Raw genomic sequence first — 125,408 nt, 5'->3', positions numbered from 1 at the left:
AGGGTATAAAAAACGAAAAAAGCATCAATCAAGACTGCAACAAAAACCAGATTATGCTATATGCAAAATTAGCATAGCAAAAGTACATTTTACATATTGAAGGCCTTCCCATTTAAAGAAAGTGTAATGAATGGAAATAAAAAATGTCTAGCTAAAGATGTCACACTACTATTGTAGCCAACTGTAATTATCCCAAAGGAATTGTTTGTGTCAAAATTACAAAGTGCAATAAATACATACATACATGTCTAAGATAGTCATATATATGCAGCAAAGTTTACATAATGAAAAATATTTGAGAAAAAGCCTAAAAGTAGAAAACCTTTTCCCTGCAAACCCAGTTGTTTATCACCCTGCAAGCCGCCTTGAACCTGGAGGTCAAGTGCTTTCTTTATTATTTTGTGGTTCATGAGATTTGGGTCAACTGTCCCTCTGCTTTTTACCCCCCAACCACCCTCTTTCTTCTTCTCCTTTACCTCCCGCTCCACCCTGTTGGAGGCCCTCTGCTTTCCCCGAGGCACGTCTGCAGAGGTCGGGTTTCATAACTTCATTATTTATTTTTTATCTCCCTGTCTGTCTGTCCTAATAGGTGGACAAACAACCGAGGCAGCTCCCTGGGATATCCCCGCTTCCTCCGCCCCCTGCTCCTCCTTCCAGCGGCTCGGTGCTGTTTGCCCTTATATGTCCAGAGTGCTCTGCAATCACAGGAAGAGGCCGTTTTATCAGATCTGTTATTGTTGCCAGAGACATCAACACTTTGGCACCGACTGGGAGGTTTGAAGTCAAAGCATCGCACATTATCAGATAAACAACATGGTTTGTCCAGGCAACCAGGAAACCACAAAACCAGGGGAATCCCCGCCTTTGTTCGGTTTGACGAGGAGTGACAGTTAAATACATGTTGAAATTTTAATTGCTTTTTAAGAGCTGCAGAAAGTTCACTAGACCAGCTCCAGCTCTGCATTTTATCCCAAAAGGGGTCATGATGGTCGCTGACAGACGAGGTAAGAAACAGGAAGTCACTATGAGCGCTGGCAACTCTTGCCAACGGGATGGACTGAATGGCTTCCGCCCATTTTCCAACCTGTTTAGTAATGTTCTCACTTTTCCTCAACCGCCCCCCTCCCCCCCTCTCATCCGTTCCTCTCACAATGCCTGGAAGTAGCCGAGACCTACATCTCCCTCTCTGTTTTCTTAATCGTTGTTTTCCTTTATGTTTTTTTTTTTTCCTTTTTTCAAAGCACACAATTGATCCGACCTCCAAGCAAACAAATAAAAGCACAAGGACACGCGCACGAGCTCCACAACCCCAGCAAACACTCGGCTTCCGATTCACATTTTCAAAGGGTTTTATCCAAACATGGTCATGTTGTCGGATGTTTGACACATAATATATATTTTACTGTAATACAGGTAGCAGCTCAGCATTAAGCTACTTGGGTCCAAGCAAAACAAACACCATCTTATTATGTATCAAAGTGTCTCCTAGTTCTTCTGCAGGCACTCAAGTCCTTAGAGGCAGAAATATAAATGAATAGAACATTTTTTTACTCACTTAGGTTCTCGGGTTGTGTATTGACAATAATCAAACGATACGTATCGCGATACAGAGGTTACGATTCAATATATTGTGCTATATTGCAATCCTGCAAACTAGACGATATATTAGAATATTTCTAATCTAATTTAAGAAACACTGTAAAAAACAAAACAAAAACACAAATTAAACTGTTTTTTGTTCAGTCTGAACAGTGCAACACTGCATTTGTTTTTATCAAAGTCTCTGTTATATCAAATGTACAATCTTTGCAGGTAAACAATTGATTAAAAATCTATACCAAGTTTTAGAGAAGCGATACTGCATCACTAAAACACAATATTTTCTTACACCCTTATAAACTTTACCTGCTTACATGGTTATGCGGAAGCCCAGAACAGCCGTTATATTTTTAATTGCTAAGATCATATTTAAATTTTTCTTTTTTTTATCTCAACCCAAAAAAAGGCAGATTTTCTCACGTTAAGAAACAGACATTATCCCTGTTAAACTACATTTGTTTTCTCAGGTTCACAGTATAATAAAAGAGAAAATGTCTGGTTCAATGTTTGTTAGAGTAAAACTGCAAAATCGGCCACTTTAAATAAAACGCTGTAAAAACAGAAACGCTGCAAGTGGCCGAGCCGACAACGGAAACTGCAGGAACTGTTTCCTGGGCAAAATAAAAAATGATGACATGTTTGTTGTTGCCATGGTTTGTGAATCATTGCGGCTATTCGTCAGTGGTGTTGGAAAATGTGCTAAAGTGTAAGTTTATGTTGGTTTATTTTAACATTGTGATCGCATGATTCAGACATTATTGCTCAATAACTACTGTTAACCTCGCATTAGCATTTGCTGCACGTTTTCTAAATGCTGCACGTGTTGTCAAATTGATGGAGATATTTATCTTAATTTGCACGTGTTTCTCAGGGCCTCTGTCATGTTTGGCTTCCGTAGCAGGAAGCTGCAGCTCAAAATTAAACACAGAATTCCATATTTTTCTTTTGTAGCTGAGTTGGGTGTGGCACTAAACCTTCAAACAGTCTTCCTCCCCGTTGCATCATCCTGCAAGGAGCTCTCACCCACCCTGAGTCAACCTTGGCGATTCGCCTCCTCCTCCTTCAGTGAGTCGTTCTGTGAAACACTTTGATGTGAGGAAATACAGTTCATAGTTCGCTCTAACGGAGCCTCAATTAACTGTGCTGCGGTGTTTCTCCGTGAACCCGAGGCCGCCCTGACAGTGAGGTAACTTTCCGCTTGTTTTTGAGATATTCACAACCTCAGTGCCCTCATCCCCTCGCTCCATCACCGCCCCCTCCAGTCTCCATTTCTCCTCCCTTGTCTCCTGCTCGCTTTATTATTGACGGATGTCCTGCGCAGGCGTTTTCATCCATGTGTCTGAGCAGCTTTGCAGGATGCATTCACAAGTGTGTGTGTGTGTGTGTGTGTGTGTGTGTGTGTGTGTTGGGTAGTTCCTGCACATCTGTCGCCTGCATTTCTCTCACTCTGGGCGGGGTGAAGGTTGTTTTTCACCACCGTGCAGGGGAAGGGGTCTCCCATGTACAACGATCGATTTGGTCGCGCTTCCTTCCTCTTTGGTGCTCATAACACGACGCCTCTGCTCTCAGGCAGCAGGCCAGAAGCTTCCGGACACTGTTGTGGAGCACTTTTTAATACTCATATACCTGAACTGGTCAGCAAGTCAGCAATGACACAGTTTCCCTTTGAATACCATTGCTGTTCATATGCTGAGAAATTAAGACAGTACGGTGGCCCTGAAGGTCAAAAAAGAACAACATTTCAGAAACCTGAGATTATGTAAAAGGAAGAATCACACGTCTTGTTCTTGATTGGACCGAACCCTCATTACTATGTTTCTAAAGTAAAGGAAGCTGCCGTTATAACGAGGACGCTAGTTTTTTTGCTAGTTTTTTTTTAGTATTTTCATCATAGACTTGTATAAAGAAAGGATGTAGCCACCTTAATGTGGCCTCTAGTTTGAGTTCGGCATGCTGACTGTGGCCATGTTTCTTTTCGGGAGCCAGAATCGACCATATTTTGTCTGCAGGTTGGCGCTAAAGAGGAGCGAGGGGTTAGCTAACAATGAACAAGCTAACAAGCTAGGTATGGGGAGCACAGTATACCTGCTAATTAAAATAAAATACCAGAATTTCTCTTAACTTTTTGATCCTTTAATGCAATAAATAACACATCAACACCAGGCTGTAAACATGATGAAGTGGCATTTTAACATGGGGCTTAATGGAGGTGGACTCGCTTTTGGAGCCAGCCTCAAGTGGCCACTTGTGGAACTGCATTTTTTGGCACTTCCCCATTTGCTTGACTTCTAAGCCCTGGAGGTTTCCCCCAAACGAGCATTGGGGAAGTATTTCACCAAAACACAACTTCCTGTCCAACTACTTAAAGGTTTAATGTTTTATTTCACCCAAATACTATTTAAGTAATTAAATTCTTAAAGGTGTATTCCACTCAAGTACTACTTAGAGTCTGAGTACCATTCAACCAAAATACTCACAGTTTGTGAATTCTTTGGGTGTTAATGACAAACTGGTACCTTCAGGGCCACCATAGGAAAAGTTTTAGAAATCCTGAACCAAAATATAAGTGAAAAACCAAATGATATAATCTTAATGATGAGGGCACAGCTTGTTTATCCAACAATAAGTTGCCCTTCCAGCTTCCTCTCGCAGCGTTTCCTCCGTCCTGGAGAGGACCGGAGGGGAGGAAAGCGTTGGTGGGGAAACTCTGAAGCTCTTACCCCTGGACAGTCAGGCACGTACCGGGTCTCCCCAAGGGTCCTCATATATATTTTCTCAGCGTGGCACAAAAACACACGATGCTTTCCTGCCATTACTTCGCTCGGAGCTATGGGGGTTTACAAAAACTAATAGGCCACTAAAAATACCTGGAGCCCGGGGCCTGGGCCAGGGCCTTTCCTGCGCTGCTTCCAGTGTGCGCGTGGGCCATTGAGGAAAGAGGAAATGAGCAACTCTGGTTGTACGGGGGGCTTCCTGCGCGACGTTATAAAGAGTCCCCTCCCTTCAGCCGCCCCTCACACTGCTGATCAGAGTCAGTGGAGGCTGTAGAGGAGCCCCTGCTTCACGTCTTTGGAGACCGAGCCGAAGGGGTTTGAAGGCAGCGCGGTGAACGTTGGATCTCGTCCCTGCTGGTCGGGGTGAGTCAGAGAATCGTTTTCTAAGAATATTTTAACTTTAATGGTCGTCTGACTGCTTTTTTTATTTAAGATTGTTTGTTTTTATGTGTAGATGTTGAGAAGTTTGTTAAAAGTTAAGATTTAAATTTAGATTTGAACATAGAGGACGTCCATCCTTTTTTATTTAAACTGTTTTCAGTGACTGTAAGGTGAATTTAAAACTTTAAAATGGTTGAATTTTTGATTTTTCACAACATTTAATGTCTCGATGAGCTTTCAGTGGTTGCAACTTTCCTACAACTTTAATTAGGAATGAAAACAAATCAAGGGGATGTCTCTTATGTTCCTCCTGCAGGTACGAGCAGGGAGCTGGTCTCACCTAACAGAAGTGTCTGGGACACTCCTGTTTATTTATTCTATCACTTACACAAAGGTGAGTCATTAAAGAGCGTTATAATGACATTTTAATTCATGCATTATTTCATGAGTCATTCATTCTCGTAACGCTCTTCCTGCAGATTCAGATGATGGAAGTACTGGAGGGATTCAGGGCAGACAGAGTGCAGGAGATGAGGTCTTCTTCCCCGGCGGAGGGATACGTGAAGGAGTTCACCCGCCACTCCAACGACGTGCTGCTGAACCTGAACGAACTCCGGCACCGCAACATCCTGACCGACACCACCCTGGTCGTGGGGAAGGTGCACCTGCGGGCGCACTGTGCTGTGCTTGTGGCCTGCAGGTTGGTGCAAAAACGAACGCATGCACACAAAATAGTCCCTCTTGAGGAGACTGCTACCCATCCCTTCCCTACCAGTTCTGCCTTCTTTAAAACACTCTTTCCCTCTCTCCCTTCAGTGGGTTCTTCTACTCGCTGTACTCCCGCCGCGTGTTGCTTCAGGGGCGTGGCGGCAGCGGGGAGCAGCTCATGACCGTCTCCCTCCCCGACACCTTGGACCCATCGAGCGTCTCCCTGCTGCTCGACTTCATGTACACCTCCCGCCTCCCTCTGACGCCTAACACCGTCACTGGGGTGCTCACTGCGGCAACCTACCTGCAGATGGACCACGTGGCTCACACCTGCAGGGACTTCATGCAGCTGCACTGGTGAGGCACGAGAGAGACCATCTGCTGGATGAACATGTACATTAAATTGAGACACAGGACAAGTGTTTGACAAGTTCTTTGTTTCTCAGCAGGGAGGATAAGAGTGCACGACACCCACAACTGGAGCTGGACTCCAGGGTGTCTGTAGCCTCTGTAGCCCCCAAAGGAGGGGACCTACCAAACACAGGACCCCAGAGATTCCTCCCAACAGCAGCAGCAACAAGGTACCTTAAACACATCTGTAGCTGTATGTGGCGAAATGAGCAGCTTCTGCCCTGCTCCGTGTGTTTGTTCAGCTCATTACAGCACTTCCTGTGTTTCTCCTGCAGGGTCCCTGCGGATGTCGGGGGCTCTCTCAAGCCGGGGGCTTTCCCGACCTGCCAGCCCGGGTCACACCTGCTGAAAGGAGAGCCTGAGTCGCCCTCCACAGGCACCCCGGCTCCATCTCCGGACAGCCCCGCCCGCTCCAGCTGCCAACCAAACTCCCCTGCAGAATCAAACACCTGCAACAAAAACCTCGTGGTGCGTTTAGAGAAGATTAAAAATGTAGTCTCTATTAATTACATGTACGTTAAAGTAATAACTTGATTTTGTATTTTCTCCAGAGTGATATCAAAGCCACTCCGGACCCAAAGGCTTGCAACTGGAAGAAATACAAGTACATCGTCCTGAACCCGCTGTGTGCAGCCACCACGGTGAAGGAGGAGGAGGTGGAAGAGGCACCCACAGGCGCCGGGATGGGCTCGACACCCAAAGCAGCAGCCACAGAGGCGTGGTCTGGAGAAGTGCCTGGTCAGATTGATAGGTAAACACATGAGACTTATAAAACAAGAGAGGAACATTTTTTGTGTTTTTGCAACTATATAATCGTGATTGTCTCTCCGTCAGACAGGGGCAGGCCTCCTGCATCGAGGGTTCTGGCCGAGCCCCTCCCCTCGGGCCACCCCCCTCTGTGCCTCCCCCTCAGAATGAAGGAACAGGTATGAACCAAACCTCTTCAGATAATCTACCTTTACACACATTCAGACTGTATCACATGTTTAAATGTGTGATGTCTCTGCGTCCTCAGTCTCCCCCTGCACCATTTTCCCAAACCTGCACCCCACTGATCCGGAGGCTGCACGCCACACCCATCACGCAATCAAGCGTGAGAGCTACTACGTGCCCTTCTGTTATTCTGGAAACCTCCAAACAACCAAAACAGTTTGCTCAGGTGAGACTATAAAAAAACGACTCCCTGTTCTCTTTATTTATATTAAAACAAATACCTGACGGTGACCTTTGCCCCCCTAGGTGACAAGCCGTACCGCTGCAATGTGTGCGGCGCCCAGTTCAACCGACCGGCCAACCTGAAGACTCACTCTCGCATTCACTCAGGAGAGAAACCGTACCGCTGTGACACCTGCGGCGCTCGATTCGTTCAGGTAAGTAAACTGTGTGTGTGTACTGAGTGCCTGAAGTTCACTCCTTTATAAAACAAGTGTCAGTCAGCCGAGCACACCTTAAAAACAAAACATCCTGTGGGTGCTTGTAAGGAGTAATCAGTGTCAGACTGAGTTATTTAGTCTTTGAAGCACCTGATCCAGAGTGATCCAAACATGTTTGGCTTCAATACACTCGTAAGTCATTCAAAACCTCAACAATTCTTTCGAAAAACTATAAAAGAAACAAATTCCATGGTCATGCTTTTATTTTGAAGGAGCAGGTCCTGCATAGGGCATTTAAGTTTTGCCTTTTTTGTTACCAAAAGTAAAAAAACAACAACGTATTTCTAACAAAAGTTATGTAGTTGGATGTTAAACCAGATCCCATTGAGAAAAAGGGTAATTTAAGAGTCTAGTTTGAAGGGGGTCGTTGAAAAAATGTGTCCAGAATTTTATTTTGAAGGTAGCGTCAATCTGTCAAATCATTTAGACTGATAAAGTTTTTAAATGGTTTGTTTGTTTGTTGTTAGGTTGCACACCTGAGGGCCCACGTTCTGATCCACACCGGGGAGAAACCGTACCCCTGCCACACCTGTGGGACCCGCTTCCGCCACCTGCAGACCCTGAAGAGCCACCTGCGCATTCACACCGGAGAGAAGCCTTACACTGTGAGTCGACTGACCAGTGCAAACACAGCTCTTCCTCTGTTATCGCCACTCCTTGTTTAATGTGTTGACCTCTTGTTTTCGCAGTGCGAGAAGTGCGACCTGCACTTCCGCCACAAGAGTCAGCTGCGTCTGCACCTGCGGCAGAAACACGGAGCCGTCACCAACACCAAGATCCGCTATAAGGTCCTGACCGAGCCCTACCAGCCCCTGCTGCAGGCCTGCTGAGGAGCTCTGACCTTTGACCCTTTCATCAACAAAGTGGTCAGAAAAAATCAAAAAAGAAAATTAGACATTTAACCTTTGAAATTTGAAATTATTGGTGCCTGTTGTACTTTGGAGAAAGAGATGCTAGTAGCCTTTAGCATCAACATGCTATCAGATGAGGTTTGGAGCTTGGAGCTAGTCGTTGGGGGCGTTCGTGAGATGAGATGATGTTAAGGAAAGTGATTTTGAAGGTTTGAGAAGAGGTAGAAAGAAGGAAACGCGACATGGAGAAGAAGGTTGTGTGTACGCTGGATTATGAAGAAGAATGTGAATGTGTGAACGAAAGAGAAAGGAAGTTTTATGAGGCGGAAGACGAGAGCCTGGAGAAGCACTTACTCAGTGTTAGGTAACTGATTTCCTTCTATTAAATATTTAACTCAGATTTAAGTTAACCTTGAGGCCTGGGGCCTGCGTGTTCTTTAAATAAACACTATGTTTGCTCTCACAGTCCAGGCAGGCTGAGGACTTAGTCGTCTTGTAGTGAAGTTTAGAAGTTGAATAGTTTTCTGACACGAGAAATTGAAGTACAATGACTGTAATTTGTATGAGGTGATTTGCTGGACAAAGATGGTTTTGTACAATTTAAATTAAATCTTTTTATATCAATTGGAGCTTCGGTGTTCAGTGTGTCATTTCATATCGACTGTCTCAAACATATCTGGAATATGTAAGTGCAGTATTTCTCTTTCAGCGGTGTTCCCTCGGCCTCTCTCCTCCCTGCACTTCCTTCCTCTCATTACCGCACTCTTTCTCCCCGTGAATCACGTCTTCTCCGTTTTCCACACTCTGTTTTTCTTTTGTGGAAACAATGAGGCGTAGGGCACCTGCTTCCTCCTGCTTCCCCTAAACTCCTCACACTATACCCGGCTGGCCACACGTGCGCGAGCTCGCCCGGTGCTTCCTGGAGGTCAGGAGGTCGGGCCGTGGAGGAGCTGCAGACTCCTGCTGAACTCTCCCACCCTCTGTCACCCCCCCTTGGCTTCCTGCTCCCTGATGAGTTGTGGCTAGCCGGGCTTATTGTCCACGTTCGGCATACAAACGTTGGAAGTCAGACGGGACTTTCCAGCATTCGCCCTCCCTCCTCCACAGAGAAAAAAAGTAAATAGATGACACAGTTTTTCCCCTTCATCAATTTCTAGAGTCTCCCCACAACTCACAAACATCACAAAGAGTCTGTTGGGAAAGAAAGAGGACTCCTAGACGGCTCACATGCTCTGTCACGCCCCTATCATTTGATTTCATGTTGTGCTTCAGTGGTGAACCATGGCACATTAATGTATCATAATTGCTACAGAACAATCTTCTCTTCTCGTCAGACAATATCTCGGTTTCCACCCACACTACAAGTAAAAACTGAGCAAATTATAAATTATAATTATCTAATGTTGGAAGAGAAAATGAATAATAAACCCTTTATACCAATAAAGGTAAGTTTTACCTTCTTGCTGTAGTGTTGTTGAATCTATTACGATCATGTACGCAGCTGTCAGGAGGTAGTGGAGTTAAAAACCTTGTGGACAGCTCCCTCTAGTGTCACACATCTGTAAACCCATGGGCCCAACTGTGTTAAAGTTTGTCTCTGTCCATCCAGACTCTGTAGCTTTGATGCTTTATGGTCGGATATTTAAAAAAATATGCACACTTCACCGTCTATAAAGGCTATAATTTATGTTTATATTAAGATATATATTTCTTTATATTTTAGATTAATATAGCTGAGGTTGTTATTTATTATTGCTGTTAGAATTCCTGGATGTATATAATGTATATTCCTTCTTCTAGTATCTATCTATCTATTCTTAACTCCTTAGAGCTAAGTAATTATTACGCCTTGAAACATTGGACCTGTGCTCTTATTTCTCATTAAGTAAACTGTGTCAAGTGTCAGTCAGCCGAGCACACCTTAAAACGTTAGCTGTTGTTATCACAAAACATCCTGTAGGTGCTTGTAAGGAGTAATCAGTGTCAGACTGAGTTATTAAGTCTTTGAAGTACCTGATCCAGAGTGATCCAAACATGTTTGGCTTCAATACACTCGTAAGTCATTCAAAACCTCAACAATTCTTTCTAAAAACTATAAAAGAAACAAATTCCCCGGTCATGCTTTTATTTTGAAGGAGCAGGTCCTGCATAGGGCATTTAAGTTTTGGCCTTTTTTGTTACCAAAAGTAAAAAAACAACAACGTATTTCTAACAAAAGTTATGTAGTTGGATGTTTAACCAGATCCCATTGAGAAAAAGGGTAATTTAAGAGTCTAGAGTCTTTGTGTAGTTTCTTTTTAATGCGGTTTATGTTTTCCTCAAGCTGTGCACTTCTTAGTTTTTTAATAAAAAAGGAGGTCCTTTGTCTTCTAGCTTGTGCCAGCAGAACATTATTCAGTCACATGCTTCCTTAAATTAGAAACAAAAAGGAACATTCTATAAATAGAAATGTAATGAGAATATGTGATCGTTTAAAGCTCCTGTGGGGAGTTTACGCTGTGTGTTTACTCTGTATGACCTACAAACCAGACCATCAGCGACAAGATGAAATATTTCTTTATAGTTATTGTTAATGTCTGAAGCTGCTGGCGGAGAGTAGGTGTCAGACGAAGAGATTTACTGCACGCTGCCTTTGTTTACATTTCCCAGGGCAAACATTTAAAGTGAGTGATGCATGTGACTGTTAAAGAAAGCAGGATGTACATGTACAGGACAAAATCAGCAAAGAGGTAAGAGGTACGACTTTGTCCACAGGGGGCGCCAACATCAACACAAACCAAGAGTTCCTCACAGCAGCTTTAAGTAAATAACATGAATTATTCCCCGTAAGTCCGATATGTGCGACATGTTTTTTGTATTTCTGTAGTTTAATGTGTCCCAGTGTGTATTATATTAGCTTACGCCTAATGTCTTTAGGCTATGTATGCTTAATTCACAATAACTAGCTCTCAACAGCCATTGCTATTCATGCACTTTAAAGTTGCAGATAAATTATTTCCCTCAACAACAGCTGCCCACCAGTGAATTTCGAGTTAACACGTTGGCCTGGTTCACCTGAAACTCTTTCCTCACACAAAGTTTGTGGTCAATATTGGAGGAAGATGTAGCCGAGAGACTCTAATGCGACAGTAAAATGTCTGACAATGGTTACTGTAAGCTTATCCTCAAATGTTCATAAGATATTTAACTCAACTGAGACATTTCAACGGAGATTTTGACACATCAGTTATGATCCATGCAGCTATGCCGAATGCGCGCGCCTCCGTGAAGACTGCGCACGCGTGTACCGTTTACACTTTGCTCTATACTGACTGTTAAACTTCTCCGCCGCTGCTCATGGTTTCAGAGAGACTTGCATTCATTTGGTTGTTTGTCACAGTGAACTTGGAGACTGTGGACCATGTGCTGCTCCGGACAAAGCTGACACACCGAGGGTGAGTAGTGTCGAGTTTAACTGAAGCTTTTTTTAGGCTGTGAGCCGTTTTAAAATCGTTGAATAGTCAGGGACGTACGTTGTTATTGGCTCTATATTACCAATGTAGCAGGTTTTCAGGTTATGAAACGGTTAATTTCTTTTGTAAACATGCTCATAACCTCACCCATACCGGCACAGCATTCACCTTTATTACGGCAGTCGGTGATTAATTGAGTAAAGTGTCTCTGCATCATCAAAGATATGTATTTACCGCTAAAACCATATTAATTTTTTTTCCAGCTGTGTGTAACAGCTAGTGCGCAAGCGCAGTGTGCAGCCTACGTCATGTAAGCACGTGCAGAGTATGTTCTCGCCCGTCTACCTGTTAGTAGTTAGGGTTGTTTTGTAATTAATGATGCGTGAAGCTCACTGGCTGTTTCTGTGTGGCTGCAGCCTCCTGGAGGAACCAGCACGTGTGTGCAGGTCCGCGTGTAGAAATATCCTGGTGTCTGTAACGTAGGATAATACAATAAATACACGTTTATAATGTATTAAATGTAACCGTAAACAACAACCTTCCTACTGGCAAGCCAAAAATAATTGTAATTGACCAGTCTTGTAGTCCCTGTGTGTTTGACGGAGGACTGGTTGCACATTCCTGTAATTCCTGCAGCAGTGAAGTGAGTGGTGTTAGGTAAGGTCAATGAGCTGAGGCTCATTTCAACTCAAATGTAGCAACAGGGGAAAGTACAGCACAACCAGCAACACAAATAATACAAATTTTGTTTGATATTACTCAGCAGGTTTCTAAACTACACGCTCAGGCATAGAAAGTTTACCAGTTTTATATTCAGAAGTTAAAGGAGAAGTTCGGTGTTTTTAAACCTGGGCCCTATTTTTTTTTTTTTTTTACAAATTTGTGTGTCGAAATGACTCATCGGTCCAGTAGGTGTCCTCCTCCGCCGTTGCCACGATACGGCCGCAATGGCTGCAACATAATCCACTGGGGCGACAGCGCCCAATCAAAGCACGTCCACTGAAAGTGTTTTTTTCCACACTGACTCAGATTGTCGCTCCAGGTGTCGGACAACATGTCGGAAATGATCCCTACAAAGATCGTCCTTTTTTTAAAGAGTACGATCCTTTTTGTGTAACCAGAAACAGAAGTCTCGCTCTGAAATCTCGCAGCTGGTGAGGTGTTACCCGAACAGGACGGTGGAAACGTGAGTTAGAGTTGGAGAGAGGATTTGTTTACATAGAGGACTGCCAGCAGGAATATATTACAGAAGCCATGGCTGAATATTTACGTGATTTCGATGATGAAGATGAGGCATTTGAATTCGATGGCCGTCCCTATTTATTCGAGCCAGAGTGGAAGAAGAGCTCATAGTAATTGAAGAATCTCTACCAACATCTCTCTCTCACATTTCCACCGTCCTGTTCAGGTAACATCTCACCACCCACAGGATTTCAGAGCGAGACTTCTCCTTGAGCGAGACTTCTGCCTCTGGTTACACAAAAAGGATCGTACTCTTTAAGAAAAGGACGATCATTGTTGGGATCATTTCCGTAATGTTGTCAGATGCCTGGGGTAACAACCTGAGCCTGTAAGAGGCAAAAACAAACACTTTTAGTGGACGGGTAGGGCCCAGGTTTAAAAATAAAGAACTTCTCCTTTAAGTGTTTTTTCGCCAACAGCTGCAGAAGCGACAGGACAAATAAAACACGATGAGCATGTTGATGTTTCTACATTAGTAAGCACATTAAAGAGGAGTCCGTTTTCAGGAAGCATGTAGCATCAGCTGACAGCTGACTCAAAAGAAACCAGTAAAGTGAAGATGTGGGAAACTCCTCACGATGTTCCAGTTATAGCAGGTCACAGAATGTATTTAACCGCAGCATGTTTGTTTTCTGAGGTGTGAGAGGATGCATCGGGTGATCATCTTCTTACCGTCTTTTTGCTGCTTGTTGAGTCCTTTTTTACCGCGTTAACTTGTAATAACTTAGTCGCTTTAAAGCAAAATAAATGTTTTCTGGTTTTTAAATGATAAGCAAGCTATGGCTGCATATTTGACCCTTAAGATCTATTCTCTACATCACACATGGAAAGTTCTGGTTAAAAGGAAGTTCATCTAAACTGTCAACAACAACTAAATCCACTGTGCATTTGCATAGTGGCTTATTTGTGGCTAACAGATGACAATAGTGTCATAAATTGAGGGTTAAAGTCTGACGCTGCAGACCTCTTTTATTTCCCTTGTCTCCTCTGCAGACAGCTGCATGTCCACTGTAGCATAAAAACCATCAGTGAAAGTTGTTTCTCACAGTTGAACATATATATATATATATGAACAAATATTTCATCATAGCTGAACCATGAACACCTCAGCAGTCATTGCCAGAGTCGACCTCTCACCTACCAGCAGCCGAGTCACACTTGCGCTGCACACTCAGTGCATCTATTGGCCTGTGGGAAGTTAATCATTACAGCTGTTGACAACCAGAGAGGCCCTGAGACCTGCCCTGCACCGCTGCTGAAGGAGGACGTCTCACTCGCTTGGATCTTCTCCAACTCTTCCCCTCTCACTCTGCTTCAGCTTCCATTTGTTTTGTTTTTGCAGCTGGATCTCGATAAGACATGACAAAGCTGAAGCCCAAAGCGGAGCGCGATGAAGCCGAGGGTCCGGATGGAGGTTGGGGCTGGGTGCTGGTGGGCGCCCTCTTCATCAGCACGAGCCTGGTGTTCGGCCTGATGCGCAGCCTGGGGATCTTCTTCGTGGAGTTTGTGCAGTACTTTGAGGAGAGCGCTCAGGCCATCTCCTGGATCTCCTCCACGGGCCTGGCAGCTCAGCAGTTCTTCAGTGAGTCCAAGTATGAATGTGCTGTTTCTAATACGTCTGTGAGAGGTTTATCAGTTGAAACTGAAACACAGAAAGAGTTTGAACGTTGTAAAGTTGGTTTGTTTAAAGAAAAAAAGGGCTGTACTCATTAACCTTTAATGAGCACCAGCATGTAACTCATTACAAACTGCTAGATAGCAAATGTTTGTTTAAACCCACAGAAACGTATTTTAAACTGTCGTTTCCAAAGATACAAAATATGCAAGATTTCAGGGGTAAAATGTGTTGAAAGTGTGCACCATTTTATTTAAAGAGGGGGTATTATGCTGTTTCACATTTAAGTCATATATAATGTTATAATGTTGGATGTTCAGACTACACGTGGGTGAAGTTTCAAATCTGTAGGTGAAACTATGTTGGAGTAATCTCAGCTGTGAACGCCAGGTTTCACACAGTTTTTTCTACACGCTGCACTTTGTGACGTCACAACTGCTGGCCAATCAGAAGACAATAGGCTTGTAGGGGCGGGGTTTTCTTAAAGGGACAGAGCTGACCGAGTCGTTTTAGGCCGTATGAGGGTCTGCACAGAGCACCAGTGTGAGAAACATGATTGCTAATAATGCTAAGCTACTCCACGGGTATCACAGAGTGAAATAATAAGCTTTTAGTGCCTTTAATGGAATTATGCAACCATTAAAAAACATGACGTGTATGTTGTAAGATACTTCTGTCAGTGTAAACATCATATACAGCAGCTGTAATGACCTGCTGGAGCGAGCGCTTATGTGTGATCCAACTACATTTCTCCACCATTCTTGTGCTAATAGCTAGCTGGCTTTAGCTTGTGGGAGACGCCACACATTTTTACATAGGTAGGCAGCTAGGTAGGCTCGGTAAGCTATCTATCTTTTTCATGCTGTGCAAATAAATTGATTTGATTGACTTAGCACGTCGTAGTTGCTAAGTTGACTGCAGGCTTTATGCCCACACTAACAGAGATGTGTGTGTGTGTGTGTGTGTGTGTGTGTGTGCGTGTGTGTGTTTGCAGGTCCTCTGGGTGCAGCGCTTTGTAATGCATATGATGCCCGCCTGGTGGTGATGACGGGGGGGTGTCTCGCAGGACTCGGCCTCATACTCGCCTCTCAGGCCACCTGTCTGGTTCACCTCTATCTCACCATGGGTGTTATCTCAGGTAACAGCAGCTAAAGAATCTCATCCTTGTTTACCCAGTTAACTGTTAATCAGGTAACCCATGGTTCTTCTCTCTTCCCCTCCTCCAGGTCTGGGCTGGGGGCTCGTCTTCACTCCCATGGTGGCTACAGTCATGGCTAACTTCACCCGCAGGCGCACCCTGGCTTTGGGAATAGGGTTCTCGAGCATTGGCCTCTCCTCTTTCGCTTTCAACCCGCTCTTCCAGCTGCTGGTGGAGAAGTACGCTTGGCGAGGGGCCTTGCTGATTCTGGGGGGCCTCAGCCTCAACATCGTGCCCTGCGGAGCCCTGATACGTCCACAGAGACGACCTAAAGCCCCAGAGAAGGTGGGGAAGGAGTGCTGTCTACATCTGTTATATCAGCTTATAGAGAGCACATAGCCGTGACATGTCCTTCTTTTCCTTCCAGCAGGTGGAAACAGAAAACAAGTCGTCACGTGCGTCCTTGCTGCACAGAATCTCCTCCCACCTGGAGCTGTCGCTGCTCTTCGAGAGGCCGTACATCACCTACACGCTCGCCATCACGCTTCTTAACGTCGGCTACTTCGTGCCGTACTTCCACCTGGTGGCCCACAGCCGCCAAGCCGGCTTCTCCGAGTACCAGGCGGCTTTCGTCATGTCGGCTGCGGGCGCCACGGACATCCTGGGCCGCATCGTGTCGGGCTGGTTCTCTGACCTGGCTCACTTCCGCCTGCTTCATTTACTGAGCGTGTGGACGACGCTGGCGGGAGTGTTCATCATGCTGCTGCCTGTGAGCTCCTTGTCCAGTTCCTACTCCGCTCTGATGGCGATCAGCCTCCTGTACGGCTTCTGCTCCGGGGCGCTGACCTCTCTGGTGTTCGCCGTGGTGCCCATGATCGTGGGTGTGGAGCGTGTGATGGGGGCCCTCGGGCTGCTGCAGCTCATCGAGAGCGGGGCCGGACTGCTGGGGGCTCCTCTGTCAGGTACGAGCACACTGAACCAGCAGTTATTGTACATCTCTATGTAGGTCACTTTGTTTCAGGTCATCTAGAGTGACCTGACTCAGACCATAAACACAAGTTAACACACTGAGGCGACAAGCAGTCAAACATTAATTGCACTAATCAGGGTCCGACAGTTTCCTTAGCTGTGCCTCCACACACAGAAAAGAATGTGTTAAAGAGTCACAACATCCAGATTACAGGTTAAAACATTTTCTCACCTCATCTGGTTCTGAGCCAATCAGAAGAGCCGATTTTTTTGATGCATTTTGTCAGATTTCTGTCTCCACCACGATTAAATTAAAGAGTAAGGCCTCAGGATTAATGAAATATATATTTTACACATTCAAACCAACAGTGTTTTTGGTTTGTGGTTAAACAAGATGAGTTAATTCTTTAACTTGAACTTTAAAAATGAAACAAAGTCTTTATTTAAAAGCATCTTTTCTTTTTCCTTTCCGATCAAAAGTTCGTTCTTGAGGTTCAGGTTAGCTAAATGTTAAACACCAGCTCCAGTCTTGTTTTCAGACGTATAAAATACTTGAAATAATAAACGTATTTTCTGCAAAATATGTTTAATTACCTTAAAAATCCTCCCGAGGCGTCTCCTCTTTATCCCTCATTAAAAATTCAGCACAGGCCCCGCCCACTGTGCACATGTCCAACCACCCGCTCCGTCGCGAAAACAAAACACGTCTCTGCCATCGTTTAGCGGCAACTTGTTGAAACTTAGCGAGCTTGAAATGTAGTCATTAGCAGTAGTAACGTTTACGTTAGCAGTCAGCTGGCTCAAGCATCGCCAAAGTGGTTGCCATAGGTTACACATAATGATATGCATAGCGTCACCCCGTCCATTAACAGGATTGGCTCCTTAGGTTTGTGACATCTCAAACCTGCCAATCTGAAAACGTGTTGTTCAGCCTGTCCTTGGTACACTGCAGTTTAAAAGCAGACAGGCCCAGCCGTGGAGATGACTGCTGATGTTGTCCCTGATATGTCTTGTAGCACCTGAAGATGTTTACAAGGTTACACACTGGATGTTCACTGGAGGGGGGCTTTAAAACAGCAAAGCATCCGTTTACCAAAGAAGTCGTATACTCACACACATTTTCTCAGCAGTCAGCTTAGCAGGAGAAGCACAGGTGACTCATTACGCTAACGACATCTCTGCTCCGGCAGCAATCAGTGTTATCAGTTACACCTGCTGTTAAAAATGGTGCATGATGTCGGAAGCTGTTCTTCCATCGCTGGTGTTTTTGTGGGTTTTTAACGGTAACGTGGAAGAGAACGTGGATGTGACAGGAAGATGTGTAGATTGTTTAAACAACAAACAAACAAACAAACAAACAAACACTGCCGTACCTGACCTACCTCTATGTGATCAGTGACTTTCAGGACATCATAAGACAAAGAAAATGAGTGATTCATAAATTAATAAAAAAGGTTATTTGCAACAAAACCAATATATACTTACTAATGCTGATAATATGACATAATCAGGTTATAAAATTGTTGTTGTTGTTGTTTGTTATTAATTATTCCAACACGTCATGGATTCAGAGAAAGTTTTATTCACCAGTTTCATATAATTTAGTCGCACTGGCCCTTTAAGAACTCCATCAAACTAGCATCATGGGAATAATAAGACCTGTGAAGCTTCTCTGTTTGGATATTTGAATAAATCAACATTTAAAGGTTCAATGTTGTACCTTTGAGCGCCTCCCACTGGCGATAACTGGTAACTATGAGAGCACGTCTGCGGCTCGTTATGCTCCTGTGTTTTAATGTGAATCTTCTCCGCTCATTCAAAGGGTTCCTCAAGGACGTCACGGGCAACTACGTCGCCTCTTTCCTGGTGGCGGGCAGCTTCCTCGTCCTCGGCACTCTGACCATGGCCACCCTGCCTCGCTACTTCTCCTGCAAAGACCCGCCTGCTCCTCAGAGGCGTTCCCTTGACGACAGAGATAAGAGTTTACGCCCGGAGATGGAGCAGATGAACAGTTTGCCCTCTGACGTGAGGAGCTGAACACACGGAAGCTCGTCACCTGCGAGACTGAAGGACTTCGGGGTCGGGAGGCTTTTCAATACTTGACGGTGCTGCACTCGTGTTTGCATTATTCCTCAGAAGCTCACTGTGTAAACACAAGCAGCATAAAGGGGCCACGCTCTGTTACACAACATAACCACAGTTTAATGTTTAGGCCAGTACGACCTTTAACTTCTTCACTACATTTTACACATGCTCAGAAGGATGCACGCAAGGTGAGACTGTGAAGGAATTTTCTTTTGTTGTTAATTTAATATGAAGCAGAAACTATGAAGCTAGTTGTTCAGGTGTGAATCAGACTCTGCTGCGGTTTGACTGACAAGCGTATTTAAATGTTTGCATACTTTAACTTTGACTGTGGCCCTGATCAGACCCGGTGTTATCCTGGGTGAGCCGATCACAGGTGGTCAGCTCGAAGCACAGCAGTTCACACCGAGCATCTTCAGTGACCACCTGTGATCGGATCTCACTTTCCCGCTCTGTATGCAAACGAACACGGAGCCTCGTTCACCTGAGTAAGACTTTAAAATACATCAATACAAAAACACTGAGATGCAGACTCAGAGCACAGAGAGACAGACAGCGAGGTGATGACGTGATGAAGCCTGATGCTCCTCTACAGCTCTGCGTTTATCAGTGAGATGTATAAACTACACAACATGTGGACAGATGACAGCATGTGGAGACGGCGTTTATACTTTATAGTAACTGTGCGCGGACAGATGAGTCAGGAAACATATCTGACTCTGTCATATCTTAGCGTCCCAGACCTCCTCCGTATGTGGCCTGAGTGATCGGATCTGAGGCTGTGTTCAGACCTGAACTTAAAGGAGCAGTCCGCCCCTGGAAAAAGCCGCTGTCAGTCACAGCTGGTGTCTCTTAATGCAGTGGTTCCCCACCTTTTTTGTCTTGTGAGCCTTTTTGTTTTTGAGTTCCCCCTCACTCATACGTGTTGATGATTCTTCAAAAGTAGAACGTAACACAACTGATCATTAAATCATTTTATTTTATCTCCTTAATTTGAACTTTTAATTCTCAGGCATTTTCCTCTTTTTAACTCAAATCAAACATAAAAATAAATAATATGTTGCCTTGAAATTAAATAAGTAATATAAAAAAATAAATAAACAGTTATTTGCCGGGACTTCACCGCAAAAGAAGCACTGAGGCTGCGGTGGGTCCACAGACGTAGAAGTGAATCATATAACATAGTTTTACTGCCTTGGTTTAGGTTTGGCCTCTCTCTTGCGTTCTCGGCGGGCTCCTCTGAACGCTCTCCTGAATCCAGAGCAACTGGACGTTTCAGCCACTTATCCATATTTGCTGCAGGGAAGCAGCTGTTTGGATTTTGGCGCGGCTGTGCCACAGGTTATTGTCTCCCCGGGGAAACTAGTTGTAGCGCACACGTACCATTTTATTGGCGGGCGTATCTCAGTACTTCCTAGTTGGAAATAAATTATAAAATGTTTCCTCGTACCCCCTGCAATGGGTATGTGAGCACGTATAGCGAGTAGCAGTAATATTTGAAATTGGCGCCATAGCTTCGGAGAAAGTTTTACAAACAGCTCGTGGTTTCGCCCATTCTACATTCCTACAACACCCAGCATGCATTGCGCCCCTCCCTCTGAAAGGAACGGCCCAGCGAGAGACGCTGGAGTGAAATACGACCGTTTTCTCTGCAGGCGACACGACGAGAACATACCAGTGGATCGTCTAAAAAAATCTTCCGGTCTGCAGTCGACATTTCAAACAGACGATTCTGAACAAGACATGACATCAGAGGCGGCGTCCTAGATTGAGGAAGTGTAGTTTAGCGAGCTCCCTGGCCTCCGCCAGCGTTTTACGTAGTCTGGCGCAGTGTTTCCAGGGCCCGTTGGATAAGCGGATAGCGTCCTCCAAAGGCACAGAGACGGGACTGCATTATTTTCCTACCATAATGGCATTAGCTCCCCATGTTAGCATGAAAATTGGCCGGCGAACTGGCCCTTTAAGGCTGTCCACCTCTGATCCGATCACAAACACCACATGTCAGCACCAGGTGTGATGAGGGCCGATACTCTTGGCTGCATTCACTGTCTGTGCATCGTGTAGTATTGTTTCACCACCACCTGCAGCAGGAGAAAGTCAGTGAGCCTTTGGTGTGACGGAGGACTTTCAGAAGTCTTTCAGCATTTCAGCTAACGTTGTTCTTTTTTGGTGTGTTGTAACATTTCATAATAACAGGTAATTGTTCTCTTTGCACTGCTGTACCTGTCGTAGGCGGAGTTATGATTAGCAGCACCTCTCTTAAAGCCCTGCAGACACCAGCAAACCTCCGTCAGCCTCAGGACTCTCACTTCCCATCAGTGCTTTGTGCTGCTGACTGTTATTTCTCAAGTGAACGCACAATCATTTCTCTTACAGGCACTTTGTACCGTCACGAACCATAAACCAGCCTGTGTGTGTAAATCACAGATGTTTGGAGATCAGCTGAGCGAACAGCCGGGTCGCTGTGACCTGCTGCTACCTGGGCAGGGTCACTGTGATGCAACAGGCATGTGACTTTTACATGTGACTTACAGTCGCTCACTTGTTCAGCACAGCGGAGCCCTGTAACTGTCCTCAACACTCTGATTCACACATCCAGGCTGTGACGAACTGTTAGACATATTTTTACTCAATCTTGATTAAAAAGCAACGTATTTTGTTTAAACTTTCTTGTTCTGAGTCGTTCTTTCATCAGCCGTAACATTATGACCACTGACAGGTCGAAGTTCATGTGTCGGAAGAAGGAAAAACGGGCAAGTTTGAAGATGCGAGCGACTTTGATGAGGGCCAAATTGTGACGACTACACGACGGAGTCAGAGCATCTCCAAACCTGCAGCTCTTGTGGGGCGTTCCCGGGTCCAGTACCTGCCAGAAGTGGTCCACCAAGGGAGCGGAGGCTGGCCTGTGTGGTCCCATCCAACAGAAGAGCTACTGAAGCTCAAACTGCTGAAAAAGTTACTGCTGGTTCTGATAGGAAGGTGTCAGAACACACAGAGCATCACAGTTTGTTGTGTATGGGGCTGCGGACATGGCTGACCCCCGTCTACCACCGAAAGTGCCTACAGTGGGCATGTCAGCATCAGAGGTGGGCCACGGAGCGATGGGAGAAGGGCGCCTGGTTTGATGAGTCACCTTTTCTTTTACATCATGTGGATGGCCAGGTGCGTGTGTACCTGGGGAAGACAAGGCACCAGGATGCACTATGGGAAGAAGGCGAGCCGGCGTAGGCAGTGAGATGCTTTGGGCAATGTTCTGCTGGGAAACCTTGGGACCTGTCGTCCATGTGGATGTTACTTAGACACGTACCTGAACATTGTTGCAGATGTTCATGGAAACGGTGTTCCCTCTTTCAGCAGGACAACGCGCCCTGCCACACTGCACAAACAGCTCGGGAATGGTTTGAGGAACACGACGAGTTCAAGGTGTTGACTCGGCCTCCAGATTCCCCAGATCTCGATCCAATGGAGCGTCTGTGGGATGTGCTGGACAAACCAGTCCGATCCATGGAGGCCCCACCTCGCAACTTTAAGGATCTGCTGTTCATGTCTAGGTGCCAGATACCTCAGCACACCTTCAGAGGTCTAGTGGAGTCCATATCTCGATGGGACAGGGCTGTTTTGGGCTTACACAATATCAGGCAGGTGGTCATAATGTTATGGCGGATCGGTGTATAAGCTCAACTAGAAGACGATGGCGCCCTCTGCTGGGGAGTTGTTCTTCAGCACATTACAGCAGTTGCACATCATTAAAAAGAAGAACATAGACTTGTTTTGTATTGGGATTTATTTGATCATGATACAAATCTCAAGTACCTTAAACAAAACACGTGTCTAAAAAGGTAAAAATCTGTGTTCATAAAAGTTTAATAGAAGACATAAAATTCACTCTTTCCATTTTCACTTCTTCTTCATGTAACAGCTCAACAGAAATTACAAAGGAACATAAAAACAGCTAAAAAAACACTTTACAGGTGTGACGAGGAGACGCTGGCCGAGTGACGCGTTACCGTCTGCTTCACATAAACACACCTCACGCTGCTTCTTCTCCCACTCGGACACGATTGTTCTGCTCTGACGTGCTCGCACAAAGAATTCACTGTCCCCTCTGAAGTCAACACCAGCTGAGCTATGACTGAACATGTGGCAGGCAGCCAGGGATAACCGTGTGTGTGTGTGTGTGTGTGTGTGTGTGTGTGTGTGTGTGTGTGTTGTTTTCTACATGTGTGTTAGGAGTGTGAGCGGTACGATCGGCGGCTGGTTAAGATTTGGGGTCTGCGCTGCGGCGCTTGAGCTTCTCGGGGTTGTTCGAGGCCATGTGGGAAAAGTCTCTGAAGATGTCCTGGTAGGTTTCATCGCCTGGGAAAAAACCACAGAAGAAGAAATTAGCCTTTTAAACAGTTAAGAAGCGAATCATTCCCATCTCTCTTTCGGAGCACATCCTCCGCTCTAACGAGACACATCTGCGTTCAATCCACAACATCTGCCATCCTCATTCTGAGACGGTCTTAATGGCTGCCAATCCACCAGCTATTTCCTGAACACATTTAAAAGTTGTAGCCCTAAAGCGGCAAGCATGCAACTTGAACGAACATGCACATGCACTTTACCTCTCGGTTTGCAGTAGGTGGCACACTGCACAAGCAGATGAGACCAGCCGGACGTCTCAGCGGGGGCAGACGACAAAGAGGACACACAGTGATAAAGCACAGCACGTCAGATACTGACCAGCAGTCGTTTGCAGACACAAAGCATCACGTTTCCATTCCTTCATGAGCGGATTGACTGAACACAGGATGTGGACTGAAAGGGCAGTCATGAAAGAATGGAGTTTGCAGCTTGAAAAGGAGACAAAAACCCACTGCTCCTGGACCCTCACTTACAGCATCAATACACATAAAAGTGTGTTAAATGTAACAGAGTTCAAACTATTCACAGAATAGTGGAAGAAAAATGTCCTTGAGAACCAAACCCAACATTGACTTCAGTACACACTGTACAAACAGTATAGAAAACATCCCATATATACATAATCTATTATATAAACATTTCCTAACATTAGAAACACCCACAGATACTGTCCATATCGACGTTTTTGGGTTCCAAAGTGCAGCATGATGTGCGTTTGTATTCAAAGTGCTAGAAAAGAAAAAGTCTTTCACATACTCGGAGATCTGTTTCCACTCTCGCCCTTCTCTTCGTACCCTGTTTCTCTGTTTACAGCTTTTTATGCTCCCTCAGCAACTTTTCCCTTTTTTTGTGCTCTCAGAAATGATGACGCATGTTTCCTTGACCGAAAAGCCGGGATAATCTCTCCGCAGATGCTGCAGATAAACATCACATGACGCTTGCAAAAACCAGCGATTTTCTGAACGTCACAAAAACATCTTTTTCTCGTGTAGCTTAAAGAGGGGGTATTATGCTGTTTCACATTTTAAGACATGTGTTACAATGCTGGATGTCCAGACTAAACGTGGGTGAAGTTTCAAATCTGTAGGTCAAAGTATGTTGGAGTAATCCCCTGCTAAAGTGTCTCAAGCTGCTGTAAACGCCAGGTTTCAGACAGACTTCACTTTGTGACATCACCAAGTGGAGGAACTCTATATTTGGGCGTCTGCCTGAGACACAGCAGAGCTTCCAACCCCTGGCACAGCTCAAGGACACGCCCACCCAGCAGCTCAGTCTGCCTCTGACATTTTTTTGCCCCTCCACCAGTTGCTCGTCCAGTTGGCCAATCAGAAGAAAGCGGGCTTGTGGGGGCGGGGTTTCTTAAAGAGACGGACTGAGGCTGTTTCGTGGCCTGCACAGAACACCAGTGTGAGAAAAATGTGTTTTTATTTAACTGTAAATTATGCTAAGCTAGTCCACAGGTATCACAGAGTGAAAGCGTTGAATTAGCATAATACGCCCCCTTTAAAAACAAGCTCCCTGTCTCTTGTCTCGGGATGTTTCCACCCTCACTGATCACTCTGCCCCCCCAAAGCCCACCCACTTATGTGGTTCTTAATCGCCTGCAGGCTCTTTCTCGTGTGGGCCAACCCGCCTCCTGTCCCGCCCATTAACCCCCCAGACCCCTGCCCCCCTGTTTGACCTGATTGGCCAAACGCTCCGTCCATCTCCCGCATCTCCTTGTTCATCTTGGCGATCCGCAGCCTGAAAAACAAAGGAGGTGAGTTGTTATTGACAGGTTGTCATCGTCCTTCAGGAGGTTTTTCTCGTCTTAAACACTCACAAAGTGACGATGTCGGCGTTGGCGTTGTCCACAGCGATAGTTATGGGGTCTTTCTGGTTCTTGTCTCTGGCGTTGTAGTCTGCGCCCCGCTTCAGGAAGAGACACACCAACCTGGGAAAGAGACACATATAAAGAGTGTGTGAATACTGGAGCAAAGGGCCAGAGCTTAAGTCTTAACAAACGTCTTAGTCGCCATTCTTTGTTTCGGTTGTGTTTATGCTTGTGATTGGCTGCCATGTAAGAGCAAGGGGGGTGGAGCCTGTCCGAGCTGTCATCGGGCGAGAGGCGGGGTTACACCCTGACACACTGACAGCCTTTCACGCTCACACTCACACCTACGGGCAAAATTTAGAGTCGCCAACGAACCTAACAAGCATGTGTTTGGGCTGTGGGAGGAAGCCGGAGTACCTGGAGGGAACGACTCACGAACCTTGTAGCTGTGAGGTGACAGCGCTAACCGCTGCACCCTCGTGTCTATAATGTGACCATGGTGAGGTGAGATAAAAGCCTGAACCTGCCTCATCTTCCTGTTAAGCAGCACAGGCAGGTTTGGCTACATGTTATCTTCCCTTCAGTTTACCAGATAAACAGCTCAGGTTATCGAACTGCTAAAAAGCTCCAGCGGGCGACTCACTCTGAAATGAAACATTTCCAATCCGCACCTTTAAATCACGTCAGCAGCACAAAGATGCTTACAGACAAAAACCTGTGAGAAGTCTTCATTCTGTGATTCCAGAGACTCTTTTGTGTTCCGCCTCGATTCATCACTTCCTTAGTGCTGAGACGTCTCGCTACACACAACACCGTGCTGCCATTAGAGGGGACGGAGTGAATCTATGCAGCTCTTTAATGGTTCTGGGCGCCGTGCCCGAAGGCTTAAGTGGATTTTCTTTGAGTGTGTTTATAAGAACTGTCTTTATTTCTCTGCCTGAGAAGCCGACCTTTGTCCGTGTCTAATTCTGTTACTGTAATGCTGTGATAATCTATTAGTCTGATTCATGTCTCTGATGTCTGAGCAGGTGAGTCCTACCCGGTGTGACCCAGGATGGTAGCGTGGTGCAGCGGCCCCCTCCCGTTGCTGTCCGCCTGGTTGACGTTGGCTCCGTTCTGCAGCAGGAACTCGCAGGCAGCCAGGGCGTTCTGGTGAGACAACAGGAACATGTGAGCGGCCATTCATGCCTAAACAGGCTAACACAAAGCATGCTAGCGGCTCCTAAAGGCTGCAAACTAGAGGAGGTCAGGAGGTCATCAAAACCATCCTCTGGGGGTCGTAAGTACTATAACGTGTTAAGTGAAAGCTCTCCTCACAGCTGAGACAGCCTGTATGAGCGGCGTGCTGGAGTCCTCGGCCCCGTTGACCCAGTTGACGTTGGCTCCGTGGGCCAAAGCGTCGGCCATGACGGGGAAGTTCTGCAGGGCCGCAGAGCGGTACAGCAGCGCCCCCGGGTGAAGGCCGCTCAGATCCTCCTCCTCGTCCTCGTCCAGATCTGAGGAGAACAGAGGGGTCATTTGATGTTTTACAGAGGTCTTTTTTGTGCGTCAGTGTGTGTAAAAGTTTTGTCTCACCTTTGTGGAAGCCTAAGTTGTTCTTTTGGCCGAGGTCACTGGGGGTCAGACCTGAGGGAAGAGAGAGACGGTTACTGGTTCATCCTGCAGACGGCAAAAGAGGGAAGTTTTGCTGGATGACCAAGTCTGAGGATTTTGTGTGCTCCTGTGTCTCAGCGTTTACCTGTGACTCGAGGCAGAGTGGCTCGGTTCGGTTTGGGTTTAAGCGCCGGTCGCTGGGCGGTCCGGTCCTGCGTGCCCGTTCGGTTCCTCCTGGCGCTGGACCGCCTCAGCAGGGGGTTCCTGCCCGTCTCAGGCAGCTTCTGGATGAACTTCTTCTCCACGTACTTCGACCGGATCCAGGACTCCTTGTCTCCTCTGAGGGGACAGACATGACGGATCAGACGGGCACAGAGAAGATGTTTCTCCTGCAATCTTTTCTCACATCACCAAACAAAAGGAGACCACATGCAGGGCTGCGTTTGTCAGGATGTTTCTGGCTTCACTCGCCCTCACTGTGACTCAACAGCTTGCTTGTGCAGCTGTGAGAGAAGAATGCTAACACATGCCCCTGAGGCGCTCAGCGTCTTTTAATGAAGCCATAAATTCAGATAAGCAGAGCTCCATTTAGGGCTTGAAATGCCTCTCTTCTTTACGATGTAATTACAGCAGAAATGTAAGCTCCCAACATCCAAACGTTTGTCTGCTGCGTGTTATGAGGATGGACAATGTTCAAGAATGTGCGACCAAACAGACAAAACTGAAAGCTCATGCTGCGGGACGCATGCAGCCTCACGGCGAGTTTCCGGCTTCAGTCACAATGTTAACCATGTGTGTCGTGTACCTGTGGCACTTCCTGTCTGCTGTGACACAACACGGGGAGAGAAGAGGAAGTCAGAAAATAAGTCTAGTGAGAGTTGCTGATATAATCATCTGTACACCACAGAGACGTTCGCAGCGTGTACATTATTCAAACTTAAATAAAATACGTCTGTTGACATACAGTGAGGTTTTAGTCAAACCATCACACATGTGTTGTGTAGTCCATCTCTAGTACCCTTACCAACTTACACATCACAACTCATTGAACAAAGTGTGATCATATTTCAGGATATCAGGATATTGAAAGTTGTATTTTTCCACCAGAAGTTGACCTGGATGCTCTGAAGTTTAATCTGCACTTTTACACTTTATATTGAGACAATATTCTCATCATCAAGGCCACATCTTCCTTTCAGGAATTTGGGGTAAAATTCAGCTCAAAGGAAACAAATAAAGTGGACAGAAAATAAAAGGCAAGTGATGTGGAGTGAATTTTAGTTCCTTCTTTGATAACGCAATTACATTTCTCATGAATTAAAGGGCCACTCCACCAATTTAGCATTGCACCTCCACACAGTTAGGGACGCTTTAAAATAAGGGTGGTCAATATCGAAGGAGCAAATATACAGATTTTTACTCTCTGGTCGGGGTCGAAAAGGCCTGTGTCCACTAACAGGGTTTTTTTCAACACCTATTTTCTATACAAAACCATTGTCGTTGCACACTCAGTTAAAAATAGTTCAACTTTTGGAACAGCGCCGCGCTCCTCAATGTCACTTCTCTCTCACCGGCCAATCAAAATCAAGAAGGGGCGGGACTTCCAATGGCGGAGGAGAAGCTAATCCTTTGTTTTTCTTTGAGGGTACAATTGACCCTTCGTTAAGCCACTCTCTAGAACAGCCCATGTCCAATCCTACACTAGCAACCGTAACTAGGCGCGTGCACGCTGTCCGACAGCAGGTTTAGAGGGGGGTGTCATATTTTACACTTTTCTAAAACCAAAAACTTAAGAGGAGAGATGTCGGACATGGATTAAAGATTGTGACCTCACTTGCAACTTAATCCAACGCAGGTCAACAAAAACTCCTTCGTTAGTTCCAAGGTAAGACGCTAACTAACTTGACTAGGTTAGCACGTTAGCAAAAACACCCGGCTGACAGATTATATTCTGGATGTAACTTTCAAATGCGTCCTTTCTGTCGACTTCCCTCTGACATTTGGGAACTATTTTTCCAGAAATGTGCTGTTATTTCCCTTGGAACATCTCTCACTGTTATGGTAGAAAACGCCATAATATTTACATGCCGGTGGGAAAGCTTGACAGGCATAGCAACAGTAACCAAGGAGGGTGGGGCTTAGCGAACGGTCAGTTTCCTTGTCTAGAGCTGCTGCTAAAGCCAGGACACGATTCCTGTCTGTTGTTTTATGTTTTCTTTGTCAAGTTAAATAAAAGCAAATATTAAGCACACAGAGCGATTTAACGGTCACTGCCGAGGGAAGCGGAAGTGCTGCCAGACAACTTTAGTAACCTAGCAACAGTAAGCGCCGGTGAGAAGTGCTCTGAAATTGAGGTGAACGCCATTAGTGGACACAGGTCCTCCTGAAATAACTGGTCCTCCTACATTTCCCATAATGCAACCCTAATCATCTTTTCCTTTGATCTTCTTTCCCTTTCAGATGTTCCGAACTCCATTCCCCTTGATTCCAAAAAAAAAAGAGGTATGAGTATGATTTATGTTGGTGTTGTTTGTTTGCTTACCTGGGGCTGGAGGGGTGTGGCTTCTTGATGGTGATCTCATCAATCCGCGCCTCGTAGATCCTGTTGATTACTGTGTTTCCTAATTCACACATCAACTAAAAGAGGCAGAAATAAGAACAACGTGAATCAATGTTTTTGAGCTCTATTTGGAGAGTTAACATTACATAATATATGACATAATCTTTGCAGTCAGTGGAGCTCTTTGCGATCGTAATAATGAGGTTTGTAGCTGCTGCAGTTAAAAGGTTAAATTACCTTAATGAGCTCCGGCTCCCAGGAGTCCAGAGTGAGGGAGCGCACTTTGGAGAAATGGACGCCCAGGCTCCTGTTGGAGGAGGAAATCATTAGAGCTAATGTTTCCGGACAATTGTGTGTCTCTCTTTGTGTGTGTGTGTGTGTGTGTGTACCTGTGTATCCCAGAGCAGATGATGCAGAGCGTGATGCCCAGGTTGATGGAGGCCCAATCAGGACCCGGCTCCCCGCAGTCGCAGCACAGCTTGTTCCCGGGGATCGCCTGAACCTCCTCCAGCGCCTTGAAGCCGGCGTTCTCCTGATCCGCTCCTCCTCCTCCTCCCCCTCCCCCGCCTCCTCCCAGAGTGCCCGGCGACACGGAGCTGCAGCGCTGCCTCTGTAAACCGCACAGACACACAGGAATGAGGAGACGCACACAAAGGCAACTTCAATGTATCTGCTCGGATTCAACTCCCACTGATATGGAACATAGTGTGTGTGTGTGCGTGTGTGTGTGTGCGTGTGTGTGTGTGTCTCACTGGGCTGTGTGGGTCCTCTCTGTGCTCCTGAAAGGCTGAGGCGATGCTGTTTTGGACGGCGCTGATCCAAGCCTGCTGCAGCCTCTCTGAGTCCGCCTGCAACAAACAACACCTACACACACACACACACACACACACACACACACATACACCGTTATCACCTCATGGCTCTGTACATGAGAAATGAACTTGGACAAATTCTCGTAACCGCCCCCCTTCTCTTCTCAGCATGACCAACACTTTAATCCTCACACTTATGCTGATGAAATATTCACCACCATCACCTAAACACACGTATGCATGTATGCAAAACATTCCCCTACACACACACACACACACACACACAAATGCTAACACTCACTTTGACGGGGAGACCACTTCAAAGCAAAACCGCCTCTCGTTTTCAGCACTGGGCTTCACTGTGCAAAGACGCAAGTCCTCCACCACGACGGTGGGCTGGTCCTGACAGAGAAGCAGAATGCATGTCGTTATGTTGTTGTTAAGATTTAATAAAATAGTGACATTGATTAAAAATCTACCTTGAATTTCTTCTGATAAACCAGCTGATTTTTCTGGATTGAAAACCAGCGTCTGAGGGGGGGAGACATGAAGAGGTCATAAAGTGAAGAAGAAAAGACGCACGCAGCAAACTGTGGGTAAACACGCACCTGCTCCACGTCTTGAAGGCGTTGCTGGCTCTCTTGTAGAGGTATCCCTCCATGGCGATGCCGTTAGATGCGTCTGCATTGAAATCCATGATGGAGTCATCGTAGGACACATCCTGGAGATATATACAAGTCACTTCATGCCACAAAAACGACTTCATTCGACAGTTATTGTTGAATAGTGTGAGGAGGTTGTACCTTTTTCTTGATTGCAGCGTGTCTTTGCTCCATGTCCCGTTTCTCTCGAGCCGAGTTTAGGACAAACTTTGTGTGCTGTCAGAACAGAAACACTGAAGTCAGTCTCCAGACATCCTTCCAGTACCTACACCACTTATCCTGTTCAGGGTCGTGGGAGCCTGGAGCCTACCCCAGGGCTGACACATAGACCCAGACAACCTTTAACCCTCACATTCACACTCATGAGCAATTTTAGAGTCACCATGTCTTTGGACTGAGCATGCACCGGGAGAACACTCCACACAGAAAGGCCCCCTGCATCCGAACTGGGATTTGAACTAGGAACCTTCTAGCTGTGGGGCGACAGCACTGACCCCTGCTCCGCCGTGCAGCCCGTCTCCAGACATGAATATTGATTTTCAATTTGTTTTATAACAATCCTTATAATGCATTTCAGCCAGTAAAGCTGTCTTTAGGATGTCAACATCAGCAGCTCAAAAGATCTGAAATCTAAAAGTTAAACAGGAAATGACACAGCAGCAGGCTGATTATGAAGCTGTTGGCTTTAAGCTACGTCCATATTTGGGCTTTTACATTTATTAATCAGCAACTAAAAACGTTGCATTGAAAAAGTGGGACTTAAAAATGAGGAAATGAGTACAGAAAATAAGAGACTGAGAAATGAAAACCTCTTCTGGAAATGTAATAAAAAGATTTAATTGTTGAAACGTTTCACTTCTTTAATGTTTTGCTTCGTCTCTAACGTGCTTGTCTCTGTGAGATCGACAGACGTGGACAGAGACGAACATGTCCAGGGTCTTTTTTTCTCTCCTGCAGACTTTGCTCTTCAGGAAACAGGATGTAGGAAGAGCTGAACCTCTTCCTATTTCCTGTGCCAGACTGATAAACAACACTGGTGGTTTCTCTTGCAGAGAGTCAGTTCAGTGTCCTTCATGTCTCTAGTCTGCTTATTCTCATTCCTGTCATTTCCTGTTGAAACAGGAAGAGCTTTGTTGTAGTATGATTCGGCCAAAGAACGCTGACAAATTCATTTCCTGTTTGAAATTCTTTAGATAAAGCAGAAACATGACAGTAACACTGCTGATGTTCACGGCTGCAAGAACAGATGTTCCAGTTTGGACAGCGAGGAACTAACACAGGCACGCACACGCACACACACACAGCCATTTGAAACATTTCCTGTTGTCACTCTCTTTTTCCTGTCATGATGATGGCGTGATGTCATCTTGTGACTCCTCCACCCTGATGCAAAAAACTCATCTGGTGCAATTTACCCCCCAAAAAATGTTTTTCTTTACATTTAAAATATCTCAACAATATCCTGCACGTCCTGCAACTTTTACATCAATTTCCCGTCTCATAAAATCTATGCAAAAATCCTGCATTGGGAACTTCCTTATGACAGACCACTAACTGTTGAAATCCCTTCCTTTCAGCAGTGACTCACTAACCAACTCTCTGCTTGTGTAATTTTACTTTTTCTAGAGGTGAGATGAGGCCAACTGTCCAACATTTCTCACAGTTTAGAAAAATGTACAAATGAAAAAAAAACACAAATGATCAAATCCTATGTGTCGCAAAAATACCTTTAAAGGACTTATGTCTCAGCAGGATCTAGAAAAACTGGTCAATGCATTTATCTTCAGCCGGCTCGATTACTGTAACAGCGTCTTTACAGAAATCAATCAGACAACTGCAGCTGATGCAGAACACTGCTGCTCGAGTCCTCACTAACACCAAGAAAGTAGATCACATCACTCCAGCTCTGAGGTCTTTACACTGGCTCCCTGTCTGTCAAGAAGAGACTTCAAAATACTACAGCTGGTTTACAAAGCGCTTAACGGTCAAGGGCCAAAATACATTTGTGATGTGCTTTAATAAACTATATTAATACATTTATTCTAATAACTATTCTAATTATTTATATCTGCACTGTAGCTTTTACTCTTATTTTTTAATGTCTTGTTTTATGATGTGTTTCTTTGCTTTTGTTGTTCTGTGTAAAGCACTTTGAATTGTCTTGTTGCTGAAATGTGCTATATAACTAAACTTGCCTTGCCTTACCTTTTTTTCTTGCAATACCGCCGTTAAACATCTGCATCATTAATGATGAGACAGAGCAGCAGATACCAACAATACAGAGGCCCTTTCATCAAAGCATTGGGGCTTGTGTCCTCTCACCCACCAATCAAGATCAAGAAGGGGCGGGACTTATGATATCAACTTTGTCAACAACAATGGCGGAGGAGAAGCTAAGTCTTTCATTTTTTCGAGGGTACAGTTTCGAGGTGTAGAGCTGCTGCTAATGCCAGGACACGATAAGAATGTCCGTGAATAAAATCAAACATAAAGCATACAGAGCGATTTAAAACAGACGTTAAACGGTCACTACCAACGGAAGCCGAAGTGCCGCCGGACAACTTTCGTCACCTAGCAACAGTCAGCACCGGTGAGAAGCGCTCCGAGATTGAGGTTGTGGGCGGGATTTTCAGCTCATTTAAGCAGTGTTCAATGGAGTTTTGTGAACAGATTAACCAAACATTTGGAAAATATGCTAAATTGCTTAGAGCAAGATGAGAAGAGCAATAACGCTCTATAGTCTGTAAGCTAATCATGATGCTAGAGCTAGTGATAAGTCATTTTTAGCAGACTCGAAACCGGGAAACAGCTAGCCTGTTCCTTTCCAAAGTTAAAAAAAGTGACACAACCAGCACTTATAGCTCTTAATAATTAAAATTAGGTATATTTCTAACCTTTAAACACGGCTGGGTTAGCTTTTTCTCCTGCTTTCAGTCTTTTTCAATGCTAATCCAACTGTCACCAAGGAAGACATTTCACAGAATTTCTTTATTTTGAATATAATTGATTTTTATCATTCCATATATTATGTTTTTTACTGTAATATCTCAAGATAAAAACAGCAGATAGCAAAAAGTGTATCTTGATTATTACATCCTCTTGCTACCACATTTTTAGTACACTTAGGTGCTCATATCTAGTTATTGCAATATATTTAGGCAGCCATATTCACTTCCATTGACTCTTACCAAGCACTTACACAAAGCTAACATAAAGCTAAGTGTCTCTTCATCCTACCCAGCTGATATTTATTCTGCTACAATTTGCACAAAGTAATTTCTGTCATCGAACACCATGTTGTTACCTCACATGATCGCCACAACATTTGCGGCGCAAATAGAAAATTAAAAAGTAAATAAGAGTCAGCATCTAACACGCAGTTACCTCATCATTCAGCTTTCGTCGATACTCGTCCAGCTCTGACAGCGACTGGTGGCCATGTTGGAAGAACTGGGACTGGGCCTCCATGAGCGACAACATCTGACAGGAAGCACGAGTAAGCATTCATAACAACAGCTTTATTAACTTTATTAGCTTAAGTCACAACTTAATCTGTCGACTTTAAATGATCTGGACAACTGGTATAAAGAAAATAAACTTAAAGTAGGTCACTGTGAACTCACTGCCATCAAAATGTCCGTTTTCTTCTTGGCCTCAATGACATTAATCTGAAACAAAAGGAAGCAGTGGTTAGAGACGCAGTCATGTTTCCATAACCCTGCCGAACAAATTCTCTGGCCAAACTGTGGGAGCCGAAACCGCAAGTGTGGAGAGAAGCCCCGAGGCAAACCTGTTATCATTCCAAACAGCAGAAGCACAACAGTAATCAGACGTGCTGCTTTATCCAGGCTGGATTCACTGGTTCTGTGACGGGTGTTCCCTTCATGTTGTCCTTCAGGGCTTCGATCAGATTAAACGTGTTTTTCAGTCTGTTGGAAGGTCTCTGAACCTCCGCTGATGTGTTTGTTTTCTCACACATGCAGTCTAAGTTTAAGTGGAGCCTGTTTCAGCCTGCTTTTATTGAATTAAATTTGGTTTGCAGGCAGCCAGTAACACACAGATCACAGACATACACTGATGTCAGCAGAAATAACCAATAGTCAAGGATGTAGCAGCAATCAGATGTGAAGCAAAGCAGCAGTTCAAGCTAAAAATAGAAGCACGTCTACCATCCTGCTTCTGGAGTGAAAGACAAGATTAAGATCAAAGTCAGATATATAGAGATAAGCTTCTGTTGTGGCTCTGTTACATGGCGAGATTCAGCCTTTCAAAAGAAATATAAATGTTGTGAAACTTATTTGTTTTCCTCACCTCCAAGACATAATCCAACGCCTCAGACCGAAACGTCCTGCGAGCGTTGAGCAGAGCGTTGCTGGCCTCCTCCACTTCGTGTGGTTTCCCCCGGGGGGCCTGAGCGTTCTTCGCTAGCGTCCCCTCCAGGCACTCGCTGCCACGCTCGAACTCCTTACGCACATCCTTGAATCGACGGACATCTCTGCAAGACAGGAAGTTAAGAAAAGAGGTATGATTTGTTTATTGTCTTTCAGTATTTGTTCTTTATTCGGCAAATAAAACATGAAATTAGGCTGACAGATAAGTTAGCTAGCGTTAGCTTGTTTTGGGGAGCACTGGGTGATAGATACTGAAAGATACATTACAAATGGAGTCTATTGGAGCTATTTTTTAAAGATTTTGCCATATTTTCTACCTTTTTTTAACCCTTCAGTTTCATGTACCTCACTTGTAAGGGCTCAGAAGTTTGTATATTAGCACCGTTAAGTGTTAAGACACTGTGTTTAAAGCTAGCTTAATAAAACCCTCGTATGTGCGTTCCTGTTAGCCGTTTGCTAACAGACCTGCGAGCTCAGAGGTTTAAACCACATTCAAAATGTGTCACTGGCCAAAAATCCACCTTATCAGTCGTGTCACATGCTTTGAGACAGCCTCTGTCTAATGTAATCCCCCATATCATTCCTACTAATAAGAGCAGACTGCATGAATTAGTACGCGGGGGAGAAAAATAAAGGATTATAAGCCTCTAATATTCTTTTTTCTGTGCTTAATGGTTGGCAGAAGAGCCGGGGAGTGACTCAGTCTGAAGAGTGAAGGAATGGAAGAAACAAACAGGAAGGCCACAAAAGCAGCTTACTCACTCTTTGACAAAGTTCTGCAGCTTCGTTTTCACTGACTTCTGAGTGATCTCAATCACTTCCTAAAAGGGTAAAAGAGACGGTGACAGATCTGTCACAGTTAGCACAGATAACTGTTAAATGTCAACGTATTAGACAGCAGGCCGCAGCCCTGTTAGATCACACACTGCGTCTGATAAGCGTCGTGCCTGTGAATGGAGATTGTGTTGTAGAGACGTTAAATCAAAAGTAAGACAGACAGGCAGAGAGTAAGACAGACTCACCCCCTGTGCCTCCAAGATGATAGACAGCTTCTTGGAAAATTTGTCCAAACACTCCTGTAGGACAGACGTCAGTTTAGACTGCAGTTATGAAGCTACGCCATCGTTACATACACCACCTGAGAAACAATAGTCCTTCTTTTTGCTCTGTTTTTGTTCTCCGCCAACTTTGATTGAATTATTCGGCTCTTTAGCTGCTAAATGCTACCTAGCTAGTCACTCACAAGTCTAGCTAGCTGGTTGTAGCAGCATAAAGTGACCCTTGACCCTGAAGAGAGCTGATGCAGCAGATGTTTTGGACCTTAAATAATGAGCCGTCAAAATGCACATTTTAGTGAGTCAAATAAAACTAGTCGCTTCCAGATGTTCTTCAAAGTTAAATACCAGCACTTTCTTTAAAGGGACATCACAGAGGTGGAAAATGACGACACACGTGTATAAATAACTCCCTGACAATGACTGGAATGCGGCCGAGCCACTCTCACCTCCATCATGTTGTCCCCGGAGCAGTTCTGCCCCAGGTCCCGCAGGCCGTTGACGAAGCTCTTGCTGGTCTGGCAGTAAACTCTGCCCGCCTCCAGCATGGCCTGGCATTGTTTCACGAGCTGGAGGATAAAAACAGGCAGTCAAACACCTCCTGAACGCTCAGCGAGACACGCTTGGAATGACTAACGGCCGGCCATAACCAGTATGAATAATTAAGCTTAATGAGGAGTTATTCCAGGAGTCCACACATTAAGGCAATAACACAGCCAGAGTTGGAGGTTTTTTTAATTGCGTGTTCTGAATAAAGCCTGCAGCTACTGTTGAGGACTGGAGTTCATTAAAATGAACGATACCTGGAACACTCCTGGATGTTACAGGCTGGGTTTAGATTTTGAAGTTATTACACATTCAAAATCAAACATTTTATACAAGTACTTCTTAAAATGTTCTTGAGATGCGTTAGCTTACCTACATGTTTGCTAGCAGCTGCCTATTTACACATTCTCGAGCAGCATTATCACATTTGAAGTTGTACTTCTGGCCACAAAAAATCCATATTATCGCCTATTTTTTCTCGTCCAAAACTTACAATAATAACTGAGACTTCAGTTGCCACATTTTCTACTATGATCCCCAGCTGGTAGATAGCAAAGCTAGTTAGTTGCTAACCAGGCTAGCTGGCTGGTTGAGGCTCACAGTATTTCTTTGCTTGAGCCTGAAAAGAGGAGTGAGTGAACCTAAACAAAATGTTTTGGACTATAGGGCCAACATAAAGAGCTGAAACATTTAAAGTTTCATTTAGCAGAGTGACACTGCAGAGTTGGTCATAAGTTCTGTGGGTTTGTCACTACTGGTTTCCATTTCATCCTCTGTTAATGTAAAGTGTAAAGTGTAGTTGTGTTAATTTCTATTAATAGCAACTATACAAAAATATCCCAAACTTTACCTGAGATAAATAAAGATCAATGTATACTTTGATCTGACAGGTGTTGCCCTCCCGTGCGGGTGTTTCCACTCACTGTGCCCGATCAGACGTTTGCTGAGGACTGTGTGGGCGCTTACAGACTCTGCTTATATGTTCCTACATGGAGCCTCAGCGTTACATGCTCTTGAATGGACAGTAACTCAGGGTGGCATATGTTAGCTTATTTTGGCTATGTTAGCTACTGTTAGCTAACCTCGGCTAGGTAATGCTAAGTAACTGACATTTCTGAGTCAGTTGAATGACTTTGTGTCTCTTCTTGTGCTTCTGTTAAGGCTACATTTTAGCATTTAGAAAAAGTTACCTAGGGAGTAAACACACAACATACAGCCTGCTTATAAGATATGATGCATTGCTGTTGATTAAGCCGCCCAACAGTATGTACAAAGAAACACGTAGCTCCACCTTGACCAACTTTCAATAAAACTACTTCTCCTTTCAATAGAAATGTCTGGTTATCATGCAAACAGGGACATCTCTCTTTTTTTTTCAGACAGGGGGGTCAGAGTTCAGCGTCAGAGCAACATCACTTTTTTGGCTCGAGGGAAAGACGACAGCGGAGGGGCTTGAACCCAGTTTGTCCAGTTCTTCTAAATCTTTGCGTCTCCCTGCAGCCACAAGCGGGATTCTGTTTAAGTGAACGCTTTGTCTGAGTCTTTCTGCTACATTAACATGTTTTTTTAATAGATAAACACAAACACACAATAAGGAATACCAGTAAACAGTTTTGTATCAAAGCAGAACAAACAGCAGTTCTCTCTGTTTAAGGACAATACGATGGGGAAGCAGCACCTGCAGCTACTTCCTGCTGGCTGTCAGGTGAAAAATACCTCAACAACCGCCGCCCATCTCTCACTTCACCTCCTCCTCACATGAGGAGCATTCGTCCAGAAACAGCTGATCCCTGTCAGCGTGTGTTGCAGAGCAGTCACTCTAAAGCAGGTGTAGGTGCGTGTGTCTTACCTTGTCTAAGCGTGTCTCGAGGTCACTCACATCACTTTGGACCAGTTCGATTTCAGCTCTGAAAGACACGCAGACAAATATATGTTAAATGCCTGGGGTCAAAGGTCAATGTATATATACGTACAGTGACACTTTTTGCTTAAGGAGACAAGTCAGCGCCAAAAATACTGTCGATATACCAAAAGGTGAAGGTAGCACTGCGATGATGGAACAAACGCTCCAATAACCATCTACTGACTGAGCGAGCTGTTTGTCTTCTTACGTCACTTAGAAATCGAATGAGTCATAAAATGCTCGTATCACACTGCACCTGCACATTCAACACTTCCCATATGCACAAGCGAGAATCTACCCATTATTTAATACATTTACTGATTGATGAGAGACGGGGGGATTACTGTCTTACATTACAATGACTATTTAAAAGTCAGCGATGACTCAAACATCACTAACAAGTAAGTAATACCGTCAAAGACGCCCTCAGATGTTTACACACTGAAGACCTGAGGGGATCGATGTCTAGAAGATCAAAGAAGTACGTTTGGTGACATGCATGGGGAGAGAGGATTGTGAATGACGGTGGGTTGTGTTGTCAGCTGAGAGGTGCGACAGTAGATAAAGGGGGAGGCAATTATTCCCTGCCTGTGCTGCTCACCTGTCGTCTCCTCTGTGCTGCTCAGTTTCTCCCATGTTTGGCAACTTTTCAAGGTTTATACTGAGTAAAGTTTTCCCCCTTAATGCTGTTTGTAATTATACACGGTCTCTGTCATGTTGACTGTGTCGCTGCTGTTTTGTAACATCAAGCTCATGTGCCATTGTTGTTGGGTGAGTGAGGAAGCAGACGGTTCCCCCAGAAGGCGTCACCTTTGAGGGTTGCCAGGTCCGCGGTTTTCCTGCTGAATCGGGCTACTTTTTAAGTGTTGCCGCGGGTGGAAATGTTTGTCCGCTGGTTGGGTAGACCTGTTTAGCATGCAAATTACATGAATGATAGGCTATCTATGAATAGAAATCCTTCATTTTCAGTATTATTTTAGATGAAATCATTTATTTATACCCAGATCCTACCAAACAGACTCCAGATCATTCAGCGCTACACACAACGGACTGAAACGGAATCAAACAATGGATTGGACGTGTGGCTGGAGATAATACAAAAGCTTTTTGTTGGTACTGTATAACCGAGTTGTCCATGATGGATGCCAGTTTTGATAGCATCCCCCTCTCACCCACCTCTATGACCGTCTGAGTTTAATTAATCTGTGTATTTTATAATGCATTTGACAATGATAGCAATGCTGTTAGACTTTAAAAGCAGTGTATATGGTTTGACAGGGGTACATTTTGAGTTCTAGTATTGGGCTGGTTTTATTGGCCGTTGGGCTGGTTTTGTCACACAGACCTGGCAACCCTGCCTTTGACGTTCTCCTAATAATTAGCTCCCTTGGTAGTGGAGCGAGGTACGTATGTATCATTTTCCTTGGGATGTTTCTGGGATTTATTATCTTTGCACCTTACACAAGTTGATAATGAATTATTTGTTTGAATTTGAACAACCATTATTGCCTTGTCTAATGAATGTATTTATTTATTTATTTTTTTCTGTCTATTAAATTGTGGTTAATTGCATTTATGGATTTCATCGTACCTAAAATCTGAATGTGGAATTCGAGCAATAAAATGTAAGCACCAGTATGAAACTCTCCGCCTCGTTCATCGGGGCCAGCTACGAGGATGATTGGTCAAATTACGCAGCAATTGGCTGAAATTGCACGGTTGAGAAAAAGTTCAGTTGCTTGATTTTGCAAGAATTTGCAGGATTGCAACTTCCTGGAGGGACTGACTCCAATTTCAATTTTTTTTAATTTTACTATTTTTTCTTAAAGTTGGATTATTACCTTTATAAGTGTTCAAAATTTTACACAAATGTATACAACTGTTTTTTGCTTTTCTTTTATAATTTCAACAAAACAACAAAAATATTTGGCCCTGATTTGCCTCCGTACAATACGACACTTGCACTGCTACATCAAATAGAAAATTCCTTTGCATATTTTTTTAATTGAGCTTTTTATTCCCGGTCCTTCTGGGACCCTGAGCTCTGGAGCAGCATTAACACACAGAACAGAGCTTAAGTGTGCGCTGTCAGAGGGCCTGCAGATTGGGCCTTCTTGCAAGTATTCAGGCTGTACAAGCAAACATCCAACACGCTTGTTTCATATCAATACACTTTGTTCTGAGCACAAGCGCCGGGCTTGTCTGACCTCTCTCACACATGCACAGAAGCCCCCCAGAAGTCCTGTGCTCAGCCGGCTTGTTGGTTTTAGGCCTCACAGTCAGTATCATTCGTCTCTGCGCACACTAACAGCTCAGCCCTGTGGTTTCCGCTGCTTTCCACCGACAGTACAGAGAGACAGAGAGCGAGAGAGACAGAGGAAGAAAAAAAGAGGGGGGACTGAGCGGAGAGAGAAGAGAGGAGGGCCTGAGGAGACAGTAACTGTTTGTGTTTTCCGTGTTTGTTTGTGTCTGAGGTCATGTCCTCTTGGAAATACGACCAAATGACAAGTCGGCTCAGGAGAGAGAGGAGAGGAGAGGATGAGAAACGCCGTCAGGAGGCCACCGGAGAGGAAGGAGAGAATCATTAAAGAAGAATATATACGAGTGAGTCGGAAAGCAAATGAAGACAGAGCTGCAGCTGAGTTTCCGCCGTGGTTCTCCCCACAGAAAACACACTTCCTGTCTCCCCTGTTGATCACCTCAGCACATCTCGCCTCACTTCCTGTTGCCCTCCCACCTCGCGTTACCTTGCAACAGGAGGCAGCACATTTTAGCGACCGTCCTCAGCTGTTTTTCTCCTTCTCCTCTGTTTTCCTTCACGCTCTTATCTGTTTAACTGTGTTGTTGAGCCTCCCTCCCTTCTTTCCTTCCCTCTCCCTCTTTTCCTTCCTGACACGAGACCTTGCTGCCGTATAGCTGCCTCAAACTTTCCAGGCCTCACAAACTCAGAAAAAAAGAAAGAGTGAGGCTGCGGCTCGGGATTTTCAAACATGCCAGATCAGCTGGCGGAGACGACACCAGCCGCTGTGACTCAGGCAGGAGGCCAAGAACGATCAGGGGCACACCCAAGTTCTGCCCAACTCTCTCTGGAGCTGCTTGCAAAACCAAATTAGTGACACTTCCCTTTTGATTGGCACACCACATGTTGATTCGGTGTTGAAAGGAAAATGATTGTAGACTCAGTGTGACATACAGCAGAGCTACTCTGACAGTGCAGTTTGGAACTGAAGGGCCTTTATAGGCTTTAAAATGAGCTGAGATGTCAATAAAGTTTTTTACAAATACCTAAAATAGGCTGAATCTCAGTCAGCATCACTGTAACCTTTATTTATACACAATAAAGCATTTCTAAGGCTAATGTATGCGCTTCCTGTTCAATGACACATCAAAAGGCAGACCTGAGATCAGTGTCTCTTGCACTGACATGACCTCCGACCCTGAGTTAATGCTCATGGGAGACATTTAGTGCTTAAACACAGACATAAAGTTATTTTTCAGAGTCAGAAACGCTACAAACATGCAACATAAACCTTCACAAATTAATATAATTAAAGTTTGTTTTGCTTTTGTGTCACTTTAATGAGATTTAACCACATTTTTAAGCTCCAGAAAGGAAATAAACTATATTTTTTAAGCGAACAGGTGACAGTGAAACTCTTACCTGAACCGCGGAGAGTCTTTCAAACACTCCTCAAAGTCCAGCTTGACCGTCATCCCTCCGTTTGATCGCAGATATACCAACACTTAAACACTTGAATCCTCTCCTCGGAGCTGGAAGCGGACAGCTGACCTGACAAAGCAACACTGAATCTTCCTCTGTGTTAGCGCGTCACACCGGCAGCTCGACTCATTCTCCTCCTCGGACGGTTTTTCTTTCACGCGTATGATTTGTATTCCTCCCACGGCTCGTGCTGCTCACTTCTCCTCTCTGTTTAAAGGACACCGTGTGCCTGAGCTGAACCTCCTCTGTGGCACATCGGAGCCTGAAGGCGACTTGTCACCGCTTATGAATGAGCGCAGGAGGATGTTAGGTGCGTTATTACCATTTTATCCGGTAATTAAGAAGCAAGTTGTGGAGAGGATGCTGCAAAGTTTATTCGGCAAAATATCCTGATTGATCAGCGCGGATCGATAATCCCCAAAATGCGTGAAATCAAATCAGATGTCAGTCGGCGGGTTGGATGTTTCTCTCCAAGAGTGCCGACTGGAGTACTACTCACTCACTCTCTCTCTCTCTCTCTCTCTCTCTCTCTCTCTCTCTCCACACACACACTCACGAGGTCCAGCCCCCATCGCACACACTTCCGGGTTTCTTACTCATGGTAAAATGTGGTTTTGATGCAGCAAACTGCCCCAAATTAGAGGCTACGCTTAAAAGCCTCTAATATAAATTCTAGGTTAAATCTGCCAAGTGACATTAAATGAAAATACGCACTTTAATCAACTTTAATCTGACTCTGATATTTGAGTTTAATTTGAAGGCCATGTGGATGTTTTCTCCCCTCTCATTTGGTTTCTCCTGTAGCTGTTTGTGTGTTGGACATCTTCAGTTTCTGTGTACTGTACACGCTTCACGTGCACTGAGACTGGGTGTGTATTCTTGTCTGGCAACCTCGGCTGCTGTGCTTTTGTTGAGGAAGGAGGCTGTTCATAAGCCACCCTCTGTTAGAGAAGCTTTGCTACGGTGGCCCATTGCTGCCAAGAAAGAGCCAGTTTAAAAATGCTAACATGTGACAGAATTTAATTTTGTAAACAAAATTATTTGACTGTGATTTGAATTTTGAAATACCGACTTAAAAGATGGTTAACTTTGTCAAAATGATCAGATACCAAGTGACAATAAAGACTTTTTGAAGTAGTAGTGCAAAAGTTAAGTTTAACATACTAAGTTATAAATACTGTTTGAACATGTGTATTAAAGACAGTATAAAATAAATTAACATAGCTCCAGGTCTACAGAGTAAAATGCATAGGTGTCTTAAACCTGCATTCTTCCTAAAGGCCAGCAGGGGGCCGCTTCACTTGTTGTAAAAAGAAGGCCATAAGAAAATGAGCTTATTGCTCACTTTATTTATGACCTCAGGACATTTTTCCTAAAGAGTTTATGTTACCGATCACTAGTTTAATGTTTTTATTTTCAATAAAGCATGAGGCTGTTTTTGTAAAGTTTTTGTTTAGAGTAAAAACGATGATAAATCAGTGTCCCCTTTTAAGCAAAGCTACCTGAGGCGTAGCAATGTGCATCAACCCTCTGATTCAAATATGGTCGTTTCTGGCTCCAAATTAAAAAACAACAAGAGGGCAAAGGTCAAAATGCTTTTATACAGTCTGTGGTTAAAAGTATGCAGATTTTTTTTTTTATAATAAGTCAGCTGAGAATTATTAAATCCAAACATCAGACAGGAAGTAAGAACTAAGACATACTATGTACAAAAAATATACTGCTGTGCCAAAATGGTCATATAGTAAGTTAAGTTAAAGTTTGTTTTACAGGAAGTCAAAGTTACAAGATTTAGTAGATATTATAAGATATTAGCCTACGTCGAGAGAAGTTAAAACTAAGACTAAGTCAGTGCAAAGAAACAGGAAGACAAAACAATTTATATTTTATTTTTTTGACAGCACAGGGCTTCCATACTTCATAGATCAAACAGACAAAACATCGTGTTGGGCAACATTAACTTTGTGTTGTGCACTTTGTCATCATCCCCTCAGACTGCAGTCAGACTCAGTAAAGCCTGTGGTTGACTGCTGAGCGTGGGGTAATTACAGCGGCTCCACAGGCCTGTTTGTCTCTTTTCTCAGTGTGTTGTAACGCACAAACGGTATATCCCTTGATCAACGCATCCATCACATGACGTGAGTCGCCCCCCCCTGCTGATCACAAAGAGTCACTGCAGCCTCGAAGAGCTCCTCTGAAAACAACGTGACTGTTTTTCTTCTGGTTCGGATTATTTTACAGGCTTTCCTTGTGAGAGTGTCAGTCAGAGGATTAACGGAGCGTGATGCCTTCACTGACCACCTCACTGAGCAGGCCATTTCTGTCTGCATGCCAGCGAGTGAGAAATCTCACATATATCTTCACAGGCGTCACAGAAAGGGCGTTGCTAGTTTGACTGTTGCGTTGCTAAGTTGCCTCATCAAAATAAATAGTGTAGAGATTTCCTCAGAACACAAGAGATTCTTAATAACCCGTATTTAACGTAATCCCATTCACAGAAATCCCCTGGGAATATTTTTTGGATGGTCAAGAAAAACAGGTTTTCTAACCACAAGTTCCAGAAAAAAACTACTCGTGTAAATCTCGTGTGAACTTTAAATGTATCGACGCATTTGTCTTTCCTTCCTCGAGCTGTCCTAATTTGTAAATATTATTTCCCCTTTCCAAAACGCGCTGGAGCGTAGCGCTGCGCCAAAAACACAAACAAATAGGGGGCGTGTGCGTAACTGGCGCACAAACACAACGCAGCAGTGAAACACACGCGGGACAGACGGTTGGTTCTGACAGAGTGAGGAAACGGCTGTTAGACTATGTGAAACTTGGCTTCTCGACAGGTTCTTATTCGTCTTTGACAGGAGATTCCCTACGCATCTGTCCAAGTGTCAAAGCGCACACAATCTCAAGAGGCACAGGTTTTTCAAAATAAAAGCACGGCTGGTATAACAGCAGCAGTGATGTGTTTGAAAACGGTGCACACAGTATTTTGAGAGAATGTAAAATCAAGTTTATTTAATGATTTATCATCCATACATTTGAGTGTGTTGTTGAGGCACATATCCACAAAAATAGAAAAATAAATAATCAACAGTTTTACACTTTTAAACCTTCGAAGAGGCCGAGGGCAAAAGATGGGAATGGAACCACGCTGGGCAAACAGTTGCATCCATATTGGCCACATGTTCTCACGGCTGAACTGTGAAAGCTACGCGTCCCTTCATGTTGTGCCAGAGACCTCTGTTCCACATCCCTCCCAATCTCCCACTGGCCTCATTTCCACTCATCTATTTAGGGTTAGATTATAACAAAAAAGCCCGAGAGACAATCTAGATTAATTAAACCCGTTCAATTTGATATAGTGCGTAACTAAATAACCACAAATTACTTGCTGTACAGATGACCCGGGGCCTTCTGGGCTCCGTCAGGTAGCCTGCTTTGCTTGGTTTGTAATCCATAAATCAGGATATTCTGGTTATAAACAGGCATTTTTTTAACCATCAAACGCATAAATTACAGATTCACAAGGTCCATTATGATCTGCTAGAAGGATTTAGATTGATTTACACAATCTTTGTAAATAGAGAAGAGTTCAATCTCAACTTTAAGCTGACATGGAAGTTACATTTTAACAGCTACATTTCAATTAAAACAGATCAAACTCAAAGCAGCTGCTTAACTGACCATGTGGGGAAATCTTCCGGTCAACTTGATAGAAAACTATTAATAATTTCCACCAAAGTCCTCTAAAAATGGCTGAATCACAAAATACACACAGACCTACTGGAAAATACCTTGACCTACTAACAGTTTGATGAGGTAACCAGAGGTTATAATGGAACACATTTTTAAAGAAACAGGCAACCGACACGTAAAATAAACCGTTATTTGAAGCGCCACCTGTTATTCGCTTTTACTCTGAAGGTAATCCCGAGTATTTCCGGTGTGTGCGCTGCTCTCCGCGCATGACTTGACGAGCCTCTCCTTGCATTGGGAGGGTGAAGCCGCATAAAAGCGTTCCCATAATGCGGGCGTGAAGTGCTCCATGTAGAGGGGGAACCAGGAGGAGGACCGCGGAGGGTTACACCGGCATCACACCGAGCCTGACAGTCAGGCCGCGGGGCAAAGAGACGGGGGGATTAAAAAAAACATGTCGAACCGAAAGCACCGGGACAACCAGGAGATCTGCGCCCGCAAGGTCCGCGAGCTGGCCCAGTCTGGAGTAAACAAACACTGCTTCGAGTGCAACCAGCCCGGGGTGACTTACACGGACATCACGGTGGGCAGCTTCGTCTGCACGTCGTGCTCCGGAATGCTGTGAGTGAAACCCCCCCTGCCGCGCCCCCCGGGTTTATTTACTGCACATTTTTAGCATCAGTGTGTGAGGACAAACACATAATAGAGCAGTGGAGTAAAAGTACCAGGCCTGATATTGCACCATGCACCACCCAGAGCCAGATTTACAGGGTATTATCTGATTTTTCTAAGCGTTCCTTGTGCTGCATAAATTAATTCACGCAGTGTCCACCTTTCTCTCTCTCTCCCTCTCTCTCTCTCGTGCGTTTCTTCCAGCAGCTTCATAAACGACAGACCGCTATAGTTGGTCATTTTCCAGCTCTGAGTTACGGTTCATTTCGTCATGGTGCAGGTTTGACACTACCTCTCTCTCGCACTCTCTCTCTCTCTCTCTCTCTCCAGGCTCCTCTACAGTGTGGGCGCGTGGATGTGTGTGTGTGTATGTGTGTGTGCTGTCACAATTTGTTCTGCATGTAGTCCCAACACTCCTCAGGAAGACGGTTTCAGCACTTTGTTGCGCAATCCTGCACACCTACATCAAGGTGTCCCACTTTGTGTCCCCTCAGCATGGACAAATTAGGAGGTTCCGGTTGCTGGAAACATGTCTCTCTGTATTTTTACACCGGCTCTGCCCTCTAATTCACAGTCACGTGACACACATTTCCTCTCCCACCTGCTCTGTCCCCGTAGTCCTGTCTCACAGGCGAGGAATCGCTGCACTTCTGATCATTTTCTTCTACCTTTTTTACCTGCAAATTCCTCCTCTCCATCTCTCCTCTTGTGTCCCAGGAGAGGCCTCAACCCTCCCCACAGAGTCAAGTCCATCTCCATGACAACCTTCTCCCAACAGGAAGTGGAATTCCTTCAAAATCATGGCAATGAGGTGAGTGACGCTTACAAACCTTAACACTTTAAAGTCCTGAAAGCGTGTTTAATGTGTTTCTTCTTTTATTATTGACACGTATAAAGTGATCGGAGAGGCTGCAGCTCATTAGTCGCCGTGTTTCGCCTCAAATTAAAGTTATAAACTCACTTTCCGGCCTACAGACGACGAAACGTCTCTCATGGCTCGCCAGTTGAACCGGACTTTGTGGTCAGGCTTCTTTTTTTTTCGGGCCGTCTCACACTGTGCCAAAAAACAAAAGGACCAGCACTGTCAGTCCCACCCAAACCACAATCTACTTCCTCTGTACGTGTGTGTGTGTGTGTGTGTTTGCTACTTTTTCCCCAAACTGATTTAAACTAGGGCAGAGGAAAATGCCTGTCCAGGATAACGTCTTTAAATCTTGTTTTAAGGTCTAACAGTCTAAAAGAGCAAAATATTAAGTTTACTATCCTGTAACACAAAGAAAAACATCTAAAAACATCACAGTTATAAAGTTAGAAACAATTGTTTGGCCTATTTTAATAATTGTTAATCAAAATACACTCAAAATATTCACTAAATATCAATCGTAGCTGCGGCGTGTTTAACTTTTTGAACATGTACATTTGTGTGTTGCTAATTTCTTCCATTTTTTTACCTTTAAAAACAAAACTATGAAAACGTAGCTTTTGTTAATGTCACCTTGTTTATTTTTTGTTTCGAACTTTATTGAAAATGTAGAAAAGAAACAGGACCTGTTCTGGGAGCTGCTGGTGTCGGCAGCGCTCGCTCTGGAGCTTATATCACACATTAAAGAGTGAAGTGTTTCAGCCTATCAGGATAAGTGCTGCGCGTTTTTTATCAGCTCACTGTAGGACAGGATGTGTGTGTGTGTGTGTGTGTGTGTGTGTGTGTGTGAGTCAAGTATAAAGCGAGCAGAGGCAGAGGTGTGTATGGTCCAGCTCTCTCTGCACATCATCCTCTGGAGAGCGGTCCGGCCGGTCGTGATTCACCGGCGGTAATATCTGCCGCACTCTGACTCCGGATATGAATCACTGATGAGAAAATCTGTTTGAGAGATTCTCTGACACGAAACGTCAAACAAAAGCACCGATTGTTGTTGGACTTTCAGCTCAGATAGGAGCATGATGGACCCAAGCTGTCTGATCGGATCTCCAAGTTTTCTTACGCGATGTGTGTGTGTGTGTGTGTGTGTGTGTGTGTTTAGGTCGGGAGGAGGACTTGGCTGTGTGTGTTTGACCCAAAGACGGACGGCTGCTCCGACATGAAGGACTCTCAGAAGTTCAAAGAGTTCCTTCAGGACAAATATGAGAAGAAGAAATGGTGAGAATTTAGATTTTGTCTGCAGCATGCCATGAACATTTTATCAAAACATTTAGAGTTGACTAACGGTTATTTAACTTTACTGCGTATTACTTTCTTGATTTATTATTTGCCCGTCAGAAGTTCTCAAAGTCTGGTGTGGTATCTTCAAAAATGCCCGTTTTTACTGTCCAAACCTTCAAAATATTCAGACGACTATAAGAACAAAAGAAGCAAACGTTCAATTTGACAAGCTGGAACCAGTGGTTGTGTTGGTCTGTTGGTCCACCACCCTGAAATATCTCACAACTGTTCTCTGAATTATTTGCTTTGATTCTGGTTGTCCCCTGACGTTTCCTCTAGCTTCATCATACAGATTACATATTTGTTTTTTGTGACATTTTTAGACAGATTACTCTCAAATTTGGCGCAGACATCTGTGATCAAAGGATGAAGTGGTGTGCCCCACACTTTCATCCACTGCCATCGTAAGCTCACATGTTTAATGTGGCTCAGTCTTGACTAATTATGGCCAAATGCCTGCAAACTTAACGACAATCCCATCAGCGTTAGGTGTACTTAGATTGAGTACTAGTCAGAAAAAGTTAGCATGCTAACATGCTAAACTTAGACGCTTACAATGTGAAATATCATGCCCTCTAGATATCAGCATGTTAGCATTTTCGTTATAATCACTTGCAAATCAAAGTTATCGTTTTGTAAGTATTGTCTTTGTAATGTTAGGGTTAGGGTTATCCATCGTTAGCATGCTAACATGCTAACTTAGATGCCTACAATGGTAAATATTATGCCTGCTAATATCAGCATGTTAACATTTCCATTACAATCACTTTAACATCACAGGTATAGTTTTGTAAGCATAGTCTTGTTTATCTTAGGTTAAGAGTTATCTGTGGTTAGCATGCTAACATGCTAAACTAGGCTGTCTACAACTGGAAAAATGTTACATCAGCATGTCAGCATTGTCATCATAAGAATGTTAGCGTCAAACAAATATTTTATCCACTGTACCAGAAGTCTTGTTTATGTTTTATAGCTATGGTTAACCTGCTGACATTAGCATTTGGCTAACTTTGCACGTAGCGCCATGATTAGGTCTAAATTTTAACTCCACACTCAGTTAAATTTATAACAAGATGTCAAACCTCTGTCACGACCTCACTGTAACAGTCCCATCTGCTACAGCTGAACCGCACTGTTTAGTTGTAATTAGCAAAAATAAGCATGCTAACTAGCTAAAAAGGTAGTTAACTTTAAACCTGCTAACCAGATTTGTCATAGGTACATCTCAAAGTGAATTTGATATAAAGCCCTTTGTGTGAAAGTTTATAAACATTTAAAGTTCATTTTTAGCTTTTTATGCTATCGTTAGCATTTAGCTAATAGCACGTCTGTGCCTCAGTATAGCTTCACAGAGCCGCTAGCTAGCCTGTAGATGCTAGGTTTTTGCTTAGAAAATGTCCCAAAGATGAATTAATTGTCTGTTTACAGACGACTTTATGATTTTGTCATCTATTAATCAACTTATTGTTTCAACTCTGAAAGCATAATGTAATGGGTAAATGACATGCTAACATCTGATGACGTTTGTTCCAAATTTAGACATTCACTGTTTGAAATGGAGACGCCTACTCAGAAAAATTCACTCAGGATAATAGCTGCTTTCATGCTGGGAATAAAAGAACAGTCATTATTTAGGATTTAGTTTCCAGCCTCAGGATTGTTCTCTGTCATGATGTTTGGTAGGTGGAATACTGATTAAATATCCGGCTTTAATTGTGCTTTTTATGAGGCCTGTTAGTCACATAGAGGATTAAATAACCCGTCTCTTTCAGGCATTTTTCCAAAAGTAAGAACCGGAGGGATGTCGAGGGTCCATGGAGCCCGGGGGTCCAGGCTGTGCCCCCTTCCCACGGCCCCTTAGCGAGCCAGGCCCCGTCCCATAACCTGCCCCCCAACGCCAGGTCTGCACGGCCGCTGGTGAGAGATTCAAAGTGTCATATCTGTGCATGTCGTGGATTGAGAGTGAAGGGGAGAGAAGTGAAAGTGAGACGACGAGGCTTCAAGAGAAAGTGTTTGGGTGTGGTAGAGAAGGAGGAAGTGAGAGCAGCCAAGTAGTTCAAAGACAGCCTGAAAAAGAAAAGCGGATATAAGGTGCAGAAACGACCTGAATTCGCTGCTGCACAGAGACAGAGACTGATGGGTCGGACAGCGAGCGGGCCAGGTATCCTCCACATCAAAGCTTCTGCGTATGAATTATTAAGAAACCATGAAAGAGACTCACCTCGTCTGCCTTTGTGTCTCTCCCTCCACCTCCCATCTGCTTCCTAATCTTCCTTTCTCCTCTTCTCCTGCAGTCTCAGTCCCAGATGCCATCATGGGATCGAGCCCCTGCGATCTCGCCCGCCGACATGCGGACGGACGTGTTCACCGCTCGGCCGTCGCGCTCCCAAAGCTTCAGAGACCCCCCTCTGAAAGGTCAGAGGTCGATCTCTATCAGAGGTGTTGATATTTTTAGATTTGATTCGATCAATCCCGTCACCTTCTTTGTTCTCATCTTTGTCTCTCTCTGATACAGACCCCACCTTGTGTGGGATAGAAAGACAGCGGCCTGGCTCCCTGTCGTCAGCGCTGGCAGCTCAAAGCCACGCCCCCTCCTTCCCCGCCCTCCCCCGGCCCTCAGGTGTGTCCTACACTGACCGCTTCTTTTCTATTCCTTTTGGGTCTTAAGCAAGCTGGAAAATATTGCTTTTAATACAGTTTATTGAGTTTTCAGGACAAGAGCACTCACAAATTCTTTCATCACACAATAAAACAACAAACCTGCCCAATAAATATCAGGTGTTATATATTAAAGTAGAAAGGAAAGGGACAAGAGGACTACAGGAGAGAGAGAGTATAAAAATACGCTTTATAAAATGGCCATTTAAGGCTTGGCATCGATATCTCTGCCATAAAACCCGCTAATTATGGCAGTTTTGAGAATGATACAGATTTTTGGGGGACGACAAAAATTACTCAATTACCGATATGGAGGCCGATATTGTGATTTTTTTTTTTTATTATTATGTAGGCCTATTACACATCTTTTTAGCACCTATATGACTGTGCATAGGTACTCAGAAGGCTGTTTTCTTAAACTTATATGTTACATTAATATTAGGGCACGTTATCGGTATCTGCAGATTATTTCTGCCGATATTTTCCGCCGATAAACAACGCTTCTGCCTAGATACTCGATGATTCCCTAAATAAAAGAAAACAAAATGTTACAAACAAATAAATATGGCATTTTGTACGTAACCTAAGTTTCCGTAGTTTTCTTATATTGCCCAGTGAATGTGTATATCGACCAATATATCGGTATCGATATCGGCGATCGGCAAAAAGGGTTGGAAAATATTGGCATGTCAGATAAAAAAATCCAATATCGTGCATCCCTAATTGATATACAATGTCAACCATATCTGAAGACTTATACACCAATCCCAAGATATCGGCTGACTGATATCGGCTGACAGATATATCGGTCCGGCTCTAGTAGCTTATTCTGACTGTCCTGTTGTAAATATCCACTATAACACCCAAATAGTTCCTTAAAATCACTATTCGCCCTTGTTTACTCAACATTAGCTAAAAACTGCAGTGCAGAGTCGTTTCAGGAGATTATTTTAGAGAAGTTATAGTATTTATTTGTGACCTTTTTATTAAAGAGTTACATCATCTTCTGACACCAGTGGGCTTTGGACTGAGAATTGGACGAATGCATTGTCTGTTTTGGTCTTTTGGTCAGAGTAAGGCGAACATGAACCTTACTCTTCAGTACTAATACATAAAGTTTGTGATTAGCCAATTTCCCTCCCAATTCAGCTCTAAGGAAAGCAATGCAGCTACATGTATTGATAATAGATCTCCCTTTCTTTTATCTTCTGTGGGTCTCTAGCTGTTAAATTGTTAAAGTGTCGTCCAGAATGTGCAGAAAACTGTCACTGATTCTCACTGATAACACGCCCGCTCACCAGTTAGCTCCAAGTGTCACTTTGGGACACAAAGCGAGAGAACTACTAAGCTTGCAGTCAGACAGTGTTTTATGTATGGTTTAAAATGGCTCCACATCATCACCTCTGCACACTGGATTCCTTTTTCAATGGCATTTCTTTTCTCTTCTCTCCGCTCAATTTAACCCTCTGTCTCTGTTCTCTGTCTGTCTTATCTCACTCTCCTCTCTCCCACGACCTCTTAGCCAGTAGCTCTTTCAAAAACCACTTCACCTTAGGTAAGACATGGCACCAGGCGATGCATTTGAGTGTGTGCTGAATGGCTGCGATCAATAAGCTCTTCCATGCTGTGTCATTCATAATGGGACGGCAAATCTGCGAGCCCTGCTGGCGCTAACTGTGCCTCTTGTGCATATGAATTTAGTTTTATGTTAGAGCAGTTTAAAAGAAGAGGCTGCGCTCTATATTCATAATGCCTTCCTGGCTAGTGTCACATGCTGATGTTGGGGTCGATATTTTTCTCCATCGTAGGTTTTCAAACTTCAAAGTACAGATTTGAAGCCTGGGAGGGTCAAGGAGACACACGCCGCTCCCTCAGAGGAAAAAGAACAAGTTTAAAGTATTGCTATTTTTAGCGTAGCTGCTGCTGCCCCTGTCAGCAGAGGGCTGCTGATATTTCTCACCACGTTGGCGTTGAAGCACTTAAAAACTATGTAGGGCGCAGCTGTAATCCCACGATACACATTTACATCCCAAACAAGTACTCCAGGAAGTTCAAGTGTGCTAGCCAAGATAAGCGCTATCTCCAGCCCTGCAGTAGTGAATGATCCTATCCCTGAAATATGCAGCTGTTGCGTAGCATGCTGAATATCTGCACCTGTATTATGAAGTCTCAGTCAGAGAAAATGAAGCCACACCCATTTTCATTTGTATCGCCATGCTAACACGTTTGGCAAATGCTAGCATGCTTTGCGGCTAATGTTTGTTGGAAGCTTGCTACCTGCCGAGATGTTTCCTGCCTTGTTACCTCACCACAAACGTATTTTTGTGGTTGCTGCTTTTAAAAACAAACCCCAGAACGTGTTGACTTGCTGCTGTGCCTATTGATTTGTTTTGTTAATGTTTAACTGTGATGACCGTTCATGCTAGCTGGTATGTCAAGCTAACCCTGCATTTGACGAAGCTCCTCGCATGAAGCATGAGATGAAATGTTTCATGGGTAGTTTTATGTTCTCTGGCTTAATGCTTATGCTTTATTTACACTATATTTGTCCATATAAATAATAATATAACTTCTACATATGTAGCAGTATATGCTAGCAAACCTCAGATAAACGTCTGTGAATTGATCTGGATTTAGCATGACAAAGCACTTTTTAAAAAATAGATTAGCCTAATTTGTTTTAGTCGTTTGCCACAAAAGTGTCCGTTTAGTTGCTCTTATATTTCAGTTAATCACATGATCTTCCTCAGCAGATGAAGTTAGCCTAGCTAGCTAGTTTTTCTGAGCAGTTTAAAGAGCAGGAGGACTCTACTAAATGTAGTGAAATTGTTCTTCAGCGGCTGTTTCCAAAGTCAAGAATTAGGTAACCAACCAACAGGAAGGATTTCAACATCCACACCTCCCTGACAACACGGCCTCTGCTAATGAACTCCTCGATACCACGGAAACCTCTAAACTTGTCACTAAACGCACCTCATGGGGAGATCGCCGAGATTGTTTTCCCCCCGTGAGGTCCATAGTTCACGCTTGACACTTGGAAACTTGCAAACAGCAGCTGAGAAAACAATCTTACTTTAGTCCTTGTAATCTGTTAGTCCGCTGCTCTGGGGCTTTGGATTACGTCCCTTGATCTTCTTCAGTTGATTGAGTTGATGAAAGTCGTGTGAAATGATCAAGAGCTCCAGAACACTTCGGATATGAGCCTTGTCTTGTTGAGATAAGATTTATCACAACTTCTTGTTAAGGTTGACAGGAAATCCTCCCCCTGAGTATAACTAGGCCATAGTCCCACATATGATTCTATAAAACCTGTAGACATAGTTTGTTGATTCTAAATGACAACATCCCTCTTCAGCTGTCTTGCACTGACGCTCAGTCTGGTTTCTCTTACGTAGGTCGCACCGTATCGGCCTCAGGGGCCACGGGACCCTTCAGAGCCTTCCCCAAGTCCATCAGCGTGGACTTCGGAGGTCTGAGCCACCCTCAGACGCAGCCTCTGCCTCAGTCTCTGTCCCAGCAGCAGCAGCAGCCTGGAGGCGTCGGACAGACGACGGCGCCAGCCGGCAGCTCCGGGCAGGACAGATACGCTGCGGTGTCGCATCTGGACAGCGTCTTCTCGGACACGTCAGTGGTCACAGGTGGGAAATGTTTGAGATTGTGGGTGGATGGTTTAAATTTTTATGGTAAGCTTCTGCTTGAGCCTGTGGAGTAGAAGTTACTTATCTCAGTTAAGCAAAACTTTATACTTTAATACTGCTGGAGAATAGAATAGTTGCCAGTTACTTTTCAGTGTAACAACACAACATAATGTTGTAAAATATGCCACATTGTAAAAGATTAGCTGCAGTTCAGACGTAGGGTTTCCATGTTCTTGCCGTGCATGCGTGGGTTCCCTCCTGGTACTCCGGCTTCCTCCCACAGTCCAAAGACGTGCTCGTTAGGTTTGGTGACTCTAAAGCCCCTTTTCCACCGGTCAAAAATCCCACCAACACCCACTAACACCCGGCTTTTTCTTCGGTATCCAGACCCGGGGTAATTATCGCCTCCGCTCCGATCTGCATTGATGGGAACACAAGACCTGTGTCGACGCGCTAATCTCCGCCCACTTTCCGGCGTGATGCTGCTGCCTGTCTCCGTCCGAGCAGCGCACAAACATCGTCCCAAATTTGTCACCGCCGAGTTTGATAAACAGACTGAATGAGGAATAGATACAATAAAGACCTAAGCACTGTAACATAAACAAGATACTTCACTGGCAATGGGAAAAGAGACAATCAGCATTTATTAGTGGGTCTCCCTGCTATGAAAAACCCGCGTCAGCGCGCTACTCTCGGAGGGAAAGGGGTATAAAACGGAGCGGAATAGATAATGGATGGATGGATCTTACAGTCTAAAAGATATAGGTATATTACTCGATAGTGGAATTTACTGTTAGTTGAATCCCTTACTGAACTTGCACGCACACTGAAGACCCGACCCCGTCCCTCCACCACCACGCTACAGACAGAAATGTATGGCTGAGAGTTAGAGTGAGCGTGTGATGCAGTTTGTCACGGCCAGCTCAACAAGGTTGCATAACATCCTTACTCCAAATACCGAGGCTTTCAGCGGCTGAATTCTGCTCATTGTGTTTGCTCCACGTCACGCTCGCTCTTAATCAAAGGACCTTGTTGATAAAAAAAAAAATCAGCTGTACTCGTCAAACAAGCGAGACGCTGGTTTTAACGCTCAGGACTCATGTGAGAAGCCCTCCAGCTTTCATACAAGACACTTTGTTGTTCTTCATCGCGGCCTCTCCTTCCTGCCAGAGTAATGAGGTTATTGATTTTCTGTCCTGGGCTCTCTTTGATTCATATCAAGACAAACACACATTTTATTCAGGCGGATTTGTTCTGCCTTTGTTCTCTGATGATTTAAACACTTCAGATCGACTGTTTGAGCTCTTTGTGAGATGTTTTACACACATTTCAGGGCGCTTGAAGCAGCAGTTGAGCTCTTCATGAGCGCTGATTAACGCCTGAGGTTTTTGCTGTGTGAAATGTTTGTCCACAGCTCCCCCTGCTGGTCCGCCGCAGTACAGCACCCTCTTTGGAAACAGGCTCTCCTCCAGCTCGACTCCTGCCAGGTAGGGAGAAAATCAGCTCCTGTTTTACATCACTTTTGCACTTCCTGTGTTTGGAGCGCTTTAAATGTCATTCTCTGATCGATCTCTTTCTGCTCTCCCCAGCTCCCCCGGTGTCGATACAGTCTCCAGCTCCCAAACCTTCGCAAGTAGGTACCGAGCACGGAGGCGCATTGATCCCTCCTGCTAACCTGCTCTGTATTTACCTGCAGCTCCTTCTCTTTAAGGCCGTCTGACACCTCTTAATTAGGATGCATGTGTGTGACTCAGAGCAGGAATGTCTCAGCACACACTGCGAGTTATCTCCCCCCTCTCTCTTTCTCTCCCCGTGCGTCTCAGATTTCCCGAACCCATTCAGCTCCGGCTCCAGCTCGGCCTCCCAGCAGCCCGTCGCCCTCTCCCCCAGTAACCCCTTCAGCAACGCTTCAGGAGGTGAGAGTCATGTTCAGAAGCCTTTAGACGGGAAAAGGTCACTTCACACGCTGTCTTTAAGAATAAACGATCCGTGTTCAGTGTTTTGTTTCTGGGATTATTACTAAAGTAAATTCAGCCTAATTAATCTTTAAATGTAGATTAAAGCTTTTTTATTAACTGTTTGAAAGTTTAAGGAAAAGTACAAAGTTTTCATCAGATTTGTTGCTATTATGTTTCTTCTTTTAATCGCATGTTTCGCTATTTTATGACAATATATCGATCACAATTAATTAATAAAGAAAATGGATGGATAAATAGGTCCGTAAAAATGTATTTCCCTGATCTGTATTTAGGTTTCCTGAAAACAGCTGTGTTTGGTAAAAAGTTCTGTGACAGTTATAAAAGTAATATCACACTCGAGGTCTGTTATACTGAATATCAGCACGGCTGTGCGATATTACTTTTATACACCAGTTACACAAGCAGCAAATATTAGTCAACAATATTAATCAACAACAGATTATTATTTTGCTCCACCAACTCAACTAGCTCCACATCTTAACTCAAACTGGACTTTTATTGCCTAGCAACCCAAACATTCTCCTGCCCTCTGTGTCTCCAGGTGTCCACAGATCAGCTGTTTTTTATCATGTACATGTATCTGTTTTAAATTATCATCAGCCAGTGAAATCAGAGTCTGCTGTGTGATTCGGAGGCACCAGCTTCATTAATCTGCTGTGATGTTCATTAACAGTATTCAGAACACCTGGCTGAGGCGGAGTGATACACAGAGTGAAAAGTCCCAGTGATGTTATACTGTATATCAGCACTCATGGAATGGTTCTTATCCAATCAGATTACTTGGTCGGAACTAACTATTGTATAATGTTACTATTGATGTATTCACTTAACATGATAGCAGTCCTGTAGTTCACTCCTGCTAATGTCACCTCTGGGCTTCCGTATAAAAACAGGAAACAGGTGTTTTGTGAGATTGTGTGATGTTAATGTGAGCTAGCAGTCTCTTCTCAGCTGTGTCTGATCTGTGTGTGTGTGTGTGTGTGTGTGTGTGTTTCTCTTTTTCAGGTGACTCCAATGCGTTTGTCACATCGCCCACCTCTGTTTTTCCTCCGTCTGCCTCCTTCCCAGCACCCGCTACCCAGAATGCATTTCCTCATGAGTCAGCCGGCAACCAGGAAGCCAACGGTAAAGGACATTTTAACTAGCCTTTACACACTGTTTTATCATTTAGATTTCCATTAAGGTAAAAAAAAAAACATCTTCATACATTTGTGCTGAATGTCTTGAGAATTTAGCATTTAGTATTTTTTGTTTTTAGGAAAAAGGAAAATTAACCAAACAACAAGAATAAAAGAGGGTTCAGCCATGCTAGCAGCTGTGTGTGGCTCAGACGTGCTTTGAGCTTCATGCTAACACTGACAATGCTAATATACTGATGTTAGCCTGGTACAACGTTGACCATTTTTAGCATTAAACCAGAATAGTTTTTCACATTAGCATGCTCACATTAGCTAGTTAGCGCTTAACACAAAGAATAGCTGATGCTGATCAGATGAAAATCAGTACTTTTGCCGGTTTGATCATAACCCAAACTGTTGTACAAGTTGAGTGTTTGACCTGATGGTGGCGCTAGAGGAAAAGTCATAGAGTACTCTAGAGTTTTACAATTCATCGTGAGGAGGACATGAGCGTTTGTGCCACATTTCAAGTCAATCCATCAAAAATGAGTCGAGATATTTCCGTCTGGATCAACGTGATGCATGAACTGACGCAGTCTTACATTAAATAGAACAGCATTAATATCTTTTGCCACAGTATGCTAAGCTAAACGACAGCCCTAAGCCGTCTCAACCATATATTTCACACACGTGATGTTAAAATTAAAATCCTGCACACACGCTGTAGCTTAATCTGCTGGTGTGACATGTACAGTATGTGCTCTGACTGCAGATCAAACAGTGAGGAGCTGAGAGGCACCAACACGCCTCAGATGTTTCATTATTTCTACGGTGACCACGAGCGGCAGCACAGGAATACAAATTCACTCAGTGTGAAGCTGCTGCTGCGGCTCACGTTCATATGTGCGGTCATGTTACACATGCATTTTGTCCTCAGGAGTAATGTTAATGAATTCTTTGTTTAACCAGTGTACATGTACATGAGTGGAACTCTGCATAGTGTACAGAAGATTCAAAACACATCCATATCCCAGTCCCCTTTTTCACATCTATTTCTCTCTAACAGCCAGAGCTTCATACTCTGGATTCAAACAGGAAGTTGCCGGTTTTATATTTAGTAAGAAAACAGCAAAAATAGCAAAATAAATAAAGGAAGGCTGTTCATTTAAAGAGGGGTTAAAATGTTGGATGTTCAGGCTAAACGTGGGTGAAGTTTCAAACCTGTAGGGGAAAGTATGTCTGAGTAATCCCCAGGCTTCTCAGCTCAGTCTGCAGGCTGCTGTGAACGCCAGGTTTCACACAGTTTTTTCTACACGCTGCACTTTATGACATCACAAAGTGGAGGAACCCTAAATCTGGCCGTCTGCCCAAGACACAAGACACAGCAGAACTTCCCGACCCTGGCACAGTTCAAGGACACGCCCACCCTGTCTTGGAAATTGTTCTCGCTCCACAAATCAGAAGAAAGCGGGCTTGTAGGGGCCGGGTTTCTTAAAGGGACAGAGCTGACTGAGTCGTTTCAGGCAGAGGCTGTATGAGGGCCAGCACAGAGCACCAGTGTGAGAAAAATGAGGAGTTTTTTCAACTGTAAATTATGCTAAGCTACTCCACAGGTATCACAGAGCTAAATATGAAGTTTGAAATTAGCATAATACCCCCCCTTTAAAAAACGTATATAAACTTAAAGACGATATTTAATGTTTTTGTGTGTGTTTTTCAGGTTTCGCCTCCTTCCCTGCACCTGACTCTCAGCCCAAAGTCCCTCGCCCAATGTCGGTGAACCCGTTTACGGTGCGTTCAATGCCTTGCAAACTAGTGGCACCAAGTGCTCTTCTCTTTAGGGGATTAAAGGAGGGTGGGAGAGGGGGCTAATTGCTATTTTTTGCCATCTTTCTTCTTCTGCAATCTAAAGGCAGTGCGTTAAAGTCCCCTCTGCCTCTCTTGTCTTTCAGGGGAATGTTTACCCCAGTCGAGGGACGTCGCGAAATCCTTTCATCTGATCCCCCTCCTCTCCTTACCGCCCGTCCGTCTCTGGGAACCCGAGGGAGAAGTGAACTTGAGGAGTCGCTGCCATTTCAATGCCTTTGGAGTATTTTCACCCTCTGAGGGAGGCGTTTAACCCTCCTCTCCTCTCTCTCTCCCCTCTCTCTGTCTGTGTTTACGTGTTTGTAGAGGAAAAAAAAAATGTGTGAATGTAATTATGAAGTTTATGTGTGTACGTGTGAGCGTGTTTTCCCCCTGCTGTCGATATGTCAAAAGGTGTTCGTGTGCCAGTAGACGCCACCTCAGGGCTCAGTGGGAGTCACGAGTAAAAAGACGCCTCTATGATTTTTTGCAGACACATGTTGCTGCTGCTGCTGCTACTTTGCTTTCATCTCCTGCTTAAAAAGTGCATAAAAACCAGTCGCCCGTAAACACATCAGCGTTTGTCTCAGTCGTCCAAGGCAAAAAGCAGTCTCCGACCTTACGTCACGAGTTTCCACGGATGTTTAAAACAGCCTTAAACGCCTCCTGATGCATGAGACTTAGAAAGATAACGGTTCTTCTCTCTGTGGTGGGTATGTGGAACATGTTTGCATTCATCACCGTTTCTTTGTTTCCTCTTTGAAGGAGAGTCTGTGTTCCACTCCTAGGCTGCATGCGCTTAGAGGGCTAAAAGGAGATGCTACTGAATGTAAAAGCAATTTCAGAATTACTAAAAATGTGTATAAAAACATCATCGCTTCATGTTCCGGACCAAAATGTTTCTCGCTTGTTTTGTTTGTTTGTTTTTTGGTTGACATGGAGGCGAAGTTTTATTTCCTTTATTTTGCCAAAATGAAAAAAAAGAAGAGATTCATGTAACAGCGTCTTTGTAACGACAAGTATTCATGTTCATAAAATCAGTTTGTTGCTTCTTAAGACTCTGGCTGCTTTATTTTTTTGTTCATTTACGTCTAAATTGGTTAATTACACCAAAACACAAGCAATATATTCTGGCCTACTTTCTCCAACCAGCAGGGGGCGCGTGACACCTGCTTTTCTCCGACCTCGTGCACAAGGTTACTTACAGATGCACATTACATAACAACATAGATACTGCATAAGGATACAGTACAAATATAGAAACCTTTTATGGCTTTCACAACCACTATTTTTAGACCCTTTTTAAAAGATTTATCGCCGTCTAAAATTCCGAGCATATCTAAAACATTAATATTCATGTGTATTGTGTGTTTTATTTGGATTTATTTTTTACAGCAACGATGGAAATGATTTCAGACAGTCTGAGAGGCAGAATTAAGCCTCATTAATTCAATAACAGCAGCTTAATCTGGCGTTTGTGACGCATTCAGGGGTCAATAATCACAATAAAAACAACGGTTTCCCCACAGGATCTAATAAGCTAACCGTGAGACAAGATTTAACATATTTGTAAGCGAGCTCGTGCTGCATTTGACGCAGGAAATGTTTTAATTGGTGCTTTTTAAGTGGAAATATTCACGTGTGAAAAGAGGACAGAGGGGGATTTTCACAATAAATAGAACACGATGGACTCAAGCGAGCGCCAACAGTGAAATCTTACTCCACACACACTGGAAGGGCTGCTGCGTTCACGGGCCGTGGGATATATTGTCTGGTAGTTGGGGCATAGCTCACATAAGTTCCTTTGATGCAATAAATGTAGAAAATACATGTTAAAGACATACATGGACAGTTAATTGGAACATGAGGTAGAAGAAAACAGTTGGATTTTGGGGGATGTTTTCCAATAGCCTGTCAGTCATTGAGATTTTTAACAATTTACATAAAGTGTCAAATTAATATTATATATATTTATACTACCCTTATTGTAAAAGCAGTATTATAAATGGATGACAAAGTACAGAATATTCCCAGGTAATATCATTGTGTATATGTGACGTTTTTAAGTTTTAGTTCAATTTCCAGATCAGATTTCCGTAAATTATTTTGCTATAAGGCTATTATAATAACATATTTACTATAATATATCTTCTGTATTTCCTCGTCGGATTTATTAAATACGCCTTCTCTTTATTTTATAATTCATTCGAGAAATGCAAAGAATGTGTTAGTTGGAAGCTCTGTTATCCGAGCTCGGACTAGGTCCGTGAACGCAATCTGTTCCAGAGTACGGCGGTGAGTGACAGTCCTGCTCCTCCACGGTAGCTGCTCCGCTCCTCTCCACACTACTACAGCAGCGAGACCGGAGCCGAGCCGAGTCGAGCAGGGCAGGGGTGGGGGGCCAGACAGACTCGCAGAGACAGACAGCGTGCAGCAGGACGGGCTGTGTACTCTGTGATGTGCAGTAAATGGGATTAAAGCGCTCAGACACAGCAGCAGTAGTAGTAGTAGTGAGGAGTAGGGGGAGCTGCGCGGCGAGCTGTGCCGCATGTGCTCGCTAGTGTGCGGCTGGAAAACTTGCACTGGACCGTCCGTAAGAGAGAAAAACAACCGAAAAGAAGAGGGAAACTAAGCAGAGCTGCAGCCGCAAACTTGTTCGCGTTTTACCTCCGGAACTCGCTGTGCAAGCAACCCGAACCGACCCCTGCCTCCACTCTCACATGCCTGCGTTGATGTGGGAGAGAGGGAGGGGAGCGGAACCGGGGGATGTTTGAATTACCACTCTAAACTTGCAGAAATACTACAAGAGAAAATAAAAGAGGTCGCGTTTGTTTCAGTGGGACGTTAAGGAGACATTAGGTGTCATGGAGAGCCAAGCTTGCGAGCCGCAGAGCTGCGAGGACGTACGGAAGAGCGGCTACCTCCGCAAGCAGAAGTCCATGCACCGGCGGTACTTCGTGCTCCGCGCCGCCTCGGAGCGCGGCCCGGCCCGACTGGAGTACTACGAAAGCGAGAAGAAATTCCGCGGCAAGGCCCCCGTCCCGAAGAAAGCCGTGGCTCTGGAGACCTGCTTCAACATCAACAAGCGGGCCGACTCCAAGAACAAGCACATGATCGTGCTCTACACCCGGGCGGAGAGTTTCGCCATCGCCGCGGAGAACGAGGCGGACCAGGACGAGTGGTACCAGGCCATGGTGGAGCTGCAGTGCAAAAGTAAGCAAGTCTTTTAAAAAAGGACACACTCGCACGTGCACGCTCTCATGCATGCATGCACACACTCAATACTGTATGAGGCTCCTGCACGAGAGCAGAAACGTGGCAGAAGAAGCGCAGTGCAGATCGGGACATGTTTCATTCCGGTGTTTTGGATAATTTGCAGTGTTTGTTTTTAAACCATTACAGCTCCGCGAGCCAAGTTTACATAGTTTGTGTCTGTTGCGTGGGCGCACGCGCTCTGCCTTTTACATTTTGAGGATTTAAAGCTGCTTTGTGTTCATTTTCACACTTTAAAACCGGGTTAAAGTTGTTTACAAACGGCCTCTGACGGGTCCGTGTGTGTAAACATGCGCCTGTAAGCTGCACAGTGGAGCTTATCCTGCCCACCAGTCCTTATCATACTGGTGTCAGCTCAAGATATTTGTTCCCAGTTCTTCTCCAGACTTTACCAAGTTTTTCTCCTCTGTGGCCTCAGCTGTGCGCGAGCTATTTCCCAACCAGTCAACTGCTCAAACACACCCTGTCCTCGTGTTTACTCTGTCTGCTTTCCTGCTGACTCTGCAATATTACATCAGACATTGATCCCAGAAGAAGAGAGAACAAGTCCCCAAATCTGGTCAGAGACCTGCTGCTTCATTGATTAAACATTCATATTTATCTGACTGGAAGTATGTAAGCAGCTTAGGCTCTAATGCTGCCTCCAAATGGCCATAACTCCCACCCCTTCAAAATAAAATCACCCATTTTCTCAACTGGTGTCTATCAGCCGCTGGGTAAACACAGCTGTCAGAGTAATAGTCCTGAGCAAGGCCACTTTAAATCACCTGTTCGTTCTTGCTGTGCGAGACCAGCCAGGCCGCAAGGGACACATGACGCAATCTCTGCAAGCCGAGATGATATGAGGGTCAAGGTGCTCCTCGCTCATGACCTGCTGATTATAAAACATGGTCTGATATTCTAGCGTTCATTTAAAACCATAAAGAGAGAGTTGTTTAAAGGTGCAGACAGATTTGGCTGATTGACAGGTGCGTTCGGGGAATCTAGTGCAGATTTGGAATTGCTCTCAAGACTTTTGGCTCCTTCTTGTTGCTTTAACAAAACTTGGTCGGAGTGTTTGCGTGTATTCGTTGACTTTTCTCGATAAAAGTGACTTAACAGATGTTGGAGTGGAGATGGAAGCCCAGAGAAGTGACTTACAGCCTTAATTTTCCAAGAAACTAGTGTGAAAATCAGATAATTTACAGTCACTAAGTGCTTGTGTGTAATAGTGAGACATGCAGAAGTCCTGAATAATAAATGTGGATGTTCCGATACCTTTTTTTCCTTTCTGATTCTGGTACATCGACTCAAGTTTGCGGATATTTAGCAGATTAAAACATGCCAGTAAAACATGGAAGAATACACATTATTGTATTGATTAGCAGCTATATATTACTAACCCTGTGTAGGTGTTATATTATGCTATCATTATTAGCCTGGCTCAGTAAACTGAAGGAATCCTAACCGAGTTAAGCTAACGTTAGCGGCAGCTCGGCTAGCAAACTCTCCTGGCGCCCTGTTCCCGCCAAAAAAACATCAAAGGAACCTTTATTTTTAACATGAAACTGCTTTATTTTGAGTTTTTACCTGTGAGAATTATTTTTACTTCAAATTTTAGGGGAAAAAAGTCTGAAAATATGTCGTGGGAAGGACGCTAATTGACATTTTGCTAGCTTAACCCTCTAGAACATTCTAGAATGTTGCTGCAGTTCACGGAGCGCTGAGAGCATTTTCCTGCTCAGCTCTATCTCAAAAACAGAAAGAAAGTGACGATCACAAGTTGTTTTCATTTTTAAAAACTCAACTTCCTTTTTAATTTGATACCAAATATGATTAAAAACAAAACAACAAATAGTCAGTCCTCCAGACCGACGGGGACGCACTGCCCTTCTCCGGCAGGGAAAGCCGGGTAGCTCCCGCTGTTTAGTGACGGTGATCATGTGATTTCAAGCAAAGAAACGTAAACTCACAGTTTTCTTCATTGCTTTCCATCATGCACGGTGGCTCAGGATCTGACTCACAACCATAAGATTGTAAACACGGGGATGCTTAGTCGGCGGAGCCATTTTTAGATCTGTGACAAAAACGAATGGAAACCCACACGAAAAACAAAGACTTCACCATAATGATGGCGACAACTTAAAAGTATCTACACTGCAGAGCGTGTGACTCTATTTTCCACACTCTTGGGCGCTACAGTGAAATATAGATCCGGTGCTGCGGGCGCTATGGGGTCTAGAGGGCTAACGTTACATTCTAAGCTAGCACGTACTGTTGTTGTTTGCTAACGTCACATGATAACTGACTTAAATTTGGCGCTTCTAAACAGTAAGTCACTTGTGGCAGCAATTGTTTTGTAGGCTATTGTTTCAGAGAAGATAAAAACAAGTTGATTCTTTTGGGAGCTTGCAAATTACGGTATTGGATTGGTGCATTAGCTAGCTTAGCTAGCGTATGGGCGGCATTCCCAAAGCTTGTTTTAGTATTCGGACATCTCTCCAAGGTAACCAGACAACCAGCCGGGGCCTCCACCATCTCCATCCTGAGTTTTAGGTCCGGTCCGCTTCTCGTCTCCCTCTTTTGTTGCCTCCAGTGTCGGGTTTCTCCTGTAAATCACCCTCTCTGACAGTGACAAAGGGCTGCGGCCGGCTGCTGTGTAAACTCTCTCGCTGGCAGCGGCCGGCGTTTTCTTGCGGTATGTGCGGCACAGATTCTGCTCGTACATGAAATGAGGCCACACACAAACACACACACACACACACACACACACACATATGATCCGGGCCTGTACATGGAGAGTTTTGTAAGAGAAAAGTGGGCTGCAGGGTCACGGCCAAGTGTTGCCTAAACCTGCTTGTGTGAAAATAGCTTAAACGCGCACACACTGAACACTGTCAGGATTCCTGCCTGTAATAACCCTCCTCTGGTATGCGCAGCTCATACAGCTTCACATCTTCAGTGTCTGTATGTTGATTGAAACCCCCCCTCCCCTGCCTTATTTCCAGCCTCACACTCTCCTGTCACTACTGTCCGCACAGTCGAGTATCTGTCCCAACACTTGCCCCAGTGGGGAGGCAGGAATTCGCAGCCTGCAGACGGCGAGCGGGGCAAAGCTGAGCCCAGAGATGCTGCACTCTCTGTCTCGCATAGTTTCCAGAGAGGACCACTCCCTCACTCTGATACCTGTCAGTCTGTACAGAGGGGGAGAGTTCCCATGAGCTGGAATCAAAGTGAGGGTTTAAGTTTGGATTAAGGAGCATATAGTGGAAAAACAACTCCATACACGTCCCTGTTGCCACGCTGAGCCTGGGAAACCCACCTAAAGCAGCCCAGGGAGCCGGCCGGTATCTCCCAGGCCTCCCCTCCCAGAGCCGGCGGTAATTACACAAACACGAGCCAGCTGCCGTGTAGAGCGATATTAGAATCCCAAGTTATTTATTCAGCTGAGTCCAGTAAGACCCTTTCGGCCGGCGAGTACAGTATCAGGCTCGAGGGCGGCTATTTGCTCAGCTATTAGGAGGCAGTCGAGTGTGTAAAGGCTTAACCTCGACGAAGCGGGGCTGAGGTGCGGCCAACAATCGCCGTCGCTGACCTAAATACGAACAATATGGCGGAGTTAAACTTAGAAGCAAAGTGGAAACCGACCGCAAACATAAACACAAACATTACTCAGCCTCTCAGCCGTGAAAATCTGCTGTTTTTCTTTTCTATGATAATAAACGTAATATTTTGGGTGTTCTACTTATGATTGAGAAAAGACTTCTAATCATAATCGTGATCTTGGAAACTGCGATTTGCTTTTTGTCACTTTATTTTGAAAGAAACACAAAAACAGGGCGAACTGTTTAAAGACATGGGACACACTTGTAAAAACAAAAGGAACACTTATTAACATTTAAGAATCAATGGTTTAAATTCTATTCTGTTTCAGAAAGATTTAAAGGTTTCTTTAAAGGAGCAATTCGGCCCTGGAAAAAGCCAAAGCTGGTGTTCTCTGTAATCCAGAGAAGCAATAATATTTTAAATTGGCGCCACGGCTGTGGAGAAACTCGTACAAACAGCTTGTGGATTCGCCCATTCTACAGTCCTACAACTCCCAGCGTGCATTGCGCCCCTCCCTCTGAAAGGAACGGCCGGAAAGGAGCGGTACAGAATCCGAAATACGACAAGAATATACCGGTGGGTCGTCTAAAAAGTCTTCAGGTCTGCAGTCGACATTTCAAACGTGACGATTCTGAATGAGACATCGGAGGCGGGCGTCTGAGATTGAGGAAGTGTAGTTTAGCGAGCTCCCTGGCCTCCATCAGATGATGTGTTTTACGTAGTCTGGTGGAGGTTTTCCAGGGCCCGTTGGAGAAGCGGATAGCGTCCTCTAAAGGCACAGAGCCTTCTTCAATAACTGCATTAGCTCCCCATGATTGCATGATAGGACTGAGGTTGAAAATCGGCAAACCGGCCCTTTAAGGCCCCGATCAGACAGAACGCGTTTTGCAGGCGTAAAACGCGAGGCGCACCGCACTGCCTTTTTGTGAAAGTAAACACCCGATCAGACAGAGCGCGTTTTAGCAGCTGGGGGCAGCTTTTTCTCCTTACTGTTGTTAAGGCAACCACCAAATCATTAGCTGTCATTAACCTAACCGTTATATTGTACAATGACAGAAGGCTCGCCTCTCCTTTCATCCGATTGGACAATGAGAAAAATCGCCCGTCGGGCGCTTTTCTGCTTTGAGTTGAAGTTTTTTCAACTCGAGGCCCTCGTAGCGTTTCCTCAAAAACGCAAGGCACACAGAGCGGAAAAAAGCGAGGCGCTCTGCAAAGCAAAAGCAGCGCGCAAAAAGCCTCCCATTGAAAACAATGAAAAAAAGCCGCCCCCAGCTGCTAAAACGTGTCCTGTCTGATCGGGCCCTAACAGAACAAACTGTGTACTTTTATTCTGAAAAAACAATCTAACCAGGATCTTCTTACTATCTTCTCCCAGCAGAAATCTATCTGTTGATCTCCGGCTAAAATAACAATTTAACAGCCCAATATGATAATTGTATGAAAATCAACAGAATATCTTTGAGTTTTGGACTTTTGAGGATTTAACTTTAACTAAATTGGAAATTCTCTTCACCTTTTCTGACATTTAATGATGATTACGACCTACTAATCATCCGATTAAACCACAGTAAAAGTAATCTCACACTCTGTATCAGTAAAGAGCAGTCTTGTTGTGAGCTCGTCTTACTGCAGTTCAGAGAATCTCCATAAAATGTATATTTGTGTCCAAAAGCTCCAGAAAAACGAGCAACATCTGTTTCCAAATCATCGTAATCCACAAACCTCAGTGTGAACAGTTTCCCTCTCGCCCTCTTTTTCATAAATCTGTTTTCAGTTTGGTTTGTGGATTATCATGATGTCACTTTTAACACTTTGAAGCACCACAAAACAAACGCAGCACATTGTGGCAGCCAAAATCCAAACCTCAGCAAATCATACTAAACTCTTAAATCAGAGGTTTTTTCTGTATCGGATTATGAACCTGCTCCGACCAATGAGATCTGGATCTCAGCAGTGGCTCCTCGCCCTGCCCGATTAAACGTTAAGCTGCTCTTAAGCACTGCTCATCTCCCTAATTAGGCGGTAATTATTGTCTCGAGGGTCAGCGGCCGCCTGGTGGCTCAGCGAGCGGAGACCAACAAAGTCGGAGCGGAGGGAGGAAGGAGAATCTTTAAAGCTCCGGTCCTGCTGCAGGATACTTCCTCTGCATGAACAGTTTGTGCACATAAACAGACTGTAATTTCATTTAACACAACAAGCATGGCCGACTTGGCTCGTTGTGACGCATCATCCACGTCGTCTGAAAAGGCCTTGAGCTTCCTGAATTAAGTGCCCCGCTTTGACTGACAGCAGAGCAAGGCCAGGGGCAACAAGATCCATTTAGTCGATGAGCGTCCATATGTTGAGCACGATGCAGCCGTGGGGCTTTAAATGCATAGTAACCTTTTATAGGGGCCGCTATTGATTGCTGCTGGTTGATCCGAGACCATTATCGCTGCCGTAGACGAGGTCAGGCGGTGCATGAGCTGGGATTTATCAGCCGTTCAGTGAATACGTTAGAGAGGAGCACGCGGAGAAATTAGTGAAAATCTGCTCATTATCTGGTTGCTGTAGTGCTGCTCCTCAGAGAGGTGAAATATAAGATTCTGCATTGATTGGACGGACGGATAACGCCAGGGTCTTTCCTCAGGGGGGATCCTGCCTCTCTCAATCCTCAGTGAACGCATTAATGATGACTAATCCTTAATAAATACAATAAATATGTAAAAGGAGCTGTGATGCTTTGCTTTCCGAAATGAAATGTGGGACTTCTTGAGTTAATGAGGTGACATTTGTGTACAACATTTTAGACTTACAGTGTCTATAGATGGATTGTGTCTGAAACAGGGAATGATGACATGCGGCAGAGGTGGTGGGAGTCGAACCCGGGGCGCCCACTTCGCGGACTGTAGCTTCTGAGCTACCCAAAAGAACGTTTTTTAGTGGCCCCACCACTTGGCCCCGCCCCTCAGTTTTCTGGGTCCTGCAGAGGGTAGTCGGGACTCGAGGCGTAGTGGTCATTTAGCACCCCAAACAGAGCATTGTAGGACAATGAATCCAAATGGAGTGGTTGAAGAAATTTCCCAGAATGCTTTGCGAAGTGAGGCAGTGCAAAATGGCACTTTGAATTCCCTCGTAATATCGTAGCTAAAAGTCGATGTAAAGGAGTGCGTGGTTTTAGAACAGCTCTTCAGGATGTCACTATAACACCAAGCAGGTGGTGTCCCATTTCTCAGGTAAAGATTGGAACCCATTGTGGCTCCGCTCTGAAGCGAAAGGCCGTCCAAAACTAGAGGTTGAGCCAAGGTGTGGTGAGTTAGAAATGTGGCTTCACACTGAGACATGGGAATGTGTTTCTTAATTAGAATGCTAATTATACTTCGAAGGGCCTGTGTCCACTAATGGAGTCTTTTGCACTGGCAGCGCCCTGACCTCAATTTCAGAGCGCTTCCTGTTGCTAGGTTACGAAAGTTATATCATGACACTTCTGCTTCCCTCCGTAGTGACCCTTAGGTCTGTTTTAAATCGCTCTGTGTGCTTAGTTGTACCCTCGACGGACTAGCTTCTCCCCCGACATTGTTGTTGACAAAGTTTCTATCAGAAGTCCCGCCCTGTCTTGATTTTGATTGGCCGGTGAGGGAGAAGTGACATTGACGAGCGCGGCAGTGTTCCAAAAGTTGAACTATTTTCTAATGAGAGCGCAGCGTCCAAAAACAGCTGACGTTTTTGCGCCGAGGACACTGAACGCTGAACTGAATTTGTTTTGTATTTGGCCAGTGCAAAAACCGCTGTGAGTGGACACAGGCCCTGAATGTGTAAAACTACGAAGTTCACTAACTTCAAAGGAGCTCAGGAAGCCCACTTGAAAGGCAGGAACAAATTCAATTTATCTGCGCTGGAAAATGGTGCAATTGGAAAATTATTGGACAATTTTTCAAACCCAAATATTATTTCGCTCAAAGAAACCGCTATTTAGAAAGTTAAGCCCCTCAAATTCTCTGTAAACTCTGGGGACTCTTGGCTTGTTCCAGCCTGACATTACTGGGACACTGTGTTTACAAACTCTGAGCCAGGCTCACCAGAAAAGTCCAACATGGCCGCCAGTTTGGTGAGATCGCTAAGCTGATTTTGCTTAAGAGTACTTTCATGGAGCTTTTTTGCGTGTCTCTTCAAGGGACAGCAAACCTCGGATGCGTCACAGATAATTTCATGTTCTTTTGTGTGTGTGTGTGTGTGTGTGTGTGTGTGTGTGTGTGTCAGTGTGTGCTTCTCTGGCTAACACAAACCACATGTGAAATGAACCTCAGGCAGGATCGAGTGTTGGGGAAGCATTGTGTCCCTGAGTGTGGGCCCAGATATGGGGGGATTACAGATGGTAGAGATGGATGAAGAGATAGGAAGCGGAGGAGTAGAAAAAAAAAAGAAAACGGGTCCACATGGGAGCCAGAGATTACACCGACTGTTTTAACTGCTGAGTGGTTCACCCTCAGATACATGCGAGGACAAAACGTACACAGCTGTCTCCAATCTCTCCGCTGTGGTTACCTGGTATGGCATTGGGGGTGGGTATAGCGGGGGCACAGTAGCTGAGATAGGGGGCAGAAAATGGGGTTTAGCCCTCAGAAGTTTGTGTGCAGAGTTTGGCGGTGTTGCAGCACAGCTCAGCATGCTGGGGCAATGAGGTCAGAAATTTGAAACAGGACCTAGTGAGGGCCAGCGGGTTCATTTCTGGCGTAGTTTCCCTGATTTACGGGCTGCATTAGCAAACTAAGAAGAAGGATTTATCTTGAAACTTGGTGTAAATTTCCGTCAAGTCAAGTCGTTTTTCTCCAGCAAATCAAAAAAGTTTTGCATTTCTAAATAAAAGCAGGCGGAAACACTTTACTAAAGTTTGTTTTGGTGCCGTTCAGATTTTAAAATCCGCCCCCGTGATGGCAAAGTGCTTCAACAACAATACCCCCACATCCTGTTCTTGCTGTCATAGTGAGCTGATACAATCCACAGGCCCTCAAAGACCCCTATGGAAGACCTACTTCCTTAGGATTTGTCTGATAACCATAACAATAACCAGGCTGTCACTCAGGGAGGAGCTGTCAATATCCCAGCAGGCATCTGGTAGCCCCCCCGGGGTAATTATCGCACGCCTATAGCCCCAGAAAAACACACTCCCTTTTAGCGCCAAGGCACAGCAGAAAAACGTACTCATTTAAAAATCCCAGTTTGAGAAAATCAGGTTAGATTATGTCCTCTTTATGTAGTCTACGTTCCCCCGGGAGGCACCCGAACGCAGCAAATAAACGGGCATGAATAGACGGCAGTGTCGGCCGCCGTTTGAGCAACTCGTTGGACTGAAAGTTTCATGTGTGGTCGAGGCAAACGAGTAAACAAGTGGTGCGTGAATAAGCCAGTGTAAGATGTTTTCAGGTCGCTAAAGGAAATAAATTCACCTCGTGTGAACTGATTGACCCTCTTTAAAAGTTGCACCAAGGTTGGCTGAATGTTTCCTCCGCACGCATCAACCAGCAACCTTTACGCGGATGCTTTATTACCTCCAGGTGAAGATCTGCTTTCATGTGCATCCGCCGTTCTCATCTCCTGCTAAGGGCCATTATGAGTGCATGTTTTTCTGAGGGCTCGTTATGTTGTATAGGGGCGGCGTTGCGCTGCGCGGAAGTTGACCGCCTGATAACCTTTTTATGCAAAGTGGGGAGGGAAATGTAGTGCTGCCATGAAGGTCCCCCTGGAGGGGAGCCATAGGCAATCTATAATTCATATGTCTCCATGTAGGATCAACCCCAGCTTCATGTCATCACGAGGAGAGGTCTGCGATGTTCCATACGGGTAAATCAATAAATCTGCACCCCTGTAGGGGGGGGGATACCGCCTTAAAGGGCGTCAGGGCTTTGACATGCGCGCAGCCCGAGTGGCCCTGAGATGACGTGCGTGTGTGGAAGTGCTGTTCAGGGCACAGCTGAGGTTTAAGGCTGCACTGTACGCAGAACAAACAGCACTTGTGCTCTACTGAAGATGCATTAAATGGGCTCTTAAAAAGGAGGAGATACTCTTGGAGGAATACGCTGCGCTGCAATCTGAGTCCGTTTTAACCCTTGAGAGCCCGGTGGGATTTTAGAGCAAAGGATTTTAGAAGCGTCTCATCTTAAAAACAGAAAGAAATTGTCGATTACAAGTTGTTTTCATTTTGAAAGACACAACTTCATCTTTAATTAGATTCTAAATATAAATGCGTTTTGAATTAACTGTGAAGATGCCGTTCAATCACAATATTTTCTAGTTTTCTAGAGAACATGTGATCCCACACATCTCTCTGTTTGCTTGCTGAGTCAGCATCAGAGTCTGACAGCAGATCCTTCCACAGACTCCTCACTGGATGATGCCGGGCTTTCATAATACAAGAAAAACTGCCCCAAACTTCTTCAATGGATAACACCAGGCTTTCAAAATAAAAGACACGTCTCCCAAACTTTAGCATAAAAGCAAAGTTATGAGAACACACAACAATATTGTGTAAGTAGGTAGTGTTTGTAGCGCAACTACTCCTTCTCCAGCAGTAAGTGCCGAGCATGTCCTGCCATTTACCGTCTTTTGCGAGATAGAAACTTGTCTCCTTGCCCTCCGTGATCGCCCTCTAAAATAACTCTTACGGCTTCCATACTGACTGACAAAAGCGCTGAACCAGCAGAGCTATTTCTAGATTTCCTTGAAGAAACCGGGTGGAAAGCAGTGAAAAGATCTTGCCTTGGTCTTTGTCATGTTCTGATACATTGGAAAGGGGCACTTTGGGGTCTAAAGGGTGAAGTCGCGGGCTAGATTGTTAAATTTGAGAAAGAATTAAGCCTGTAATTAGTTTGATTCAAGCAGCCTAAAAATAAAAGCTTTTCTTTCGTCTTAAAGATTTGAAGAAACCGTCTTCCACTCCTTAATGGCTCTAAGATATCTCTTCACAATCTCCTGCCGTCCCACATTCCCTCGTTCCCCACCGAAAAATCCCCAAACCATCCCTTCCTGTTGTAAATCTAAATCGAGGAGGCAAACAGGGCTTCTTGCACACAGTGTACATGAAACAGCCATGCATGGCCTTGAGTGAGTCATCTAATGTAGGGGGGGAGTGCCTCCACACACACACAGCCACTAAGCCACAGCCTCCACTGCTTTCAACAAAACATCTATTCTGAGGCGCTTTCAAGTTTTCAGCGATCCTCCAATTTTGGGGAAGCAAAAAGAAGACTTCTTTTGCAATCTCAAGTTTTGGGAAGCGGATCTTGGGAAATGTTTCTTGTAACGGAAGCTCAGTAAAAATGGCGTCCGCTGGCAATGCTGTCTACACATGGTTGTCAAAGCATGGGGATGGAAGAACAAATGCGTGAGGACGTACATGCATACATTTTGCGGTCAGGGTGCACTGTGAGTTGCCTGATAGAGCCAGAATTGTTGCTTTCACTTGTCAGAAAGTCACCGTCCCGTCATTGAACAATAAGCCAGTTGAGGCAGGCTAATACGACAGGTGTTCACTTTCTTCATTAAGCCACAAAGAACATCCTGTTACCACGAAGGGCACAGGTGAGCCTCTACATGGAGGTTTGTTTCTTCTGTCTTGTCTTGACATTGATTGATTCTGCGATGAAGATCTACCGTGCTCAGGCATATCCAATCTGGCAATACGACAGAGGATCCTGAGACATGTGGTACACGGGAAGGAACATTTCAGGGTGTTTCCGTAACGACGAACAAGCATCCACCCTAAAATATGAGTCACATCATGGTATGCCTTTAATCCTGGGCTTTCTTGTCAACAGATGTGAGGTCCCTTGTCGCTGGGAGTAAAAGAGCTTAGAGGTAATTCGTTGATGTATTCAGAGGTGGTGTCAATAGCTGCCGACAATAAGTTGCACGGCATGATAGAATTACGGTAATTTTCTGGGGTAATGGGCACAATTTCCTGCTTCAGATCTTTGAACAATACAGTGACTTTAAACACCATTCAGGCGGTGAAACATTGTAAAGTGCTTGAGTAAGTCCCTTGCCTTTGTATGACCCTTACCAGCCAAGGATCAAATCACCGAGAGCTTTCTCTCTTGTTGTTCCTCGCCTCGGTAATTCCTTACTGTCTGAATACAGAACACCTCACACAAAGGCTGAATGGACTGCCTGTACTCCCACTGAAAGACACTACATTTTATTAGTTTACAAAGCCAGTTTATTGTCAGTAGAGCTGCTTTAAAAATGGCCCTTGAAGAGCTTATTGAGTGCTTTCTCTTGGGTATCAAACCATCTATTGGCATTGTTTGCTTTGGTTTTGGATCCACTGGTGAAGCATTTTCCAAGTTTTCCACAACAGTTGTTTTCTTTAGTAGTCATCATTCTTGCGCAACGGCTTCAGTTGTCAGCAGTTAAAAAATTTTTCCACACTGGTATGTGTGCTTGTGCGTGTGTGCGTCTGTCAGGTTTTCTGTGTGTGGTTGACAAACGAGACCCCAGGTATGGAGCCTGCAGGTACAGTAAGCAGTTCTCACAAGCTCCTGCATGCTCCTCAAATCTGCTTTAAAAATCAGTGAAAAGCTCAATATCAGCAGAGTGTACATATTAAGGCACCTTGCCCTCCACCAAGACGTAAATAGTGGTGTTTTAACCCGGTGTTCCCTTTGTTCACAGATGCATGAAGGTCATGTCAGTGCTTTGTTGCGGCAGTACTTGCCAGTGTTCTTTATAAATCCACCTCTTTAACACTTTAATTGCCTTCCTTTGTTTTCCTATCCGGTCATGTCCTCCCCTTCATCCATTTTCACTCCAACAACCTTTTAATCTCCTTTTATCTCTGTTCTGTCTCTAAAGGTAAGAACCCCACTGACAGTGATGCTGCGGGGGACTATGGAGTGCCCAATCCTGGGCCTGCTTTCAAAGAGGTGTGGCAGGTGAAGGTCTGGCCCAAAGGCCTGGGACAAGCAAAGAACTTGGTGGGCATCTACCGCCTTTGCCTGACCGACAAAACGGTCAACTTTGTCAAGCTCAACTCTGATGCTGCTGCTGTGGTGCTGCAGCTGATGAACGTCCGACGCTGTGGCCATTCAGAAAACTTCTTCTTCGTCGAGGTGGGACGCTCAGCTGTGACAGGCCCGGGCGAGTTCTGGATGCAGGTGAGCCTTTAATATACAGCCGCCTTTGTGTTGACAGTTTCACCCTCCAGTCCCTCCTGCATTAAGAACCTACAATTACAAGACTCAGCGAAAGTTGGACGAAAAAGTTTTTATGGTGTATTTCAGGTTTTTTAAAATGTCGTTAAATGAATCCCAGAAGGTAAGCATTAGCTAAAGACAGATAAACAGTATTTGAGCTGTCCTGATTTAAAGATACTTTTTTAAATATTCAATTTAAATTGTTTCAGTGGTTTAATTTGAAACTAAGAATGAATTCATGAATACATTTAGAATCTACCAGAATCATTTTTTGTGTCATGTCGTAGGTGGATGATTCGGTGGTGGCCCAGAACATGCATGAAACCTTGCTGGAGGCCATGAAGGCTCTCAGCGAGGAGTTCCGCCAGCGCAGCAAGTCTCAGTCCAACTCTGGCCCTGGAGGAGGTGCTACCGCTTCAAACCCCATCAGTGTTCCCTCACGCCGCCACCACCCGAACCCTCCTCCCAGCCAGGTAGGCTTTACCCGCCGGCCCAGAACTGAGCCTCCTGGAGGAGCTAACGGTGGCGCTGGGGTAAGCAGTGCCAATGCTTCTCCCACCCCCCGCCATAGCTTCCCAAGGTCTCGCACTGCCAGCGATGGTGGGAAAGCTGAGGAAGGGTTAGCTGGTACCACACCGCTCCAAGGTCAAGGCTCCAGCCCCTCCACCAATGGCTCCTGCTCCACCACCCCAATCCTAAGGTCGAAGTCAGCTCGTTCAGCCCCCACTTCAGTCACTAAAACTCCTCTTGGGTTGATGCGTTCCATCTCCACGCCAGCGCCCTCCCCAGCGCCAAGCCTCTCCTCTAGTTCTGGACATGGATCTGAGTTTGGAGGAGTAACATCAGCTGCTGGTCCTGGTCCGTCTGGTGCCTACAGTCATGTTCCCTCCCATCGTGCATCCGTCTCTGGCTCTCCCAGTGACTATGGCTCCTCAGATGAGTATGGCTCTAGTCCTGGGGATCACACTCTCCTCCCCTCACCTAGTCTCCCTGGGAGCTCTGTAGGTAGCGCTGGCAGCCAGTCCCTTGGTGAGGAGGGAGCTAACTATATCCTAATGAGCCAACGTAGCAGTGGTGGTGGTGGCAGCAGCAGTAATCAAGGAAGCTTGACATCCAGCTCCATGCCAGCACCAGGAACACCCTCTTATGGCTCGCAGCCCCAGACCAGGAGAGTGCTGCGCCGCTCCTCCAGTCGTGAATGTGAAGCTGAAAGAAGGCTGCTGAGCAAGCGCGCTTCATTACCTCCTATGGCCCTGGAAAGGCTTGCCCCACGTCAGCGCAGAGCAGAGGAACCAGCAGATGAAGATTCAGCCGATTATGCCATCATGTCAAGGAGCACCAGCCGGGAGTCTTTTACGTCCACCTCGTCATCCACACAGAGGGAATCTGTCATGGGTGCTGGGTCAGCAGGGGGAGGAGGGGGGTACTTGGATGTGGCAGGCGAGTTCAGAAGTGAAGGGGGTGGAGGAGCAAGCGGTCATATCGATATAGGTTTGGACAATGGGTACATGTCCATGCTTCCTGGCGTCACTCAACCTCCAGCATCCCTGTCTCAGTCGCCGGCTGTCTCCGTGCCCGACTCAGATTCTAAACCGGGGGATGATTACATGGCCATGACCCCCAACAATAGCGTGTCCCCTCCACAGCAAATCCAGCCTCCACCGTCTTCTGATGGCTATATGATAATGTCCCCTAATAGCAGCTGCTCCCCTGACCAGCGTGGAGGTCTCTCTGGAGGGGCTTGGGTGGGTAGTGGCAGTGCAGACAGCAGGGCAGGAAGTGACTATATGAACATGTCTCCAATCAGCGCACGTTCTGTCAATGGCAGCCCCCCACCTCCTGAGCACACCGGTCAGTTGGAGACCAGTTCTCAACAGCAAGCCCCCAAGATGGTGTACTCTTACTATTCCCTTCCTCGGTCATACAAACATAACCCCTCTGCCGGACACTTTGACGATGGGCCCGGGCGAGGCAGAAGGCCCAATGGGAATTGTAGTAGGGGAATGGGTGGAGGTAGGACTATAGGAGGACGTCAGGATCCCCCAGCCGCCGGCAATTCTGTGGTTGGACGCCTGTCACTCTCGTCATCTTCATACTCTTCAAGCTCAGCTAGCAGTGAGAGCCTTGGGGAGAGTGAGGACCGAGTTACCCAGGCAGTGAGCCCAATGGCTGGGGGAGCACAGTCCAAAGATGGTAGTAAGCTCCAGCAGAGACGGGGATCTAGTGGATTGTCTAAGCAAGGTAGCCATACTAGAAGCAGACCAGTGAGCCTGTTTGTTGATGTATCCAAGGCGAACACCCTTCCTAGGGTCCGTGAGAACCCCCTGCCCCCAGAACCCAAGAGTCCTGGGGAGTATGTAAGCATTGAGTTTAAGGGGGAGAAGTGCAGCCAGACTGGGGTTGGTGGAGGGCGGGGCAGGGGTCTCCGGCATGGCTTATCACTGCCTCACGGCTCAAGCAGCAAAAATCCTCAACACAGGCCTACTTCTTGCTTAGGGAACTTTATCCCCCTCTCCCGTAGCCCCTCTGCCCCAATCACTCCCCCAGCTGCCTCTGAGTATGTCAACATGGACTTGGGCCCTTCTCCGTCCCCCTCACCCCTCTCCCTTACCCCACTTGTTTTCCCCTCTTTCCACACCCCACCCACACCTCCAATTCTTGCTCATGCCCCAAAAGCCTGCAATGAGGGTACTACCAGCCCCCGGGAAGACAGGGCTGAAGTGGCTGAAGCCCCACTCAGGAAAAGCAGAGAAAGTGTTCCATCAGTGACTGAATCGGAGTCGCCAACATCCTGTGGAGACTACACAGAGATGGCCTTCAGCTTGAATAGCAACACCGTCCCTAGTTCATCATCCAGCATCTCCCCCAAAGCCCCTTCCCCCACAAGGACTGATTCTGCTGTTCCAGTGCTATCGCGAGGTCTGGACTTCCCTCTAGCCAAACCAGGACCCAACCCCGACCATGGGGCTAAAGTTATCCGGGCGGACCCCCAAGGGCGCAGACGGCACTGCTCAGAAACCTTCCTTGCCCCCCCTTCCCTCCCTTCCTCTTCCTCTTCATCCTCTTCCTCCACTGCCTCTCTCTTTCCGGAACATGCCCAAGCTGTGGCTCGCCGGCTTGGCTTTGAAAGCATGCTGTGGGGTAATGGTGCTGTGACTGATAACCCCACTCAATTTGCCCTCCCTGGACAAGCAACCCTACCTGCAAATGCTCAGACTTCGTCCACAGAGCAAGGCCTTAACTACATTGACTTGGACTTGGCCAACAAAGAGAGCCCCCATTTGGGACTAGATGGACCCTCAGGTAGCCAGGCCGCCTCTCGCCTCTTCTCTGTTCTGGGTGGAGGCTCTGGGGTTGTGGGAGTAGGCGCAGCAGTTGGCAGCAGCAGCAGCTCGGGCCTGAACACTTACGCCAGCATCGACTTCTACAAATCAGAGGAGCTGCGGACACATCAGAACGGAAACAAGGAGGGAACAGGTAAGAGTTGCTTTTAGTGGCTTAAGACATGTTGCACTGTGTTTAGCATCTTGTCGTCTCCGTTTTCTTTTCTCTTCGTTCTTCTCTTTCACATCATTCCTATGGAAAGAATACATGTTGAAGATAATCCAACGCATCACAGCATCCCTCTCCATCTTAGCTTGTGTTGAAACTTCCCCTGATGCCAGATTAGAACATAGGTCCCAGTCTGATTTGTATGACTGTCTGCATAATACAGTATATGAGATATAAATTGACTCCTCTGACATTCATAAATAGATTGAACTCACTGGGGTTTGGTGTACTTCTAAATAAAGACACGCATTTTACATGATGTGATTATCTAAGGTGCCAAAGGCCAGACAACCTATTGGAATATCAATGAATATTGATATTCTGCAAATTACTATTGATCCTCTCTGGGCTTCTTGAATGTTGTTGAAGCTATAACCTCTCCACAATTCAGTTTTGATGCTGATTAAGAAGATGTTTGTTCTATGTGTATGACAAGTGTCAGAATCCTTCAGCTCCGGATGAGCCATTGTTTTCCACTGAGGAGAGCTGTCACATTCGTCTCACTGCAGTGGTGCTCTTTTTAAAGGAAACCATTCAGACCTACCATTGAAGCTTTGTACCCCTAGTCCAACAAAGTTGAACTTTGACCCTGTTATCCCCTGACCTGTCAACCCAAAGATCCTCCAGTGTGAAATTAATATAGGAAAGCAACGTAGGAGAAAAACAACACAACAGATTTGATGTCATTGAGTTTCTATTCTCCCGACAAGTTTGCAATTATAATGATGTGGAAAATATGCAAGCATTTAAGCTTGGCCGCCAGGTTTATAGATCTTGTATGCTGCTTAATTCAATCTGAAAGCTGAGGCCGAAGACGAGGCTCAAAACTTTTCTCTCTGTGATCACGTATTAGATCTAGCCACAAGAATCAACAGTTGTGCTGTAGCTGTTTTGCTGTTAAACCCTTTTTGTTAGCAAGGGGGTTCACTGAGGCCAGATGACGAAGTTTCATTGTATTTACATTTTTTCCTACTGTGAGGGGCAATTTTCTAGCTGTGGGGGACCACCACAGCTAAACAATGCCCCAACTAGGTCACTGTGAGACGTTTCCTCATCGAAAACATTCTCTTTGAGCCGCTGTCTGCGCCAAATTGGCCTGTTAAGAAACGGACGCCTGCAGTTTAAGCAGATAGAACAGCATTTAAATGGAGATGTGGATTTATATGCATCAGTAAAACACTCAGTAGTCGTACTTAAGCTTCCACAGTGGGGCTCTTGTGATGAATGCATCCTGCCAGGCCTTGTTGTTTATGTAGCCCCGCTCGCCTTCGCATGATTTGCACCGTAGGTTGTGTTAGACTTCAGCCTCATGGGGTTTTTTTGTGGTAAACATTTCATAGCCGGGCTCCGCAGTTGGATTTAATGAAAAATGTAAGGCATTAGCAAGAATTCATCATAGGACCTTGCGGTGAGCGCAGCGCAACTGGGCTCAACAGTTGGTTTTCATAGACTCCACAGATGGAAATAAACCATCAGCCTGCTCCCATACGTCGCCATGTTGGTTTTATTGGGAAATGGAAGCCATGTTGGTGGAAACGGGCGCTGTTGTTGGGTGTATTTTAAATATAAATCCTGACAGGCTACCACAGTGGGACCATATGGGCCCTGGCTGCTGAGTATGTCAGCGGGGCAGCGTGGGGGAGAATGTTACACATTGGCTGTGAATGTTGAGATGGGGCCAGTGTTTCACTCACACAGCTCTCAAATGCCTCTGTACAGTGTTCCCCCTCCTTTCATCCCTCCATCCCGCCTCCCCCTCTTTCCTCCTCCAATAAATGATCCTTTTGTTCGAGTGTTTTTGCCGCGGTGGGCTGACGGGCCTCAGCAGGGCCGAGCCCCAAGACTAGTGGACTCAACTGAAGCAGCTTTCCTTTGCACTCTGTAATTTGTGGCCTTTCTATCTCGACTGCTTGATTCTTCTTTCACCTTCTTTTCTCCTTCATCGCTGTCTTTGTTTTCTTTTTGCCTCCTTGGCGTCGTACTGTTTCAATCTTGGCAACCTTTGTCCTCATCCGACATCTAGGCCTGAAGGATTTTTGAAATTCCTTCCCTCCCTTCTGTTCACATACTGTTGAACATTTTTTTCACCAAAACCTCTGTTGTCTTCACGCCCTCTCGCACTCCTCCCTCTCTCTCTCTGTTTCTTCCCTCCATCCTTTAAACGCTTGCAGAGATGCTTAAAAATAGTATCGCGCTGAGACGTTTTCCTTTTGCTTTGGAACACACGATACCAAACGCTGAAATGAAGAGATTGTACTTGACAACCGATCTATCTATAAACAAAACACAGTTCAGAGATGATTAATTATCTTGTCCGCATGGATCCTGTTTGTTGTTTTAAAAGAGTTCTGATCTGCTGTAATTACAGGGATTTTTTTTCCCCCCCAACAGGCACCAACTTGTGTGTGTGTGTGTCTCTGGTGCGTAGTTTCGACGCAGAGAGCCAAAGGCTAAATTTGAACATCAGTAGTGGGACATGTGCCAAAAACAATCCTATTTGACACTGGTTATGTAATCTGTAACGTGCAAAAATAGCCTCTCATGATTTAGATAATGAGGGGGAGCCGGGCGAGCGGTTTCACTCCAAATAACATCTTTTAGAAATAAAATGAAATCTCAATAATTCAGCGGCGTGTGCGCGCCTTGTGCCCTTTTAAAGCTGCGTGCTTTTGTGTTGTCTGTTTTAATGTGTGTGCTTTTTACGAGCAAAGTTCAGCCAAAGTGCGAGAGACACTGACTGTAATGTTGATATTTCAATTTGCCGTGTGCGCCTCTGCGTGCGCGTTGGTGTTTCCCCGCATAATGAAGGAGTGTCCTGACCTGCAGCGGAGCAGTCTGCTGCAGTTTATGAAGTTAAAGAGGATTTTCTGGACAAAATGTTCACTTATATTAAATCAGCCGCTACTCCCACAGCCTCCTCCGGGAAAACCATGTGAAAGAATTTTATTATCCGCGCTTCCAGCTGTCCCTTTACTTTAGTTCTTTACCATCTGGAGGTGGATGTTTATGCCAGGCTCAAAATATCCTGTAGCCCTTTAAAATCCCGTCACTGGGACGCACTGCTTCGAGGAGAAGTTTCTAATGGGGAGATTAATGCAAACCTGTAGGATAAGATTGAACCCAGATGCATGCTTAAAAACGACATTTGGATTTAATGTGTTGATGCATTTAAAGCCTTAAAATTTAAACCTGAACCTCCTTAATCTCTGCATCACACATTCACAGGAGCGAGGCTGTTTATATTTGTTTACTGTTGACTTATTATTACATCTTTTAAGGGAAGGGATTTTATACCATTTAGGGGTGGATTATATGGACGAAAACTTGTATCACGGTCTACATATGTTGTATATTATTAATTGGGACGTCTTTATTCTGGGAATTTAATTTAAGAAGATGTTTAAAGATGAAATAACCAGATTAGGGGTCTGTCATCAGCTAATACAGATAAATAAATCTGTCAGATGTTGAAGAAAAAATGCTGAAAGTGTAGAAATGTATTCTATTCCATTTAATAAACACATAAAATCTGTATAAAAGTAAAGAAGTAAAGGAAACACCTACAGTATTTTAATTAGAACCGGGAGTATAAAACTGTGTCGATGCTGACCGTCCCAGCAGCACGAGGGTCTCATGGAAACACTGGTTGGTTTCTTGGCCTACTTGGCAGCACGTCGGTACTTTCCAAACACCTGAAAGTGGCAGGTCATGAGTGCCAGAGAGGTAAATATGCTTAAAGTGAGTCAGTGGAGCGACCTGGAAGTCACGCACAGTCAAGTCCTTTAGCGACCGAATCCTGTCAGCTTCAGACATTAGAAGTGACGTTTAACTCGCTTTGAGCCCGTCTATGAGTGCTGAATAAATGAAGAGGATTGATTGCAGTTATTTAAATCAGGGAGTGACGATTTTATACATTTAAAAAAAGTAAAGGATAATTGCAGCAACGACAGGGGCAACAGGCAATGCATTTGGTGTTAAAACTGTACAGGAAAACTTTGTGCACGCAGCTACAGTAATTACGGTAGGTCAAAGACGAGGCCGTTAGACAGTTACAACTTAACTCCAAGTTATTAATAAATAGTCACATCGCCTCCAGGAGAGGTGTCAAACATAAAATATCACAGAATTATATTCACTAATGGTAAACTACAGCTTTTCTGCATTACTTTGTCATTTTAAGTCATTTTGCAACATAGTTCTCAAGGGACCTTATATGTCTGTATCGAGCCTAATTAACATACTTTTATAATGTTCTATGATGATAAGTGGCATTTGCAGGTTTTTGCAACTTTGGTATCTGTAGTAAATCTTTGAAATTCCGTCACTCATTGAGCATATTAGTCAGTAGTGGTGGGACGAAATATCGACAAGTATATGCCGCTCTGAACAGATTTTCCAGCAATTTTGACTCACTGCGTCTCTACTTCGTGACTCATGGCACTTATGACATGAATGAGGGTAATGTAAAGAAGAAGTTAATCAGATATCGTGATACATCATCACACGGTTATCTTGCAATATATCAATTATCACAAAACTGCTGTTTAATGATATTATCGTTATCGTGGGCCGAATATCACGTATCGTATCGTATTATTCCTTATAGTATCGTACTGTATCGTAACGTATCGTATCATACCGTACCGTAACGTATCGTATCATACCGTATCGTATCGTGTCGTATCATACCCTATCGTACCGTACCGTACCGTACCTTATCGTATCGTATCGTATCATACCGTATCGTACCGTACCTTATTGTATCGTATCATACCGTATCGTGTCATACCGTATCGTATCATACCGTATCGTATCATACCGTATCGTATCGTATCGTATCATACCGTATCGTATCGTATCATACCGTATCGTATCATATCGTACCATACCGTATCATATCGTATCGTATTGTAAACTCAAAAAATTGTATTTCCTTTCTTTATTTTTTTTGTGAATGCCACGACCTCTGCACCTCGGCTGAAAGCTGTAATTGAAAACTAAGGTATTATTTTTTACTGTTCTTAGCCATATGAGTGTTCCCAGATCTCTGCTGTGAGCTTGATGCATACATATTTTATAATCCCTTCAATATATGATCAATAAATCATCTAACTGACTGTCACAGTAAATATTTCTATGTTGTAACAAACAACACACGTTCAGTCCTCTGCACGAAACACAGGCTTTTCCTCCCGGGTGTGTAATCCAGGGCATCACTAGGTTAGACCAACAGCAATAGTAGTGTTATGTAAAACACGACCACGTGGATGGGACATGACCCCCAAAGAGGGTGAGGCTCAGGGCACCGTGTGTGTGTGTGTGTGTGAGTTTATCTGCTGTGTGCTTTTAACCTGGTTTGTGCCGTCAGCTCCGGTCTGTCTCTGCAGAATTAGCCTCTCAGCACAGTAAGATATAAGCGGCGTGTAAATGCACACAGATGTGGAGCCAGAGCAGCAGTAGGGAGGGAGGGAGAAACAATGCTGGTATCTAAATGTTGCTTCTCCTGTGAGGAAAGTCACACGGTTACCAGGAAATGTTTTATTTTCCATTGATTTAACGTTTATTTATTTAGAGACTTTTAGCTAATTTAGCCGATGTTATCTTCTCATTAGCCTCCCAGGCTCCCCTCTGTTGTGTTATTGTGTAACCGACTGTGGATATGAGAAACAGGCCGGGGTGGGGGGTGTACCCCTGCATTTTATGATTACGTAATCCATATTAAGATGGAAATAAGCTCAAATTTCTCCGCACTGCAACTTAACTTTCCTTCATTAGCCTAATTAAGGCGTTACACAACTAATTAACCCCCACGGGAAGATGCAGACAACCTGCGCAGCTACACGAGGACGGCAGACAGGCCTGTGTTTATCGCACATTTCCATGACATTCACACAGGTTTCTTTGTTTAATATCAGGTCAGAAAGCGCAGCCACAAGGATCTTTGTTTGGAGACGGTTTGTTTTAAAAAAGTCAAGGCTGTTTACTTCTCTGAAGTCTGCTTCGCCTTGTTTGGGTGGTCTGAGAAGGGAGTCACCGAAACTCGCAGCGCTCATGGCAACAACCCTCCTCTGTTTGGGTTTTTTGGATAATCTTGAAGGCTGTGTGCGCATGAGGCGTTTTTTCCCACTGATTTCACACACGGATCATGTGATGAGGTCATCCGCGTGCGCCGCCGCCATTGCATCGTCTCATTACAAGCCGTGTCCGTGGAGTTAAACACTTACACACATATAGGCTGCACAGCTTTGTGACGGATGGCCAGGCTGCTGCAGAATTCAGTGTGACGCGGCAGAAAACGGCGGGTGAACTCTGCTCGCTGCTGTAAACGGTCACAGGATTTTTATCTGTCAGCTGTCAAACTTTCTGTGAAGCAGAATGAGGCAATAAAACATCAGCAGAGGAAGAAAAGAGGGCAGTCTCGTTGCAGAGATCCACCGGAGAGTTTCTCTGTGTGAAAATGTGCTAAATATAAAACCGCTACTGAAAAACAAGACTGACACCTGAAAACAGGTGCTGCAGAGTAGATTTAGTGCAGTCGGGGAATTTACAAGTCAAAATGCTACTGAAATGTCCTACTATTGCATGAATATTTAGCAAGTGCACACGGCTAAATAAAGTGCAAAAAGCCTCTGAAACTTTGATGCGCTTCGGGTTATATCAGGACACTTTTTCTGCATTCTGGCCTTAAGAGTTTGGCTGCATGTCAAGAAACAAAAAGAGGTTTTGGCATCATATAAGCAGCCTGCAGGTTCATACAGAAACAACATGCAACCACCTGCCGTGACTCTCAGCTTCTGTAAACGACTAAAAACAGCTCATCGTTTAGAAAGAACAGCGCGAAAAGCTGCATTAGCGTGGGCATGTAACTTACGAGCCAAACGATCAAAGACGACCTGTATGAGTAATGTATCTGCAAGTTTTAAGGCTTGTAAGACATAAAAACTTATGGTGGTTTGTATTATTGGGAAGGATTTGACATCTTAACTCATTTAATCCTTTGTTTGAACAAGAGGTTAAATGCAGAGAGTCGTCTGCCTGGAATGAGCCAGGTTCAACTTTTGTCCTTCTTCTGCATCGTCATCCATACTTATCCTCAAGTGAATAAAAGTTATTCTTGCATGTCAATCGATCGATCAAAATGTATTCATATAGATTTTTCAAACTAATAAAATAGGAATAAAAGTGCTTTACAAGAAATTGGGTGGGTAGTTACGATAAAAGACGGGTAGATGTGTTAAAATTTGATTAGTTAGGATAAAAGATTTGTTATTATTAAAGATGGATAGTTACGATAAAAGATGGAAAGATGCAATAAAAGATGATTAGTAACGATAAAAGATGGGTAGTTACGACAAAAAATGAATAGATACGATAAAAGATGATTTCTGACAATAAAAGATGGACAGTTACGATAAGGGATGGTTAGTTATAATAAAAGATAGTTACGATAAAAGCTCTCAGCTTCTGTAAACGACTTAAATCAGCCCATCGTTTAGAAAGAACAGTGCAAATAGCTGCATTAGCGTGGGCATGTAACTTCAGGTACTTCAGGACTGGTTTAAGTAATATATTCACGAGTTTATAGACTTGTAAGACAGTAAAACACGAGGTGGTTTATGTTATGAGGAAGGATTTGACACCTCAAATCATTTAATTTTAGTTTGAACAATAAAGAGCAGAGTCGTCCACCTGGAATGAGCATGTTTCAGCTGTTTTCCTTCCTCTGCGTAGAGTTAAATGAAAACCAAAACAGTGAAGTTAAATGAATAAGACGACAGATCTATGAGTTATCACCTCCTCAACTCCTCCCTTCCTCTCCTCCTCTCTATCATCACTCCTCTCCTTCTGCAGCCCTTTCAACACCTTCTTCCCATCTTTTCTTCTCCACATCCATCTCCGCTCCCTTTCCTAGACAAGCATCCTCATCCATTCTCTGCGCTCGCCTGCGTGTCCAGCTTCAATGTTTGAGTGTCAACAAACGCTTGGTGAAAAGGCCTTTTGATGTCTGTAGAAATGAGGCAAATAGTGACAGCGTGAAAGCAAATATGGAGGAGAGACTGTAAATATGACGCGCGCATGAATTCAGCCGACAAAGAGAGAAATAAATTCCTTTAAAAAGACAAAAGAGCAGGTTATAAAAAGGCATTATAGTTCAATACCGATTAGAGATGACTGTGTGTGCTCAGAGAGGTTACATGTTTACGCGCACACGCACACACACACAGCAGAGATTTAGTCTCTATTCATTGTGAAGAACCAAATCCTCCCATTTCCTCTGCCGCCTCACGCTGTAGTTAATGGAAGATTAGACTGTGACAGGATGGACCTCAGGCAACAATACACACAGACAGACAGACACACACACACACACACACACAGACGTCCTAAGATAAACTCCCAAATTAAATAACACCATTAACTCCGACTAATCAAAAGAAAAAATTGACTTATTTGCTTTTCAGGAGCACTTTTCACTGTTTGGATTTCCAGGAAAAAAAGGTCCACAGACCTGATCGTATCACGAAATTGATAATGACTTAACATAATTGTTTATTTCAGGAAACTGATCAAACGGATTGGTTTTGTGGTCTCATGTAAAGGCCGTGTCATCCAGCGCTTAGTGTCGTATTGTAAACTGAGTCACCATCTTTTATTCTATCAAAAGATCTTTGAGTTTAGATCAAAGGACGTTTAGAATGCCTTTCAAAGTGTGTAAAACATCCAATCACAGAGCTTAGAATGTAGCGTCAGCTGCTCCTTACGAGCTAACATGAAACTTTAATCAGTTAATACTTTCATATTCAAGGTCCACTTTGGATGCTTTATTTCCAGTTGCAACTACAAAGTTTTTTAAAATGACTACAGCTTCGAGGCGCCTGATTGGCTCAGCGGTTAAATCACGCGTCCCTGAGAGGCTACAGTCCTCGGTGCAGTGGCCCCGGGTTTGACCCTGACCCTCGGCCCCCCGCCACGCGTCCTCCCCCGTCTCCGACGCTGTTCACTGTCCTCCCACTTTATAAAGGCGTTAAAATTACTACAGCTTTGATCAGTCTGGCTTTCGTGTCCATAGAACTGTTGGCTAAGGCTCATGGGTATTGTAGTCTTTAGAGCCTTCCACAACAGCTTTGATACAAATAAAAATCTTAAGTTGTAATAACTAAAACTTTTGTTTGTAACACACACCTATAGTTATATTTTAAAAATTGTACAAAAGAGTAGTTTCTGTGTTGAGAAAAATTAAGGAAATCATTGACGGAAAACTTTATTTATAAGCTACAAAAAAAAGGGAGAAAGTGAATGTTGAAACCTGTGGACGTGCACGGTTTGCTGAGCGGAGGGGAGTGCAACAAAAACAGTGAAAACTCTTTCATCGTGGATTCTCTCTCCCTCCCTCTCTTCGCGTCTCTTATCACCCACCTGCTTTTGTTTCAGTCGCTCATCTTCACAGGACCTTGACCAGCACGCACTGCCCATCTCCTCCTGCTTTGCTGTGATCTTGCTGATAGCAGCAGAAAAACTGTGTACGTGTGTGTGTGTGTGTGTGTGTGTGACGTTGATGACATATTTCACGAGGTCAGGGCGAGAGCAGCAGACCTGAGTGTCTTCATTCTTGAGCTCATCACATGAAACCTGCAGATGGACGGATCAGCTGATAGCACAAGGTGTGTGTGTGTGTGTGTGTGTGTGTGTGTGTGTGTGTGCAGCCAATGAGGATCAGATCTCATTCCCAGCCCCTAATGAGAGGCACGTCCATCCAGCTGCAGCTATCACTTACACGCTCGCATTCATTATCTGTTCATCTCTTTCTACTTGCTGCGTTGGACCTCAGAGATAAACACAGATGTTCATGCTTCCTGTTTACTCTCAATATAATGAACATAATTCAACTAGAGTATGTTTTCATGATGAGGCGTTCAGGGAGTCATAATGCTGAAAACTAAGAGACTATAAGGAAAGCTGTGACTATAACTCCAATGATAACACGTATGATAAAGTTTACCGAACAGTAATAAAGCTAGGGGTGTGTGGCGTTGGCTTGATTGGAATATCATCATCAATCAGCTTTTATTTGCTACTTTTTTTGCACTGTAATAATTTAGGTTCAACGTTACTTTGGCGAGGTAAATCAGCCAAAATACATTTCTTTATTTGGTATATTTAGAATGCGCAGAAAATGCGACCTCGCCGGTAACCTTGGCTTACACATGTCCATCTGCTGTCGTCTTACAAATCCACTCGACGTCCGTTGTAGAGTCGGGAAAACACAAACACACTTTATTCCACAGGCGTCACAAGTCGGATAATCCACTGAATATCTTTACTGGATAATATAAAACCTAACAGGAAAGGACACGGTATAAAAGCCGTGTGACTCCACAGCTAGCCTAGCCTCCACTCGATGCCACAGCTCAACAGCTTCACTGAAGTACGTGCACCAGGGTGCGCTCTCTTAAAGTGACAGTACGTATTTATCAAATGTTTATCAAAAAATGAATGAAACTGGCTATTCTACGCCGAAACATGAAATATTAAACTTAAAGTCAAGTGTAATAAAAACATACTGATTCATTATTATTAGTTTAAACTTGATATATAAAAGTACACATTCTAGGAACGGGATAAATGAAACAATATAATCCTTGCCTCCTACAGGACTTTTAAGCTGGTTATAAAATGGACTGAAATGAATACTGACGCCTCTTTAAGAGCTACAAGACTGATTATATCTTTATAGCTATAGTTGATTTATAGTTATTTGTAATGCCTGTAACCACTGCCGGGGGTTAGGAGGCAATTAAAAACACGTCTTTACATGTACAAGACGAGATCAGCAAAGAGATAAGAGGTACCACTTTGTCCACAGGGGGCGCCAGAATCAACACAAACCAAACGTTCCTCACACGAGCTTTAAGGACATTTTTTTATTGTACTTTTAAATTTAAATGAACAAATTAAGCATTAAAATTGGGTTCTTTTCCTGAATCTGGTGAATCATGGATAATTTCAGTGTGTTTGGGAGTTGGTTGGACTGGGTGTCACTCTGTTCTCGATGTCTGACTTGACGCTGGACAAACACGGGGAGCAGGGACGTTACTGCACTCATCATGCTGCACTTTGTGCTGTTTTATCAGCTGGTTGAACAAGTTAGTTGTGTTGATTTGCAGACACAGGTTTCATGCACTCATTTTTTCACTTGACATGTGTCTTCAGTTTCTCCCGACCGTCTCTGATGTTTACTCTCCCACTCTAGAAGACGACTGACAAGCATGTGTCCAAATGATGCATATCTGAATCTTGTCTTTTAGGATTTTATAAAATGTATAAAATATCTTCATTCGGGATTTTTTGAGGGGATTTTTTGTTCATTTATTCCTGCCTGAAGCTGAATGCTCTTTTCAGCATAAAATCCCTTAATGCCCTTGTTCAGGGTTTAGGCGCCTTGCTCAAGAGCTCCTCGACAGGAGCTCAATCGTGTTCCTCTTACTTTTGTGTGTGTGTGTGTGTGTGTGTGTGTGTCAGCATGTGTGTGTTTGTGTGTGAGTTTTTGGTGAACTGCCCGGGTGAGCAAAATGCTAATTAGGTAGTAAAAGCTCGGCTCATGGCTCAGTACGCTGGTCATGTTTTGACTGACTAGTGCCTTATTCACATGCATTTGGCACACACACACACACACACACACACACACACACACACACATATAAGAACACGCCGTCGGGGTAATGAATTGTATTGGCAGCTTGGTCAGTCAAAGAGGCGCCGCCGGACAGACTAAGTGTGTTTTTGTGTGTGTTTGTGTGTGTGTGCCTTGAAGACTTTAGCCATTGAACGCGTCATTGGTTGTGACAGAAAAGCACTTGATTACCACACCTGCAGTCTTTAGTTACATCCAACATTCTCAGTTTGTGCGGTTGAAGACACACGTGTAAATTACACACACGTACGCTCACGTCTCGAGGCTGTGTTGCTCCTAATAGGAAAAGCTGGACAGATGATCCGAGCCAATCACCTCTCAGGAAGCAGGGATCAGCCAAAAGCTCCTCAACTAATGGCCAAAGTTACCTTCACTGACCTGGCTCTGGTCCACATTTTCTACACACACACACACACACACATATACACACACACTACTCCCGTCTCTTTTGTCAATACTGTTTTGCTCCTTCTGTTTTGAACAAAGCCCCTCTGCCTCTTCAAACCCCTCTTTCTCCTCCTCTTCCTGTCTTTTCTCTCTTTCTTTTTTGTTTGCTCTTTTCCCTATTTTCACACCAGACTTTCCTCCTTCTTTCCCGTAATCATTTTTCCAGAGATTAAGGAGCTTTTAGTTGGGTGTGTGAGCCGTGTTTGTACTCGAGTGAATGAATGGATGCAGCTGTGGGCCGAGGCCTTCCATCAGATATAACACATTATTTAAGATGGTAAGATCAGAGAGAAGATAACTTACGGGAAATCATGTATTTTTAGTCCAGACCTCCACCCAAGTTAAGGTGCGGCTCTTGCTAAAGGGGTTTCTGTAAATGTAAGATAGCTCTATTATTTGTGTGTACACATTGTAGTGTGAATGCTTGATTTACTGCCGAGTCAACTTGTTTGTCGGGGCATTTGTGTCACCTTGAAGTGCGGATCAAAGGAAAAGTGGGACATTTTTGAAAAAGACGCACCTTGACTCTCATATTGATACTTCATGAAACGTTTGGCTCGACTCTGTTGGCTCAAGAGAAATAGTAACCTTCCATAAAACCACAACTTGTTTTTACACTGTTTGTACATTCAACACACAAGATGTAACATGTTATTTTGTGAGCTTTACACGTGCTGAAAGGCTGATGTTTTGCCCTTAAACAGAGCCAGGCTAGCTGTTGCCCCCTGCCAACAGTGTTTATGCTAATGTAAGCTAACGTTCTCCCACATTTAGCTTCATATTTAATGGACAGACATGAGCGTCTTATTGAACTAAATATGTTCCAACACAGTAAAACATACCTTTTGTAACTCTTTTTATTGATTATCCAAAAACTAACCAACAAATTTGATTAGCTTTTAACCTTTTAAGACGTTAGCCATGCTAGCTGCTCTGTGAGTCAGCACTTTGGCACAGCAGAGCTTTAAGCTAAATACTAACTTAAATACGCTAACATACAAACACAATAAGACATACCTTTTATAACTCCATTCATTATCCGAAAACTAATCACCTATTCTGACTAGCTTTTAACCTTTTAAGGTGTTCTTAAATCGACAAGAGTTAGCCATGCTAGCTGCTCTGTGAGTCAGCACTTTGGCACAGGAAAGCTTTAAGCTAAATACTAACTTAAATGTATACGCTAACATACAGTATGTCCCAACACAATAAAACATACCTTTTGTAACTCTATTCATTGATTATCCATAACCTAATCAACAATTCTGTTCAGCTATTAACCTTTTAAGGCGTTTATAAAACAAAAAGAGTTAGCCATGCTAGCAGCTCTGTGAGGCATTAGTTGGGCACAGCGGAGCGTTGAGCTAAATGCTAACTTAAATATGCTAACATACTCACAATGACAATGCTTAAAAGCGGTATTTAGCATGTATGATGTTTAGTAATTTCAACCCCAAAGTTGCTAACATTTGCTAATTAGCAAAAAGTTGAGTTTACAGGTATTTGGTCTAACTGAAGTAGAATTTCGAAGATCAGTAGAGAAACCAAAGTTGGAGGGATTCATCCTCTGGGTACAATGAATATTTGTGCCACAGTTCACTGTAATTCATCAGTTTTTTGGGGGATATTTCCCCTTAAAATCACAAAAATCACCCTCATTATGGTGCTTTAGGAAAACTTAGGATTCAACCTCTTTGTACTAAGAATTTCCAAACTTAATTTCATGTTTATCCTTTGAGTAGTTGTTACGTTATTTCTGTCCAGACCAAAGTAGTTGAGCAACATTACCGGCCTTTGATCCTGCTTGGCTAAAGAGGCCAAACATGTTCTGCTTCCAGCTTCATAAATAAGAGTATTAGCTGCTTGTTCTATGTTTTATAGGACTACAAATATTACAGCTTTGGAAACGGACTGTTGGCGAGAGAAAACAAGAGAAATGGTGACGAGCATTTTCCACAATTTTCTGAACTCCTGTAAACTAAATATTATTTGAGTTATAGATAAATGTAAGAAATTGAGAAATGAGTTGCAGCCATTACTTTCGAGTGTTTCAAGGTAAACTTGACATAACCTTCTTTCACTGTATGTACTCTATCTTCAGTATGCGTCTCAGTCTGCATGTGTATATACCCCCTGTGTGTCTGTGTACTTGGCAGCGTGCCCGCCGCCTGTACGTTCATGATCCTGTCTACAGAGCGCTGATTGTGCGCTGTGGTATGGGATGTATGCCGGGCTCGGGGAGCGTCAGGCGCTGCCTAAAAAGAACGGAGCAACCACCCACCAACCCACTGGGGTTCACTGAGGGCACAAGAGGAGGAGGGAGCATTTCCCTCCTTTCACACACACTCCTTTTGATTTGTTCCCTCTTTTTTTCTCCTCCTCCTCCTCCTCCTCCTTCCTCACACACTCTCCCAGGAAAACATTTGCGCTTCTCCTCTTGAGTTTTTTTTCTGCGTTCTTCTCGCTCCGTGTTTGTCTCCCAGCCTCTTTTTTTTTTTTCTCCCTCACACATGATTGTCTTGATGTCAACACCGCCGCCGTGTTGCTCCCCATGTCTGCGCAGTGATCTGTGTACGTCTGACTGTGTGTGTCTCTCGTTGGATTCAGGGAGGCTGCATCACTCAACTGCTACTTCTCTAACTGGGTTTGTCTGTAAAGAGCTTAACACCCGTGGGCGTTCAAGAGCACTAAGCTGATTAACGTCGACTAACGAGCCGCTTCTCACATGGAGTCTGTGTGTACTTCTGTCTGGCTATAATATTGTTTGTTTAATTTGGTGTCAGTGCATGTTTGTGTATCGGTGTGTGTGTGCACAGAGCATCTTGAGCCGTGCTGAGACCGGATGGATCAGGTGGAGGAGGTTAAGGGGATGAGAGGAGGTCAGAGTTGATCTCGGGGTCGGCTGAAGTGCTGACGTTGACAACAGGGTGAGAATCCAGCTAAGACTCCTGCAGAGAGGGTCAAGTTATTCTCAGAGGAGCTGAATCCCTCTTTTTCCCGTCTTGGACTTCCACTTGATCAAACTAGACGGTTTAATTTGCCCAATTAAGTCATTTTAAACCACTGTTTTTGAATTACTCCTGGCGTGAAGAAGGTGTTGCCTAATTTAAAAATGTTTCCTTTATTTGTCTGGAATCATACACAGTTAATTTAGTCAAAAGAAAACTTGAGTTGTACGTGAAAGCAGCCATTTGAAACATAAGTCAAAAAGACCCTGAGGTCAAAATGTCTGTCATTTTGTTTATTAGCTGCGACATTGTACAAAGATCAACGCATAAGCAACATTATGGCGAGTAAAATTGCTGCTGAAATTACTTCAGTATTCATCGTTAAGGTTTTAAAGAGAGCCGAATTATCCACAAGGTATCCTCCTCTCTAAAACAAACAACTTTGTGCATAAAACTAGTAAAACAAACTGAAAGAAGCAATTTTATGTAAAAAGTCTGTTTTTCTGATGCTGTTTGGTGGGATGTGAGGAGGTTGCTGCAAGCTAGGCTGCTGCTAGCTTGATTCTTGAAGTGCTAAGCTTGGTTTTAGGTTAGGATTCGTCTCCTCCTCTAAAACTAATTACTCTGTTATTACAACAAGTTTAGAAAAATCTTTTAAAAAATGTATGCTAAAAATCAGTGATTTCTGGATCTTCTTTGGTAACCACAGGACATCAGGAGGGGCTGTGAGCTAATCTGCCACTAGCTTGTTTCTTAGTGATTAGCTTGTTTTGAATTATCAAGAGAAGTCTAATCCTTTTTTAAACAGACTAACAAGGTAATTAAATTGATTATAAACACGGAATAAATCAGTTTCATGTTAAATATCTCTCTGTCGCTCATCTGGGTGCTTTGGGAGGCTGCTACTAGCTAACTTTAGCTAACTAGCTTACTAAAATCCTTCACCTGTTAGATGCTACGTAACGACACACTGCCTGGTTGTTCTGTTTTAACACTTAATAAGAAAACAGTCGACACTTTTGTTTATATTTAGCTTGAATTTAGAATCCCATGTTGTTTCTTTCCAACACCACAGCAATTTGTGGTTGTGTGTAACTAAGACGAAACACCTAGCTTACTTTTGATTTACTTCTGATTCATGTTAATTAGCTTCAACACGAGACTGACAGAATTGACTCTTTAGCTTCTTCAAACTTATTTAGCATCAGTAAAATGCTTTTGCTTTTACAGATTTTGACTTTTTAATGGACATAAAACCAGAAGTACTTCTATTGCAGATAATTAAACATAAACATAATTAATTGTCATGATGGTTGCAGGTGAGAGGAGTCAAAGGTTTTCAGTTTAAGACACGAAAATGCGTTTTTTATTCATATCCAATTGAACCCATGAGATGTGGTTTGGAGAACTTTTTGTGAAGTATACAGTAGTGCTTAAGACGAGGAAGTCAAAACTCATGGGAACTGAGGGGCCTCCTTTTAACATGTTGCTCAACTCTGACTGCCTGGAGGGAAGCTATAGGCTAAACACACACAGCACATTTTTCAGTTACCTAACCCTCACACATGGAGCAGGGTCCACGTTCTCTGCAGCTACGCTCAATGTGATCAGGAATCCAATATTCATTTAACTTAAGAGAAACAACTGTTAAACATTATCAAACCTTTCCACGAGGACTTAGAGTTTTAGATTTAACCCTAACAGGAAAGAAAAATACACTTTCTGTGTTGATCTACATGCAAATATGAAGAAAACTCACCATGCAGCCTCTAAACCAGAGCACTTTCCATGGTCAAGATCATTGAGATCTTCTCTGTGGTGATTGAGAAGAAGAACAAACAGTCCCTCGACCCGCCTTATGTAACTCATCTGTGCGGATCGAATGAAGGAGCAGCGGTGTTTGCTCACCGCTGTCATTATTGGCCCGAGAACGGTCGTTAACCTTTACAGCGCTGCCTCACCTCCACGTCACCTCGCCGTCAGCACCGTCACTGGGCATCGGCGGTACAGCTAACAGCTTCCTGTGCTTCGCAGGGTCCACTTCATTAAATTGCCCAAATTGCTGCGGGGCACAGGATGTGTGTGTCTGTGTGTGTGTGTGTTTTAGTCGGTTATGTGTTTAGGCACATGTGTTTCCTGACTGGAAATAGTTTTGGTGGGATTAAATTGATTTCCTGCATCAGGAGACAGCTTGTACCTTGTAGAGCCATAAGCCAATTCAATCAATAGTAAATCGACACAACATGAAGAAACACAGCTTTCTAATTTATTGATGATTCAAGTTACCAAGAACAAAAAGGTTTTCTGTTTTCTAGTTTTTCCCTGTTTTATATCAGTCTCACTTACTAAGAGAAAAGAAAGGAATAACTGACAGAATAATCGACCGTTTGCTGATGATGTTGCTTTATATTTATGCCAACTTTAGAAAAATACCTTGCCTTTAATTTCACGCCAGACGTACCCAAAAGCAGGTGTCTTATTTCTGGCTGTTATCCACTGTTGGTAGATTTAATCAGGTGTAGCTAGCTAGCATAAGTTCATACTAACGCTAAAACTCTTTGACTTAGTTGAAAACGTTAGCATTTTTTGAAAAAGGGACACTGTCATAGGGTTTTAAATATGTGCTTCTTTTGAAGTTAGCATCCTACCGGACCGATGTTTCAGTCCTGAACAGTGTTTGAGTAACACGTGGAAGCCTTTGAAAGTTAAGCTAGGTTGCTACTGTAGTTAGCAATGCAGGCTAACGCTTTAAGCTAGCATATAGGCACAAAAACACGCTGTTTGATCGATGCCTGTCACTTTTGCTCATGTTTTAAGATTTGATGAATTAAAAACACATCCCTCCAAACACTTTAAAGACCAATAAACACCGTTACACCTGTTTGAAAAGAAGGACAGGTTTAGTGTACAGTTAATTGACGACAAAAGGAACTTTTATTTTTAGGGTTTGTATCACCATGTTTTGTTAAGATATGCATGAATAATCCTTTGTAGGCATAATTTAGAGATCTGTATGTATCAGCGGCTTCTCTAGAAGTTGTTTTCAGACATTTTATGAGCTAACTTAAGCAAGAATTAAAGATATTAAATGTAACAGGGGAGCAGACGATTTCACACTGCACAGCAAGGTGTAGTTATTTACCTGTGTCTGAGCTATTGCATCACAGTTTCTGATGTCAAATAGGCATTTGTTGTCAGTGTAAACATCCTGAAGCTGCTTTGGTTAAAGAAAACTACTTCAAACATTGTCTGAACCTTTGGTGACACGAAGAAGAGTTTGTTTTAGTCGGTAAATAAGAGCAACACAAGAAGCATATTAGCGTTTGTTTGTTTTGAAGCATTATTAAAGCCAAACTTCAATCAACTCTGTTGGCGAAGAAATCAAATTTCATTTGGATTCAGCGGCGTTGCCAGCCATCGTGTCGGCCTGGATTTGTTTCCTTGCCACTAAAAGTTTAAATGAGGTGGAAACCAAACCTGCAGCGTGTTTATTTGAAGGTTACTTTCTTATATTTCTTTACACATGCATTTAAATGCACGTCACGTATGTGTTTAAGGTGTGTGTGTTTGCCTGCAGTGTAGACTCGCACCGTGAGTACATTGTGCATCCTAAATGTTTGTGCTTCGCGGAAACTTGATGTTGTGTTTGTTACTTGCAGACATGTACAATTACACCTCGCCGCCTCACCTGTGCGCAGCCACTAACACAATGTTCTCCTCCGCTGCAGACGTCACAGCACCTAACCAGAGCACTAAAGCCTCCATTTGGCCGAGGAGAGGAAATTAAATGTGGACACGTCTCCTGTGTACGTATTAGTCTTGCGTAGAGAAGAACAAACAAGCAGAAATAGCACGGAGGTGGAGAGAGGAGGGATGATAGAGGGGTTGAACACTTATGTCTCCATGCATGCACTCTCTGCGCTGCATTTCATTTGCCTTTAATGAAACTGTTTGTATTCATGACCAGTTGTCGTCCAGGGCAGAAGGAAGCGTTGCATGCGTGTGCACGTGTTCCAATGTTGAACGCCGCCGCCCGATCATGTTTGCTGTATGTGTGAGCGCGCCGCCTTCATCAGCACGTGTGTCGCAAGGCTTTCAGACGAGGATCTCAATATGAATCATCCTCCTCTGTCCACAACAACACACATGGAGGTAGTGATTGTACGTGCGTCACTGTGCTGCTTGTTTACATGACGTGGGGAGTTTGTCTCCACATGGATCACACTGGATGCACATGTGATTCAGAGGAAGAATATTAATACCACGTTTGTCTCTTAACATGGTGTGTGTTTTCTTGTCCAGGCAAAAGCCATGACCCAGACCAGATCCACCCCACACTCACGCACACACACACACACACGCTCATTTCCCAAAGGCTTGTGGTGCATTGACTCATACACTACGCACACGACCAGCGTGTCCTGTTATTGTGCCGTCCGACACTTTCATGCGTCCGTGTCTCCATTTAACTTCTGTTCTTTCTTATTCTGATGTTTTTTTCCTGTTTTTTGTGAGAAAACAAAACACACACACACGCGCACACACACACACACACACACACACACACACACACACACACACACAGAAGGAACTTACCGGTGGTTTTGCATGTTTTCTCCAGTTTACTACAAATCACGTATACACGTTTACAGCTTAGCATGGTTTTATGTTGCAGACATCCACTTGTTGCCCAACAAGAGAAAATGTATCAGCAGGCATTATGGTTGTGTAATCTGTTGTAATAAATAATCAGCCTTCAGAATATTACCCAAGCTGTGTGACGTGTGTGAGAGTCGTGGAGTTAATCAGCATTACAAGGCAGCAATAATGCAAAAATAAATGAAACTAATAACTTCCTGAAGCTTGAGGAACGATCAATGAATTTTTATATTGCACAAAATCATAATAAAAGTTATCTCAGGACACTCAAAATATCAGTACGCAATATATCGTCGTCCTGACTCGTGATTATTGATTGGCTGGCGCTAAATATCGATAGTTTAATTGACAAATAGACGGCGCTCTAAACAGATTGCTCTCTAATTTTGCCTCACTGCATCACTACTTCATGACTCCTCATGGTGGTGCTCATGGCATGAATGAGGGTAACGCGAATGGAAATTAATCGGCCGAAGAAGACAGCGGGATAATGTCAGACAGCAGTGAAAAGAAGTTAAGAGACGCGCCGGCCACTTTCAAATCCAAAGTCCTGATTAGTTTATACAGCTAAGTTCTGTGAAGTTAATTCACGTCCGTTGTTTCATCTCAGTTTGTGTCAAATTCTGTGAAACCGACACCAAATTGGAGTGATTCAATACATTAATCCTGCATCTTTACCTTTTAAGGGCATTTTGTATTCTTCAGTTAATCAGATATCGTGATTTAACATTGATACATATCATTATATGATTGTATTGCAATAAATCAGTTTCACAGAATCACAGAATCACTGTATCACGATATTATCGTTATCGTGGGCCACGCATCGTGCATCACATCACGTTTCACATCACGTTTCGTAACGCATATCGTAGCGCATATCGTAACACATATCGTGCATCACATCGCGTATCGCTTCACGTTTCGTATTGCATCGCGTATCATATTGTAACGCATATCATAACGCGTATCGTGTATTGCATCGCGTATTGCATCGGGTATTGTATTGCGTATCGTATCGTGAGTTACCCTTCGATTCCCCCCCCTGTTATGTTTGAGCAGAACTTTTGGCAACAGTGGCAGGAAAACTTCCTTTTACCAGACAGAAACCTCGAGCAGAACCGGACTCATGTTGAACCACCAACAACTGAAAGGGTCGAAAAGTGCGATCGAGGGAGGTGCAAGAGACGAACAAATAGAGCAACAACAGATGATACAGACTTACGGCTACAGTGCCGGTTATGATGGTAAAAATACGTGTCTGCCTCTCGGACCCTGACTCGCTGATTAATTGCAAAGGGGAGGGGCCGGACAATTAAAGGCTCTACTTTTAGAGACAAGACATTAAAATATCAGAAATTCTGCAACATGCTAATGGAAACGGTTTGGGGACGAGGAGCGATCGAGCCGAGCAAGAAGAGCTACAGGAGACGACTCTTACTAAATATTTATTCTCCTGCTGTGGAGACGTGGACGAGGTGAGAAGCGTCTCTTGCCGAGCCTCCAGAGGGCTCGCAGATAAATATTTGCGATGCATGAGGGCCAAGTTTGTCTACCCGCAGTCACACACACACACACACACCAGACATCTGCACAGAGGCTCATACACACCTACACTCGTATCACACTCAGTCACAGTGTTTGCACAAACATACAATCACACTCACTTTATCAAGCGCCTCTGCCCTGTAACATGTAGTTATTTAACCTGCATGAGTGTGTGTGAGGGGTCTCTATTAATTATTACACAATTCATGTTCTGGAGCAGAAGGCAGACGCTCGCATGTGGACACACACACACACACACACACACACACACACACACACACACACACACACACACACAGCCGCTGCGTAACACAGATTAACATCAGTTTCTAAACACACGAGACTTGATTTCCAAATGTAAACCGGATTCCTGTGTGTCAGCAGCCTCCTCCGCTCGTCTCTTTAATGGTTCAAAGGTTTGTCAGTTGGTCTCTGTACCTTCTGACCTTTGTCTGGTTTAGTAGGTAATCGAGAGAAAAAAATACATTACGCTAAAAAAATAAAGGAATTTCACTGTTTTTTAAACCAAAATTGCTTAAATGTAAGACCGAAGACATCGAGCACCCCGATCCACACAGAAGACTTCATCTAACTTCATGAAATAAAGTCCCACAGAAGGCCAGATGTGCCATTAAAAAATGTATAATACATTTTTAGTGTAGTATTTTAGTTTACAGTCATTTTTAAGCAGAAGATGGAAACTTTAAATTAGTCCTGTTACAAACCCACATGACTGGAAAAGCTAGAGTGCTAATATTTACTGCAGCGACTGCAGGTGAATAAGCTTTAGGTGTTCATTAAATGTTTTGCACGTGTAACAGTTGAGTTGCTTTATGTTATTTATGTGTGTTAATGTTCTCCTTGCATTAGCAGGTATTTAAACCCTTTACAGAACTTATGAACTGTCTGTAGGAAAGTTAAAATTACACCATGAGGTTCATATTAATAACATAAAATTACAAACTGATGTTGGATTACATTTTTTCATCATCAGCTGTCGATCTCTGAGTGTGAAGGCAATTTGAATCTTGTGCGGGAATAAAATTCTGTTTTTTTAAAAAAATACTGAAAGGATTGCGACTTCTTTGAATTCATGACCTGTGTCCACTGACAGCGTTTTTTTATAGCGCTTCATTTCTATACAAATAAAACGCTTATTTGCCCTCAGCGTCAGCTGTTTTTTGTTGCTGCGCTCACAGTTGAAAATAGTTCAACTTTTGGAACACCGCTGCACTCGTCAATGTCACTTCTCCCTCACCGACCAATCAAAATCAAGAAGGGGCGGGACTTCTGATATCAACTTTTGGAACAATGGCGGAGGAGAAGCTAATCCTTTAGTTTTTTCCAGGGTACAATTTCCTTGTCTAACGCCTTAACGGTCACAACCAATGGAAGCGGAAGTTCCGCCAGACAACTTTCGTAACCTAGCAACAGTAATTAGAAGCACTCTGAAATTCAGGTCATGGGCACTGCCAGTGCAGAAATCTCAGTTAGTGGACACAGGCCCTTACACAAGGAACATTTAATGTGACTGATTTGTGATGATTTTCCAGGAGTGTAACCATGTCAAACGTTTTATTGTAGAAAAGCTGCAGCCGTTGAACCCTCTGAGCATCACGTCTATCTCACTACTGATCTGAAGGCTTATCTGTTTGCACTGAAAGTTTACCTAAAGTTTACAGTTATTTTATGCAAATCAGAGGAATCATCTTCCAACTGTTTCTCTTAATCATCCTGACTGGTTTGAAGCCAGACAGAAAACGAATGTCTCGACAGCCGCTCCGTCGCTCAGCTGCTTCTCTGAAACATGGAGCAACAGCTTCTTGTGTTTCATTGAGTCTGTGGGCTCGCGTCAGAGAGCCGGTGCCACCGGCATTCTGGGAAAAGCCTTACTCAGAAGTGGGGACCCGCCTGCATCTGCTATCACTCTGTATATCACTTCAGTCAAGACGCCGCCTCCGTGTGTGTGTGTGTTTGTGTGTGTTAAGGAGGGCCACACTGGCAGAAAGTGGCAGAACTGGTGGAGCGACACGACACAGAGAAATTGGTGGTCTGAGTCAGCAAACAATGAAAGTGTGTGTGTGTGTGTGTGTGTGTGTGTCAGCAGAGTGAGTGCGATAACCCTTTAGTCCTGTTGGCTGTAGCCGTGCATGTGCCGTCCAGGGACAGGACCTCCCATGTCACATTTCACAACAGAAGCCAGTTTGTTACACAAGGACGCACGCTTCTTAAAAGCTGCGTTCACAACATTTAAATGAAGTTTCTGCTCAAACAGGGTCAAACTTTTATGCAAATCTAACGTGTTTTAAAGAAGTTCATGTCGTAATGAAAAAGATGAAACAAGAAAAGTGTGACTGTCGGACGTACAGGTGAATCTCAACAGACACTTTATATTTTTATTGGCACTTAAAAAACAGTTGCGCTCTTATCTTATGGAGGTCGACAGAACGTTCTTATGCAACTAAAGGCCTCCCACCCCGTTACTGTTTGTTGTTCCTGTAAACCTGTTTGTAGTTCTAACTGACTCATCATAGTTACATAAAACGACATGTTTTCATAGTAAATCCGTTTTTAAACTGTTAGTTTTTTTAATTCTGGCAGAAAAAGTGAAAAACCTTCTTTTACTCTTCATAGTAGTTTACAGTGATTTAGTGAGTCGGCCATATTAGCCTCACTGGTTCTGAAGTGACACTGTATGAATTACTCAAACAGTTCAGCATGAAGTTCAAAGGTTCAAAATAATAATTGTGATAATTATTATTTATTATTTACTCATTTTATTTGTGGTTGCTGCCAGATTATTAACTCGAACCAGCCGTCTCCCCTGTTCTCGCGTCCCCTCACTGATCCTGTCACTTACATATAAAGCACTGCATGACCTCGCCCCATATTCTACTTCCTCATCCACTCCGATCATCTAATCTCGGACCTCTATCCATCACACGCTCAAATGTCAAAGCAAACGGCGATCGTCAAAACCCGTCAGTGTGGACAAGCCTTCTTGTAGCTCTCCATCGCTGCCTTCTTTAAATTAGTTTTTGCTTATTTCTTATTTTGTCTTGTTTAACTTTTTGCTCTAACACTTTACTTGCTACAGACCTCTAGGTGGCAGTAATGTTAGGACCAGAGTGTCAATGATTGTAAACCACGAAGAAGAAAACCAGGAAGTAACTTAGAGAGAAGCGCTGCTAGCACAAGAGACATGTAAACGAGTCAACGATTGTGTTTGTTATTATTATATTGCGTAATTTATCAATTTAAATGTTTAAAGTTTAAATTAAATATTCCGATACATTTTTTCCCGTTTGACCAAAAGTCCAAAACCTGAAGATATTTAATCTGCAGCGACACAAAACGGAGAAAACCAGCAAATTTTAACATCTGAGAATCTATAAAATAAGAATAATTGGTGTTAATAAATGATAATCATTTATCCAGCAGTATATTAATAACTTATTGATCATTTTAAAGTGTGTGTGATGCTTTCAGACAGCACAGAGGTTGGAATTGTGCTGTAACTCACTTGCGCTCTGTGAACCGCCCACTGCAGGATTGGGAACATTTCAAAGCTTCCAGGTGCAAACACACGTGCGCAAACACACACACACACACAGGCGCGGGGGCCTGCTCAGGGTTCAACAAACTCTCCTGCTTCTCTTTATGTCCCTGAGAACTGCAGCAGTCTCGTCCTGTTTCTGCAGAACACTCATGCATGTAACGGCCGCCGTGCAGGCTCGACGCTCTGTCAGGATAACAAATGCAGATTCTGATTTTGTCCAACGTTCTAAAAATACTCGGATGTGGAGCCGCACGTGGGCCGTGAATGTGGTTCTCCCACAAATGTGCTTTTTTCTCTCTCTCTCTCTCTCTCCTCCCCCTTTTTTCCCGCACTCAGCACTGCCGCTCTGTCTCTGTCTGTCTCTTCCTGTCCCCACACATTCCTGCTCCGCTGTGCGCCGTAACACACCCACTCAGTCTCTCCCACTGTGTCGCTGCATAATGAAACCACCCTGCAGCCTTTTGTGTTTCTTTTCACGTGGATCAAAGAAATGTGACAGAAATGACAACAACAAGAAGCTTTTAATACGTGGTGCAGAAACACCTCGTCACCACCTCTGCTGTGCGTGTGTGTGTGTGTGTCTGTGTCGGTCCACCTGTGTGTGTTTTCCATGCAACTCTACACCCCCGCGCTCATCATGCTATGCACATATACATTACACACCCACACACGCACACGCACCTGGATGATAAATTATAACATGGCTGTTGTGTTGGAAGTGTGAGTGACGGCAGCAGAGTGTGTGTGACAACGCACCACGCACACGCACGCTGCCAGCTGCAGAGTGTCATGTATGGATTTTACAGCCAGTGTGCTGCGTTCACTGTCCCCCTAATGAGCGTGTTTAAAACTTTACAAAGCTTCCTGTCCAGTAAAGTTTTGTTTAACCTACATTTTGGTTTTGTGTACTTCTCCTGCACTTCAGAGAAATCACGTGTCACTCGAGCAGCCCTTCAAACGCCTCCTTGCTTGGTTTCTCCTCCTGCCGATGATCGATGCTCACCCACCAGCCAGCTCCTCTTGTGTTTATTCCAAACAAGCTGCTGCCGGCGGTTCTGCGAACATAAAAGGCTTCCCGAGTCCCCAAAGACGTTTCCCTGAAGAGGCGCGCCTGCGCCTGTTCGGGGCAGCGAAATGTAAATGACAGAAAGTAGGCCATTCAAGGTATACGTCGCAAATTTGTCCCTAATTAACTCCTTATTAACTCAGACGTTTGAACTTTATTTATGGCGAGACGTCGGGGCTGCACGAGCCACAACAGAGTGCAGCTTCAAAATGAACCGTTTCATCACATCTGATTAGTGTCAGGGTAGTTTGAGGAAATGCAGGACTGAACCACAGATCTCCACGTCCTCAATCAGAGCTGGAGCCGAGATTAAACTCCAGTTTTACTTTCTTGGGTGCTTTTTTACAGATATTTAAAGTATTCATGCAGGTTAGGTGCTTTATTTCCCTGCATTTTATCTTTCTACGACTGCCCAAGGATCTGTCCTATCATAGGGTTATCATAAGGTCACTTATACAACTAACTTTAATGACATTATTGATAAATCTGCAGATTATTTTCTCTGTTAAAGCTCCTGTGAGGAACTTTCAGTTTGTGTTGTTTTTGGCGCCCCCTGTGGACAAAGCCGTACCTCTTATCTCTTTGCTCTGCTTTCTTTAACACTCACATGTATAACTCACTTTAAATTGTTGCCCTGGAAAGTGTAAACAAAGGCAGCGTGCAGTTAATCGCTTGTCTGACACCTACCCCCCCCCCCCTCCAGCAGTTTCAGACATTAAAAATAACTTTATAGAAATAATCAATCTTGTTGCTGATGGTCTGGTTTGCTTTTGTAGCTCATATAGAGACATCACAATTAATTTCAGTCTGTTTCATAAGCGGTGAAAAACTTCTCACAGGAGCTTTAAACACCTGAAAAATGCCCTTTACAATGTCCACCAGTCAAAGGTGGCATTTTATTTTGAAGGGCCGAACAGTTTAAAACCAACAGATATCCTGTTAAGGATGCAAAACTGACAAACTATGATTCTGTTATGAAGCTGATTCGAGTTTGTTCTGAGCTGGTCCGACCAATGAGAGTGCAGGAAACTCAAACACTAATTAATTGATCAATGAATTGCTGTTGCTCTAATTCTAATAGTGACCAAGTTTAATATGAACTAAGGCGCCTATTGGAATTTTACCACCTCTAGCTAACGATGTAACACGTGTTAGCTCGCTACGGGTAGAGTCCCTTTCTCATCTTTAATAGACCGATTGTTCTGAGCTGGTCCGACCAATGAGAGAGCAGGAAACAGACGCCGATATGTGCCTAAATTAAAGAGCATGTTTCGTAAGAGGGTCCTGCGTGAGGATTAAAGTGTAAGGTTGTGTTCTTTTAACCACTTTGAGGTAAAACTCTGCCTGAACACTCCGAGTGTTCCTTACGGACCGCAGAGAAGTGGATTAGGCTGCATGGATCGCTTTACAAGCTACTGTGCGTGTTTGATACTTTAGTTTCACTGTGAAACTGGGTCAGTGCATCCCATTGTGACTGCTTTGAATCCAAACCAACTACACACCCGCCGCCCCTCCATGAAAAGGCAATTTTCAAACTCTGTGTAAACCTCCTCTGGAGCCCACAGGAGGCGAGCGCTCGGCTCTCACAGACTTTAGTCGGAGTATCACTTTAACCTCATTGTCATGTGGAGCTGTGCGAGATTCATGACGAGCAAATAAGTACTGTGAAATCAGACACATGGACTGTGGTCGGCCTGCGAACATTAGATCCTCATCGCTGACAGACTCTCTGGCGTCATTGGAAGATATTAAATGAGGTGACACAGGAGCTTTCCTGCTGCTTCACTCTGACACTTTTTATTTCTTGTATCTGCAGCTGTCCAGACGCCGAGTCCCGGCTCATGTTGCGCCGCTTTACCTCTAACCCGCTTTCCTGCTCGCAGGATTTTAATGGATCAAGTAATAACAGTGCTGAAGGATTGTGAGGGCTGAAGTCGCTGGCATGAGAAGTGCTGCGATTAGGGGAAAAACAGTCCTCACTATAACGTAGTGTCTTCATAATATCCAGGAGAACTTTCTTTTTCTTTTCTAAGCAGTTAATATAAACCATCAGTAGATGCTATTGGCCGATATCGGCCTGTCACAGAGATATCGGTATCAGTGTATGTGCTGCTGGAGATGTGTTGGTACCAAAGACTGAATATAAAGATGGACGACGCATCTTCATCTCCTCTCATTGTACAAAAGTGAAGCCAAAACACCCTCTGGAAGCACGCGCTGCCATCCTGGGCATTTGGAGGCCGAGCCAGCGCAGCAGAGATCGGCTGCTTGTGTTGGTCTGAAGCAGACGTTCACAGAATCTTCAGTGACTGTAGTGATTGTTTTAGTTACGTCTCTTCTCGCCGTTCCTCCTCCACTCTGCTAATCCAGAACAGATCGGCTGCAGGAGCCGGATTGGTCAACAGAGCTGTCAATCATCCTTTTGACAGCATCAAATTAAAACTAAACTTGTCAGACAAATGAACACTTAAGTCAGCAGGATAAGAACTAACTACAATGACAGAAACCATGTTTGATGTGTGTTTTGATTTTACAGTTTGACTCATCTGTTAACATGGAGGAGGCGGGGCTTATGACCTGTACTGCAGCCAGTCAGCAGGGGGCGCTAGAGAGGGTTGGCTTAACTTTAAGCAACTTTTTGCTTTAGTTTAATAATACTGGAGGAAAATCAACACAGAAAATGTATATTTTAATTCACTATATCGGCTGTCCTATTGATCACCTGTATCGTTGTATCGGCCTCAAAAATCAGATATCGGTCGAGCTCCACTCTGCATCTCTGCTGGAAGCTTTCTAATACGGCGCTTGAACCTGAGTCCTGCGTTCGAAGCTGTCAAACCCGCACCTTATCTTTTTGTCTAGAAGCAAAGCACAGGTTGACATACTCCTGCTGGATCAGCACCTTCCCTGCCTCGGGAAAAAGGTGAGTTATCACCAGGAACATCACGGGGACTTCCACTGATTCTCACCCTACTTTCTCCAGAACCTGCACAACCTGATGCTTCGAGTCGCCGTGAACGTTACAGAAGCACACTGCTGTTTTGTTCCCGTTCTTTGCAACTGTATAATTGTGTCATTTACCTCTAATGTAGCCGTGCCCGCTTTGCTCTATAATAAAACAGGATTTAACCCAAACTGACTGTGTGACCAGCGGATCCAGTGACTCACGTCACCGTGCTTCATCTCTTGTGGGAACCGGGGCGGCATGAAAATGACAGACTGACACGCCTGATTTACGGGCAGAGAACAGGGTGGCTTTTAATTTAAGGCAGCTCTCGATTGAGACGTCACATGGACCCAGACTCTCTTAATTACACACACACACACACACACACACACAGAGGCAGCTACAGAGCAGTTAGCGGCTCTGCACGAACTGTGGAGCCTTGTCTAACCTCTTGATTTAAGCAGTCTGGGGAAGAAAGGGGGAAAAGAAGCGCTCACACGATCACTACCGCGGTCATTAATGCATCGATTCGCCCGCAAATGGAGAAACGATACAAGGAAGTGAGCGAGATCGATTGACAAACCGCCAACAGGAGGGTCAGACGGATGAAAGGGGAAGTTCAGAGGAAATAAAAGGACGATATTTGATTAGAGTGGAAGTGAGAGGTGCATTAGGATGACACACAGGAGAGTTGTTTGGTATGTTTCAGCGTATAATTTCCCCTCGTCTGTGTTTGGAGAAAGGTCGTCATTAAGTGAATGTCATCCGCATAATTATAGCATCTCCCTCTGTGTCCCTTTCTGTGTGTGTGAGGTTGCATGTGTGTGTCCGTGGCAGAGCACCAGTGCGTGTCCTGACTGTCTCCTCCGGTCCCTTTGCTTGGCTGCTCTGATTGTTTGTGTTGCCGGCTGCCTGAAAGAGGGATCTTCTCCGCTCCGCTTTAGGCCGACATGGCTTGGCCGGCTGGCGGGAACCGTCTGTGCTGAGGGGGACTAAATATAGCTCACTGCACCAGGAAGACGACAAACTGGGGAGAAAGAGAGAGGGGAGGGAGGGGCGTAAATATAGAGTACCCCTGTGCAATTAAAGAGTCGAGCGCTGCTGGGAAATTTTAGGGAGAAAGAGACGCAGGGAACTCTCTCTGCTTTGTGCGTTTGTAATTTAGTCTGACGGCAGCCTGAGAGGCTTCGGTTTGAGTCATCACATCTGAGAGAGTAACCCAGTTTAAAGGGCACTGCCTGATCTTTATAGTAGTCATGATCCTGCCTGCACTGCAAACTCAACAACCCACAATTCTGCATCCACTCTGTCACAAATAAATCGCAGTATGCATGACAAGAACATCACAGGTGTGACAGAGCAATCACTGTATGCAAAGCATGTCCTTTATCTGATCAGTAGCCTGAGAGTGTCGCCGATTTAAAGGGATAATGTGTGTCACACTGGGTGAGTTGAATGATAGCAGTTGTGAGGCCTGTCGGACCTTGCACAGCATCGGGTCAGCCGGTGCATTCAGCATTATGTCACTCTTTATTATGGGTCGCAGAAAACAGTGAGAGAATGCGGCCCTACATTTCTGACTGTACGAATTCTTTGTGTCAGATCATACGGTCATAAATCCTGGCTGTGGCTTGGCCAAGAGACAAACTGAATGAATAGGATTGGAATGGAGATGCTGTGAAATAGCGTCTTTCCATTTATGCTCTTTCATTTTTGAGACTGATATCAGCTGAAGCAGATCACCGATATAGCTGCAGATATTGTGAATGTCTTAACCGCAATGAAAATAAACCTTTACTAGTTGGATTTTGCGCCGATATGACAATGAGAAGGTATTCAGAAGGCCACTTTCTTTAAAAAATATATTTAAAGGGGGGGTATTATGCTAATTTCAAGCTTCATATTTCACTCTGTGATACCTGTGGAGTAGCTTAGCATAATTTACAGTTTTAAAAAACTCATGTTTCTCACACTGGTGCTCTGTGCAGGCCCTCATACAGCCTCTGCCTGACACGACCCAGTCAGCTCTGTCCCTTTAAGAAACCCCGCCTCTACAAGCGCACTTTCTTCTGATTGGCCAGCTCTCCGAAGCCTGCTGAGGCTGCACTTTGTGACGTCACTGTGTGAAACCTGGCGTTCACAGCAGCCTGCAGACTGAGCTGAGAAGCCAGGGGATTACTCCAACATACTTTTACCGACAGATTTGAAGCTTCACTCACGTTTCGTCTGAACATCCAACATTGTTACATTATATGTCTTAAAATGTGAAACAGCATAAAACCACCTCCGCTGTGAGGCTCTGCACGAGAATTTTAAAACAAGTAAGAGCGCACTTTTCTTTGCTAACATTGTTAACGACATCATTTCTTCAACGGTTTTTTTGGCCTTTTATGTCTTTATTATATAGAGAGGACAGTGGACAGTAGTGGAAACAGGGAATGGGGGTTGACACACAGCAATTGCCAAGGGTGGGAGCCGCCACATCGAGGACTGAGCCTCCGTACATGGGCTACCAATTTAAGTGCTAAGCTAAACCAGTGCCCTACAACACTATTTCTAAATGAACCCATTAATTGTTTGACTGCATGACATGTTCTATAAAAAGGTTTTAATATCAGAGCATATTGGGAAACGTATGCGCTGATACCGATACAGGCAAATATCGGCCTGAGAATATCGTCTATTGAATATATCGGTCAAGTTAGTGAACATCACGCAACATGTCGTTCAAACTGACATCGAAGTGGTTTTTCTCGACACTTTAAGACACTAAATTTTGCTCCCAACACCCATTTTTACTTCCCAGTCTCCAATGTTTGATATGTCGGGTCATGATTGGGAAGTGCTTGCACGTTTAATCCCAGAATAAATTCAGGGAACATTTCTTACGGTGTAATCTAAGACAACTGTTTTTAATTGATCGTAAAAAGAAAGGTGCCTTTATCTGTGAATAAAAAACCTGTTCAGCAGTCCAACAAGCACTTTATTTAAAGCATGCTGACCCCTTCAGAAAGATGTAGTTGGACATGTCTCAACATGCCCCATAAGAACCCCCAATCATTGATTGACGACTAAATATCTCCCCAGCTTTCTCTCGCTGGGTCTGCCCCAAATCTCACAGTATACAAGCGCATTAAAACTTGCTAAAACCTGCTTGACGCCATGTGATTTTTCTGCTCTCTCGACTCTGGAGCAGATTTATCATCTCGTCTGCATTCCTGCCAATCGTATCAACTGTGCGAACAAGGCCAGGAACGACTCCAGACCTTTTGAGTTATTGCAGTTGAGACACTTCCTGACAGTGCGCACCTTTGTGCTCGCAGTGTGATGTGAAGAGCTAAAATTGCCAGAAAAACCTGACATGATTTCTCAGATCTCTACTCCCTCTTGCTGGCGCACACACACACACACACACACACACACACACACACACACACATGCTTGACTCTGCCTGCAGCAATAGGTGTCCTCACTTTTTCCACCGTTCTCTTTATCACTTCTTCCTGTTTGACTCTTTTTCCGTCTTGTTTGGTCGTATTGTGTATTCCTGTCATTCTTTTTGGGTCACTGTGTTCCTGGTCTGATAAGCACACCCTGATATCTTACAGCTGATATTTAATGAACCTGATAAGCAAACGCTGCTGAATATACATGTCATAATATTTATTTCTTCTTCATATCTGGGTTATTGTTTATTTTGGAGCTAACCAAACCATTTCCTCTTTCTTCTTGTGTTGTTTTCTTCCAGAGTGCTGATGTCGGTGCGTCGTCCTTGGGGGAAACAATCTGGTAACACTCAAGAGAGGTTCAAAGCCCCCGCCTGTTCCGTTTGCGCCAACCAATCGCATCGAGAGAGCAGCCGGATGGACACGCCCCCTCAAAGCACTTTGACGGATTCTTTTCTCTTCGCTTTCATCTCGTCGGTTGTGGAAAACCAACAGGGATGCGTGCCAAATGACATTCTTGAAAAGCCATTTGCTGCTCTCATTCCTTGAGTGGAAAGCCAATCAGAGAAGGGTACAAAAACAATTTGTAAAAACTCATAATCAGTAAGTCTATAATGGTGGCTGACAAGTGTATAAAAAAACAGAAAACAAAAAGAATTATATATCAGCTCAAACAAGTGCCTCATTTTCAGATTGTAGCCATTTTACAAAGAACTTCAACGAACTGAAGCTTTGGGTTTTTTTGTTGTTTTTTTGTGCTTGATTTGATGTAGTAACAAAAAATGCAGCAGAAGATCTAGATAAAGTGGGTAGCACTGGTGTGAGCTTGTGTTGCCTTCATGTCATATGGGATGAACGGCAGAATCAGAGTTATTTTGATAACAGAGTTGGGTTAAAAAATACACTTTATTCATAATATTTTGACTTATTTCCTTGAATCATCTTGGTTGACGTTAGCCGTCAGTATGTTCTTGGGTTACTGTGACTTCAGACATAAAAAAAAACATGTTGATATTTATGACTTTGATTCTGGAAATCACGATAAATCCGATATGACATGAACGCAGCATATGCAGCTAAATTTAACAATGATTATGGTACTAGCAATGAGCTGGCCTGAGCTGGCCTTCCTGTCTACTGTGAGAAATATTAGCATAGCTGCTGTTAGCATCCTGTTATTGTATAAATGTTTTTACTCCTTCAATCCTCTTTGATTTCCTCCTTCTCCTAACTTTTTAACAGATTAAGTATTAAACACAGGCTTGAAACAAAATGTACTTGTACGGAGGATACAGTAGCTAGTTAGCTAAAGTTAGCAAGGTCAGATTAAGATATTAGCATTGTGCCAGGACGTAAATGCAGCGCCCTGCTGTCATCCAGCTCAGGGTAAGACCCCTGTCATAGAGCCAAGAAATCCCATTAGTGCTATTAGCTCAAGACACTTCTGTCCCACTTCATCCCCGTCTACTCAGGATGCTAAATAACATACAGTAGCCTAATACAGCTGTCACTAGCTATGCTAATGCTAGCTTTGTAGCTGTCAGGTCGCTGCTTTTAGCATTGGAAAAGTGGGTCAGTTCTTATTTCAATTCTCTTATAAAAATAACAAGCAGCTGATTATTTTCAACATTAAGGTACCAAACATTTTAATTACAATCTTTTAAATTGGTTGAATTGAAAGTGCTTTGACCTTTCACCTTTCTTTCTTTGTTTCCATCTCCATCCCTTCCTTCTTTCTGTCGTTAGCTTGGCTCTTACTTTAACCTCCGCTATGCATCAGCACTTAAGTGCCTGTCTGTCCTTTTTACCCGTCTGTCTCTCTCCCCCATCTTAGCAGCTAGCACTATTAGGGCTGTCCTAGCAGAATATATCAAGTCTATTTTTGTGTCTATTTTTGTCTCTTTTGGCTGTACAGTTCTCAGTAAATAACTTGTTTATGTTCTTTGTGACAATAATCTATCAGATGACTTGACTTCACAGCCACGGCCCTAATGGGAGGAGTTTTGGACTGTTTTATTGCCGGTTATGGAGGACTTAATGGAGGGCCTTCAGTGCCAAAATGCAGCAACAACAACAAAAAAAAACCTCCGGCAGCACCTCAAGAAGCAACCTTCAGCTCTCAAGTCTGGACGTATTGCTTTGTTTTGTTTTAAAAATGTAATCTTTTGTGTTCGGGGGGGGGGAAGAACTGTGACATATCTCGCCTCGCAGTCTGCTTGTGTGACTCTTGGAGATAAAGGTCATTGTGAAGACATGCGTATGCTTTAACCTTGAATCCGCCTCCAACTTCGACCAGAGGATGAAAAAGAAATGCATGACGAGAGAGAGAGAGAAAAGGCCACCGCGGGGGAAAAACACAACAACAGATACCTTATGTCTAAATATGTGTGCATCTATGTAGCTCCAAATTGTACTCATGTGTTTGTCTGCCTGCCTTGGGAAGTTCATGAACTCTCTCATTCTGGTCACATGACTGTCGGGGGGCCTGGGGCTTAACAATGCAGCTTTATTATGAGCAGATTGGGATCTGTGGCTGGGGCTGCCTGTAATAGCGGTTGCTAAAAAAAATAATAATTGGACTTTAAACCAGATTTAGCACATAAATCCATGCTTTTAAACAGACTCCCAGGCAAACACATGATTGGTTGAAATGTTTCTGATGTCTTCTGGAGATGTTCTCATGTTTAAAAAATCTGCAGTTTCAGCACAAAAGCTTAAAGGTACTCGCAGTTCAGAAAGAGTGTACAGAGTGCTTTCGACATCATCATCCTGCCATTTACGCCCCAATGAGCTCTGAGCATCTCATGAACTTTTGAATGAACATTTTTACTTTGTCAAACTGGCTGCAGTCTGAATTTTTTTCCTCTGACCGCCTGCGGTGAAGAGCTCGATCGTCAAAGCCACAGATCATGAATAAAGTTCCTCCGGGAAAGCTCGGACTAACGGAGGTTTACGAGTTCAAGTGGCCGTATGATCTCATTCACCGCGTTGTTAGCGACTGTAGCGATGCTCATAAAATGTGCTCAAGAAAAGTGCTGCTGCTGTTCTGAATTGTGTAATCTCTTCCTCCTGTTCCCCCTGAGAGATGGTACTGAATGGGAATATTGTGAGATTTGCCATTGATGTAGACAGTTTTACTTCTGTTGCTTGAAAAAAAAATCTGACTAAAAGGAAAAAAAAGTCAAACAACAAAAGGACTTGTGGCTTCTTTTGTTTCTGTGACTGGCTGCTGAGTTTCCTTTTGAGTGATGTAAGGAGGATGATTGTTAGAGAGTGACAGGCTTAAGACGGAAAAACAACAGAGCTACTGGTCTACGAGGGACAAAGAAGAGAGTGGAAGAAGCTACAATTTACGGGCTGAGGCAAGTGTGAACATTTGCATGAAATGCCACAGACAGATGGGCTCATGCCCCTCACACACACACACACCGTCTTTGACTCACACACATGCGCTCATAGTGGCTGCGACCACACCGCAGATGTGACACTGTAATGTGGAAAGAAAGCAGTCTGACTGTTATCCATAAAACTCAGTTAGTCACAACCACCGTATTCACATGGCGGCCATTTTTCTTTGTTGTGCTCCTATGAGCAAATTCAAACGGTACAAACGCAGTGAATCTGATAATTGTTTTTGTCATTTCACCTCACAATTGAAAACAATAACTTCCAAAATCCAGAGGAACTTAGGGACATATTTTAAGGTAAAACCCATCAGGTACCAACAGCCAGTTCAGAATCAATAATGTTAGCATTCACTAATTCGTCGCATATATTAATGTTAGCTAGCTAGCTTGAATAATTATTGGCTTGTTATCAATACCATGCACTATTCACTTAGGGACATCTTTTAACATATTTGATAACCGATCAGGTACCAACAGCCAGCTCAGAATCAATAACGTTAGCATTCACTAAGTCATAGCTGTTAGCTAGCTAAAAGTAGTGTTGGCTTGTCAATAGCTATATCACTGGGGACATATTTTAAGGGAAAAGCATATCTGAAAACCCCTTAGGAACTAACAGCCAGCTTACAGTCGATAACTTTAGCATCCATCAAGTCATATGTTACTGTTAGCTAGCTACTTAGCTATTCTCTTAGGGCTATTATTAGGTATAACTTCATATTTGACAACCCATAATCAACAGCTAACATTAGCATTAAACCAACACCTAGCTGACAGTACAGTTTAATAGTCTTACATGATTTAATAAGACAGGTGTAATTTCTAGCTAACAGTTATGTTAGATGGCTAACTATAGCGTTAGCTTACTAACAGTAGCCTCATGTTAGCTAGGAATTGGTTGAATACTAATGCTAGCTGCTGTGACATTAACTGTGGGTAACTGATGGTTATAAAAATCAGTACCTAGTTTACGGTATTGTTAACTGGCTAGCTCCTCATGTTAGTTAGCTAGCTAGCATAATTGTTAGCTAGGAATTTACGGTAATGTAAGCTAGAAGGTGGTTCAATGCTAACATTAGCTGTTATCTAACATTAGTCTAATAAGTATGATCTTTTACATTTAATTATGACTAGGTAACAATCTGAATTTTCACTATCACTTGTCTTTTTATCAATAAAGAAGCAGCGACATGATAAAGATTTGTTTACGGTTTAATAACCTCAAACTCAGCAGCAACATTAACAGCATGTAAGATTCCCACCCCGAGTGTTGGAGGACAATGGCTGTTAATAATCAGATCATTAACAGTCCAGGTTGGCAGTTTGCCATCAGAGTGAATCACTCCTCTTTCTGCTAATTTCATCACCATGTTGTTTGTTGAGTGAGCTTCTTATTTGCGAGCCCACTACTTACTCTCACTTAACACTCTGTATAATTAATAAGCTTTTTAAAGGCGTGATAAATCTCTTTATTTTTAACATGTATGGGATCTTGTGTCATCCACAGATGGCCGAGTAACTCAACCCAGAGAGAGGCACCGTAGGAATGAATAGAAATGAGAACACACGCACAGATCAGGCCTGGACATGCAGACCCTCTCACTTCCCCTTTACTGAGTAAAAATAAGGTTAGTGAGGACAATAAAAACAGCTAAGTAGCACCTGTCTGAAAGCCGGAGAAGCCCACGCACATACACCTGAATGTTACCGAAACCTACTTCTCTTCACGGCTCATGTTCCCTCAACTTTTGTTCACTTTCATCTTCAACAAAGTGAGTCCTGAGGGGATTTCAAGCCCTACTTTAAGATTTGTTTCAGCCGAGACATTTTCCTTTTCCCATAACTCCCCTGCACGAGCTGTTCTCATGATACAGTGACTGACTGTAACCGCTATAACCGAGAAAGATCCTCAGGATGCTTCTTCAGTAAACCAAGGTTTTGTGAATGAAAAAGTCGGCTCTTCTCATCGTGATTCACCCTGAGGCAAAAACAGCTCAACAGCCACCCCAGTTACAGTCAGGACTTTTATTCTTCTGTTGATGTGAGCGGTCAGATAAACTCAAATGTGACTCCTTTTCTTAGTAAAGACGGAAATGTTACAGCAGCATCAGCCTGGATTAGGAGAGAAAGGAGGAGGAGAGGCGAACGAATGGGCACAGCTGCCATCTGGTTGTCGTCGCGACGGGCAGCGACAATGCCAGCCTCCGGTCAAGACAAGAGAGAGAAAGAGAGACAGGAGGAGGAGGAGGAGGAGGAGGAGGAGGGGGGATGCTGGACAGGAGCCAAGGGAAGAGGACACCGAGTTCAATCGCAGAGAGGTGCGCTGGATAGATGCCAACAGGTGGACCTGTTGTGTCTGAGCAAGCGGGTGTATCATCTCCTCAGTGTGAGTGTGTGATACAGTATCTGAATAAACACACCTACATGCACCTATTGGCACACAGGGGCAGAAATAGACTCAATAACCTCCCTTGATTACACACGACAGGCTGGACACTGATACAGAAAACACTGTTCTGGAGCTTGAAGTCACATCACAGGTAACAGTAGAGAGGGACTGTCTCATTGTTAAAGCTTTGAGAACCTGGATGTCAATGGGAATTTGAACTTTAAATATCTCTCACAACAGGGCAAACTCCAACACTATGTAGCAGTGGGGTCAGGGCCTCCCAGCAGGTTTCATAATGATTGAAGGGATACGGAAGAAAAAGTACTCCTGCTTTTACTTTTTCAGGCCTCCAAAAAGCTCAAAAGTCATGTTCACACTAAAGCAACAGAGCACCCAGATTCTGATGCATTTTGTGTCATCATGAGCTCATTTAAAGTTCTAATCTCGAGGATCTCCGTTTCGTTCTCTTTGGCGGCACCTGTGGCGATAAATGGTAATTGCAGGAGCACACGTTGTAACTCCTGATTTTCCTGGCTGACGGTCGCTTTCCTTTTCAGACTGTTTCCTTCATCTGAGCGTCGAGTTTGTTTCTTCTTCTTTGGATTTTCACTTCTTGTTGAAGTTGTATCTGTAGTCATCCATCTTTTCTTTGTTTGTTCAGCCATAGTAGATTACTGTTTACTCGCAACACTCGCAGAGAGCGGAAAAGCAGCCGCTTAGCTCCGCCTACCCTCTCTGGCAGACCAACCACTGCCGGCTGATGGAAAACGCGTCACTAACTGGGCGCCGCTTGGGATTTTTTCCACGAAAGTCACTGCACATGCAAAGGCTTTCATCAGTGGGCCATACGCTCAATCACCATTGAGTTACCTCACTCATCAGACATTTAATTACATGAAAATCTTCAAGATTACCACTTTAACAGTTGACCTGCCTCTGCTCGTGTGGGCGTCACTTCCAGGTCAAAGAAATCACAGTCGCTAAGGACGGCTAATATCAGATGAAACTCAACACCTCCTCACCCTTCAAGAAAATGTCAGCCCACCTTATCTTCAGCCAAAAGACGGGGGTTCATTCCTCCAACATATAAGGAGCCACAGATAGCCCTTCCATTTTTTAACAGTTCAAACTGAGCAAACAAAGTTGACGAGAACTTGATTACATCATGCAGAAGCTACAGAGTTTACAGTGCCTTGCCTGAGCTGCAGTTAAAAAACGATGTGAACGTTATAACACTTATGTGAGCGAACGTGTATTTTACTTCGTAGGGACATCCTTGACATGACTGCTGATCCCAGTGAAAACACGTCCCAGCGCTGGTATGAAGCAGCGTTATAAATCTCCCGTGAGATGTACCGGCTGCTATTTTTATAGTGTTTACATCACTGCTCCCTGACCTTACAGAGCATGTACAGTCGGCCCCATTCTGCAACAATACAGGAAGTCTTCCTGCCTTTATGACTTCCTGTACGGCGCGGACCGCAGGAAGCTCGCTGGATGTAGGGCACGGAAAATGCTCCCATTGCGAATGTGGGAAAGTGGGTGCTCCCAAATTGCTTCCTTCCCATCGCTCGCTGAAGAAAGGATCAACATGCATTGGGATATGTTTCTTTTCACCCTCTGGAAAGTTCCCACAATAAGCTCCATAAGTTATGCTACAGGTGTTTTAGCTTATGTAAACCTACTGTGTGTTGACCGAGCCAAGAAAGCCGAGGATTACAGTCTGTACACCGCAAGCTGCCTCTGCTAATCCTCCCTGCTTTCCCTCTTGTTTCCCCTCTTCCCAGCGCTCCCATATAGATTTAAAGGCGAACTTAAACAGACTCCATAAAGTAAGTTTACACACACAGTTATGGTCACTGCTGCATGGCATGTTGGGTAATCTGATCCTTAAAAATGCCACAACGGATGCGACCATTTTTCTAATGTACTTCCAGGTTTTTCCCTCACCGCCCACTCTTTCTCATAGTGTACTTAGCCAAACAAAAAGCCTTTCTCTGTCTCCCTCCCTCCCCTTCCTCTCCCTCCCCCCTCTCGCTCCCCTCATAAGAAAATGTTGAACGCCATCATGGATTTGTCTCTATTACAGTCGGCATATAAAATCAGCTAGTCTGAGAAAAAGGGAGGTTGAAACCGGACAAAAAAGTGCCACATGGAGTGAGTGATTGAGGGAAAAGGAGAAGGGGAGGAAGGAGGGAGGACGATGGGAGGAGAGGAGGGTATTTTCAGCGGGGGGGGGAGACTGTGAGGCCTCTGTGCTTTATTTTCCTTGAAAGCTCCCTGAAAACCGCAGACACATGGTACAGAATTCCCCTCACAGTAGGAGAGGGGGGAGGGAGGGCCGGCTTTTGCAAGAGAACACCACACTGTCTGATAAACACACACACACACACACACACTCACAGGGAATATCATAGGCGAGAACACACTTGGAAAAAGAAGGCCGTGTGTGAACCAGACGCGCAAACACTCGGCTACACAAAAGAGAGAGAGAGGAACTTTGAAGGAGCCGACAGGAAACCTCAAAACTTCATATCACCTCGGCTCGATGGGAAAGCGGACGGCCCCTCTTTCCACGGGTATTGGTGCGCTGGTGGTTGAGGGGTGGGGTGGGGGGTGCGGGTGTTAATCCAACGTACAATGTGTTTAACTTTGACAGACAGATCCCTCAAACCCTCCCACCCCTCTCCTCGCTGTGGGGCCCCTTTGAGCTCGCAGATTGAGGACAAGCGTAGAAACTGGTATTTAGGTGGTTGTTAGGAGTTGTGGGCCGAGTGGGAAGAAGTGAACGATCAGGTGGTGTGAATGGACCTGTGAGGGGCTTCACGGGGGCTTAGAGTGGACCCGCTGACCCTGAAATTAGACGCTTGGTTGGCTGATTGATAAGGGTGGAAAAACAATCAATTTTGTTGTGTTTATTTTTAGCTTAAAAACACAAAATCTGAAAGAATATTTTAGCAGTTGTGCTTTGTTCTCTTTAACTTGTTTCATAAATTCCTTTTGCCATCAGGACACCACAGCATGGGAACTACAACATGCAGCACTTAAGGTCACACATGGGAGAAGAAGATGGACGTGTAACGCCATCTAGTGGAATATGTTGGATCTGCTCTTTCTGTAAATGCAGATAATTCCCTTTGAAAGAATTGCAGCTGCTACAATTCAAGTTAGATTATTAGCTAAATGAAAATAAGCAAGTTCTTGTTTCTGTAGCTAACAAACACATTTAATTTAAGTCAGTATTTCCTTCTTAAATCAACAGGAACAAACCACATAATAACATGTTTCCTCCAATTCGTCCTTGTATACTTATTTATGGCTTGGCAAAGTCAGAAAAAAAACCTTCTCACAAACAGGAAGATCAAGTTTTTCCATCAAACCCAGAGACCAGCGCGCTGAAACTCTCCTGCAAGCAGGAGAGAGGAGATGGAAAATGTGTGTCAGCACGCTGAGTAGCCACTGCCTGCCTGGAAAAATGAGGACACAAGGAATGGGAATACAATCAATTTATAAAAAGCCTCAAGTATGACCTTCCTTCTTCCTCCTCTCTCTTCATACCTGACATTACATTATGCAAATCATTTGCCAAATGAGGCAAAAGTCAGCTCAGTAATCCACGTTTGACCTCCGTATATTTTCCACTCGTCATAAGGTTTCAATTCTACCAGGAGAGGAGAAGACTTGAGGTTAGAGTCGGAGGACGCACTTTAATAAAAATGCTGTTTTACCAGATATGACTTACAGTAGTAATTTAATAATAAAAATAATGATTCCCAGCTTTTCTTATAATCTGATTGTCAGTTCTTTTTACCACAATGAACAGGATACCAGGAATCATACGCAGTCTCAAGACAGTATTTGAAGCCCTATTCATCTATTTTCACAGATAACTTGCCTCTAGCTTATTGCTGCTGATCAGGAAGGACTCTGCCGGGCTGCAACTAACAATTATTTTCATTATTAATCAATCTGCTGATCATTTTCTCTTTTATACCTTTGTAAAACATTAAATTATAGTGAAAAATGTCTGTCGACGTTTTCCAGAGACCAAGGTGATGTCTATAAAAATGCCTTCCGACAAGTTTAAACCAAGTTAAGAGAAAGATCGGATAAACTACTTGCATTCGAGCATTGTGGCATTTTATTTTGAAAGGTCTATCAAATAATTCATCACTTACCAGAAAATGTGGCTGTTAAGTTTAATCTTTTTGGCTCCAACAATATGCTGAGTTGAGAATGACGTTTTAAGAATGTAAGAAGACGTTTTATTTTGATACTGTTCTTAATATTTAAGCTAGTGCTAGTAGCGAGTTAGCTAATCTCTAAAATAACTACAATTGGAAAAATAGCTTGGCTTGTTCACTGTAAATGTTTCAAAATCCGCCTACCAGCTACTTTGAAGCTTACTTATTATAGATTGGTTGTTTAATATGAACTAAACAAGTTTTAAGTCTAAAAAATGTTCACTGGTTGATAAAGTTAGCCTACATACCTTACCTTTTTATGCTAGGACCAGTTGCTAGGCAACCTGCAGAGTCTCCGGGAAGTTGGCTACTTTTCCTTAAATGTTGAAACGATTTAAAATAAGACTGCAAGTTATTGTGAAAAACTTTTTCAGACAGATTTATCAAATTTGTTACAAATAAAACGTATTTTTGCTAATATAGTAATCAAAATATCCCTTTATTCTGTCATTTAGCTTATAAAAGATTTTGTTTGACCAAGAAAAAAAATACACAAGAACTTTTTCCGACTTTTATTTTAACCTTACTTCATTTATCATTATGAGACACATTCGTTGACTTGAATGAGACATTTCCAGCTGATATTCGTAGGTAATCTAGCTCTAACAAATCCTCACCAAGTACATTGCTCTTTGTTGACAGTACATCAAACATTTCAAACCCCCCACTTCCACTTCCTTCAGTATCCAGGAATAAATCTGACGTTTTCAAGTCCTTGTCTTTACTTCTTGCATCCACCATGTTTTCCTCAACACTTCTGAACTCTTCTACCTCATCTTCAGTGTGTCCTTCTGGGACTCTGCTTGAGTTTTCTTTGTTGTACACAGCATCCTCAGAGTTTAAAGTCCAATTAGTTGCCCCTGCTGTGGTCGTAGCGGTAGCGTTTCGAATGTAACCCTTATCTGCTGGTGTGACTGGTGTCTGGGTTGTAGTTCTGACACCGCTGAATGAAGCACTTCCAAGAATATCAGAGTAAGTGACAGCTTTGATTCTGGCAGGCCGCTTTGGCAGCCTGACTATGCCTGGATTTCTAGCTTTATATGTCAGAGAGGTAGATTCATTCAGCTTTTTTTCGTTAGCTTGTTTTCCTTTCACACGTTTGCCTCTCACCGTGCTGCTGGTAGAGCTACTAAGGAGACTCGCCTTCACTGAGACAGGTTTGGTGTTCGTTCTTGGCTCAGATTTTGGGTGAGGTTGAACTTTGAGAGGCCCAGCAGACCTGAGAAAAGCGGAGGAGATTCCTTGACTTGGTGATTGTTCTTTGTAATTCGAGTGCGTTTTGTTAACAGCATTTCCAAGTCGGTTTCCAACAGGTTGAAACCCAAGAAAGTTGTAGAGTTTACGGTTCATTTTATATCCGTCAGGTGTGGATCTGTTGACTGATTTTGTGCTTTCTGATGTCTTTAGACGTGGTTTAAACTCATTTTCACTCATTGATGATCCATGGTTGCTACCTGGCTCAGTCCCACCTGTTTCCTTGGACCCAGATCCCTGAATCCTGCTGCTTTTTGGTTGCCAGATTTGTGAGCCTCCAAGTTTGAAACCTTCTAAACCCTGCTGGACTCTGGCAGATTTGCCTTGTTCAGTAACTAAAGCTTTGGCTCCCTCGAGTGGTCGACTACCAAACCCTTTGAGACCATATATTCTTCTGTAGATCCTGAACCTACTGCCATCTGGTTTGCTTTCCACACCGGCATCACTATCAGGTATAAGAGGCCGGGTTTCCTTAAATCTGGATGTGAACGGTCTTGAAGTGCTCATGGTTTGGATGATATCTAAATTACCAATGGGTTGTCTCTCAAGTTTTGCTGGCGTTGTCGTCGTAGTAGATGCTTCTCTTCCTCTCTGGCCGAAGTTATACTTTTGTGACAAAGACGGGTATATATTAGCCAATTTATAATTCCCTTTGTTGAGGCTGTATCGTCGAGAGTTGGTGATTTCATTAGAACCACTAGATGAGGTAACAGTTGGCTCCTTTGAAGCTCTCCAAGTAGGATTTTTAAATCCTCTGAAGCCATAGACGCTTTTGCTAGTTCGTCCAGGTTTAGGAAGCAGCACTGATCCACTAGTGGTCCTATTTGCGAGGCTACTTGGTACATATTTGTCACTGGTAGCACCAAAGGTACCATGGAAATCTGAATCAGATATTGGGACAAAATTCCCCATGGTGTCATCAGTCCCTGAAACAGGAAGTGCTGAGATTGGAGTTTCTGCTGTGGTACGTTGAGATGTGGTCGAACTATCAGTCTGAGCACCATACTTGGCCACGTTAGCCTTTTGATACAATGGATTAGAATTTTCAGAAACACGATGTACTTCCTTGGTTGGATCTTTTCTATCTGATTGTTGTAATTGTTTAACATTTGAAGAAAACCTGCTGTAAAGTTGCGCGGCAGACGGCCTTTGCTCATGTTGTGTTGTGGAAAAAGACTCAAGTCCACCTGAAGACGCGTGGGAGTCCTTGAACAGATACGACTGGACCTTTTTCTGTCTTGGTATCTCTGTGCCACTCGCCGATTGCCACACCTTGGAAAAATCTGTGATGGATGATGTCGGCGTTTCTCTGCTTGGGTTGCTTTTAATAACAGAGGTGTCTACGCTTTTTCTGATTGATGGCGCATGAGGAGCAGTTTGACTTGCGGAGCTGAGATATTTCCTTGATTGAACGCTGCCGTAATGCCCTCTTTGAGATGGAAGTGAAGTACTCGAATATCTTCCAGTCTGGGATGGAGAAAGAGGCGAGTGAGAGGGTTGCCAAACATTTTTAACTTCAGCCATATTTGAGTAGTCATTTCTAGGAGCTTTTTCTTCATGGTAGGATTTCTGAGCATCTTTAAGGGCCCAAGCTTTTGAAAGACTGGATCCCTGCTGAAAGGGGCTGGCTGCTTCTTTGTGAGATGATTTCCTAATGATTGCTGGGTATGAATTATAAACATCTCCAGTTCTAGGGTGGTAATTTTCTCCTAATTGAAGTCCATCTCCATGCTGGTTTACTGGCCGCGTTCTACTTTGCACTCTTGTTATTCCAGCATGGGCGTGTCTGTTATCTGGGCTGTTTGGAAAGGTACCTCCTGTAAACCAGGGAGGGTTTGATTGATGGTTAATGATTGATGAGGCGTCTCTCTGATTCCAGGCAGTCGCAGTTTCACTAGAAGGTCCTGATTGGAATCCAGTTTCGAATGATAATGGACTCGTGAACAGCTGATGATGCTGACTGATGGGAGTGTACAGTCGTCTTAGGACTCTAAGGTGCTTCACTCCATTGTCTGCTTGTGTCGTCACGGGACTGGCTATAGGTGGAAAAGAATGGGGACATAAGAAATATTGATTAATTCTTCTTCATGCTGTTGTATAGGCAGATATATATTAGCTCCAGACAAGTGATTTGATTGGACAAGGGGTGTTGAATAAAGGCAGATACAGAGTGCAACACTGGGACTTTTAACTACATGTATAAAAGCAATATCATCCTCGAGGTCGTGCTGTTGTACTGAATATCAGCACGGCTGTGATTATCCGATAGCCGTGCTGATATTCAGTACAACAGCACTCTCT

At 44.0% G+C, this 125,408-nt stretch overlaps 5 protein-coding genes across 9 annotated transcripts; 4 read left to right on the top strand and 1 right to left on the bottom strand.

Annotated features, from left to right (window-relative positions):
- Nucleotides 1-4,631: 4,631 nt before the first annotated feature.
- On the top strand, nt 4,632-8,203 carry bcl6b (BCL6B transcription repressor). 2 transcript variants are annotated; one of them, XM_069672849.1, is made up of 12 exons: nt 4,632-4,736; nt 5,071-5,148; nt 5,234-5,454; nt 5,571-5,819; nt 5,912-6,043; nt 6,149-6,341; nt 6,425-6,624; nt 6,708-6,799; nt 6,889-7,032; nt 7,113-7,243; nt 7,774-7,911; nt 7,996-8,203. In XM_069672849.1, the coding sequence occupies exons 3-12, from the start codon at nt 5,240-5,242 to the stop codon at nt 8,134-8,136; spliced, it is 1,635 nt and encodes a 544-aa protein (XP_069528950.1). In that variant the 5' UTR covers nt 4,632-4,736; nt 5,071-5,148; nt 5,234-5,239; the 3' UTR covers nt 8,137-8,203. The 2 variants fall into 2 exon arrangements, with proteins under 2 accessions (XP_069528950.1, XP_069528949.1); XM_069672848.1 differs by having other exon boundaries at nt 5,909-6,043.
- A 3,311-nt stretch (nt 8,204-11,514) lies between these two features.
- Nucleotides 11,515-18,610, top strand: slc16a13 (solute carrier family 16 member 13). Its single transcript, XM_069671857.1, has 6 exons — nt 11,515-11,591; nt 14,194-14,433; nt 15,461-15,604; nt 15,693-15,949; nt 16,035-16,566; nt 18,396-18,610. Exons 2-6 carry the CDS (start codon nt 14,211-14,213, stop codon nt 18,608-18,610), a joined length of 1,371 nt encoding a protein of 456 aa, XP_069527958.1. The 5' UTR covers nt 11,515-11,591; nt 14,194-14,210.
- A 3,832-nt stretch (nt 18,611-22,442) lies between these two features.
- acap1 (ArfGAP with coiled-coil, ankyrin repeat and PH domains 1) lies at nt 22,443-42,595 on the bottom strand. The gene is made up of 23 exons (XM_069672035.1): nt 42,062-42,595; nt 38,347-38,404; nt 36,401-36,520; nt 35,919-35,972; nt 35,659-35,717; nt 34,817-35,000; nt 34,129-34,173; nt 33,890-33,985; nt 30,647-30,721; nt 30,452-30,564; nt 30,323-30,374; nt 30,145-30,245; nt 29,784-29,895; nt 29,421-29,641; nt 29,269-29,338; nt 29,014-29,108; nt 26,617-26,810; nt 26,454-26,504; nt 26,196-26,374; nt 25,918-26,027; nt 24,888-24,998; nt 24,747-24,808; nt 22,443-23,014 (listed from the first exon to the last, which is right to left on the bottom strand). Exons 1-23 carry the CDS (start codon nt 42,112-42,114, stop codon nt 22,917-22,919), a joined length of 2,313 nt encoding a protein of 770 aa, XP_069528136.1. The 5' UTR covers nt 42,115-42,595; the 3' UTR covers nt 22,443-22,916.
- Nucleotides 42,596-46,090: 3,495 nt separating this feature from the next.
- Nucleotides 46,091-60,972, top strand: agfg2 (ArfGAP with FG repeats 2). Of its 3 annotated transcripts, none has more exons than XM_069671710.1 (14): nt 46,091-46,432; nt 47,201-47,294; nt 48,505-48,620; nt 50,456-50,600; nt 50,978-51,098; nt 51,199-51,303; nt 52,864-52,896; nt 54,737-54,979; nt 56,394-56,466; nt 56,569-56,612; nt 56,803-56,895; nt 57,964-58,083; nt 59,797-59,867; nt 60,029-60,972. In XM_069671710.1, the coding sequence occupies exons 1-14, from the start codon at nt 46,266-46,268 to the stop codon at nt 60,074-60,076; spliced, it is 1,473 nt and encodes a 490-aa protein (XP_069527811.1). In that variant the 5' UTR covers nt 46,091-46,265; the 3' UTR covers nt 60,077-60,972. The 3 variants fall into 3 exon arrangements, with proteins under 3 accessions (XP_069527811.1, XP_069527809.1, XP_069527812.1); XM_069671708.1 differs by having other exon boundaries at nt 50,978-51,122; XM_069671711.1 differs by lacking the exon at nt 52,864-52,896 and having other exon boundaries at nt 50,978-51,122.
- Nucleotides 60,973-62,279: 1,307 nt separating this feature from the next.
- LOC138600722 (insulin receptor substrate 1-B) lies at nt 62,280-112,782 on the top strand. 2 transcript variants are annotated; one of them, XM_069672198.1, is made up of 4 exons: nt 62,280-63,134; nt 75,609-75,910; nt 76,237-79,426; nt 112,116-112,782. In XM_069672198.1, the coding sequence occupies exons 1-4, from the start codon at nt 62,786-62,788 to the stop codon at nt 112,121-112,123; spliced, it is 3,849 nt and encodes a 1,282-aa protein (XP_069528299.1). In that variant the 5' UTR covers nt 62,280-62,785; the 3' UTR covers nt 112,124-112,782. The 2 variants fall into 2 exon arrangements, with proteins under 2 accessions (XP_069528299.1, XP_069528298.1); XM_069672197.1 differs by lacking the exon at nt 112,116-112,782 and having other exon boundaries at nt 76,237-79,443.
- The last annotated feature ends 12,626 nt before the right edge of the window (nt 112,783-125,408 follow it).

This window comes from Semicossyphus pulcher, unplaced genomic scaffold (genome assembly GCF_022749685.1).
Source record: "Semicossyphus pulcher isolate SPU_LCO1_2020_fin unplaced genomic scaffold, fSemPul1.0.p SCAF_21, whole genome shotgun sequence".
NCBI lineage: Eukaryota > Metazoa > Chordata > Actinopteri > Labriformes > Labridae > Semicossyphus > Semicossyphus pulcher.
Note: the sequence above shows the minus strand (reverse complement) of the source record. Positions and strands in the feature narration are given on the sequence as shown.

Bases quoted from the DNA above. Each gene is read 5' to 3' on its own strand.
- bcl6b (XM_069672848.1), top strand. From the start codon at position 5,240: ATGATGGAAGTACTGGAGGGATTCAGGGCAGACAGAGTGCAGGAGATG. The intron at 6,044-6,148 runs GTACCTTAAACA...TTTCTCCTGCAG, and splicing joins CCAACAGCAGCAGCAACAAG to GGTCCCTGCGGATGTCGGGG. The intron at 7,244-7,773 runs GTAAGTAAACTG...GTTTGTTGTTAG, and splicing joins GCGGCGCTCGATTCGTTCAG to GTTGCACACCTGAGGGCCCA.
- slc16a13 (XM_069671857.1), top strand. From the start codon at position 14,211: ATGACAAAGCTGAAGCCCAAAGCGGAGCGCGATGAAGCCGAGGGTCCG. The intron at 14,434-15,460 runs GTGAGTCCAAGT...GTGTGTTTGCAG, and splicing joins GGCAGCTCAGCAGTTCTTCA to GTCCTCTGGGTGCAGCGCTT. The intron at 15,950-16,034 runs GTGGGGAAGGAG...TCCTTCCAGCAG, and splicing joins GACCTAAAGCCCCAGAGAAG to GTGGAAACAGAAAACAAGTC.
- acap1 (XM_069672035.1), bottom strand. From the start codon at position 42,114: ATGACGGTCAAGCTGGACTTTGAGGAGTGTTTGAAAGACTCTCCGCGG. The intron at 30,375-30,451 runs GTGCGTGTTTAC...TCCCCCCCTCAG, and splicing joins GCCTTCAAGACGTGGAGCAG to ACGCTGGTTTTCAATCCAGA. The intron at 29,642-29,783 runs GTGAGACACACA...TGCGGTTTACAG, and splicing joins GAGAGGACCCACACAGCCCA to AGGCAGCGCTGCAGCTCCGT.
- agfg2 (XM_069671708.1), top strand. From the start codon at position 46,266: ATGTCGAACCGAAAGCACCGGGACAACCAGGAGATCTGCGCCCGCAAG. The intron at 56,896-57,963 runs GTGAGAGTCATG...TCTCTTTTTCAG, and splicing joins CTTCAGCAACGCTTCAGGAG to GTGACTCCAATGCGTTTGTC. The intron at 58,084-59,796 runs GTAAAGGACATT...TGTGTTTTTCAG, and splicing joins CGGCAACCAGGAAGCCAACG to GTTTCGCCTCCTTCCCTGCA.
- LOC138600722 (XM_069672197.1), top strand. From the start codon at position 62,786: ATGGAGAGCCAAGCTTGCGAGCCGCAGAGCTGCGAGGACGTACGGAAG. The intron at 63,135-75,608 runs GTAAGCAAGTCT...CTGTCTCTAAAG, and splicing joins GGTGGAGCTGCAGTGCAAAA to GTAAGAACCCCACTGACAGT. The intron at 75,911-76,236 runs GTGAGCCTTTAA...GTCATGTCGTAG, and splicing joins CGGGCGAGTTCTGGATGCAG to GTGGATGATTCGGTGGTGGC.